The sequence below is a fragment of the Strigops habroptila genome, chromosome 3, assembly GCF_004027225.2.
Source record: "Strigops habroptila isolate Jane chromosome 3, bStrHab1.2.pri, whole genome shotgun sequence".
Classification (NCBI taxonomy): domain Eukaryota; kingdom Metazoa; phylum Chordata; class Aves; order Psittaciformes; family Psittacidae; genus Strigops; species Strigops habroptila.
The window spans coordinates 25694149-25838327 of record NC_044279.2 but is presented as its reverse complement, the minus strand read 5'-3'; the positions used below and the strand labels follow the sequence as shown (position 1 = coordinate 25838327).

Here is a 144179-nt window from a genome sequence, read left to right as displayed (position 1 = left end):
CTAGCTAGCAATAATAAAAAGATATATGAAAAGTTAATATTTTTTAAAACTGTTATGCCTTTTGTTTCAGGGAGAGCACTGATATGTTGTGCTGGGAAGGCAGAATGTTTTTAGGCAGCTGGTGCAATTAAGTAGTCCTAGTGCATTGTTAAGAGGCAAAGTATAACCAAGGTAGACATTTCTCTACGGTCTTTTATCCACAGCAAAAAAAAAAAAAAAGGCTTGATTGCATTTTTTACAAGCTGCAGAATATGCTGGAAGTGAAGGCTTCTCTGCTTCCTCTTCTCAGCATTTTGGCTTTTCCCTTAAGATTCTGTGTTGCTCAGCATCTTTTGCTACCCAGAGACTTCTGGTCAAACACAGACCACAAGAGAAAATCTGAGAGAAATACTTCGCTCCCTGTCATTTGATAAAAAATATTCGGGGGCAACACTATTCTTTTTTTCCTTTATCTGATGTTCAACATGTTACAGCTCCCTCAACATCAGCATGCAAAACCTTTTCATGTATAACTTTATGTTTCATCTGATGAGCTGTATCCAGGCACATGTTTCACGTGTAACAATAATAATAATGTGCCAATGTTTCCAAACACTTTATAATTACCTTTCTTCTGAGGAAGTCAGAATTTAGGTCCAGAACAGTAAGTGCTAGTTCTTGGAAGAGGAACAAAAAGAGATAATTTATACAAAACCCCTGTGAATATTCTGCAAAGCTGATTGAGGTGAAAAGGGGTCTTAAATGTGGATAAGGTCAAGAAATTCTTATCCTCAGGATGCTGTTCATTACCTTGGCTTGGAATATTAAGCTGCAGGTCACTTTTTTCTTAATTTCAAAGTTTCTATAGCTAATGCTTATAAAAAAATAACAATACTGTCAACTCTGTTGTACTGTTGAAAAAGTCTCTGATACATTTGGAAAGTATTCTTTATTTTTTTATTAGTGCAGTAAGTGGGACTGAGATATCTGATTCACAGTACATCAAGAGGTATATTTTTAGGAAAGGAAATCGTTAAAATACTGCAGATTTCAGCTTTCACAAGAACATCTAGTTTCATCCTTTAATGTATGTTGCTCTGGAGACCTGAGGAGTTTGCAGTTCAAAGACTAACAAAATATTTTCTGTGAAATATGTGCGTATATAGATCCTAAACAGAAATTAAGAAGTATTATTTGAGAAAGGAAAAGTAACTACGACTCTTACAACTTTATGCTGTGTCTTCAGTCTCATGCTTACCTGTCACATGCTGCAACCTAATAGCCAGACTTCTAAAAGCTTGATTCATAATCTTGGTTATCTCGCAGTAGTAAATTGAAAGGAGTTCTTCAGAAAGTTAAAGCTAATTATCAAAGAGTTGTTGTAGGTAGTGAATGGGCTATTTGCTGGAGAGGGAATGAGCATGTGTACGCAAATGTAGTAGTATCACTGTATCACCTAAGGACAAGGTTTGGGAATTAGCCATCCCAAACTGATTATCAAACCTCCGGTCCCAAGAGAGAGCTACTAATGAGATGCAGCTCTGATCCCATGTTTGTAGTAAATATAAGGTGCCCTGTATAGAAAGACTTCAGGATGAATTCTTCAAATTGCCAGGGTAAAGAAAGCATTTACCTCTCACTATAGTAAAAATTTGCTAGCAGTTTAGACAAGCCACGATAAACAAGACACGTTTACCACCAAGAGAGGAGATGACTGTAAAAATGGCATTAACATAACCATGCAAGGAAAAGCAGTCTTGAATAAATCTGGGATCAGTAGTCAAAAAGGAGGCACAAATCACAAAAGAATCCCCAGTCCCAGTCCCTTCCTGCTTCCTTCCAGGGAATCTCAAGAAAGGGATCAAACAGAAATACATCCACTCTTCCCCAGTCCATCATTATTATTCCATCTCCCATGAATATAACCTGTTTGCAGATTTGTGTGCAAATTCTGCATCCCTGATCATTTGGAGTAGGTAGTTATTAGTATCTATGGCTTGTCAGCTAAATGAGTTTCAGATGTAAGCTTAGGATTAATTTATATTGGGGGTTTTTATTAACTTTTGTCAGTAAGTTGTTATTAAATATTTACATTGGGCATTTTTTAAATGACTGCTTTTGTTTGCTTTAAATTTAATTTCTCTTGTATTACAGATTTAGAACAGCTGAGTAGAATTAAAATATACTAATCTTATAAGGATGTACTACTCACTAGTATCAGTGTCCTGGGCAATACTCGGAGGAATGAAAATGTTCTGCTCCAGAATATTAAAAAGATATCAAGGCATTCCTCTGCTAAGGTGTTTTGGGACCTGGAAATGGAAAAGTGTATTCTCAAGACCAGCATTATGCATATATCTTTTCTCCGGCACAGATGTTTCCTGGGGAGAGGACTGGAGCCTTATGGGTTTAGAATCATAGAATCATTTAGGTTGGAAAAGACCTTTAAGATCATCAAGTCCAACTGATAACAAAATAATTCCAAGTCCACCACTAAGCCATGTTCCTAAGTGCCACATCTACACATCTTTTAAATACCTCCGGGGATGGTGACTCAACCACTTCCCTGGGCAGCCTGTTCCAGTGCTTGACAACCCTTTCAGTGAAGAAAGTTTTCCTAATGTCCAATCTAAACCTTTCCTTCAACTTGAGGCAGTTTCTTCTCATCCTGTCACTTGTTACTTGGGAGAAGAGACCGACACCCACCTTGCTACAACTTCCTTTCAGGTAGTTCAGAAGAATGCCAAAAAGTAGTGCACTTCAGGGCATTGCTCCCACAAGGGAGACTGGTGAGGTGAGCTGCAAGTCTGTTGCAGGGATACCCAATCTTTGGCAATTAGATGGGGAGTGGCATTAGAAATTTGCAGCACCTAACTCAAGGCTCCTGCTTTGAACTAACCTCTGCCTATTGACTATACAAAAAGGAGGGAGAGAATCTCTTATTTTAGCAGACTTCGTTACCAGCTCAACTGGTACCAATCAAGACTTAGAGAAAAACAAATGTGGTGATTTGAGTGTCATTCCAATAGAAGATTTTAGCATTTAGAACCACTGCAGTATGAAGTCATAAAGACTGCCTCTCTCCTTTTTAAGGGTGGACCTTCTACATGTGCGTGAAGTAGACGGCAAAGGAACAATATCAGGCAGCTTGCGCAGTCAATGCCAGCATTGTGGCCATCAAACAGATAATACAGGATGACATTCTGCAGAGTTGTCAGCTTGGTAACTTTCAAAAGCATTTCAACCCCTGACAAAAATTCCAATAAAACAGCATTCTTTAGGTTAATGCCGGAAATCTTGTGCTGTGGTGAATAGGTAGTACTAAAATCAGAGTCCCTGCTGCCTTCCAATGCAAAAATAACTCAGTACTTCTGAGTATGCTACAGAAGACAAAGCACCCTACCAGTTTTTTAGAGTTAATAAGGCAATTACTGGATGCTAGATAAAGGTGTGTTCCTAACAGTGTATTTAAAGGATAAGCCATGGGACGGATGTGTATCTGTTCTACATTTTCAGTTTCACAACAACACTTTTTAAGAATTACATGGACTTAATTGATATCCATGTAAATTTCTTCTTCTTCTCACAAACTAGATATATCTTAAAACAAACAAACACAAATGCCATTTAAAATCTACGATTAAATAATCATAAATACATTGCATTCAGATTTTATGGTGGGGACTGTATTACCATAGAATCTGAAAGATCTTTCCAAGTTTTCTACCTTCTTACTTGCAAGAGCTTAAGTAACAGTGGACCCTTCCACCCTGGTTATGTTAGGAAAACTCAGGGGAGATGTTACTGACTCAAAGGTGTCAAGAAGCACCTTTGAAGAATACTGTCAGGACACCTGCATGTTGAAGACATTCTTATGTACAGCAATAGTCCTTGCTCAAAATACTTCTTCTCTAGATAAACCAGACACAGGAAAAGAGTAACAGTATTTACACAGATATTTGCTAAGGTCACTGAGGAAGGCTGGTAAAGACCTTGGAACAAGACTTCATTAGTTGTTACACACTTCCTCTCTGATTATAAGTTTCTGCTGATAAATGCCGACTCTAAATTGAATTATGAGTTAATTAGCTTTCAGAAGGCTGACTCAGAAGGCTCAGAAGCTGTAACCCACCAATTTGAAACAGGGTTTTTAGACATAGCATATTAATCATAATAGAGAGAAAGAGAAAGGAAGAAAGAAAAGGAAAGAACACCCAGATTCTTTTAACTCTTTTTTTTTTTAAAGAACAGTCATTTACAAATGAAGACATGTAACTAGTTTCCAAAGCAACAGTAACTAAGAGAAACCAGTCATGGTTTTTATTCACTGTTTGACAACAGGGTTAATAAATGGAAGCATGAAAGACTTTATCCAAACCCACAGCACAATTGTCATGATTGATAATTAACTATTTTAGATTATGAAGCGAATTGCAAGAACATCATTAGCATAAGAAACTGTAAAGAACATAATGCAAAACACTTCTCAATTGAAGCAAGCAAAAAGATAATGTACACTTTACTTTCTACCAGATTTAAATGGTGAATTTGATGATCAATTATATTTTAATATTGACAATAGTATCTTGTTAATGAAGTGTAAATAGCTCCTTATTAACTGAGAGATTAGCCAAAAGGAAGATTAAGAGCTGGAAGCAGATCTCTCAGGCATTGCCTGAGAGGAAGAGCTTTCAGTGGGATTCAAGGGACTGACATCTTGTATAAAGCTTAAATTCTGCTGGAATCTGACCTGTATCTTTAGTACATATGTAAATGTCTAAGAATCCATACTTGTTTTTACAGTTCAGAGCAGAGCACTATATTCAGTCATCAAGCTTTTAAGACCTTGATGAAAATATTCCTACCGAATCAGTCTTTCTGCAGAAAATGAGGGGTTTGGTTAATTTTCCCAGGTCTGCTTTTCATAGCAGCCTTCCAGTATCTGAAGGGGGCCCATAAGAATGCTGGGGAGGGACTCTTCCTTAGGGACTGTAGTGGTAGGACAAGGGGTAATGGGTTCAAACTTAAACAGGGGAAGTTTAGATTAGATATAAGGAAGAAGTTCTTTACAGTGAGGGTGGTGAAGCACTGGAATGGGTTGCCCAGGAAGGCTGTGGATGCTCCATCCCTAGTGGTGTTCAAGGCCAGGTTGGACAGAGCCTTGGGTGACATGGTTTAGTGCGAGGTGTCCCTGCTCATGGCAAGGGGGTTGGAACTAGATGATCTTAAGGTCCTTTCCAACCCTTATTATTCTATGATTCTATGATTCTATGATTCATGCTCCATTTGATTTTTCTACAAAATATGAAAACCCGAATGACAAAACATTTCCTCTGAATCTCAAAATTTTATGTTTGGAAATACAAGCACATGTCCTGTGAGTTTCATTATCTCTCTGTCTCCATCATCTTCTTGGGTTGCTCTCCTGAGCACATCTCCCCTGCTACACTGTTGTCAGGAACTTCAGTGATGCTCCTATTTAGCAACAGGTAGATCATCAGAAACAGCATGAATGGAGAAACCGAACCAAAAAAAAAAAGAATAAACTATTATTTGCAAAATAATAATTATTTGCAAAAAATAAAATAATGACTGAAAAACTTTCACAGAATGTGTGTGTACATGTGTCTGTGTACAGGTACTGGTCTTCAACTTTTTTTGAAAAAATGCAACTACCTATGCTTTACTCAACTAGTTATAAAGATCATCATTAGTTACTACTATCCTATATAGCCACCTAATATACTGGGAACATAGCTATTAAATTATACACGATTAGCAGTGGTGATGGGAACTTTTATACATAATACTTCAAAATCACAGAAACTAAAGAAATACTTTTCCAAAAACCACTTAGAAAATTTAATCTGCTACAGAGTCAAGCCACATAACTATGTCATACCCTGCCCATTACAGATCTGGTTCCTTCGAAAAATCTAACCTATGCAACTATCCATCAAATGAATGACTCAGTCCTGCAGAAGCCTACCAAAACTAATGGGTTCATCTGTGGTTTGTGCTAGGTTATAACAGCTGTCTGGTCTCTAATGCCAGTATTACCCCATGGGCACTGCAACTGCCACATGCAGGATTTCATCAGTGACTTAGGGTCTCTCAGGATTTCACAAGCAGGAGTCTCTTGAGTGATGTTCCACCTTCCCCCTCTTGGACCACAAGCACGATGCTCACCTCTGCATCCTTCATGTGTGCCTCTGATGGCACCACTGTTACCTGCACCCAGATTAGCTCAGGGACCAACACCAAGAAAAAGACAAACAGGACAAGTAACATCTCCACAGCCCACCTCGTCCTACAAGAAAGCATCTGACTTTTCATCTCCAGTTAAACAGCCTATCATTATGTTTTCCCAATCCCTCGGAATGTCAGTTTGATACAAATGGGGCCTCATGCAACCTCCCTGGGAAGTGGTGTCTCTATGTTTGTGCGATGCAGGAGCCAGCTGGCCATGAAGGCTCAGTCCTGGAGCTCCTCTGAGATCCAAGGCATGCAGAGGAGGGACAGTCCTCTCAGCTGGGTCTGCAGCCAATAGGATCTGCTCCCAAAGAGCTATCAGGCACAAAACTCTATGGCTTTTGGGCTTTACACACCAGGCTGGGGATTTAAAGGGTGTTGGTGTAGGGACAGGCCTATCCTGCCATGCAGAAAGAGCTAAAAGCTTTAGGATATTCCACCAGAATGAAGCCTCCAAAACTTGTGTTGAAAATCAGATTTCCTCTCCATGAACATCTTCAATAATCTGTGTATGATCGATCTGATCTGGGAGAATACACCAGGACCTAGCCACTCTCAGAAAGCACATGCTTGAACTTGCTCTGAGGTGCAAGCTGAGCTGAGATTTTCCTCCAAGCCCAAGAATCAGATCCCCCTTTTCCTGGTTCCCAGGACAACCCTAAGGCACAATCATGCAAAGACACGGCAAATATGGACTCTCAATGAGCTGGATTGATTGTTCAGATTGATTTCAACAGCCAACATTCTGGGCCTTTCCTCTTCACTCTGTTGACACGGTCTTATTTTTCCAGGGCTTACTGCTCATTTCTTGCAGAAGGAAACCCCTTTAATATATCAACATGCTGTGTGTCTGATGAAGTGTGTTTAGGGACTTGTAAAGCAAAGAATACTGTCTAAATGTAACAGAAAGTGCTATCATAGCTACATGCACTTGTGGGACAAAATTAAAGGGAAACAGTTCCAGGTTGAGGCCACAGTAACTTGGTAATTGGAATGTTATCCACAGTACCCTTTAAACAATGAGCCAAATGCTAAAGACTTTATTTCAAACACTGCCTATTATTTTCTTTGAAGCCTTATGCAAGTAATGTTTAGAATAAAAAATGAGATGGTAATTTAGTATTTCCCCCACTCTTTGTATACAATTTTCTTTTGAAAATAATAAGGAAAAAAGGAAACAAAGGTTTCACGATGAGAACAAACTGAAATACAAGAACTTCTGTGGGAGACAGAAATAGCAGCAGGATTAAAAGCAGAAAATACATGCATCCCACAGCCTTCTTTCTTGCCTCTGAGGCCTCTCATTCAAGTACCAACCAGGACTACTGTGGCTTTGTTTATGGCATCTGACAAGCTCAAAGCCTCTGGCTGTTGGACTGCATTAGGTATTTTTTAAAGTGTTTTTGAAGCTCTAGGGAACAATAAAACAGTATTAGGAATCAAATTCAGCTCTTCCACATTTGGTCAGCACTCCATCTATATTATTAATGTAGAGGTAAATTTGTGTGCATGTGTAGGTATGGGCGTATGTACATGTATATATACACAAATGTTGAAATATTTTTTTAACTATCACAGAATTTGTCAGATCTGTTGTTTATATTGGGGAACTCCAAACAATTTCAGAAGGACATGTGATGTGATACTTGTATCTTCTTGTTTTATAAAACTGATTAACAATATATATAATTTTTGTTAATTACATTTAACAGTTATTCATAGTATGTTAGCTTACATTAACTAGGTTTTTTTTCATCTTTAAGGAATTTGGGAGAATTTTTAAGTATTTGTGGAAGAGAATGGATTTTTAAGGCTCGTTTCAGCACCATTGCAGTTGACAATTTTTCATCAACCTCAACATTTGCAGGTCCGCAGTCCCAAAAATTCAAATGGCTTGCAGCTGTCATTTTTGCCCTCTAGTGGTATTTCTTTAAAGTCACCACTGAATAAAAAACAGATGGACTAGAGTATTTTAAATTTATGAAAAATTTAAATTGATTTCTGTTGCAGCTAGAGAAGCAAGTATGTATAAAAAAATGCCTAACTATTCTAATTTCACCCAGCACAGCAGGCAAGATGAGGCCTTCACTCTTGATAAGAATATACTAATATTCTGACGTTTTATTGCCTGTACAGGGACCATGATATCAGACTTGTTGGATCACTAAATATCACACAGTTCTGCAAGGACTCTTAGCAAAGGTTAGAAAACCATCATGACTGCAGGAATTGCTACCTGTGATTTTCTGCAGGTGTCTCTCTGACTTGTTTATAGAAGGCAGAGTGACAATGCTAAGATTCAAAAGTTTCAGTAGGGTGAAGAAGTCTGAGGTCTTCTCATGCTCATAGAGGAAAGAAGGCCAGATACTCTCAAAGCACTTCTAGGCAGGCTGTGCAGAAGCTGATTCATAGCAGAGTAAAGGGATGCTGCATGGGTCTCATCTATTTCTTGTGACACTTCTACAGTATGTTACATGCTTCTTGCAAAATATTTTGGTACCTTCTTGCATTTTCTGTGGGTAGAAGCAAGAGGCTGGGTCAAGTCAAGAGAAAGACAAGTTGTTCTTAGGCAGAAAAGACTGACAACTAAGGTAACCTAGGACTTAAATCTCCTTCTTAAGACTCATCACATGTTTCTACCAGATTTTACACTGGACTAGCACGTCCAGGCAGAGGTTTGGGGAGCTGATCTAGCTGAAACCCAACCCAGTACAAGAGGAGGTGATTTCTTTTCAGCTAGATGAGTTTTCCTATCCAGTTCAGCAGGTAAATCCTTAAGGTGGAATCAGGAGATGGAAGACCTTCCCAGGAATCCTGGACTTCGATCAGCTTCATCTGCAAAGGTGCTGACTGAGAAATCTGGCAGAGATTTGGGGCAGAAACTATATGACAGGGAACAGACACTGCTTTCCTGGCAGAAAAAAAGATATCGGATCTGGGGCTACATTTGTCCCAAATCTTTTCACTTCTAAATTGCACAATCAGGACTGCAACATCCATACTTAGGAAAATTCATAAGGACAATTCATGCTATCACTATTATGCCCTGGGAGGAGGTTACATTGGCTCTCATCTTAAGGATCACAGCCACTGGAAAAGCCTGTCTGCAAACATTTCTAAACCAATAAAAAGAAGTACCTTTTTAATAAGGCTTTCCTTTGTATTGTTGCAAAAAAGTTTCACTCTGGAAAGGTTACCAGATATCGATAAACATCTTTCTAAATTTTCCTCTGGGCTTAAACCTGAAGTCCTTACAGGTACTAATCACTCTTGCCTCTCGCAAGCACCCTATTCTTTGAGGGTAGAAGTGCAAAGTTTGGCACCAGTAAGGACATTTATCACTTCACTAGAAATTTTGCTGTGCCATGCTTTCTTTGATCATTCAAAATTAAACAAAAATCTGTTACTAGAGATGATTGTGAGCCACAAAATCTTGATCGCTGCAGTCAGATGGAGCTCAAAGCTCCATGGTGAGTTCTACGGCTCTAAAGGTGAAAGCCCACACAAAGAGGAAGTAAAGGTCTTGCTTAGTCTGAGCTGTAGGGCAGAAAGGGCAGCAGACTTTCTTGCTTCCCACCTAGCCTTTGGCTTTGTTTAAACCTGAGAAGACACCATCAATCAGTCTCTTATGTCCTGGCCTGAAAGAGGAGACAGATTTAACCTTTAGCAAACTGAAGCCTTTAGGGACCTTTGTTGCAGTTTTGTTGGCTGTGTTTCTATAGTGCCAGAAGAAGCCACTATATAGTACAGGAATATAGGACAAGTGATTAGAGTGTGCCAGATCAGTGGAGAACGGGTGGGAAGTGTTCATCTGCATATGTTATAACAGTTCATTGAATGCAGTAAAATGCCTGCAAAATTTGCATAGTGAAAAGAGGGCATTTCATTTTTCCCTCTTTCTTTGAGAGAGAGACAAAGATCACTGAGTATCTCAACAGTTATCACCTTAAGATGATTCTATTCACTACAGGAGAAGTACCTGGTAACGCTTCAGTGGGGCTAGGCTTCTGCCTTGTGCTCATCAGCTGCCCTCAGGCTTTTAATTCCAGAGATCAAAAAAATACATTCCTAGACTAGAAGAAAACTTCCTTCAAGATTTTATGCAGCAAATCCTCACTGCTACGCTGGCTCTACACAAGTTAAACATTTGCAGACAGATAAGTGCAAGAGAAAATATCAGAACAGAGACCTTCAGTGTGGCTATGAATGAAATATTTTAATTCAATTGTCAACATGCAGGATTTCATTGTCAGATAGTATCATACAACAAAGCTTTGCCATGTAGTTTGGGTGATCCTAGGTTATCTGTCATTTAACATTTAAACTATGTCAGGAAACTGACAGACATTTATATTTCCACCAAGTTACCTCTTCCAAGAGAGTCCTTAAGTGATTTCTCTTGCATTTATTTGCAGTATATAATTATTTTAAAGCAGAAAGAACACTATGCCTTTGTACATCTCCTTTTGACAGTAGTCATCTTGGATTTCAGTAGAAATTACTCAGATTGAAAGGGATGTGTTATTGTAACTGACTCCTATTTATATGCCCCAAAATATCATTTGCTGTGGGTGGCGGGGGAACCTCCACCAACATGCTAATTTGTTCTGTTACTACATGTTCTTTGAGATTATCAACAGCCTAAAAAAATGAATCTGCCATATGTCTATACTCAGCCATTCTCCATTTGGTTGAATATACAATTCTTATTTTATACAGCTCTGGATTTTACTCTCTTGAATCACGCTGAATGGAAAGACTTAGTTCCCAGGCAAATCCAATGATCTAAAGCCAAGCAGGACAATTATGATCATCCATCTGAAATTCTGCACTACATATAAGTCTATCTAGTCAACCCAATCAATTTGTAGTTGAAGCAGGCTATCTATTTTAAGAAGATATCCACTGTTTTAGTCAGCTGTAGAGAGCCTGAAAGTATGGGGCAGAGCATCAAACATTTTTCTAAAGAAAATGGAATCAAGCAGCAGACATAGCTATGCAATCTTACAATCTCTCCCATAGAAAATTACACTTTTGGGGATGCCAAGATAAATCAGAGTTTTCGCAGCTGTGCACTGTGTTTGTAGTATATCCTTAGATATAGTGAAACATTGCTGGAGAATGTCAGGTCCTCTGTGTAGCCCCTTCTTTTCTCTCTCCTGCAGTCACACAGAGACATAACATTTTCTATAAGGGAAATGATAAGTACAAGGAAAGTGTGGCATGTCAACTAGTGAGGCATGTCAGCTGAGGGCAGTCAGATCAGCTGCCTGCAGGAGTATTTCTGGTCCACTCACTAATTTGTTGGGGAACAGAATCCCTATAGTCTGGGTAAATACCTTTTCTGGTTTGACATGTTACATCAAAGCACAAATATAAATGTGACTTTGTTATCAACAACTACAGGATACATCGCATTAACTCTATTTCCTACCAGATAAGAAAAGCTATAGCCAAGTAAGATTTGACCAGATCCTAAACACCACTATGGTGGGAAGTCCAGGTTCTGGTACTGTTTCTCAGTTTCTGGTGCTGTTCTTTGATAACATTAGGTGGGAATCTATTTTTCCATTGTTTTTTTCTCTCTTTTCTTGTACCACATCCATCACTCCATGTTATGCAGAATTAGTTTCTTCTGTCAAATCAGGACTTTATCACAGTCTGCCATAGACAACTGTTGTCGCCTTGCAATCCCTGCTGCTCACTATGGTGTTCAGAACTGCCTCACTCCAGACTATATATCACTAGACTATTTTCAATGCAAGTAATATTCTTTGTTACAGCATCAGCATCTCTTGGGTTCCTCAAACCAAACTCACAAACTTCCTTAATCTTCGCCATTATCTGAACAACAATGCCTGCCTTGATCCTATAAAGTGCTTTTGTAACTCACAACGTGCTGCAAAATCTTTCATGAATCTCCACCTACAGTATCAGACACATGGATTACAGGCTGCAGCTTGGTATGGGCCATGGTCTACGAGAACACTGTCTGCTATTTAATGGTGCAAAGCTTACCTTCAATCTTCTCCTTGCTCACCGTACAAGAGTGAGGAAACTAGAACATACAAAGCAGCTCACACCAGCCCCATCAGCAGAGCTTCCTCCTGGCTGCTGAGGGGAGCTGGGACTAGGGGAAGAAAGGGGCGATTCTCCTGGGGGGATGCCAATGTACACACCAAGCACAGAAGAAGGGCTCTGAGGGGGAGCAACAGCATGTGGAGGACAGGGAACTTGTGGGAGGAGGACTGCAGGTGCAAAGAGCTGGTCAGGCAGTGATAGGCATATGCAAATCAAAACCAGGTACAGGATTTTAGAGGGGAAAAGTTAGACCTTCCACATGTAGATTGGCTGAAGTTGAAGCAATTTCTGAGTGGGAGAGGGAAGGGAAGCATTTTGGCAGAGAAGTTGAAGGTAGAGAATGAAGGCTTGGTGCAGGCCAAGGCATATGCCTATCTAAAATATCACAGCAGGATAGGAGGGAGCCAATCTAAAGAAACTTGGGAACTGCTAGTTTAGTGAAATGACCACAGAATATGACTGAGCTCTAATCTTGGCTTAAATGTTGATTCAATGCTTTGTCTTGGGCACAGAAATGGTTAGATGGGATTAATTATGTCTATCTACCTATTTCAAAGGGTTGCTGCAAGGATTAATTAGTCATTGTTTGTAGATTTCTTTGAAGACAAAAATGTAGAACTGTATCATTAAATCATTAGACATAGGTTATGTGACTTTGATGTTTTAAAAAAATGCATAAATTAATACCATAACATCTAATTTCATTTTATTCTTAGGCATATTTGTAATCCTGGATAAGGAATTAGCAGTGCCTGTAAAACATTCCTACACAGTGGTTATATGAATGAAATCCATTTTATAAATAAGGCTATATTAAAATTATAAAGATTAAAGCAATTAAACTTAGGTTTATACAGTCTAGCACTGGAGCTGTGCCTGCTGGGTTGACATGTTAGCCAACATGCACATATTTCACGGTGTTCTCCAGGACAGGTTTCGGCCAGAATACCTGGGAAGGGCGGTGTATCTTACACATCCTGCTTACATGAAATGAAAGATGGTGATATTCTGGCTAGCACACAGCTTCAGAAAGCATTCAGAAAGCAAAGATATACTAAATCAAAAGATGCTACACAGTTTTATGTCATCATCTCAGGCCAAACAGGCTAATACCTATGGCAGAATCATGTCTCCAATGTTCAGTAGTTTTTTGGTTCTGTGCACCTACTCAAGTGAGTGTAACAGGCATTCCTGTGTGCTTTTTCACGATGATATAGCACTTTATACCTATGACAGGAACAGTTTCTGGTGATAATGAAGAATTTGTCATCATAAATGACTCTGAAACAATCCTGGAAAGTTTATAGACTAGACTTGTTATCACAGATTTTTTCCCTCTTTTTTAAATTGAATTCTATTAAATGTTTCTGAAAGGACACAACAGCTCCACCACCACACAGTTTGCTTCTTGGTAAGTGTTGCTTAGCATTCATATAATTATAACACCACAAATGAAGTTTTGTTTTGAATTGGTTGCTTTCCAAAGAGCTTTTGTGCACTGATTTATTGAACTTGGTGGGGAGAGAAGAGTGAGAGGGAGTGTTACATTCCTTCAGGGTCCAATCACCCCATCTAATTTTTCAGAGCTCCTAAGATCCACACCACCCCCTAGTAGGACCCATCTGCTGGTAGGAAATGGTGCCTAGGGCACTATATTTCTCACTTGAAGCTTCTGAATAGAAATAGAAGTTAGCAAAATGGCTGACAGAAATAAAATACGACTATGTTTGTATTTACCTATCTTTCACATTCAAAAAGCTTACCATGTTCTATTGTGTCAAACCAGTGCCTTGACCATAGAGATCAGAATGCGGTCCTTATCAAATTCCATCATATCCTCTGGAAACAAACTCAAAGAAGACCTCAGCCAGGGAATGTGTGCTTCCTCCCTCCATTAGAACCTATTTGGATTAATTTGTACCCCTACAGCCTTTTTTGTTTTGGCCTTCTCACTTCCACCCCAACTCGTGCTCCCCATCAAGAGACTTATCGATTCTGAACTTATTCGGGAGACAATATCAATACTCATTCCCCCAAGATTTTCACTGCTTTCACCTCCTCAAACAGTCAGTATGCCTGGTCAAGCCAGATGCAGGTATATCTCTCCTTCCTGCAAGCAGCACCTGCTAATGAGAACCACTCTCCAGACTTCACTAAATGTTAAAAAAATCATTAGCCCACAATAAGGCAAAATGTTCTCACTTTGGTAAGAGACTGTTCAAATCTTGTAATGAAGCCTTACCATATATTGAAACCTGTATTACATACAAGCATATATATCTGCCCAGATGCTTTGCCACACTTTACACAAATATATACATGCGTTACTGGTTCTTGCTCAAGACTGGACTTGGCAGTAATTGATCATGTGGAAGTGGTGAGGTTTGGTGTGACAGAACCCTCAAGCAATCTTTGAGAGACACTGTGACAGACTTATTTATTTTTTGCAAGACATGTCAGTAGGTAGCACGTATTTCATACAACTCTTTATGCAGCATTTTCCTCAGGAGCATGAGGAAAAAAACCAAGTCAGTAATTCCTCTCCTCATTCAGACTGCTTAATTAGGATTTGCACACTTGTCTGCCCAACTCAATGCATTACAGACACTCTCAGTCCAGAGATTCCTGGGTAAACAACTACAGCAAGTGAACTGGATGCAGAATGGAGATCTATTTTATAGAAAAGATACAGAAAAGCAGTGCTAAGCATTCCAGACACAAAGGAACTGGTTTTCTACTACACTGTACCTGTGCAGAGTGAGAACAAATGGCTGTAAAAGCAGGAAGATCAAAACTTTATATCTACTTCCATCTCGCTCTCTATACCATCACTACAAATGCAGAGCACAGAAACATGTCTCTAAGGAGGCTGAGAAGAACGGAGAGGTAAATTGAAACACTCAGATTTTACGGGATCAGAATGGGGCCTACCCTGCATAGATGTAAACTGACAAGAAAAATGTGAAGAACTGGCTTTAGCTGCCTCCAGTACCTGGGCTTAGACAGTCCCTGCAGTAGCTGGCTGTGGCTCCTCAGTTGCCTAATGCAGAGAGAGAGAGAGAGAAACAGAGACACAGACACAAATCTGATCTCTCAGTCAACCCTAGACCCTACAGAGTCTCTGCCACATGGCTGGGACTTCAACTCCCTCCCACAACCAGCTCCTCCAGTTGTCTCACTCTCAAGGACACATGTGCACACGTGGCTCCCTGGTCACTTCAACTACTTTGCTAGCCCAGGTTGATATTCAGGAGTGATCACACTCCTTACTTGCATACCTTCACCCACTCTAGTTGCTAACATCAGAGGCAGGGAGGGGTTCCTGTGATTGCATGGTCCCACTCCAGTTGCTGCCCTCTCAGACCTCCATGCACACAGAAGAGAACCTTGCACCCAGGAAAACAAAAATGGATTTAAATGAGAAGACAGGACAGACTGTGTTGGTCAGGTGCAGGGCATGGCCAGACAAGCCTACTGACCAGCAGACTGTTAACATGCGACTGTCCCCTTCTAGCCCCTTATCCCTCTGTTTTCCCAAGATTTTTCCTCCCCAAACCACCTCTATTTCTCCCATTCCCTGCTTGTGATGTCTCCCTTAAACACCCTATGGTAAGTTTTGCACAGTCCCAAAATGCTTTTCCCCTGCAATGCATAATGTGTCCTGTACTTTCACGCAATGACTCAGCCTGTGAGGTGCTACAGAGGCACATTCCCATCTTTCAGACTACACAATCTCTCTGTATAACACAGCAGACCTTGATCCTGACAAAGCTCAGCAGGAAATGGAAGCCTCTGACCCTTACAGATTCCTCTGCCAGTATAGCGTCATCCCGACACCCAAGATGCTGTATGCATGTTCTCAGCTGCTCTAAAGCTGTTAGATCTTGCTTGTATCTGACACACACTGATAGCTTACTTTGCATTCCTTGGTAACCATGTGGAGGGAAAAAAGGTGAATACCTGCATGAGAAAAAGATACCCAATATGAAACAATATGCCAGGCTTGTAAACCACCCATCCTCTAAATCCACTGCACTATCATTCAAAATCTGTTTGTAAGCACATTAGCTGGCATAATCCTGTTGCCAGCTTCCTCTGTGCTCTTTTTATTTCTGTGTTCAAATATTTGCCTTTGGAATCCTTGCACTGCATGGGGGCCCCTTGCTGGACAATTGCGAAACCTGGAGCAGCAATAGTACCCTTCTCAACTGAGGCTTTGTTCAGCTGGAACATTACTGATTAATCACCAATTTAGCACAACAATGCTTCAAACTAAAAAATAGACCTGCTTCAGAAAACCCGACATTATACTTGGTATTGTGTGTTCCAATATGTTCACATGCAGTGCCATGACGTACAGTTTCTTAAGCTGAGCTTTCTTCCTGGAAAGACTGTATCCCTGAGATGTGAGGAATGTATGTTTCAGGTGGGTTTCTTACCTTGAGACAACTTTCAGCTAGATATGTATATCCTGGACATAGTGCCTCCTGCAAAAGTAACTTATCTCTGTTCAAGAGTGGTGCAGCAGGAAGAAAAACCAAACCAAACCAAACCAAAAAACCCCAAAACCACAAAAAAACCCCTGCATTCGCTAAGTGTCTAAACAAATTTGCCAGCAGTGACTGGAGATAAGTTACCAGCTCTGTTTCACCTGGAAACTGAAGATAATTGTGAGTCCCTCACCAAACACATTTTCATAGTACAATCATCTCACGCTTGTATTTCAAGGTTTTCAGAAAACCTTGAAATGCGTTTTAAAAATCACTGCCAGGCAAACGCCTTGAAAGGAATTTTCCTAACCAAGAGCAATGTGCTGCTATATCACACCAAATGCATTTTGGATATTAACAATATGATAAAGTTTTATAAAAAGATCTCCATCATTTACAATAGTTGCTATTCAAGAGACATTGCTCATTTCACCTAAGTAATCGCAGCTCTTAGGCTGAAATTTGGAAGCAGTATTACATAACATCTAAAAAAGAAATAGATGAAACTATATATAAAAGCTTTCCAATTTAATATAATACTTGCATTTCTAACACCATGATAATGCTCCCTAGGTACAAACCAGAAATCAGATTCAAATCACCATGGGTTTGTACATGAACATAATGAACACTGGGTATATTCTTTGAAAAATAATCACAACACCCTCTTGCCAAAAATTACCAACACTTTCAAAAATTATTTCCTCTATAACACATCCCCTTTTCCATGTGCTGAACAGATCACCTCCTGTTTAAATACCACAATCGTGACTACAAAATATCAGAGTCAGCCAATACTAAAAACACTTATGTGCTGTATATGTTCATAATAAAGAACAAAAATATGAAAGCACTTGCAAAACCAGATTGTGCACATTAGCTTCGGGGCACCACAATGACAGTCTTATCTTGATACTGTGCTCCTATTTGCAGCGACCTGTTTTGCCTAAGAGACACACGTGCCTCAGCACGTATCTGACATAAAAGAAGGCAGACCACTTTTTGAAAGACATATAAACATGTCATGTCGGTGTCATCAGGAATGGCAATGAATATTATTTTCATCCTAACGATCTTCTTCCAGACGCACTTAATTCTCTATTATTCTTTTTTTTTTTTTCCTTTTAACTGAAGGACAGACAAGCAGGTGAGGCAGATGATAACAGTGCTCTACCTCACGTGTGGTATACTGCAGTCCATACCCCACTCTGGAACTTCTCCGCCTGCGGCTGAAGGAGAATGAAGGTGATTAACAAAGTACTGGAGTCTCTGGAAAGGGGAAGAGAAGGGGCAAGATGGGAAATGCTCATACATGCTCTGTATCAAATTACATGTTGAAGGGGAAGTAGGGGAACCTTCCTCAAGGACCAAAGAGGTGTTGTAAAATAACCTACGAGAAATTGCCTATAATATAGTTCAGAAATACAAATTTGGTTTCTACTGGTGGCACACAACAGCCTTAGGCAGATCACTTTTCTTTGCATTCTGTCTGTAGAATAGAGTAGAATTGAATTGAATAGAATAGCATATGTACAGAATACTTTTAGTTCCTACAATAAGTGAAGCATGCAAGCCTCCAGAACATAGGTAGCAGCAGCATATCTAGCACAAGCTGAGTAAAATATATTAAAAAAAAAAAAATACTTGGAAATCTGGATGCCTTCAGGATGGTTTCAATATTCAGGGACATACACACTTTTGCCAATCACTATAAAGGGAGGGAGTGCTTATGAATGATATTTCACTCATTCCTCTTGCTATTCATTACATGTGGCTAATATGTTAAGTGGTTTTCAGTAAGAACATAAGGGACCAGCAGGAATGGCTTTCAACAGACATTAATCAATAATGCAATAGCACAGTGGTTGATAATGAAAAGGCAGCAATTACTAATGGTTAGCACTGTGCTCTCTGAGACACTGCTCTTCTCTCATGTGAGATATTGAGGACTGTTGGTGATCCTTCTACAACATAGCCAGGTAAGCATGCACTCCAATAGAATGACATTTCTCAAGGCCTTCTGTAATTTTCCTCCCAACTACTACAGCACTATAGAGCTGCAAAACTAACTTGCACTTTCAGTCATAAGATGTACCCATCCAAATAGCCCACAAATTTCAGGGCATTAGGAATTTCAGGAATCTGTGCCATTAAGCACTCCAGAGCGGCAATTAGGCCTCGGACACGCGATCATGTTGATCCGAGGAAAACAAATTCTGTCTGAGATTAAAAGAAAAAAAAAAAAGCTGAGCACAGTGCAACTTCTTGCTCTGAAGCAGATTTGCCCCAAACAAAAAACTTTACCCATGGGGATACCTCTTCAAACAAGAAATACATCTCGTCATGACCCAAAGCCCTAGGGTTTTTTGTTTACAAAGGAGTTCCCCAACTTAGACCAACAGTGAGAACAGTAAGTCAACTTTCTTCTGCTGCCAGTCATTCTTACCTCTATTAATCTTTATAATCATGATCCCTCCTTCCCCTCCAGATACCCATGTGCTGGCTGCAGCCCAAATTCCAGGGTGCAGCATATACAGTTATTTTCTTCACACCAAAGGCCTCACCCAGAGTCCTGCATTGGTGCCAGCTGCCTGCATGAGAAAATCATGAGCTACCACTGCTGGGACAAGCAAGCTCATTAAAGCTTTTTTTAATCCCCATAATTTAACCATCCTTGGTATCTGAACACTAACAGCTAAAAAGACTCATCACTAGAAGGAACCTCAAGCACCAGCATGAACATAATGCTAACCATAAAACTAACATAAAAACTAACCAGAGTATGTGAAACAAGTACCTGAAAGTACCAAGTTAAAGAGCTAGCACATACTCTGGTGGTGAACAAGTTGCAATTACCAAGGAGATTCTGGGGGTTGTAAGAGAAAATATCCAGTTGGAGCAGTAGCTTGCAAAATCCTAGGCTAGAAATAATACAGACAGCCCTCTTCAAGGCTGTGAAGAAAGCATAGCATCTGCCATCCTCAAATGCCACCTCTCTTCATTGCTCTTGGTGCAGTTCTGTTTGCTTGTGCTTCAAGTTTTGCCTCTCACAGTATAGCCCACTGTCAAAAAAAATGACCTCCTCCCTGCCCTTTGGCCTTAAGCTTTTTATTACACAAAACGCAGTTCAGTGCCTGTTAAAGAAAAGGCGGGTTCCCCTATTCATCTTCCTCTCCTGTTGATCATTTTTCATTGACATGTTTCTAACAAGAGGGACTTTGGCACCTCTCTGGGCAGGACAAAATCCACAGTCTGTTCTTTCTCCACTTCTGTAATTGGCTTAAAGGTCCTCATGCCAAAAGACTGCTCTGTGGCACAATGAATAACCTACTTCACAAAATAATGATGCCATATAAGTTAAGAAGCAGCATTTTATTGATTTTTTTAGTGCATTCTACATTATATCTGGCAGCAGGCAGTGTGCAAGTCACCTCTGAAAAGAGCCATTTGACCATGTGCTATTCCTTTTACATGGTGATCACGTGCCACAGAGCAAATGAAACAAGAAGTGGAATCGGGTTAAATGGGCACCCCTGCAGAGTATTGAGATAGAGGACCTTATATTTAAAACTGGAAGATCTAGTCATCTTAACACAGGCTAAAGATTAGGATCAGTGCTTTTACAGGAAGATGAATTATAGTAGGGAATCTATCAGAATGAAAAGTCTGCTTCATGAGAGCAATTTAGCAAAGGCAATTTCAGCTATGACTGTAAAAAATTATGAACCTGACATGCTAGTAAATGTCAGTAATTTGAAGCTTATTTTCATTTTATATACAGCAGAATTGTCTTAATACTCTGCTTAGAGCAGCTGAAAACAAGAATCCATTTGCTTCGTAATTCTGTAGTTGCAAGTACATGACCCATTAGCAATGGCATTTTTCCTACCAATAGTTCATAACATCCCCTAAAATTATTATCTAAAAGGATAATGGTACTGAACTTCTACAGCTGTTTTCAGTTTCTTCTGGATTTTGTTCTAGGTTTGGGTTTTGGTTTTTTTTGTTTTGGCTTTTCTTTTTTTTTTTTTAAAAAAGATGAAAATGGAAAACTGTTTTCCTGCAAACAGAAATGTGCAAAGTTATTTTTTATGCTAACACATTAAGTAGGGATGTAGTCATTATTTTATTGCTACTGGTATTCTGCATATTTTAGCAAAAATTGCTGGAAAAAATATATACTTTCTCATAAAGAAGCTCTTTGAGTAAAATTAGGGTTTCTCTAATGTCTCCCATGATAGCACAGAATGGTTGGGTCTGGAAGGGACCTCTACACATCGTCTAGTCCAGCCCCCCTGCTAAAGCAGGTTCACCTAGAGCAGGTTACACAGGATCATGTCCAGGTGGGTTTTGAGTATGTCCAGAGAAAGAGACTCCACAGCCTCTCTGGGTAGCGGGTTCCAGTGCCTGTCACCCTCACAGAAAAGAACTTCTTCATATTCAAATGGAACTTCCTGTGTTTCAGTTTGTGCCCATTGCCCCTTATCCTGTCATCACTGGGCACCACTGAAAAGAGTTTGGCCTCATCCTCTTGACACCAACCCTTAAGATATTTGTAAGTATTGGCCTCTCAGTTGTCACTTCTCCAGACTAAACAGGCCCAGCTCTCTCAGTTTTTGCTTGTAAGAGAGATAGTCCAGTTCCCTAATTGTCTTTGTAACCCTCTGCTGGACTGTCTTCAGAAGTTCCTTGTCTTTCTTGAACTGAGGAGCCCGGTACTGGACACAGTACTCCAGATGAGGCCCCACCAAGGCAGAGTATAGGGGGAGGATAACCTCCTTCAGCCTGCTGGCCACACTCTTCCTAATGCAGCCCAGGATAGTTGTGGCCTTCCTGGCCACAAGAGCACATTGCTGGCTTATGATTCACTTGTCTACCACGATTTCTAGGTCCTTCTCTGCAAAGCTGCTTTCCAACATGTCAACTCTAACCTGTTGTGGTTATGAGAGACAGTGTTGAAAGCCTTGCTGGAGTCCAGGTAGACAATATCCACTGTTCTCCCCTTATCTACGCAGCCAGTCATTCCACCGTAGAAGGCTATCAGATTGATCAAGCATGATTTCCCCTACCTATGCTGACTATTCCTGATAACCTTTTCCTCTACATGATGTACTTGAAGAAGCCCATCTTGTTGTCCTTGACATTCCTTGCCAGATTTAATTCCAAATGGACCCTAGCCTTCCTTTTCACCACCCCTGTATACTCTGATAATGTCCCTATATTCCTCCCAAGCAGCCTGTCCCTTTTTCCACATTCTGTACCTTCCTTCTTCTGTTTGAGATGTGCCAGACACTCCTTGATCATCCCATGCAGGTCTGCTGCCCCCTTTGCTAGACTTCTTATTCAAAGGGATACACTGGTGTTGAGCTTGGAGGAAGCGATGCTTGAAAATCAACCAGCTCTCCTGGGCTCCCTACCTTCTCACCCAGAGGATTCCTCCAAGTAGGTCCCTGAAGAAGCCAAAGTCAGCTCGCCTGAAGACAACGGCTGTAGTCTTGCTTACTGTCTTGCTTCCTCCACACAGGATCCTGAACTCCACCATCTCATAACAAACAGAATTTAGATTAGGTGTTTGTTAACACCAAGTTTTGAAAGATAAATAAAAAGCATTTTGTGCCTACTCATGCTACAGGTTTGTTTCTAATGCACTGTAACTTACATTCAGAGCCTACAGCAATTTTCAGACTGCTAACCTTTTGTAATATTTTCCCATTGTTTCATCGCAAATCTCTGTCATTTGATATAATAATATACACAAAACACATTCATCTTAGACTGCAGGTAGTCATACACAAGGTGAGCAAGACCCTTCTACTTTTCTCCAGCTACCAGATAAAATCTGAACCCTTGCATTGCTGATAATGGACCCTAGCGTCTCCCCAGACTCAGAAGAACAAAGCAAGGATGTTTCTGTTTTTTCTGAACACATAAAGAGAAGGCAATCATGTTTAGCCAGGTTGGGAGTGTATAAACTAAAGACAAACTGAAAAGCTGGGCTCTTTTTACAGAGTGACATTCTGGGAATGTATGTGAAAATCAGACAGATTTAAATGTTTGAGTCCTAGAAAGTATGAGAAAAACTGTTAGAAGGATTAAGTAAATGAAATATGTAGAATTTGGGGGTGCTTAATTCTCTCTTCTGGAATATGTACTGTCTGATTTTTCTTCTTCTGTACATACCACTACCTCAAGTGCTATTTCTTCTTGAGCAGCAACCGGGGGATGCAATTCTTGTTGATCTGGCTGACAGACATTGTTAATTTTTTTGGGGGGGTGTTGTTACAAGAAATTCCTTAAAGCTCCTGTTCCAGCAGTTGGGTGATTATATTAGTTTCAACTTTCAAGGAAGCCTGAGCAATAGGTCTTGCACCCTTCCCCATCTGATCTGACAAGGACATGGTTTGACATGCACAGTGGTACTGGTCAAGCCTCTCCTCTCGCAGGAACCCCACAAAGCCACTTAACCCTTTAGCATAGCTGGGTTTATAAAACCTGGCTACTTCTTAATAACCAAGGAAAGCAAAACACTAGAAGCTAGTGCGTTTTGGGAGAAATAAAACTGACAAGCAATATACAGTGAGACCAGCAAGAAAATATTTACTCATCCATTCCATCAGCCCTAGGCCAGATAACAAGTTTACACACAGTAACTGCTTGCACATACGCCCTACAACTACCATTGCAGGGCTTCCTTCCTGCCCTGGCAGACCATAAAGAAGCAGGAGAGTGTGCAGAGACACTCCAGGACATGATTAGTTAGTTCTGTAGAAAGTATAAATACAGCAATCATTTGCCATAGCAACCTTACCATATGGAAAACCAATTGCAAAAATAAGCAGATTTTAATTGTAGGAGTAAATGTAATTATCAAGTAAACTATACCTAGACAATGTAAGAGAAAGGGAAAGCCTTTTCACAAAGGTGTTTTGTCTCTTCAACTGAGAGCTTAATAGGCATTATGCTCATATTGAGTTGTTTAGCACATGCTCATATTCAGTTATTGAGGGTGTCCTAAAGCGCAGCTCTGCAGCAACTGAAGGGAACAAACAGGCAAATGGGTGCTAGGTGCAGGTTTCTGATCCTAAGACCAATGTTATATTGGCAACTATGCTTACCAGAAATAAAATTTGTCTGGTCTAATAAAAGCGTGAACCTGTGAGATGTCTGAGTTAGTCTAACTTTGTAAGTATTGGAGAAGTATGGACACCTTTAGTGGGAACACATCTCATCCTGTGGTAGAAAATTCATTATTTTCTCTGTAAAGAAGACCAGGGTGACATGCTCAGACATACGACACTGAATTTCTACATCTAAAGTTATGACTCAAGTGGTCTTGATCAGCTACAGAGAACCAATGCCCAAGGCTGCTCATTCATTTAATCTAAAATGCCACTGAATTTCTGTACTAAAAGAAACCGTGTAATAGCAACCAAAAGCTAAGACTTCCCTCTACTGGACAAGCAGTTTAATCACAGTTCTAGACTCCCGCCCAATGAACCCACGTTTTCTCTGCATGGGGCGCAGCTTCAGCAAAAGGGCAAATTACAGCCCCAGGTTGTAACTTAGCCTGCCAAACCTTGCTACTGAGGGGGAAAGGCAGGCAACTTTTTAAAATTTTTTTCCCCACAAAAAGATGCGGGAATGAAATTAAAAGTTTTCATCTTCCTATGTGGAAAATTATTTTATAAGAGAAGAATAATAATAGTGGTCACTTCAAATAGAAGACTGAACCTCAATTAGGACTGTGAGAAGGTGGCCATAGCTGCTTGCCTTCAGAAGAAGGCAGGGAGCACCTAAGTAGACGAAGCCAGGAAACTTCATTTCAGAGCTCCACTATACTGAGAGTGCTAACTGCTGTTAAACACTTAGCTTGACAAAGATGCCAGTCTGACATCAGGAGCCCAGACCTAAGCCTTACTCTTTGGGCTTTAGTCCTCTTTTATAAAATAAGGGAAAAAGTCCTTCTCTGCTTTTCAGGGACACTATTGAAATAAACAGATGGATCAAAGATTCCCAGGGGATCAGATATTGAGGTAATGTCACAGTGTGAGTATTTTAAGATTTTATCCTACATCCTTGTATCCTAATGATCTCATATTTTTGACCTCTGAAAATGTCTATCCATCTTTATAGGGAGAAGCAAGAGTATGGAAAGGAAAATGTCAAACCACACACACACAAAATCTTCAGCCTCTTACACGGAATGTATAGTAATTTCTTCCAATCCTGGTATAAGGGTTAGTGACAGTTAAGCTTTTTCTAACCAGAGCTTAAGAGGATGGGCATTATGCAATGCCCGATTCCAAAAGTGTTTTACATTCTCCGAGATCTCTTGTCATGCTTTTGTTAAAGGCTGAGCCATTAGACAAATTGTCAAGAGACTACTTTGATGTAGTTACCTTCAGAGGTGCCAGGAAATGTCTATCCACTTTTTCTGGTTAATTTGCCTTAAAAAGCTTCATGCTTTCCCTGCAGTTGTGGTGGCTACAGTGTGAAAGGAAACAATTGGCACACTAGAAGGGGATGAAACAATAGCATTCTGCTGTCCAGAAATAGTATTCCCTGCAGGAATTACACCACAGGCAGGACACCAAGTTCAATTTGCACCTCTTGCCACTTTGTCCCTGGAGTTTTACTGAAATTAAAGGAAATGGGACTAGATCTGACCAGGAAGATCTCAACTCTGAGAAGCATCTATATACTTAAATAAAAGGACCACAAAACATTTTTCCAGTTGAAAGGCAGACATATGGAGGTCAGGAAATTCAGAACTGAGATGTTTTAAGTGACATCAGTTTGGCCTCATTTGTGTCTGCAACTTTTGCTACATGACCTGATACTTCTTTTTATAGGATCCCATCAGTTAAAGAGAACAAAGGCTGGTACTTCATCTGTATTGAGTTATTCAGTTCTTCCACAAAACTGGGAGTAGACAGCTTTGAATTTTCAGTTTGTCTTAAACACCTGATTGTACCTTCCAGCTATTAAAAAATGCATTTTCAGTATTTCAATGTATGAAGATTTATGAAATGTACAGCTGAAAGCCCTGGAAATCAAAACAATTAAAAAACCCTGAAAGTTAATTTCCTCCCACTTTTTCCAAAGTAGTATTTGTGAGAGCCTTCTCCTACGAATGTCCGTACTCTGTGCTTCAGCAAATCTAACCTCCTGACTATACACAGATCAAACCATGTTTTAGACCATTTTATGAAGCCCATCACAATCACTATCTTTACTAACTAAAAAACTTTAGAGAGATTAGATTTTCTCATGTCATCCAAAAACTGACAAAAAGATGAATTTCATATTCTAAGTCCCAAGCTAACTTTCTGTCCACTGAATGTCATGAACTTACAATAAATAATTTTTTTTTTTTTATTTTGGAATTTATGTAGCATTTCATTTAATTATAAGCTGGACTGGAAATGAGCTACTGATTGGCTTTATACTTTAAAATTTCAGAGTATTTCCCACACAGTGTTACATCTGAAAAGGTTGTCATTCAGTGCAGTAAATAGCCAATACTGACAAAAAAGCAGGTGTAAGAAAATTTATTTTAATGTGACTCTGTGAAGGCTCTTTGAGCAGAGGTGCTGAAACAACAGCACTGACCTCATGCTTTGAGCAGCTTGGTAGATTGACTATTGTGAGAAGTCATACTGTGTAAGCCTTTAGGTATCACCAACAGACTGCTATATTACTAAATACCATTAGAGGGATACTATTCATGACTGCAATGCAGTCATGAATTGCAATGCACAAGACGTATGTACGTACAACATACTGCAGTTATGTTTCTGAAAGGTTGTTGCATACTAACAACTACATTATCTCCCAGAAGCAAAGGTGGCTAAAGAACAAGAATTGGCTTTGTAGCGTAACTTGGTTCCATTACTGAATGTCTCAACTTAATTTCCCCTGGATATTTTTTCTTGTGCCATGTACCAGCTTGGCTCCTACATTCTTGAAAACTGTCTGCTGGGGCCACCATTGAATCCAGCAGATTTCATGCACTCCTTTAGCTCACAGGACTCTTTAAGGAGACTGAGGAAACACTATATGCATCATGTGGACTAACCATGAAGTACTGAAGGCAGCAATAATCAAGGACACACCGGAATAATGGGCCACCAAAAGGGAAAGGGAAGAATGCTGGTGACAAGTAAAGTTATAAAAAAAATGAAAAAGCACAAGTCCTTCAAGACACTCTGATCTGTCATTCCCACATTTACAGATTATGGTGAAAGGACACTCCTATAAGCATAACATACAAAATTCTACATAAGAATCACCACCTACTCGGCACTGCACATATTTCCATAGATATGCATAGTTTTGCTTGGATTGCAGAGCTTGACTGCTTCATTTCTCTTCAAAGCAGCGACACAGATCTCCGCTAGCAGACTGGAGCCCGGACCCAACCAGGTGGCTTGGTGCCATGCCCATTATACCACGGGACCCAAGCACCACAAATCCACCTTCGACGAGCCTCATCTTCCCCCCATGCAGCCACGCACCACTTCCCAGAGAGGCCCTCTGCTCGGGACCGCAATGAGCAGCACCGCGCGGCTGTCCCCGGGCGCCCACCCCGCACCCCTGGCTCTGAGCCAGGGCGGAGGAACAGCCGCCAGGCCTCCTCCCCACTCACGTCACACCGGCAGCCCGCAGGAAGCCAAAGCAGGGATATGCGGCTCCCGCGTTAGCATGGGAAACGCTACACCCCGGCAGCACCACGCTGCCCATCAACCCTTAGGCTGAGCAGGGTAACTGCGCTTCCAGCCCCCCGCCGCACCCCTCCACAACAACAGCAGCCGGCCGCGCGGGCTGAGAGCAGATGACAGGTCACAGTGTCCCTGCGCCTCCCACCGAAGAGGCATCCCTACAAACGGTGCCGCGCTCCCCGGAGGGAGCAGGACGCCACCAGCTGCCATGCCCGTACCGCCCTCCGCCACCGCTGCTGGGTCCCGCCCGCTCGCTCCCCGCTCCCTCGCTCCCCGCCCCGCGCATGCGCAGGAGCCGCGCGCGGTTTGAAAACGGCCCCGCCGTGGCGCTGTACGCGTGCGCGGTGGGCGTCACTGGCGCGCGCCGGAGGTGGCGGCGGCGGGAGTCTCGGCGCCGGCGCTGCAGTCTCGCGGGAGGTGGCCGCCGGCGCGAGGCGAAGCGCGGGAGCCGCCGCCATGACTTCTGCCCTGGAGAACTACATCAACCGTATCCTGCCGCAGCGCGGCCCTGGCGCAGCGGGAGCGGGCCTCCCCTCCCCTTCGCCGGCGTGAGGGGAGACCGGGCGCGGGGGGCCCAGCGGCTCGGTGCTGCTGAGGGAGGGCGGCGCGGGGGGCCTGGTGGCTGCAGCACAGCACGGGCGTTTGGTGCTGCGGGCATCGGGTACCTGCGGGGCCGGCGAAGTGTGAGCTGCGAGAGGGGGTCCCTGGGCCCCGGCAGGCAGCTGAAGGGCCCGCGGCCTCGTGCTCCCGCAGGCGGTTCGTTTCCTTGGGCCTTTCCCGGCGGGCTGTGTCAGTTTCTTTTTTGCCTTAGACTGGCTTGGCAGGTAAAATAGGGTCCCTTGTAGCCCCAGTGCTGCAGACCTGAACCTTGCTTGATCTGTGATGAGGAACGAAGTTCATAATGGGCCTGGCTTCGTAAAGGGCTCTTAACGTGTTTGCTTACTAGCTTTACATCACTTGCTCAAAAGTTGTGAGTTAGTGTTCATAGGATCATCGAATGGTTTGGGTTGGAAACCTGAAAGTTCAAGTGTTCTTTGAACCCTTTTTGTACTCCTAATAACCTGTGGACAGTTTCAATTTTATTCAGAAATGTTAAGATGCTAACCCAAAATCATTCAGGATGATGGATATCTGATCATCACAGTGAGATAGTCAGCCCTTAAGAGTGAGGTGATGTAGAATGCCAGACTCTTGATCCCCACTGCTAAGCTGTTGTTAAAGACTTGGATTGAAACGTTTATAAAACTTCATGTTGTTTCAATTTTGAGGTAGTGCAGCTAGCAACGGGAAGAGAGGTGAACTAAAAATCTTCAGCCTGCTTTTAATCATGTTCGTGTTTGTGTATGACTCCATGGTTGGGTAATGTGAAACTTTAAAAAATAGTATGTTGTCAAATGTTTCTATCAACCATGTTGCTTTTTTCTTTTTTTTTTTTTTTTTAAGAAGTGCTGATAGGCATTTCTGGTTCTTAATGGATCTTAAAACTTGATGTTACGTATGAATGCTTCAGAAAATGTTAATGGTTCTACCTCAGATGTCTCAAAACAATTCCTTAATGAATTACCAGGTACTGTTGCAGTAATTACTTCTGATGGAAGAATGATTGTGGTGAGACTTGTATTTTTTAACATTTTGTTTCCCCCATAAAGACTTTCATGGCAACAAAGACACCATGCTAGGATATTATCACTTGCGTGTTCACACCTTTACACACTTTTAATTTAAGGCTTTATGGCCATTATTTTATACTGTATGACTTAAACACTTACTGGTTCTTGCCTGTCGGCATTGTCCATTGATAAATCTGTGCATGCAAATGCTTTGACTTTTGTCGAATGGCCTTTCCTATAGGAATGCACAAGAAAAGCTTTTCTTTTTTTATTCAGTGATTTGGCTTCCATCTAAAATGTCTTCTATGTTCACTAAGTTCTTCACCTTTCATGCTAAAACCATTTCTTCCATGTGGTTACAGAAAAACATCAGCTGATAATTGCTGAAGAATTGTGGGATTCTGTTTAAGCCTGAAAAACTAAGGATTGCCAAACTGTTATATATTAGACTGTATAATTTTTTTTTCTTGCTTCTGTGTTTGGGTTTTGTTGTTGATTTTTTGTTTGAGGTTTTGTTTTGGTTTTTTTCCCTTTTATTTCCCTCCCCCCATCTTTTATTCTTTTGTGTTTAACTTAGTAGTATGATCATTGAATGAGGATTATATGTTTGTGCCTGTACTTAGCTTTGTACAGAGTTTGGAAAGAGAAAACAGTATTTCTAGCAGAGAAATGCTAGCTTCACCAAATCGGCTGTCTGGTTGGAGTCAGTCTGGTAAACTTTGTGTTGTGATACAAGATACTTTCTACCAAAAAGATTGGAATGGAATTGGTGTATACGCCTCACTATTACGTGGCTACATAATATAAATGGATATTACCACTATTTGAATGACAGTGGTTTACATGAGCTTTGAGTTTAAATTTCTTAGTCAATTGCTGATAGTAAATTGCACAAATCAATTATGTTATAGTTTTTCCAAGTGCACATTGAAATGGTGCAGAAATTCTTCTTTTTGTGTGGGTTTTTTGTTTCTTTGGGTTTGTTTTTTTTTGGGGGTGGGGTGTGTGTTTGTAATTTTGTGGAACCAAGCTAATCACTTTCAAGGAGATACCACTTAAAATCGCATGTTAAGAATTGTTTCAATATTGCTGACCACAAGAATCCAATTTTTTTGTTCTTCGATTTGCTGATTTGATTTCTGGAAACTTCCATACAAGGAAGGCTCAAGTTTTACTACAGAAACAGTAAAATTAGTTGTCTAGAGGACTGTCATTAGTAAAGGGGAAGCTTTATTTCTTTTGATGCTAAGTATTAGTGTAGCTTTCAGGACAAACACTTGGTAAATACAGATACTTTTCTTAAATTGACTGTTGCTTTTAAAGTTTCATTCTACAGCTGTTTATGTTTAAGCCTAACAATAAAACCTAAATACAGCATCTGTTCTCTAATACCTTTGTATTGCAGCCTTGTTTAAGATATCCTTGAGAGCAAAGATGATAAATCTAGAAGGTAATTGGAATGTCTTTTTTGTGTGTGGGCTGTTCTTTTTTTCAGGGAACCCTCAAAGGTTTTGATCAGACCATTAACTTGATTTTGGATGAAAGCCATGAACGAGTGTTCAGTTCTTCACAAGGAGTTGAGCAAGTAGTGCTGGGATTATACATTGTAAGAGGTGATAACGTGTAAGTATAGCGTATTCTTGTTTAAACCAGTTTAATAAAAATTTAGCGTGTGTATGTATATATCTATACGTCTTGATAGCCCCAGATGTTGCATCTTTATTTTGGTGAGTAACACCAATAGTACTGTCAATGTTGAAGCAACCAGGGAAGTGGTGAGTCACCATGCCTGGGGGAATTTAGAAGACATGTAGATGCAGCACTTGGGGACATGGCATAGTGGCGAGTTTGGCAGTCCTAGGTTAATGTTTGGGCTCGGTTATCTTAAAGGTCTTTTCCAGCCGAAATGATTCTGTGTTTCTGTGCTAAATAGCAAATATCTATGCTTCTGTTAACATTCTGTTGTAATGTTAAGATACTGTTAGTATAGATTTACTGAGCTATAGATTGACCAGCTCATGTACTGCCAGCCTTCTAGGAAAGGTCAGTATAAAGCTCAGCATTCTCCTTTCTTGAGTCTAGGCATTGTGTAGATGTTCTTTATTCCAGCCTGTGAGAAGCAGGATCCATTGACTGAGAAGGAGATAGAAGAACGAACAAAAGACAAGAACTTGTGTGCAAAAAATCAGCAATCATCTGGTTTACAAAGCTGACTTTTAACAGGATTTCTTTAGATGAGGTGTGTTCCTGGAGAACACTTTTCATAATCTGGGAAATGCATGAAGGTTCTAGCGTGACAGAGTTAACAACTGTTGAAGCTGATGTAGTGACAGGTCAAATGTATGAGTTGATATTTGATGTAAAATGCCCTGACAAAATGCTCATTAAATGCAGAGAAAAGTAGCTCATGTGCCAAACAGGTAGGAGGGATACAGGAGAAGTGGAAAGAAGGCCTGGTAAGTGGGCCTGCTAGGAAGATTACTTTTGCAGCAGCATTCTGAAACTGATGGCAAAAAATGAGCTTATTTTTTATCACAGCCAGAAAAACAGAATGTCATAGTGACCAACCTGTGAGCCTGGATAAGAATTTTAATCTTTTAATGGACATTTCTGTACAGAGAAATGTCAAGACCTAGATTTATATCTAGGTGTGTTTATCTAACATCATTGAGAAGGAGGATCATTTTGGAAACTTTCATCTCTTTTGACTTAAGCTTTTAAGCAAAAAAAAGTAAATTGACATATTGTACAAAGCTAGGGCTAAGCATGCTACTTGCTAGTAACTTTTCAAATAGTACAAATCATAGAATACCAGCTTGGAACGAACCTCAAGGATCATCTGGTCCAACCTTTCTTGACAAGAGCAGGGCCTAGACAAGATGGCTCATCCCCGTGTCCAGCTGAATCTTGAAAGTTCCCGATGCTGGGGAATCCACCAGTTCCCTGGGGACATTATTCCAATGGCTGATTGTTCTCATTGTGAAAAATTTTCCTCTTGTGTCCAACCAGAATGTCCCCAGGATTAACTTGTACCCATTACCCCATCGTTCCTTTAAATACTGGAACATGGTGATAAGGTTTCCCCTGAGCCTTCTTTCCTCAAGGCTGAATGAACCCTGTTCTCTCAGCCTTTCCTCATACAGCTTCCCAGTCCTTTGACCATCTTTGTGGCCCTTTTCTGGACCTTCTCCAGCCTGTCCACGTGTTTTTTTTATATAGCCGGAACCAAGTCTGAACACAGTATTCCAGGTGTGACCTGACAAGCACTGATTAGAGTGGGATAACAACTCCTTTATCTCTGCTGGTGGTGCCCTTGTTAATATAGCCTGTTGGCTTTCTCTGCTGCAGCTGCCCACTGTTCATGCTTATTGAGCTGCTTGTCCACCAGGAGCCCCAGGTCCCTTTCCACAGACCTGCTCCATTCGAAGCAGTAAGGTTCAAACTTCAACTGGGGAAGTTTAGATTAGATATAAGGGAGAAGTTCTTTACAGTGAGGGTGGTGAGGCACTGGAATGGGTTGCCCAAGGACGTTGTGAATGCTCCATCCCTGGTGGTGTTCAAGGCCAGGTTGGACAGAGCCTTGGGCAACATGGTGTAGTGTGAGGTCTCCCTGCCCATGGCAGGAGGGTTGGAACTAGATGATCTTAAGGTCCTTTCCAACCCTAACTATTCTATGATTCTAAGGTGCAACAAGAAACTCATAAACAACATATCTAGTGGAGATTGATGCTTTAGACAACAACAACAACAGCAGTATTTCAGTCTCAGAGGCTACCATATAGTTCAAAACAAACGTTTTGAAGAATGTTGCAGAATTCTCAGAAAATATTCTAATTAGATTAAAAAAAAATTACTTCCTCACAAAAATGTTCACTTACTATTGAATGGCACGGGTAGACACAACTATCTAACAGCATTTCTTCAAGAAGATCTTGATATTTGAGAGCATTGAATGTGTATAAGAAGCCAGATAATTGTTTACTACTTTACTTTTTCACCATACCAGGCTGCCACATTACTCAAAACATTTTTTATAGAAATGATTTTTTTTTCATAACCTTAAACTCAGAATCATATTCATCAGAAGGAATAATTCTGTATCCATGTGATTCCTAACATAATGAAATTTGGCATCCTTGTGGGAAGAAGCAAAAAACAAACAACAACTAAGTAACACTAACTTCAAAATAGGGTACTCGGGGCCGGGGGGGGGGTGGGTAGAGAAGCTATTGAAAAAGAAAAGAAACAGTTATGGGATAAAGTACTTCCAGGCATTCTTGTGTGCCTCACTAGAAGCTTGCAGTGAATAGGCAGTGTCAGTCAGAAAAACTCAGTATGTAAAGGTTTTCAGAAGGAAAAAAGGAGCTTCTATTTTAGAAGTGTGTGATAAATTAGGAAAGCCAGACAAGATACTATTACAGTTTTACACAACTTTCTAGTATTAAAAATTGTGACAAAAAGCTGATTAAAACCCCCAAACCTCTCAAATACACGTGTGTGTGTTTTGTTGCATGAGAAGCAGAAAGCCTATGAAAGAGACAGCAGGAGTGGTGGCAGATACCATTTACATCTAGGGGAGTAAGATCTTTGAAAAAGCTGTATTTCTAGCATGTGAACTAAAGAGAAACTTTTGCTTTGTCTTAGGTGGTTTTTAATCTAAGGAAATGTTTTAAATTTAATTGTCACTTTGGAAAAAGCTAATAAATAGTAACAAGTATTCAAGATCAAGTTCTCATGCAAGAATTCCAAAGGGACTCAAATTTTAAATGAGGTTTCATGCTGGTCAGTACTTGGAATATTCAGTTGGCATAAGCAGTTAGCATTTTGTTGTCTGAGCTCACAACACGGTAAAGCTGTAGGCAGTGATGGAACTAAGGAAGCTACTTGGCTGGCCAGATTTCTGTTTCAAGGCAAGTTAAATTCCTCTTTAGTTTCCAGTGACTGTCATGGGAACCTAGACACCTGTACTGGGATGTCTTTAATCTTAAGTTCAGTCTCACTCTGGTCTGTGGCTGTATTTTTGTAAATGCTGAAAAAGAAAGAATATTAGGGATTACTAGGAAGAAGACTAAAACAGTAGATGATGTTGTGTCATTGCATTAACAGCTAATGTGTCACTATCCTTAGAGGGGTGCAGTATGAAAATGCAGGAAGACTGCAAGTGAGAATAAGTAAAGGTATAAGATGTTTTCTGTCAAGGGAAGGCTGAATAGACAATGGCTTTTCAGTTTGAAAAAAGCACAGCTGTAGTGGTTACTGGTTGCTGTGAAATTGGGAGTAGTAGAAGGAAGATGGGAAGAGAATTACTTCGTTTAAATTCCTGTAGGTTTTATCATTATTGAAAATCAAAGATAATCAACAACAAATTATGTATAAAGGTGTTCGTGGCACACGTTAAACTTCATTGGGAAACTCACTGTTGCAAGATGTAGCAGAGACCAAAAATATAACTTTATTCAGAAAGCTATTGGAGGGATTAATATAGCATAGTTTCTGGTGGCTGTTAAATCATTTTGTGGATGCAGCCACTAGCTTGTAAGTCTTTGAAGCAGTAAATGGAAGGGCACGCCAGAAGGGTTAGACTCTTCGTTCTTATGTTCCCTTTAGGTTAGTTCCCATCCTGAGCTAGTATGATATCTGTTACCTTAGCTGCCTTTTCTCTTTAAAGCAACTTTACTGAGTCCACTAGTGTTTTAGTCCAAGTAAGTCTTAACACAGCATAGGTGAAATACTATATATTCTCCATTGGATAAATTGATAACACTTTACCAGGGGGTGTTGATGTAAATTGCCATGTTTATCTGATGTCATAGCACTTACAAATTGTTAGTTAGACATTGCTCTTGAAGATCTCTTCTCTCTCTAAAAGGTTTCCAGCTCTTGTTTCAGAGGCTAACCTGCTGCCTAGAACAGACCAGCAGTACTTGGCTCTTATAACCTAGATCTTAATAATAATAATAATTTAAATAATAACAATAAAAAAACCCCTAAAACCTCCTTTAGAATGTACTTAGAGCCATAAAAATTTGAAGTTCAAATGACAGAGCTTTGCAATTTTAAAAAAGTCTTCACCAGGGGATTTCAACCAACTATAACCTTTTTGGTTTGGTTTTGTTTTTATTGCAGTGCTGTTATTGGTGAAATTGACGAAGAAACAGATTCAGCTCTTGACTTGGGGAATATTCGAGCAGAACCTTTAAATTCAGTTGTGCATTGAAAAGATGAAAATGCACAGGGACTTTGTAAATCTTTGGTTGTACAGACCTATTTAACAACGTGGATGATTTTTACAAATTGTGTGTAATTTGTTTGGTCATCAGTTTTATATTATGAATATGTTGTAGTTTTGCATGTAAATTAAAGTTTCTATGTTTTACTAAAGATGCTCTCATTGAATTTCCTTTGGGGTTTTATGCTGCATAATTTCAGTGTGAAATACATACTGGGAAATGCAAGGAGTATCAGTGATCGGCCTGATATTGTGTATATATACCTCATTCTTAAAATAAGATCTTATTCCTAAATGTAAACCAAGGCTTTTTGTGTTCTCAGGATTATTTGGATGTAGATTGTCTAACAGTCAATTTAAATATCTCTAAATGTAGTTCTGCTTATAAGTAGATTACTTTTTTTGTGATTTATGTTTTTTGTTTTGCTTTTTTTTTTTGGTGTGTAGTGTAGAAAGCAAGAATGTTAAAAGCTTTCACAGTCAAATTAGTGACTTATGCATGTAATAGGGGTTTTTGTTGTTTATCAAATACTGTTCTCTGGTCCCCAAAACTACTGGAGATGCAGGAATTCTTGGTACCTTAATGCTTACAGACAAATTAAATTGGGGAAAGGCAAACTTCTGATCAGGAACAGAAATACAAACTCAAATACACACATTTATTTGAAGCCCATTAAATTCCAGACCCACTCATTCTCTATATTCTCCTCTCAGCAGCTGTCATGTTGCTCAAAATTGGGCAAGATCCATACAAGGAGAATTGCGTGTTTGCTAATGTGTAGCCATTGTCTTGGCTAGAGCGTAGTTTAGAAGACACAAGTGTAGTTAGAGAAATTACTTCTTTTGAATGAAATTTGCGTTAACAGTTAATATAAGGATCACATGTAATCATAATAGACCTCTTCTTATACACCATCAACAGCCAGGTTCAGTGGGACAAGCTCTGTGCAGTCTGGTGTGTTTTAGGCCACATGCTATTCACTACCCAGCAGAAATACTGGTGTGGCAGTACAGGGAGTTGGTGCTATTGCAGAAAGCTGTTTTCCTTCTCTTCTAGTGCGCCAACAGGTCCAATATTACACTACTCCCCACTCCCCCCCCACCTGCCCCAGGTATAAATGTGCTGTTAAAAAAAAAAAAAAGAAAAAAAAAAGCTATTGTGCGTATTAAGTGGGATTTTGTACTTTACATTGCAAGTTCACTGGAAACCAAATACATTGAACTGAAGATACTTGTTCTCCATGAAATCTGGCTCTCAGTTCTTACATAGGTTGAATACTTGTAGAAGCACTGGAATGACTGAGGAAATATGTTGCTTTATAGCTGAGGAATTATGTTTGAAGCTGAGTTACAGAATGTTAATGCATATGGAGACCATCTGCCTCGAACACATCCTCTGCAATTCAACTCCTTGGTCCTGTGTTTCATTGAGGACTTAAAATATGATGAGCTTCTGATCGTAGTTGAAATTGTTTTCTCTATCCTTGAAGCAATGATGTCAGATGCAAAGCTGTGAAACCAAGGTTGGTTTGTGGCTGGATGACCACACACAGAGTTGCAGTCAATGGCTCAATGTCCAGCTGGAGACCGGTAACAAGTGGTGTCCCTCAGGGGTCGGTGTTGGGACCGATCCTGTTCAACATCTTCGTTGGTGACATGCACACTGGGATTGAGTGCGCCCTCAGCAAGTTTGCCGACGACACCAAGCTGTGTGGTTCAGTTGATATGCTGGAGGGAAGGGATGCCATCCAGAGGGACCTTGACACGCTTGTGAGGTGGGCCGAGGCCAACCTTATGAAGTTTAACCAAGCCAAGTGCAAGGTCCTACACCTGGGTCGGGGCAATCCCAGGCACTGCTACAGGTTGGGTGTAGAAGTGATTCACAGCAGCCCTGCAGAGAAGGATTTAGGGGTGTTGGTTGACGAGAAGCTTAACATGAGCCGGCAGTGTGCGCTTGCAGCCCAGAAAGCCAACCGTATCCTGGGCTGCATCAAAAGAAGCGTGACCAGCAGGTCAAAGGAGGTGATCCTGCCTCTCTACTCTGCTCTTGTGAGACCTCACTTGGAGTATTGTGTACAGTTCTGGTGTCCTCAACATAAAAAGGACATGGAGCTGTTGGAGCAAGTCAGAAGGGGGGCCATGACGATGATAAGGGGGCTGGAGCACCTCCTGTATGAAGACAGGCTGAGAGAGTTGGGGCTGTTCAGCCTGGAGAAGAGAAGGCTGCGTGGAGACCTCATAGCAGCCTTCCAGTATCTGAAAGAGGCCTACAAGGATCCTGGGGAGGGACTATTCATCAGGGATTGTAGTGATAGAACAAGGGGGAATGGGTTTAAAAGTAAACAGGGGAAGTTTAGATTAGATATAAGGAAGAAGCTCTTTACTGTGAGGGTGGCAAGGCACTGGCACAGGTTGCCCAAAGAAGTGGTAAATGCCCCAATCCTAGCAGTGTTCAAGACCAGGCTGGACAGAGCCTTGGGCGACATGGTCTAGTGTGAGGCGTCCCTGCTCACAGCAGGGAGGTTGGAACTGGATTATGTTAAGGTCCTTTCCAATCCTAACTATTCTATGATTCTGTGAAGCTGATCAGTAAAATCCAAAAACTGGCTGAGTACAGGAACTGCTGAAGCAGGAAAAAAAAATCTGGGAAATAATTTCACACAGATGTTTAAAATGTGCTCCCTTCAGGTGAGTGACTTCGGCTCTTGCATGCACTCTTTCTGTACCGATGAAATAGTGTGTGCAGGGGGTGGGTATATCTTAAAGAAATTAAGATGTGTTTCCACTTGTAGGCTGACCTAAACTTACTTAGGGCATTCTCAAAGGGAGAAAGGTAAGTTTAAACTCCTTTTTAGAAAAGGATCCTAACAAAAACTGGGTGCTCAAGGCACAAATACGTTGACATGCATTGTGTTGTCAGACTGATTCTTCTGCAATGGGATAGGCAAAATATTGGGATGGTGGGCAGTTACGCAGCCTGGCCATGACAGAGCCTGCTCAGAAGAGCCTGTCTAAAACCCTAAAACTGATAGCTGTGGAGTTTGCTTACCATCATGCTTAGACAGCAGCAATGTAAAGCTTTTCAGAGTTGTGAGGTTTGGCTTACACTCAAATTTTGCTTTAATTTCTGCACCAGAATTTACTTCAGTTTGCTGCCGTTGGCTTTGGTTTGGATTTGACCAAAGCCTCTTCTGGATGTACTGATAAGGAGTCAAAGCCAGGAGACCCCTTCAGGAGGGGTTTCCTGAAGTTGAATCTAGGGCCTGATATGCTTACAGGACCTCTATAGTGTGTGTTGGGCAGGGGTGTCAGTCAGTGTGTGCCAGCTGGCTGGGGTGGAGGTCCTCCTTGCCATTTCCCACTCCTTGTAGAGATGTAGCACAGCAAACGTCTCCTAGGAGATGAGGAGTAGTAATATCTGCAAAAAGCCTTTGCTTTATTCTTGCTGGAGGGAAAAGTACTCTGGGAAAAAAAACCTCTTTTTCAGACTTAAAGGCGCCTCCAGTGAGCACTGACCACTGTGGCTCTCAGATGGTTTGTCAGGGGTATGCGAGGGGCTCTGCTGGGCTAGGAAAAAGGGCTCATAGTCCACAGTGTTCTTGAAAACTGTCTTTTCCTGCAAGAAGCCTACATTAAAGATCCAGTAAGTAACAGGGAATGCTAAGTAAAATCCAATGAGTCCTTACAGAGTAATAAACCAGTTTTACAAAAATGAGCAGGGCAGAGAAAGGTGATGCTAAAGACAAAAGGAAGTAATGCTGAATTGGAGGTAATTATCATATTCCGTTAATTTTCCTGCATTGCCCTAGGTTGGTCACTTCCTCTTTTTGTTTGTTTAATGGAGATCTTTACCACTACTGGAAAAGGATGCTTCCAGTGGAATGACTGAGCTGGCTTATAAAGAGATCAATTAAATTCATTTGGTGTGCCTGAAGCAACAGCAGAAGGCATCTTCTGTGGTCCAAGGGCAATTTCCTTCATTGCAATGTCTCCATGTCCACTTCATGTATTTGCAATCAGAGTTCTTCATGCCTACAGGCAGGTTACTGGATTGCAAGAACATAGATTCTGTTTTGAGGACTTAATTCCAACAGTGAAGAATTTCTGTGTGACTCAACCTTTACTATCAACTATAGCCTGTTATCCTTAGTCCCTGGAGTTAGTGCTTATTCTTCAATCCATTTTATCAGTAAAGCAGCTGAGAGACATATATAACACACTGTGCTAAAGCTGAAGTACAGGTGGTTTGTATGATAAGATTTCTCTAGTGACATAGCAAAGGTACTGGATGTGTATGTTTCAGTAGGTGCTTTGCACCCATGGTAACATACATAATTTCACCTCTTGGCTTCTGCTGCATGGAGCTGCAGAGTGCTAAGAATTTTATTCTGCAGATTCATGCATAAATGATCCTAAATACCAGGGTTGTGTTCTCTGTGCATTGGTAAGAAAGGATTTCATTTATTCCACAGTTAATATAATTAATAAATACCAAGCCAAGAGCTGTTATTCCTTTAGGAATTAAATGATAATGACCACGAAGGTATTTCTCAGAGTAGAAGCCTCATATGAAGATACTTGGAAACTGCAAATGTTAGTCTTGCCAGTGAAACAGGAAGGTGGTTTGTGCTTGCCAGTTATATTTGTTTTATGGTACATTTTGGCACCTGCATATGCAGCTCTACTAATTTTTAGTAATTTTGTTCTTATTTCTGCTTTCCAGTTGAGGAAACTGCAGTTTATTGATTAGAATTATGAAAATAAGTCTGTGGATTTTTAAGTGGAAGGGTGTTCTTCAGGTGCAGTAAAGATCCAGAGAATGTGCATCGCGTCAGCCTTAGCTTCCCTGTTGCTTAAATAATAAGGCATACTTCATGCATCAAGTATTCACATACAAAAAACCCCATGAAACACAGATGTGCTAGAGGGTGGTATCTGTACAGACCAAGCCTTCAGATGAGGGAGGGAAAACCTGTACCAGGTTAAAAACGTGTGAAGAAGATAGTAAAGAGCCAGGCATTTGTGCTAGAAACTGTGTTCTCAATAGCCTCTTCCAGTGTGCTGTATTCTGTCTCAGGGTCCTTTTCAGGGGCCTTTTTTTTTTACAGGACTTTTTACAGTAACAACAGAAATGCTGACGTTTCTTCCAGTGGCAGCATTTTCCCTGAAGAAATCAAAAGCTCCACTGATGAAGGTGGAAATTAAAGCCGAAAACACAATAGCCTTCAGACTTCTGCCAAGAACTACCTGCTAGCGCTAAAAGCCTGACCTTATCTAGGCGATAATATCTTCCTTCCTGGAGCCTTGCAGCACATTCCTGGAACTCTGAAACTTGTGTTGAACAACGTGCTGCTGTCGTTCAGCCTTGTATCAGTAACAGTGCCACTGAATGCCAAGAAATTTCACTCAAAGCTGAACTTTTTGCCTGCTACTTGCACTTTTAGATAAAAGGCGTTTGTTACTTGAGGGAGCACAAGAGCATGAGCATGTACTGGTTTTGTCCACTAGACCATCTTTAACAGTTGTTCTGATATCATCTTTTTGGTTATACTCTAGATTTATCTTATCTTTAATTTAGTGTTGATTTTTCCAGCAGTGATGATTACAGTGCTCTGCATATCATTCATATTATGAGAAATACTGAGAAATTGTGAGAAAGTATTCTCTACTTGGAAATATTTTAAAGCACTAGAATTTCATATGGACACTTCCTATCCTAAAATGTGTGTGTGCGGGTGTTATTATCATTATGTTTCTTGCTTTGGATTTTTGTGCTTAAATCTTTGGTAATTCTCACATGTATAATTTCAGACTTCAACTCTGCTTATGATGCAGATGAATGCTGTGGTGTTTCTGCAAACTGGCCAGAATTGCTGGTGGTGTATGGCAAGGTCCTGTAGTAGTTGCAGACAGAACATGTGATGGAACATGCAGGTGACATAATGTCCTCCAGATACAGGAGATAGATAGATTCTCAAAATTGTATTAAAAGCAACATGCATGCAAAAAAACAGCAAAAAAACATGCAGCAATAAACTCCCTAGCTGTTTATAACCTTTTCAAATTCAGTTTATAGCATTTCCAATGAATAAGCACAGTTCTTTGCAACTGCCACCTAAATAGCACTTCATCTATGTAATTTCATGTATGCAGACTGGACTTAGAATCGCAGAATGGTTTGGGTTGGAAGGAACTTTAAAGATCATCTATTTCCAACCCCTCAGCCATGGAGACGGACACGTTCCACTGGACCAGGTTGCTCAAAGCCCCATCCAACTTGGCCTTGAACACTGCCAGGGATGTGGCGTCTACAGCTTCTTTGGGCAACCTGTGCCAGCGCCTCACCACCCTCACAGGGAAGAATTTGTTTCTAATGTCTAATCTAAGTTTTAAGCTTGTCTTGTCACTACATGCCCTTGTAAAAAGCCCTTCTGTAGCTTTCCTGTAGCCCCACTTTAGGTACTGGAAGCTCTAACGTCTCCCTAAAGCCGCCTCTTCTCCAGGCCGAACAAACCCTTCTCCAGGCTGAACAAGCCCAACTCTCTGAGCCTGTTTTCCTAACAAACAGAGGTGCTCCTCTCTTATGAACTCTCTCCAGGAATTCTGTTTTGCAGCGAGTTGCAGTGCTGAACAGAAGCCAAGGCAGGAAGTGATTATGGCTAAGGAGCTGATGCTGATTGAAAATGTGTGATGCTGCGGAGGAAATATCGCACAATAGAACCTCAGTTAGGTTAGAAATAGATTTCAAAACCAGGGCAGATGAAGATGTGAGCAGTCAATAGGGCCAAGGCCCACCTTCTAACAATCAGATCATTAGCAGCAGGAGTTTGCAGATTATTTCCATGATTAAACTGCGACTGCAAAATGCATGGAAGTGTGTACTCATCAACACTGAACGGAAACAGCCTTCTTGCTTTTTGCTGTGTTTCTTCTACTGCTTATCCTAACTCATCCTGGTTACAAGAGTCAGGTGTAAGTGCAGCTTAAATCTGACATGTACAAATGCTCAAGGTCTTTGATAAGGCAGGCTTAAGGTTCTTTTGTGTAACTATAATGTGGTAGGCTTGCTGTCTGGAATGGTAATTATGATTTTTCAAGACTGCTTTCCTGGAAAGTTGTCAGCTCACATTCAATTAAAATTGTCAGGATCCGAGTGGAAACAGTCTATGATGAGAAACGGAACAGAATTCTAATATCTGTTGAGTGAGCTATTGTTATAATTAAAGATGATTGATAAAACAGCTCCCTGTTTTATCTAGAGAGTAGTTTAACATCCTGCATAGTTTGTAACATCTATCAAGTAATTTTTAGTTTTATGCTCTAACCTCTGATGTCACCATTTTTCAGAAATCCAGCCAGTGCAGAAACCAGTAAGAAAAAACAACTTCAATCTGGGACTCATATAATTTTATCTATGGATAAGACATGTATCATGCTCTACAACCACACTGTGCCTGTTAGTAGTTTTGGGTTTGGTTCTAATTATGCTGCTTCTGAGTTTCAACAGCAAAGTGCAGATAACAGCAGAATTGCCCTTGGCTGAAAAGGAGTTGCCAGCCTACCCTACTGCTAATGCCACATTTCAACACACACAAGTACCCAGAGCAATGCCCTTCAGCATCTTGGGCCCTGAGCATTATTTATGCGAGCACTGAAGTTTCCATTCACTCTGCCAGGGGCCACCTGACCTTCGTAACTTAATGAAGGGAGAAACTTCTAAGATGACAAACATTCTACTACAGCATCAAGAAAGGCTTAATCAGTGTAGATAATCTAGACATAAGGAAGTATAGTTACGTTGCAAATGCCAGTGATCCATCATTTTTCCCTGCACTTCTGGTACATCTCTTTCTCTGTTTTTGTTCCTGTCTGCATGCCCAAAACATCTACACATCTTGTCTTCCATGTCCAAAATGAAAGCTTATTTTTCTCACACTGACTTAGGCCCCTCATGTGACAGATGGCAAAATGCAGTTGCAGGATTTTGTTTCAGGAATAAAGTTGTAAAGTAATACAGCCAGTCATTTATAGAGAGGAGATTAAATTCAGCCCATGTTCAAAGTAACTTCTTCTTTGCCCCAAAATACACAGCCCTGCAACTCTTGAAACTTAGAGGACAGCATAAAACAATTTGAAATTAACAACAGTAAATACAAAGACACATTGCTGGTTAGGTTGGTATGAAGAATTGTGTGGAAAAAGGAGCTGGAATGGACCTGTATGATTCAGGGTTCCTCAGTAAATACCTTCTGCTGTGGCTGCCTAGCTGCTGTGAAAAGACTTTTAGTTTTGAACTGGGATATTTTTGCCTTGGTGCTCTAGAAGTATGTAAGCATGATCCTGTTTTATGAAAAGCCATTAAAGAGAAGCATTTGAGTTGTATAGTAACTGTCTATTCATTCTTGCAACAGGGAATGTAGTTGTGTGCATGGGATTTTGATAATACAACTGGAGATAAAAATGACATTTCTCTAAGGCCATGGCAATTGGCAGTTCATCAGCAAGAAGGTGACTAACAGTAGTGTTCCTGTAGATGCCATGAGTGTTTATAAATGTGAAGGAGGCATTTTGTTTGTTTACAAAGATGCCCAGAGCTCCATTCTATATAGAGGCACTACTATAAACATCTGGGGATAGTCCTACAAGGTGGGAGCACAATTCATACTCCATTTCTACAGTTAAAACAGAAATGGCGGAGAAGATAAAAAGTGAAAATTGTCTTTGTCATTTGCAATACACAGCTGTGCTCCTAAGGTCTAACTACTTTGTGGTCCAAATTATCCTGAATAAAACATGAACTGTGCTGCTTGCCTGCGTAACAGCCACTGTCCTTGTAATGCTTATAGCAGTGATTAAATTGATAGTAATAATTTATGATTAATTCATCATAGTTGAAAGGTAGTAGAATGGTTAACTATCACAAAACTCTCAGCTGAAGTAGGGCTTAAGCTTAGGAAAAGGTGGTGCTATCAATAGAAAGCAATTTGCATGTTAAAGGCTGACAGTGTCAAGAAATACAGTTATCAATTTGATCGGCCGGTGCAAACAGTGAACACCATCTGCTACTGGTAGTATGTAACCAATAGGTGAGAGGAGGCAGGAGTCAAACTGATGGTACAGAAAAGCTGAATAACTGGTTGTCAACTCTGTGTCCTAGGAGCCTTTTCTACGTACCCTGGTACAGCTTCAGGCTGTCATTTAGCAGTCTATTGTAATGATTGACTCTAGGTCCACAACTGCACATTCAAAGGAATTGGCATCTATGCCAAGGAGACGGATCTGCAGACCTGTGTTTTAGCTTTGTGTGCACAACAGTTTCTGTACACAAGACTCTTGCAGCAGACAGAGGTTGCCTCATGGAGGGTGGACAGCCTTCTGCAAGAAAGTACGCCAAAGATCCCCATGTGTGGCTTGTTTTTCCATGAACATCTTACCTTGGCTTCCTACTGATAGTGTATCACCACTGAAAACTGGTGAGCAGTTCAGCATGCCCATTAAAATCACATCTCTCCACTGTTCTCATGAGTCCACTTAGTTGATTTCTCCCATGACAGACCTGAAGACACCAAAGCTGTTGTGATTGTACCAGCAGCTGGCTGGCTGCAAGACACACAGATATCATTCTGCCCCTGTATAAACTGAAGAGCATAGCATGAAAAATAGCTTGCAATAAAAAAAAATAGATTAAACTATATTATCTGTTACTGAAACAAGATCCCTAGTTTTAATAGCATTGGAGGGCCCCAAAGGCTACACATAGACACATTTTTGGGAATTCAGGGCTTTAAAAAATGCCCTTCTCATGTGGCCTTTTGATTTTTTGTAGCAGTGATGCTCCAGAGAAGCTGGAGTGATATTAAGTACAGCACTAGGATTCACTCCTGTTAGGAAACCTCACACAACAATTCCAGCACATAAGCCATAACTGTCCAGCACTGAGGCTTTCTGTGGTGATGGCAGGCTCAGAAAGGAAAGGTTTTTTCCCTGTGTATCTGGAATGGCGTCAGACTCCCAATTTCTCCAACAATTTAATTTGACCTTTCACAACTGAATCACAACCACTAATCTCTTTCGTCTTACTAATACCATGTAAGACATGAGGCATGTGAAAGAAATTGCTTTGGAAGGATGGGAACACAGGAACTACACTATGAATAAAATTGTGTAATATGCTGAAAAGCAGACAATGGCTGGAGCCGAAAGGGTTGGAGAGAAGCAACTGGTAACTGAGTATTGCATTACAAAGGAGAATGCTGAAAGGAAAAGACACTGCTAGTGCACAGGTAGACTGGCATACCATAGACAAGAAGCTGGATGTTTTTTCCCAAAACATGGAAAATGGATCTGCACCTCATCTGGAAGAAGACTGCCTGACACTGTTCTCTGGGACTGAAGGTGTGGTGGATAGGGTAGAAATTGAAGAGAAAGAGCTCCCCTAAATCTGGCAGAATAGATGGGGTTTGGTGGTGGGAAACATCTTTTCACATGCTGCAATGTCTCATACAGTTCAGCCTTGCTTAAGGCAGGCATTCTTCAGCTGATACAGACAAAGTTCTGGAGTGCAAAGAACAGTGTCAATGGGGTACAGGAACAAGCCGAAATTCCCTTGTTCACATGCAATTTGCCTGTATCGCATTGTATGAACAAATTCCAAAAAAAAAATCCCTCAACATGCACCCACTATGTGCAAATAGTGTATGATCAAGCACTAAGACTAGGTAAGCAGTCCAGACACCTAGTCAGAAATTATGAAAAACACAGACTCCTACACAGGAGATTGATTCCCTGTTTTATAGAACAGGATACAGCTCTGTTTCAGAATGGTTACTTCTTATATTGCATTGTGATGTGGTAGCAGCACACTTTTAGGGTAGCTAGGGCTGTTTCCAGCAAGTACCTACTTTTGAGAACAGGTTTTTCAGTAGTGAACAAGAAAACAAACACATCCATCTTTAAAGTTAATGGATCCACTAGAGTTGCCTTTATTATTATGTGAGATGTTAACACTGGCTTTCAGTTCGGTTTATCCAGCAAGCAATAACCTTCACTTCTGAGAGCCAGCAAGCAGTAAGGAAGCATTTACCACTGGCTTTTCTAGGGAAACAGAACTTGTAGCTTGTTTGGTTTTAGTAACAGGAAGTTTATCTCTATATCCAGATATGAGTGGCGAGAGGTGTCTCTAAGGTAAATGGAAGATGGAAACAGGTCAAAGTTGGTCAGTATGCTTACAGAACACCAGATTTATATTCCCTCTGCAAAGTATCAGTGAGAGCGGCAGAGGTCAGCAGATGCCTGGATATTTCAGAAGTCTCAAGCCTCACTGGGTGGACATACTAGTGCTATGGTAGCACTACTCAAACAGCCTTTAATCGATCTTTCAAGCCACTACTCTGCCAAAGAACAACAATGAAAAAACTTGTCATGTTTTGTGGCTACAAGTCAATGCATCATTTGGAAGAGAGCAAAACCTGGACACCTTCTTACACAGTTTGCTCTTGAGGAAAAAGCAACTGGCATTCTGAGATTTTCTGAAACAGAATTGTATATTCTGTACAATTTTAAGAATCTAGCAATCCTCTTGCAGCTATTGATGTGAAAGGGTTTCTAACATATCTTAGCAAACAAATTAAGAAACACACTTGCTTTCTCTTTGGAAAGAGATCAGGAAGTTTAGAAAGACAAAGCCCTGCTAAAATCAAGGAAGCAATATGCACTGCTCTCTCTCTGTCCACTGAATTATATCATCATAGAAGGCTACCAGACTGGCATGGCTACCAGGAGCTCACCCGCTACCTTCTGCCCAGACTACAAGGAAGATTGGTCTGAAATACAGGAAGAGTCTGGAAGTGATTATTAGCAAACCCTCAACTTTAGTCCACAATCTCAACATAACTGTGCTTCAAGGCTCCCCAAAGGAAAACAGACGTGTGTGGGGATTTGCCTGGCCTCCAGAACAAGCTGAAGATACAGCTGTGAACAGAGCTGAAGTGAGCACAGGAGAGCTCTGGAGAGTTCTATGGGTAGGGGAGGGTGTGGAAAGCAAAGTCAAGAAGGGGAACAACAAACAAGGACATGTACTAGATTACAAAGTTTAATTATCAAGTTGAAACGGAGTATCTGGAATTAAATACAGGATATCAGCTTCACAAAAATGTATTTTTTTAAAAGGAACAGTGTCACAGTAGCATTCATTGCCTTCCTCACTGCCTGTTAACTCTGAATTACTGGATAAAACCCCAAAATTTTTCCAGTCATAATTCATCTAAGTACAACCATTCTTACTTTTCCAGAACTGGGACCTTGTACTATAATCACCAAATCAGTAGTGACTTTTGCAGACAGGAAATGACAACTGTAAATCTTCAGCAACAACAGAAATCTCCCTGAAATAAGTAAACCTGCTTGTTTTATTGACAGAAACGTCATAAAATCATAGAATGGTTTGAGTTGCAATGGACCTTAAAGACCACCTAGTTCCATGCCATGGGCAGGGACATCTTCTACTAGACCAGGTTGCTTAAAGCCCTGTCCAACCTGGCCTTGAACACTTTCAGGATGGGGCAGACACAACTTCTTTAGGCAACCTGTGCCAATGACTCATCACCCTCATAGTACAGAATTTTTTCCTAGTATCTGGTCTAAATCTACCCTCTTTTAGTTTAAAGCCATTCACCCTTGTCCTGTCATTACTTGCCCTTGAAAAAAATCCCTCTCCAGATTTCTTGTAGGCCCTCTTTAGGTGTTGGAAGACTGCTGTAATGTCTTCCCTGAGCCTTCTCTTCTTCAGGCTGAACAAGCCCCACTCTCTCAGCCTACCTCCATACAGGAGGTGCTCGAGCCCTCTGAGCATCTTTGTGCTCCTCCTCTGGTCCTCTGAGACCAACAGCTCCATGTTCTTTTTATGTTGAGGACACCAGAACTGCACACAGTACTCCAGGTGGGGTCTCACGAGAGCAGAGCAGAGGGGCAGGATCACCTCCTTTGACCTGCTGGTCACGCTTCTTTTGATGCAGCCCAGGATATGGTTGGCTTTTTGGGCTGTGAGCGCACACTGCCGGCTCATGTTCAGTTTCTCATCTACCAACACCCCCAAGTCCTTCTCCGCAGGGCTGCTCTGAATCTCTTCTCTACCCAACCTGTAGCCGTGCCTGGGATTGCCTCAACCCACGTGCAGGACCTTGCAGTTTGCATTGTTGAACTTCATGAGGTTTGCACTAGCTTACCTCTCAAGCCTGTCAAGGTCTCTCTGGATGGCATCCCTTCCCATCCAGCAGTCTCACAACACTGGCTAATATTTGGGCTACAGCCACCATATCATCAGCTGCTAGCAGTGACAAAAAGATTGGCCATTGCAACACACAAGTTCTGGAAAGTACTAAGGAGACTGAAAGTCAATTCCCTTTTTACCCCACATGAACTGCTTCAGGTGCACCACAGGTGTTGATGTATGACCTGTGAATGTTTAAAGCTGCAGCAATTTTTCATACAAAAATCAACATCAATAACACAAGAGGCAATGTGCACAGAATGAAACACCAAGGTTCTGTCTGAAAATCAGGGAACACTTCTTTACTGTGGTGGAGGATGAACACTGGCACAGGTTGCCCACGGGGGCTGTAGAGTCTCCTACCTTGGACATATTCAAAAGCCAAAATAGTCCTAGACAACCAGTACTAGGTGGTCCCCATTGGGCAGGGGGGCTGGACCAGATGACCTTCAGAGGTCCCTTCCAACCTCAGCCATTCTGTGGTTCTGCGATACAAAACAAACAGACCAAACAGATCACATCATAACTTCCTTGGCACTACTATACACTCACAGTAATTTTAAACCTAAGGCGCATCAAGTGACAGTAAAGTGCCCTATTCTCCAGCTTTAACACTGGTAAAACTTTATCAGCAGAAATATTCCTTGCATTAGGACTGAAGTGGTGTGCTCAAAGCACATCAAATAATATCCTAAGCATTAAAATAACACTGGAAACATTAAAAACACATAGAGTAAAAGGATTAAACAGGACAAAGGGAATTCTTTTGTTAAAACACAGAACACAAGTGGAGTAAAATAATACATCTACGTAAATAAGAAACATTTTGACAGTTCTGTCAAACTTGAGAATCAAGATTAGTCAATCTGTTAGAAAAAATAGATATGGTTGTTACTGTGGGTGCAAAACAAAACAACTATGCAGCAATAAACCAACAGGTAAGTGCAATGTGCTTGACATCCATTTAATAGAAGAATATTCACACTGCAATAAACATGTTTTCACATCTGTACCATGGGATGGGAAACCATAGATGCACTATGTAAACAAAATTATTTCCACAGCTTTTCCCTAGCATTTTGTTCAAATTAGGTAATTTTTGGTTAAAACATCACGGTACTCCTGTATTGCCCTGCAAAGGGGATCCTGGTCAACAACATGGACATTTTTTGAAGATCCATCAGTAGATATCATGGGAGAAGCTCCAACAGATCCAGTTTCAAGTTCAGCAGTGGCTAAGGAGAAAAGAGAAAAGGTTCCTGGTGTTACTTTAACAGTAGACAGGGCCAAAGATGTTACTGTAAACACATTACTGGTAACTGGAGAGACTGCAATCCAGAAAGAGATTTAAAAACTTCCAAGGGAATATAACAATGAAAGGGCTAGGCACAAAGGGAGAAACATTTTTTTCTATCTTTGCTTATCAGTCAATGGTATTTCTAAAGCTAGCAAAAGAAATTCCAGAGGCTATGCACTGAACATCTCAGGGGATCCACAACCGAGTCCTGCTCATGGCCCAGTGCTAAGTTTAGCCCCCTGCAGACCTCTTCGACCTCAAGTATCTGTTTTCCTTAAACATTCAACCCAGTGATTTACTGGAACACTACTCCTAAAAAACAGCTTCTGCATTCACTGTGACAAACTTCGAAAGCATCTGCCTGTGAAAATGCAAACATCTTTGCTCTGCAGTCAGGCCAGGACAAGTCTCCCAGCCTGGCACCTTCTCTGAGGGGCGTCTTTATAACTTGCCCTGGCAAAACCCTCTTTCCTCCATGAAAACACATACCCAATGAAAGCAAACTCGCCTTTGCCGTCTTTCTCCAGTCACCTTTTTCAGACAAGGTCCCCAAACCAAACATACTCCGTGACTCCTAGCAGATGCGCAATTATGTTCAAAATAACACACATGGATGCAATGGAATGGCTTTGTGTCCATTCAGACACATGGAAAAAGCTAGGAAGGTACAGCTGAACACTCTAAATGACTAAAAACATAGAGGAACAGAAGGAAATGCCCTTAGAGTCTACCTGCTTTGAAATGGCACCAGTCACTGCAAAGCCATGAGTCTGGAGGAACAACTATCATGAAATGGGTCGAATTCCTCTTTGGACATCCGGCTTCATATTATGGAGCATGTCTTATGCTATGTATTACAAGCATTCAACTCATCTTATGTTTGCCTAAACATTACTAATTGATCTTTACTAAAGAAATGGTATCTTTTGCCATCGATTATATTATTCTTGCTTATTCAAAACAGATGGCAACATACAAGCTACAAATACAAGCAACAGTCAAGAACTAACAGCAGAAAGTGTGTCTGGTATGGTTTAGTGCTGAGTGCACTCAATGTACATGGAAGGAGAAGCAATGGCTGAAATCTACAGAATCTTATCTCAGGGCTTCTTTTATGTTTGATGTGCTTGAGCATTAACTCTGTGTGTGGTAAACAGGTTAATTTTCTTTGTGCTTGTTATTTTTCAGGCAACTGTATAACATTCTACGCAATATTTTGGTAAGCAGGAGGTTTTCACATTGACATGTAAACTGGAAAGTTAGCAGAAAAAAACCTGTGCTTAGCATGGGAAGCTAAGCTTTCAAGCCATTATTTGCAAGAGTTAGGAACAATCATCTTTTTCCTTAAAAACACTCCTAGCATGACACATTACCCTGTTCAAGTTCTTTAGTGATTTTTTCATCCAGTTCCTGCCGTACCTAGAATCATACAGAAAATACACACTTAATATATTAAGTTACATTTTTGTAATATTAAACTTCTAAAACGTTGTTAAAACACACACATAACATGATAAGAACTAAAAAAAATCATCCCAAATAGAGACATCTTGGTTTGGGGTTAGAGGTTTGATTTTCAATGAAGAGAACCTCCTGGTCAGCCAGGCTGTAGCATTCTCATTGCTGAGCAACATTAACCATAGCACAACAATCTGTAACTCACCAGCTGGATCTTAACTGGGCATTAAAAAAATATACAGGAAGAATACACAGTGGAGTTATTACAATGAAGGTGTGGCTAAAGTCTAGCATCAAATACATGAGCAGAACATCAGCTAATTGCTGAGATATGTACAAATGCCACCCACAGGGACAAATTCAGTTGACTTCTGTAACTTCGTAAGAGTAGAGATGCAGCAGCAGCTGCCAAAGAACTGACATATACTGTTGTATAGAAAAAAACATGCAATATTCTTTTCTTCACCTTGAGACGGAGAATTGAAAGAGCTCCTACAGATCATGCAAAGATTTTTCTTCATTGTTATTGCAAATACCATGACACACATATAAAAATATAAACACACAATTTTTTCTTGTGAACTTTCTAATAAGCAAAGATAACAACAGCTACAGCTTCTACACAGCAAGTGCTGTGGGGTTTATTATGTAATCAAAATCTGCTTTGGTCACTAGAAAGGAGCACTTCTTTCTCCCCTAGAAGGTGGTTATTGCTACCAATTAAGTTATTCTCATTTACGATTCTGACTTCAAAGTCTCCATAAGATGAAATCAGGTATTGAGAGTCACAGTCCAAGCACTATAAGCTGTTGTTTAGATTTGATGATACTTGTGACTCCTGCATTTTTTCCATCAAGTTCGTGACACGCAGAAGTGAATTTCAAAACAGATATCATACAGCTTCCCGGCCTGTGATGGCCATGAAGATGCTGAAGGGCTTGGACCACGTGAGCTATGTGGAGAGGCTGAGAGCTGTGACTGTTTCTTTACCGGAGTAGAAAAAGCTCAGGTGTACCTTACTTATGTGTATAAATACCTGGCGGGTGGAAGTAAACAAGATGGAACCATAATCTCAGTGGCGCCAAGTAAAAGAACAAGAGGAATGGGCAGATATCAAAATAGAGGAAATGCCACTTTAACATAATGATTTTTTTTTTTTTTTTCCCCTTTTCTCTTTTAAATTGTAGGCATGGTCAAACACTGCATCAAGTTGCCCAGAAAAGGCTGTGGAGTGTCCATCCTTGGAAATGTACAAAACCTGGCCGAACATAACCCCAAGCAAGCTTCTGTGGCTGACTTTTCTTTGAGCAGCGGTGAGGTTGGAGTAGATGACCTTTGTAGGCCCCTTCCACCGTCATCCATTCTGCGATTCTCTGATTTTAGAACTGAATCCCTGGGGGGATTAAGTATTTATTTTATGAAATGAGCAGGCTCATCTAGCAACATACTGACAACAGAAAAAGAACCAAAACACTGTACAATGTACTCAACAGGCCATAGAGAGCAAGAGCTTCAGGAAAGGAAGCACTCTGCATACTCTCACGAGAGGAGCAGTAACAGACAGTTAACTCCAAGGGCCAAAGAAGTGCACCCATAAGCCAGCAAAGTGGAGAGAAGGGCTGTCTCTCCAGGACTGCAGGGATAGCTGTGACCAAATTCACTACTCCTCCAGACTGGAATAGCGTGTGTCTTCACAGCTAGAAGATAGGAACACGGAGCTGAAAGAACAACAGAAAAAGGATCACCCAAATCTCTAATTTTTTTCAAACAGGTACAAGCAGCAGCAAAATCCTGGGGAGAAGGGATCCCCTCACACACAAAATGAAACAGAGGTAACAGAAAAAAAGCAGGAAAACTAATGCCTAGATCAAAAGATGACCCAGGACCAATCCTAAGCAAAGCAGTAGGAGTTGAGGCGTTAGAAGAAAGTACCTTCCCTGGTTTCTGGAACCTTCACAATGACCAGAAGGTCCGCAGGACCCTCCACAACATCTGTGGATGAATCAAGAGAAGAAAAAGATCTTGTTTTCCTCTTACTTATTAAACTAACATCTTTGTGATTTTCATCCACAACTGAGGAAAGAGAAATAGGTGGAAGCCAACACACACTGATTTCTGATAAGAGAATAAGAGCCAGGCAAAATACACCTCTGAGGACTACAACTTGCATCCAGTGTTCCCCTCCCCCCCAGCTCACTGGAAAAAGTATCACAGCTGACTATCCCAAAGCTCCTGAGCAGGTTCTTCTCATCTCACCGCACATCTCTTCAGGCTGCAACATACCGGTTTCCCTTGCAGCAGCCACCTTCTCAAGAACTCTTTTTCAGAAAGCGGTGTTGACTTACTAGTTACCCACAGGGGTTGCTTGAGCACAGAATAAGTTGGATCCTCTAAGACTCCGTGAGATGATATTCAGAGACTAGGAACTCAACTTCAGAACAGTACTGGTACTTCAGACACAACCACTGTTACTACCAAGAACTTTTTGAGTATCAGAACTGGCAAGGAGGGTAAACCAGCCTACTCCTATAGGTTAAGAAGTTCCATCGTAGCAGATGAAATCCATACACTGTCATCTTACAGATGGTTAACTACCACAGAAGCCATAATATTACAAACACATAAAGCATGAAAGTACTCTACAGCAGTCCTTCTTTCACTTGGACAAACTAACATGTTAAAAATATTACAAAAATGTGAATGCATCAGTAAGTTTTAATTGAAACCTAACAGCTTTAATAGACAAAACATTTCTAGTATAAAATACCACCCAACATTATACAATACTGGCTACAAACCTTGTCACATATCTGGCTGCAGAGAAGAAAGAACAGATTTTTGATTAAGGAGCCGAAAGAGAAAAAAAATGACCTTAAGTTCAAAGCTCTTCAGTGAGAAGTAACAACATGGCCTACATGTTAATGAAGCAAGTAAAAAAGCTAACAGTACAAAGACTGCTACAATACAAAAGTGCAGATGGAAAACAAAATCAGAAAAGGAACAGAAATTGAGAGAGAGAGTAGGAAGCAGACATTCCCTTTCTCATGTTATTTAGGAAAACTGGTTTCATAAATCCACTAATTCACACTGATTGCAGCTAGCAGAGTTCACTGTTATTTTGTGTTTCAAGACACCCACATTCATTTTCACCAGCCTTTGGCACAGCTGTTAGGATTTAAGTTTGGAATTTATTAAACCTAACAACAGGACTCCGGTCCCAAAATCTCCTTGCAGCACTTGCAGCAGATATTCCTCGCCTTGGTCTATGGACCAGCAGTTCCAAAATTATGGTATACAGGACACTAGCAGTACCTTGTATTTGTGTTTCATCTGATTGACTCAGTTTAGTTCTGGATGGTGACATACCAATTCATGAGCAATTTGGGAGTCAGTAGACCAGATCATTAGAAGACAAAAAGACCCTGTCTAAGATCTCTTTACTCCTGTAAAGGACAGACAATACACACATGCATCGTTCTTATGACACAAATCTTACTAAGAAACAAATTTCAGACAACCTTCTTCCAGAACATAATGAACTGCTAGTCGCTACAGTCACTGCTTGTAATTACATGCATAGAATTTTTAAAGTACTTGTCACCTATTCCTCACTACTAAAATAATTAAAAATATAATAAAATCTAATAAAAATTATAACAACCATAAAAACCAGACATTTGCATGTGATTGGGTTTTACTGGTTAATGAGCTTGTGCAACATGAACTTTTTTGTACTTTTCAAGATACTTCTGCTCTTCCATTTCAAGGTTATTAATTTCTGTAGCATATATATCTGATAAGGGGGAAGGGCTATACTGTAATGGAACACATTTCTTTATTCTAAAAAAAAAAAATAAAAATCATTGAATGCTCATTTTTTACTGAGCTTGCAACACAACCATCTTCAAAATATAAGCCTATATGCATAATCACTGCCATTGCCCATCATGTTAAGTAGCAGTTTAGGAAAACTGATAAATCTTTCAAGCCTTTAAACTCCACATTCCTTAGTTATGTCTAAAAGAAGCAGCTGTTTCCACTTGCTAGAGGAGCACTTCTTCCTCTTGTTTGCAACCAGCATCATTTACCAATGTTTTTTCCAACAGCTGTATGGACAAAGAATTAATAACCAGCATTCTGAATAATAGCAGGGTAAAATGTTTTCACCTCCTTGCCCCAGAAGCTATTTCAAAGCTTTTGCACAAACCAAATTTACATAAACATCCTCCTCTTTAGAATGGCATGCCCTCTACCTCAGATAGTCTTGCTCACCTTGAGGAAACTACTATGAGAAATACCAAATCTGCGCAGAGAGCTTTGACTAAAAAAAGAAGTGGAAGACGACTACCTGAGGCACACTGCAATTTAAGCTCCTTAACTCCCTGTGATTATGAGCTTTGGTGGCATAAGCATTCGTAACCTCCAGCCAAGAAGGCACTGCTCAGCTTGAATTTGAAGGCAAGACAAATCCTGTAAAGGGAACCAGGTTACTGGAAAAAAATTGGAGGCATCATTGAAGTGAACAGTGAAGTACAGAAAAGCCTTAGAGCCAGAGAAACTCTTCCATCTTTAAATAATCTGACAAACAGGCAGAGAAGCAAAGTGCTTCAAAATAGACTAAAACTGTCATCTCTGAATTCTTTCCTCCTGTTCCCTGGTCTACAGAATAGCACAAGATTCCTGCAGAAATAACAGCATCTGGTAATTTTGCATTTGGAAACTCACTGAGATTCACCACCTATTACTGTATGGCAGAGGGATAAATGCAGTTTTCCCCTTTTGTTACTTCCTGACTTAAAGCCTTATTTCCAATTAAATCCTCTTTTTTTAGACACATGTTAAGAATCCTTACTTTCAGTTCCTCAAAGATACAGTACGGCTTTAAACACTGTTAATGACACACTGCACCCAGTTGAGGAAAATTAAGCCAGCAGTTCTAAGCGAAATACCCACTTAGATGCATGTCCTTCAGCAACTACTGCACCTCCGAGGACCCTGTTACTTTTTCCTGAAGGACTCTGAAAAAGAAGATCAGGTTTTAAGACTTGTCTGAATACATTGAACTGTACTCTTGGCCTGAAGTCACCAAACTGTGACTTGGGGCTACAGAGAGTGTGCGATTACAGTCAGTCTCAGTTGTTCCCTAACTGCCAATTACAGGAAAAAGTATCACAAAAGGATGTGCAGCTGGATTTAGTATCAGGGAGGATAAATTCATACCAGTAATTTTAAGTCCCAGAAACCAGCCAAAACCTGCAGCTTTGACTGAGGGAAAACAGGCATGCTGAGATTTCCAGCTTTCTCTTAAGAGAACCTGGTAGAAATGGTAAGAAATTGTTGAGTTCTCTGAGGATTTAGCAAGTTTTACTCATAGAATCATAGAATTAACCAGGTTGGAAAAGACTTTTAAGATCATCAAGTCCAACCGTTCATCTTCATTCAAGGAAGAAAACTTCAGAATTTAATACTATATTAGAATTAAAAGCTAATCCTTTTAAGACAAACTGTGTATAGTAAGAGTAAATTATTCTCAGCTCAGTTGACAACAAACTAAAAGTCTCTGTACACTGTAAACAAGATCAAAGACAACTTCTAGGGACTAAGTCCTACTAACAAAACTGCACTAGGAAGGAGACATTCAGGTATGTAAGAAAGCTCCCAAACTAATAAACAAACCCTCAGCTGACATCAGTAATTGGAGACTGGGGAAATACCATACACAACTGCTCTTCAACTTCCTTGAAAGTCTGCTCAAGGCTGATGGGTATTTTTGGTTCTGTTTTTTTAAACCTCCAAAGTGAAGCCTCAAAATACAGAACCAAATCCTGCAGGCATTACCCAGCATAGTGATCTATCACAAAATACAAGACATGCTCTGAAAAGAAGCTTTATGGGCGCCACTGAAGTCAGGACACACTGAGTAAGAACAGTATCACCATTCTCGGACCTAATGCATGCTTTTCTTGGAATCAGCTCAAATGTTTTTCACAAGTAGATTTGGGAATCATTCTTCACAAGGCAGTTGAAGCAGCCTATATATCAATTTGAAATATGCATTTGCATATATTAGCAACTGGATAAAAACAATAAGCTATGAAATAGCCTTTTAAAATATTTCTGCAATATACTTAAGGAAAGCTAGTAAACCAGTAAAGGCATCTATCTTGATACTGGCAAAACTTCGAGATGCCCAGTGTTCCAATTTCTTCTGGAAAATTAAAATGGATAGGACCACCTGAAGAATGTTACTATAATTCAGTTAAGAAGCACTTAGTACTCCCACTTTCTTTCCCTTCACTGTCTTTTTTTCGTGTTTACTATTATTCTTCAAAAAAGGCATAGCTGTTAACACTTTCAAACTAGGGCAGCTTTTTTTCCCCTAAAAGTAGGATGGTTTCCTGCTTTGCCTTTTTCTTCTTTTAAAAACTTGCTCCCATCTTTCCGTCCCTTCTTTTCCTCACTTGTTCCCTGCTCCCTACCCCTCTTGTCCCTTTGTCCTGGCCTTCTCCTTATTTCACTTTTGAGGTGGTCCCCTCAAAATCTTGCCTCCTTTCTACTGCTTGCATGGAGAATAGCCACTGCAGATACTACAGTACTAATTGCTTCCCAAGTTCTTTCTGTAATGTACGTCCACCTCTCTGACTCAAAAAACACATTCACAGCGATACAAGAAAGTTCATCTCTGTAACCATCACTGCTATGCATTATGTATACTGCTTTGTCTGGTTTTGTTACGTTTGCTGTTGGTTGGCTGGGGTTTTTTTCCTCCTTAAACCAGGTGCAGTTTGGAGACACTTTGTTTAAATGGGTTCTCTCCAACGTGGGTGGCACCACTGAACTAAGATTGACTTAAAAGTGAACAAATACTTCTCACATTCATTCAACAACAGAATACAGAAGGGATAGAACACTGAATAGAGAAACTCCTTCATGCCTCAATCTTAATGCAAAGTGGGAAACTGATTACACCTTTTGACATCTGCTTTCCAAATCTCAATGTTCACCGTTCTGTGAGGGATGTGCTATCACACTGGCTGCTAATTACAGGGCAATCTTTGGCAAGAGGTATTGCAGAAGTTGCAGCATTGCTGCAAAATTAGAAACCTGTGAAAACCTCCTGAGGAGCAGCTAATTTTACCCTTTCTTGTAATAACACATAGCAGGAACTACAAAACCAAATGCCTTCTATGCACAGTATATGTCCAGCACTGTAGTGTAAAGTTATGCAATCCCATTCATATTGTCCTATTTATGAAGCATCCCTTTGTTGGTATTAATGTACTAAAACAAGCCCCAGAGAAGAAACTGCTAGAATAAAGATCAGTAAAGAAGGAAAAGATGACTCAAACAAAGATGTCTAACGGGATTTCACACTCATCATAAAATTAGCTGGTTTAAATAGGTCATACATACTATACGTTAAAATTTAATGAAGAACTTAGCTGGGAACTTTCTATGCCACAGTATTCTTGATCAAAGTTTCTTTTTTAAAACAGTCTAGTTACACAATTCATTATTCAGATTTCAGTATTTGTTGGTCTTTGAGCACTCCTGGAAATATGTACAACCCTGATGACCAGAAGTCTTCATCCCTACCACCTATAGCTGTGTACTGTTTTGATCATTAGCAGTTGTTTCGGTATATTAGACCATACGGTTTGGATCTATAAATGGATTCTAACTTTAGGCTAAAAAGCATAACCTTGCTTATGGATACTCTTTAGCAGTAGTTGAGAACACTATTTCAAAATGCTTACCTTAGCCACATAGGCTTCAACCCTGTTTCTTGATGACAATGCGTTCCAGGTTGGACTTAGGAAGCTTCCTCCTAGACTTAGACTTCTGTTCAGTGTCAAATTGTTGCCAAGATGTCCCAGTTCAGTTGAATACTGAACTGGACTTTCAGCGAGACCTCCACTGACAATGCTGCTTGTGAATAAAGATTTGTTTCTACGGCGCTCCTGAAGGAGCTTAGTGTTGGCTTCTGCTAGTCTCTCATTAGCTCTGAAACATTCAGAAACATACAAAGAGTCATCTTTGGTAGTAACACTTCTGCAAAGTTACCCTCCAGGTCTATGACTATTATTCAACTTTTGAAAGTGAAAGGGATTAAGAGCATCCAAAACAAGAGCATCGTTTGATCTGAGTTTTTTCAGAGCTTATTTCTAAGAAGTCACGCTACCTGCAAGGAGCAGCAAGAGTTAACACCACTTAGGACTGAAATGTACATCACCTGTGTAAAAACTATGGGCTACCCCCTCCCTTTCCCAAGGAAAGCTCAAACCTCAGACATGCTGCTAAAATGGAGTTAAAAAGATTCTTTTTTTTTTTTTTTCCCTTCACAGAATCAAATTCTGTTCTCTGAAAGGCCTATCCTTATTCAAGCAGTAAGTGACCTGAAATTTATCTTTTCTGCGATATGCAGAGTAAGTGGAGGAGATGACTAGAGAGTGACAAAAAGACTGCCTGTTAAAACACAATGAACTTAAAAGATACCCTATTAATGCCACGGTTGGTGGTACTGTTGAAACACTAAAGAGATGGCTCTAATGAAGGGGAAGGGTCTTAAGGTACTTTCCTAACAAATATGCCATCTTACATACATAATGCTGACCAAATGTAGAAGAGGGATTTTAGGAGGAAAATGCATGAGGAAAAAGTAGTATCTTATTACCACTCCAAAAAAAGCATGCACTTACCTTTCCAGTTTATTTCCTAGGCGTCTCCTAATTTTTACTTCCTCCAGATACAGCTCTTTGTACCTTTCCACTTCCGCATGCGTGGATTCTTGTTGAAAAATACTGTCTTGTTGGGTATTTTTTATCCTGTCCAATTCACATTCAAGATCTCTTATTCTATGCTTTAGCTGGTTTCTCAGAGAAGCATGATGACTGGCTCTGATTTGTTCTAATCTGTCCTGGGAAGCTGCCTGTGCCTGAAACAGATAATGCACTTTCAACCACCACAAAGAAAAAGAGAACTCTTCCTGCTAGTCAATTGCACCTATTCAATTTCAGGGGGCCAGCTTTACTCAGTGAGGCAAGCGTTCCTCCTCACTACCATCAGCCATCAAGGCAGAACTCTGGAAATACCCCATGAGATAATTTAGCACTGTTTTTCATCAAAGCTACTCATGAAAGGGCACTGTCTCTATAAGACAGGGCATACAGAAGAGGATCCCTGAAAGTTACAATACCCATTCAAGGATGAGCAGCGAGAACAAGACCAGTGTACAGTGATACTCCCCAAAACCTGAAAAATAGAAAACTACCTTGGGCAAGCTGTTGATTCAGAGAACTGCTGGCACACTGAACACACATAAAGGCACTCTGGCCCAACCATATTCCCTTCTCCCACCACACTCCAGGAAAGACAGCACTGCCACACGGAATCAGGTGCCAAAAATAAAATACTAGAAAATGATGACCATAATAGAAATTTATGATAGCAACTACAGACATGTGAGAAATTCACTTACCTGCAAAAACAGATTGACTTCTTGTAGTTTTTGTCTTATTTCATGTGCAGCTCGTTCCTCTATCTCTCTTTTGTACTGCTCTAGCTGGCTGCGATCCACCATGTTATTCTCCAAATTATGTTTGAGGTTAGCTACCTCTTCTTTCAGCTGGCATTTGCTCTTCTCCAGTTTTTCATAGTTCTCGTGCATGGTGGACAACTCTTCTCGCAAATCGTGATTTTGTGCTTCTAGCTGCATGCATTTTTTAGACTCTTTCTCCAGCTGCTGGGAAAGGTCACCAACCTGTAGACAGTGGGGGAGCAGAAACTGATGAACGGCTTGGCCATCAAGACTGTAATTATCATCTGCTAACTCAGTATTGAAACTAAAGTGAAGCCAGGAACTTCTTTTAAAACAAGAACAGCTTTCACGTAATTTCTGATAGCATTCCTCAGGTTCCACATCGTGTCCTGGGAAACAGCGACACCATTTAGAAAAGCAAAACCTGAACTGCCTCCTGCTCAACTTGTGCCTAAGAGAGGGGCCAGGAGCTGGTCTTGGGCAAAGCCAACTTCATACAGTTGTTTGATTTGGGGCACTGCTGCTCTCCTCTCTGCCAGAGAAGGGATTCATCCGTGAGACCTTGAAGATGCTGCCGCAGCCTCAAGCTGCAGCCAGGCCTGTGCTGGGCCTTGCTGCTCTCAGCCCTGACCCTCACCCATGGACGTGACATCCTGGTGGGACGGCAGACCTGCCCATCTCTATGGACTGGACTGGCAATCTGCGCTCATGGTGAGCCTGCCTGCTGTCAGTGGCCTATTCTGCCTTGTTTGGTGAGGGTTGATGGGACTGCTACCCGGCCCGTGAGGTCACACACCCTGCCAGCCTTGGTGCCACTCTTGGCTTGCCCTTGATGTTCCCTTGCAGATACTGCTCTGCACATAACATTTTCTTCTTTATTCATCATATCATCATTTATTCATCACTATCAGTATTTTAGTCATTTATTACTGGAATAGTAGAAAGAGCATCAAGAAAAGTCAATCGATTCCAAAATACAGCCAAGAAGGAAAAAAACAAATTAAAATAAAATAAAAAGCAACACTGAGAATAGTAGTATAGGAAAGGAATAAACACAGGTTTCAAGCGGAAAAATACCACCACCACAAAAACCCAAACAAACCAGAACTCACCTTTGTTCTTAATCTACCAAGTTCATTGACCATTTCAGAATACCTGTTCTTCACTCCTCCCTGCAAATTAAGCTGGGACTCCATCTCTCTCTCCTCATATACCCTTACTTTCTTCATAGCTCTGCTCAGAAGCTTCTTCAACCTGAACAGCAAATTGGTCAAAAAAAACAATGAAGCACAGGAAGAACCATCCTCTTTCACATAGTCTTATGTAAACAGCACAGGCATGGCTTGCTTCATCTTTAATGGACTTAGCACACTGGGCACTACTGAGAAAAACCAGCATCCCTGTGCCACAAATCACCTGGAGGGTCCAAATTTCATGTGAAAAGAAGATTGAAAGACTTCCCTTCTCCCAGAGTAAGTACAGGGCAACCTGCCTTTGCAGTTCTTCTGGCAGCTATGGAAAACTATAGGCTCATGCACAGAAATGCCTGGCAAGAAGTAAGGCGAGGCTTGAATTGGCTCACAAACTGTTATGTACACCTATTTGTACATTAAAGTTCAATAACACTTCACCATGCTAAGAAACCATACCTCTTACAGTCTTTCTGCAGTTCAAGGTTTCTTTTCATTTCTTGCTCCAGACGTAATTCAACTGGGCGTTTCAACTCTACCAGCTTCTTCACTTTCTTTCTTTCATTCTCACACTTTCAAAATAGAAAAGCTACATGACACACAGAGCATAGGAACAGTGCAGTATGTGCATCTAGCCTTCTCCAGAAAGAAGCTGCAGTATGTCTCTGTTAGCCTAGTTCCACAGAATGTCAAGGGACAGAATTCCTGAGGACAGTTAATTCCTTCAGGTTTTACAACAAACAGGCCAATAGCTAACAATAGAAACAGCTGCCCCCACTGACACTAAGGCCACTCTCTTCTAACGCTTCAAGGCAAAAAGCTGGAAAAGGTGCTGGAAAACACTTCTGGCAGTTCCTCTGCTCACAGCAGGGATTATGTAGGTATGCACATCACAGGAGAACAGAGATCAATCTATAGCTTTCATGGGACCTTCAATGACCAAAAGGCAGGGACTTATGGAGGAATTTGATCTTTTAGAGTTCTTCAGTGCTTTATTCCCCTCTACCATTACTTCCATCTCTTCTTTCTGGGTATTTACTTACTGACATCTTCCTCTTGGCGTTTTCTGAGCCAAAGCAGAGGAGAGTTGCTAACTGTTTTGACTTTGTACTTCCATTTTCTTCTACAGAAAAGGAAAAAAGGGAAAGACTGCGCCATGGAAACTGGCAGCCATTTCTTGCTTCCCAAGCACTAGTTCATTTGCCCAGTATTCCTTCAGTACGGATTTCTGCAAGGCTTTTAAGCTCCTGCTACCCTGAAAACATGCACCAGCTCCTTGAAGCACTGCACTGGAAACATGAAGCATTTTAACACTGCCCAGAAACCAAGGAGTTAGTTAGAAAATGATCAGAAGGAATCCAAGAAAGAACTGGGGAACTGTGGCCTTATTTAATATGCTCAACTGACAGCAAACCCCACTGGGAACTCTTCCCAATAGAATTGCTGCAGAATTTACAGAAAGATACCCAACTAGGTTTTCCTGGATGATCCCCAAATGACAAGATACTCAGAGCTTGAATGACAGGGATAATGGAAAAAAGCAGAGTATGCAAAAGCTCAACAAAAACGTGGACACAGTTCTCTGGGTATTGACTGGAGAATTTTCTGGGCTCACCTGCTCCAGGAGTTCAGCCTTTTCCCTGTCAAGCTGAGCAACACGCTCTTCAAGGTGGGATCTTGACTTCAATTGCTCTTCCCACATGCTGTGTAAGTCATTTGATGTCAGACCCAGCACATTCTGCTTTTGCATCTATGAAAGCAACAGCAGCAAAAGAAAATCTAAGGTGACCAGAAAGACAACACTGCAACAGAGAGCAGCAACGTAAATGAAAACAGGCCTAAGCGCTCCTTTCCCTATCCAAGATCTATGGTTAAGGTTAATGCAGAGTTATAACATAACTAAGAACAGCAGTTGAACCTGGTGGACGATTGAACGCTCTAGAAGCGGCAAGATAAGGTTGCAGCTTTGAGGGATAAGACCACACACACACACACACACAAAATCACCCTACAACTTTCTTCCAAAGGTCATCTGGGGTTCCTAACAATACATACTTTGTAACGTAAGAATTCTGCTGGTGCCCACCACAGAATATACTCTACCCTCACAGCTTCTGTAACAGCTGTACATGTCCCAGGACTAAGAAAATATTTTCAAATCAGCAATGCTATTTATGCTTCTACCCAAAGGGACAAAGTTTTGCCCAACAAACGCATCTGAGTGGAAGAGAATTTGCTGATTCAGTTCAAGTATAAAGAATACAAGCTGACTAGATGCTTTTAGTGGCATCCTGTAATAGGAGAAAGAAAAAAAAAAAAAAAGAAAAGAAAAGATGTCTAATGATCTACAGAAAGTCATGAAAACCTTAGCACAAAGGCTCAAAAAAAAAAGTCCCTAGGATGTACGACTTTCTCAAGAAAGTGTCCTTACAGAGTAGTGAAATGCTGCCTCTTATAAGAGGAACTAACATGGTCTCAAGGGAAAGCTTGAGACCATAGCTGCAAAGATAACATGGATATCCCCACTCCAGTCTCCTCTTGCAGCTTTCAACCACAGATCTATCTCCCTCTGCCCACATCATTCATCCTATTCATCATCTGCCACAGTTTAACTCCAGTAGGCAGCTAAGCATGACACAGCCACTTGCTCACTCCCCCAGTGGGATGGGAGATGATAGAATTCACCAGACGAATCATGCTAATGAACACAAGTTCTTGCACACTACAACACAGACAGAAAACATAGCAGCAGGGGAATGAGGAAATGTACAGCCTTTTCCCTTGAGGGTACTTTGCCCTAAAACTATAAGGGTATTTTTCAGCTTAACTGTGCCTACACAGCCCACCTAGTCTTTTCATTAATTACCTGCACACAAAATATTCCAAGACTAAATCAGTCATTCACAGAAGACAGTCATGTACCTGCTGGCGGTGGTCCTCTGCAGCTGCCTGTGTTGTCCGTAAGCTAGTTAACAAGTCTTCCAGAAGGTTATGAACCTACAGTAGCATTAAAAGAAGCAAGAAGATGCACTATGACTTTCCAGACTGAAATTTACACCTCATTACCAGAAACAAATATTACATACCCCTCTTCACCTCTTAATTTCTATACTATTTACATGCAGCACCAATGACCAAAACAGCCATAGTTTGATGCCACTATAAAATTGTTAGCAGTCATCAGCTCTGGTTTTTTGCCTCAGGGAGAGAGAACACCATGCAGGATACAAAGTCTGTTCAGTGAAAACAGGCAGAAGTAGCTTTTCCCATCCACAGTACATTTGAAAACCATGCCCGATTAACCAAAGGGAAGGATCAGCATCATGACTGCCTTCCCTCTTCTCTTGTCAGTATCAGTACATCACGAAGTCCAACTTTCACATGCAGTTATTTTCAAAATCTATTCAGTCCTAATAAGAAACTACACTCGTAACAAGAACTCTAGTTCACTGGTTACAATACAAAAATAATTTGCTTTATACAGGCCACAGATGTAAACTCCTTATCTGAGCTAAACCTAACCTTTTATTAAAATTAGAGGCAGTGGGAAATTCCAAGACTCGCACCAAGTCCTGCAAATGATACCACAGGCATTTCTCTTCTCTTCCTGAAAACAAACACACACCACAGTGGCCAAAGGAAAAGCAATTCTGCACAGCAAAAGCTTTGAGGAGAACAAATTTTGTTCCAGTCTGATGATGCCAGTCAGGCCTCCAGCACAAAGTGCTTGGCATCAATATCCCCTGTAGAATTTCCATGAATTAACTTGATGAATACCTTTAATGATCCTCAGGGCAGTGAGAAGGGCACGCAGCAAGCTCACTGTCCTGCACTTTAAGACAGCAGACTTTGGCCTCTCCAGGAATCTGCTCAGTGAGGTTCCATGGGATAAAGCCCTAGAAGGCAGGGGGGCTCAAGAATCCTGGTTGTTATTCAAGGATCACTTGCTCCAAGATCAGGAGTGTTGTGTCCTGACTAGAAGGAAATGCAGCAGGAGGGCCAGGAGGCCTCCATGGATGGATAGGGTGCTGCTGAGAAAACTTAGACGGAAGAAAGAAACTTATAAAAAGTGGAAGTGAGGAGAGGCAGCCTGGGCAGAATACAGGGATATTGTCCAGGTAGCTAGGCATGATAATGGTCAGGAAAGTTAAGGCCCAGTTAGAACTGAGTCTGGCCAGAGATGTCAAGGATAACAGGAAAGGCTTCTGTAGGTACGTTTCTAACAAAAAACAGACCAGGGATAACGTGGGCCCTCTCCGGAAGGAAACGGGAGAACTGGCTACTGTGGATTTGGAGAAGGCTGAGGTTCTTAATGACTTCTTTGCCTCAGTCTTCACCAGCAAATGCTCTGGCCACGCCGCTCAAGTCTTGGAAGACAGATGCAGGGACTGTGAGAATGAAGACCTTAGGCCCACTGGAGGAGAGGATCAGGTTTGAGGTCATCTTAAGAACCTGAATGTGCACAAGTCCACAGGACCTGATGAAATCCATCCACGGGTCCTGAAGCAGCCAGTGAATGAAGTTGCTAAACCACTGTCCATCATACTTGAAAAATCATGGCAGTCAGGTAAAGTTCACGACGACTGGAAAAAGGGAAATATAACCTCCATTTTCAAGAAGGGGAAAAGGGAAGACCCAGGAAACTACAGACCAGTCAGTCTCACCTCTGTGCCAGGCAGGATCATGGAGCAGATTCTCCTGGAAAGCATGCTAAGGTACAAGAAAAGCCAACAAGGTGGTTGGTGACAGCCAGCATGGCTTCACTAAGAGCAAATCATGCCTGACCAATGCGGTGGCCTTCTATGATGCGGCTACAGAACTGATGGATAGGGGCAAAGCAGTTGACATAGTTTTCCTGGACTTGTGCAAAGCGTTCAACACTGTCCTGCACAACATCCTTGTCTCTAAACTGAAGGGACATAAATTTGATGGATAGACCTCAGTGGATAAAGAATTGGCTGGATGGCCACATGCAAAGAGTTGTGGTCAACGGCTCAATGTCCAATTGAAGACTGGTAACGACTGGTGTCCCTTGGGGGTCAGTGTTGGGACCAATCCTGTTCAACATCTTTGTCGGCGACATGGAGAGCGGGACTGATGCGCCCTCAGCAAGTTTGCCGATGACACGAAACTGTGTGGTTCGGTTGATACTCTGGAGGGAAGGGGTGCCATCCAGAGGGACCTTGACATGCTTGTGAGGTGGGCCAGTGCCAACCTTATGAAGTTCAACCAAGCCAAGTGCAAGGTCCTAACACCTGGGTCGGGGCAATCCCAGGCACTGCTACAGGTTGGGCAGAGAAGAGATTCAGAGCAGCCCTGCAGAAAAGGACTTGGGGGTGTTGATCTGTAAGAAACTGAACATGAGCCGGCAGTGTGCGCTCGCAGTGCAGAAAGCCAACCATATACTGGGCTGCATCAAAAGGAGCGTGACAAGCAGGTTGAAAGAGGTGATCCTGCCCCTCTATTCTGCTCTCATGAGCCCTCACTTGGAGTACTGTGTGCAGTTCTGGTGTCCTCAACATAAAAAGGACATGGAGCTGTTGGAGCAAGTTCAGAGGAGGGCCACGAGGATGATAAGGGGGCTGGAGCACCTCCTGTGTGAAGACAGGCTGAGAAAGTTGGGGCTGTTCAACCTGGAGAAGAGAAGGCTGCGTGGAGACCTCATAGCAGCCTTACAGTTTCTGAAGGGGGGCTACAAGGATGCCAGAGAGGGACTCTTCATCAGGGACTGTAGTGATAGGACAAGGGGTAATGGGTTCAAACTTAGGGGAAGTTCAGGTTAGATATAAGGAAGAATTCTTTCCTGTGAGGGTGGTGACACACTGGCACGGGTTGCCCAAAGAAATGGTGAATGCCCCATCCCTGGTAGTATTCAAGGCCAGCGGGACAGAGCCTTGGGCGACATGGTCTAGTGTGAGGATTCCCTGCCCATGGCAGGATGATCTTAAGGTCCTTTGTAACACTAACCATTCTATGAATCTATGATACATATTGCAACAAGTGTCTGAAGCAGCATCTGATATCACAAAGGGTCTAAAGCAGACAATAGTTACAGCAGCTTACTAGTGTCAAATCTTTACCTTTTAGAGCATTAAGTAGGACCATGGGAAACTCTCAAAATCAGAAAGCTGGGGAATGGAGCAGGCTGCTTTCCGAGCAGCCTATATTCAGGAACGGAGTTTTCCCTAGGCTCTCCAGGAAAACCTCATCTTAAAATTTCCCCACAGAAACAGGTAACTAGGCTCAGGAGCTCACAAAAAGGGAAGTTTATCACCAGCTTACTGAGGCAGAGGCTTGCAGGTCCCTCTGAAGGGCTTCAGTCCTACTGCTTTGTTGCTGGACCGTGGCTTCCAGTCTGGCGTTTTCAATTTCAAGGCTTAGAAAGAAATACAGGTCTTATTATGGGACTCCACCAGAGCACCAATTCAGAAAGAACAGCATGAAATAACACAATCGAATCCAAAAGCGTCCTTCAAAATAGTGTATCAACTTGCTGTGATACAAGAAGACTATCCTGCGGTTTCTGCACAGTTCCAGAACGCGACAGACAGCTTGCTTCCCTGTGTTATTCTCTTACCGTTGCACGTGTTCTTCCAGTTGTTTGATAGTAGCGTTAGTCCCAGAAGATGCCAATAGGAAGTCCTGCAGCTTCTGGGATGAAGCTACTACTTCTCTTTCCTTATTATCCAAGACAGCCCTCAAGTCATGGACACAACGCTCAGACTGAAGTTGCTGTTCTTCTAACTCCCGGATCTGTCAAATCGTAGTAAGAATCCACAGTAGTCAGGTGAGCTTTTATACAGAGAAGTCAGCTGCTGCTGAAGAGTTCAAGTACTGCATGTATCTGCGCATACCCTCTATGCAAAGAGTACATTCACACCTTCACATCTACTAGCAGATGAACACAAACTGTGTTGCTTCACCATCTTTTGTCCTGGGCTCTCCCATCCCTCTGTTGATTTCCTATAGCAGAGTTCAAAGCACCAACACTGCCTCTCCTGCCCTCTCGGTGACTTGTGACACTCTCTATCCACTTGTCTGCTCCATTGAAAACATGAATTAAAAAGTTCATCCTTCTTCTAAAGTGACTTCATGACTCCCTCTTAAGGGGATTTAAGTTGATTTAATTTTCAGAAATAACACTGCAAAAGATGGTCCCTGCCTCAGAAAGTAATTTACAATTCACTTGCAAGAAGGCCGCTTAAGAATGTGAAATCCTTAAGCAGGGCTAAAGAAGGCTATGGGAGGGGAATAAATAAATAAATGCAGAGTAAGTTACAAAAGTTTTCAGAATTGGCATGTTACCTGGTGGTGGGAGTAGGTGATAAGCACAGAAATCATAAAAAAGCCCAAATGCAGCAGGCCAGTATTTCTACTCTTATTCAGAAATCAGAAAACATGCTTGGCCAAACCCAATACAACACATCAGTTTATTCTGCAAAGCACCTTAGCAAATACAAACACCTTTGTCTAAGTAAGGACATAGCGTCTTCATGTCAAAAGACACGGACACCAAGTTTACAGAACAGTGCAATTCATTCAGACATCATTAAATCCATCCTGTTGACGTTTTTTCCTAGGGTTTTAGGACAACATTCACTCCTACTTTCATCAGGCACCCTTAGATTTTTTCATATAGTTACAGACATTATGTACCTTGGTGTTAACCTTTTCCAATTCCTTCTGCAAGCGCAGCTTGTCCTCCTCCAGATCACAGCGGTAGCGTGTAGTAACTTCAAGTGAAGCTTCTGACATAGATTGCTTTTTAAGAGCATCAGCAAGCTCCTGCTGCAGCTGTCTGACCACTCCCTAATGAAACAGTTTAATGAGCATGCAGAAAGTTTTAAGAACATTAAATAAACCTTTAACTTATTATATAATTAAACCTGGTTTAGGATTGAATTCAAAGGTATGAAATTTTGCCTGCAACCAGCAAGCATCTGTACAGATGACAACCTCTCTTTGTCTCTCAGCTGAGCACCTCCAAGATATTAGCAGCTGTTCATGAGGGCTTCTGTTTCCCAAAACATAAAAAAGCCTCAGGTATTATTCTTCTCTGAACAACATACAGGCACACACTGCAATCACGTATTTTTTTCTAACAACATCCAAAGAAATCTACTGTAAGAGCCATAATTTGACTGCAGATATTAATCAGATGACCAAAGGCAGGGCTGTGTATTAGATCCCTTTTTTCTATTCCTCCATTATAGAAATATAATTAAACAAATACATATATCTGAAAGCTCTTTCTAGATATGTTTTAAGTATGTGCTGAATCACATTCTTTTGCAGTCTTCTTACCACCTTAATTTTAGAGTAACAACTATGTTTATACTGCCATTAGATTCATGAAAATCTGGGTAGTTCATACGTGTATATCAAGTATCTTCAAAAGGAACCTGTTATTTTGGTGTAGGAATACAAAGCAATTCACAGATTAAAATGACTGACAGTACTTCTGGAGTTCTTCCCTCCCCCTATGGTAATTGACAAATAAACAACAAGATGGTTATCTGAGATTATCTGAGATTCTGGATTTATTATGAAGAAGGAAATGTAATTTTAAATCACTATTTAAACCATTATGGGAGACAAAACCTACACCAGAGAATCTAAATATTGAATGTGATTAGTTCTTCCAGAAAGAAGATTAAACAAAATGGGTAAGGCAATTTTTAAATCACTGCTCTACCTGGAATTGGTAGAATATTTTAACAATATAGAAGAGACTACCTACTCATAGGAACATATATAACAATGCATTCTCCCATTACCTACAGCTTTTTCAGCTGTCTACCTGTATCTCACTCCTACCTCCACCTTTATTCTCTTCCACTCTTTTTCCCTGATAAAAGCCATCTACATGCAGTAATAGGAGGAACACTTGATTCATGTGTGTTTGAGCAACATAAAATGATGTTAGCGCTCTGCACAGGAGCATGTTTCGTACTCATGTACTGTGTGAATTTGCAGAATGACAGTTTACTGATGTCCTAATGAGTCTTCTGTCTAGCTAATTAGTCTTTCACAGAGCCATGAAGGAGGAACGCATTTAAATATGGTTACACATCATAAAATAGAGAAAACAAAGCTTAGGTCACTGTCTGAAATAACCTTCTCAAGGAACAGGCAGGCCCCTTAGAACCCCAACACACATACATAAATTAACACCTGGACAGTACTAATACTCTTCAATTTTGGTAGCAACTTATGGAGAAGTAATTTCTTTCCTCTGTAGGAGCTTAAAATAAATCCACCCCCATCACTTCACTTGTCTGTATCTTCATTTCTCAACCCTTGCATACCGGGTGGTTCTTCCTCTTATTTGTGTCATCAGTGCAAGACATAAAAATCAAACACAAAATCATTCTATAGGGCATAAAACAGACTAAGGAAAGAGTTCAAAATTTTCTAGAAAAGAATCACTTTTCTTGATAAAAGCTTAGACTTTTTTCCATTCTCTGCTCAGATGTGAGCAGTAATATCCTGTTTGCCAAAACCTTCCACAGTTCTAAGGGAAACATGACAAACCAGAACAGATCACCATTATTTGGTCCCATGCATATAACTTATACCTGGTACATTTTAGAAACATAAAATAGATTCAAGAACTAACAAACTTTAAATTGTTCTTTCTAAGTGTATACTTTACCTCTCTTTCTGCTTTCTCAGTCTCGTATTTAAAGACTTGTTCTCTTAAATCAGTACACTTGGCAGTTAATTCCTTGTTTCTCTCTTCCACTAGGTAAACTTGCTTTTCAGTATCAGCTCTGAGTTTACTGAAAATATCACTGAACCGGTCCTGCACATCATTCACTATTTTTTCTTTGATGATCCCCTTGTTCTGCATATCTTCCAGTTGCTGACGGAGTAAAAGATTTTCACTCTGAAGCTGGACCAATCGCTCCTGCATGGATTCCTGCTTTATTATAAATTTGCTTACTTGATCTTTTTCAAGTTGTCGAGCATGGTCGCATTCCTTTGCCTGACACTGGGCTTGACTTAATTCTTTTTGTGTCATTTCCAAAAGCAGTGTTTTTTCTCTGAGTGTTTGTTTCAACTGGTGAAGCTCATTTTCTAGACTATTAGCGTTGCTTTCAGCTTTACTCAGCTGCTGAGACAAGCTCTTATTGGTTTCTCGCACATCAGAGAGGTCATGATGGAGCTTGTCTTGCAAGCGAAGCCATTCATCACGTTCTCTCTGAAATGTTCGTTCAACATCACATTTTGATGACTGATGACGCTCAAGTTCTTGAGCAGCAGTGTTCAGGCGGGAACGGAATGATTCAACTTCTGTCTCTAGTCTGTCTTTGCTTTCTTTTGTCTGCTCAAGTTTGGAAGTTAGCACTGCAGATTCTGTCTTTAATAAGTTCAGCTGTCCATTGTACTGAAAAACTGTTTGTGTTAAAGCTTCTTCATTTAGTTTAAGTTCCTTTTTGAGATCTTCATTTTTTTCTTTCAAGGCTTCATTTTCCTCTAAATACTTTCCTTCTTCCTCCTGGTGCCTAAGTCTTACTTGATCAAGTTCTAGTCTTAGCATACCAATCTCATCTTGTAGCAACTGATTTTTGTACAACAGATCCTTTTCTCTCTCAGTGTCGGATTCCTAAATGCCAGGAAACATGAATAAATAGCCAATTAGGAAACAAATCTACAAAACCACTTCAGCATTAAACTGTGTTTTAACATTTCTAATACTGAAGCATGACTTCAAAGATGAGAGTGAAATCTCAGGTAATACATAAACTATTCTATGAACCCATGCATGTGTACAATGTATGCGCACAATAGAAGTGTAGCATACCCTTAAACCCTAAATGAACATCCTAAATATACGATGCCTTTTTTTTAATTTCTTAAACCAGCAACCAAACGATAAAATTGATTAGACTATCTCAAGTATAAAGCTTTTAAAATGACAATACTTTCTTATATGTGGATGCCTTTAAAATATTTGCTTTAAGGTTAATTTAGCTGTGTTACAAATCTACTAAAAACAAGGGTAAAAAGGGTGTTTTCCTTCTCAATTGTCTTCTTAACACTTATCCTTTTGTATTACTGAAAGTTAGCTATACGAATCCATCAGCCCTGGAACATACTAGTCTTATATATTTCCTCTTTATTATATATATTTAACTGTCTTCCACATATTCACCCTACATCTATTGGCTAGCATAGCCAAGAACAAGTAATTCTTCCAAGCACTGCACATTCTTAGTTAAGTTCAGTAAACTTTTTTCCAAATTTTTTTTTTTTAAATGTAGTATTTATGATTGCTTTTTCTCCTCTAATTATTCTAACTCCTACAGAGAGTTTAATTCATTGCTGATATTCACAGAATCGCAGAATCATTAGGGTTGGAAAGGACCTCTGGAGATCATCCAGTCCACCCTCCCCCACCACAGCAGAGCCACCTAGAGCAGGTTACACAGGAATGCATCCAGCCGGGTTTTGAACGTCTCCAGAGAGGGACATTCAACCTCCCTGGGCAGCCTGTTCAGTGCTCTACCCACATAAAGAAGTTCTTCCTCATGCTGAGGTGAAATTTCTTGTGTTTCAGTTTACGGCCATTGCTCTCTGTCCTGTCACTGGGCACCACTGAAAAGTCTTCATATTCCTTCATAGAATTTTAGTATGTGGAGATCAGAAAGAAAGACACACTTGAAGTAAGTTAGTTCGATAAGGGAGTAAGTAAAAAAAAACAAGCAGTGAGAACACAAGTAGTGTCAAACAACTTTCTTCCTGTTCAATCTTAGTGCAAGTAGCTAGGTGTTTTAAGTGTTAGAATCCTTAAAAACTAATGATAAAATGCCTATGAAATGAAAAATAACAAATAGCTTAGGAAACAGCATAAATAGCGTCTTCTATCTGTTTCCTACTTGAACATGCAATTCAGGCACACACAGGACTGATGCTGTTTTCCAGAACTTTTAAAGACATAAGGGAAAACAAGAAAGGTATTTACACAGTTGAGTTACACTGGAAAACTGTAAATAATCCCTTAAGCAGCAGAAAACGTTAAATAAGATTTTTCATGACTTTAGAACAAACATGGTGAAATTTAATTAATCAGAAAAGAAAAAAAAATTTGCTTACCTCTGAATTTTTTTCTATAGTTCTTCTTGTTTCTTCTTCTAGTTCCTTTTGCCTCCAAAGGTGGTTGTTCAAAATTCCTTCTTGCAGGGCTCTGGCACTCTTTTCCTGAGAGAGTTGTCTCTGTGTTTCATCACGCTCTTCTTCAACCTACAGTAATACAATTAAACTGCTTGCATCTTGAGAAAAATCAGAGCTACCAATATCTTCCCATTGTCCATTGTATTCTTGCAACCATTTTTGTTTCCTCAGTTATGATAATCCATTTATAAATAATAACTTTAATTTTCTTCTGAAAAATTAAGAAGAAATACAGAATGTTTTTTTAGTAATTTAGAAAAATAACTCAGTCAGACTTTGCCTGAAATACAAATGAAACCTAAATTTTGAAAAGGGAGAAAAGGAACCATTAAAAGGAATTATGAACTTGCAAAGAAAAAAAACACAAGAACAAACAAGAAAAAAATTAACATACGACTTGTGAACCAATGTGATCTCTACTGTCCTCAAAATTTGGCAAGTTATCTAATGTCTCTTCCACGAACAACAAAGCACCTCCTTCTTCAAGCGTACTCAAATACAGTGCCAATTAAAAAGAAGCAGAAAATAAATGTTTAACTCATTGTTTAATATACCTGTCTCAAGAGCTTTCTCAGTGTTATTAACTCCATTTCTAAATTCTTCGAGTGCAACTCAAGTTGTTGTTTTTCCTCCATCTCTTTACAATATTGATCTTCTTTCCTTCTGAGTTCTTCTCTTGTTTTCTCATATAACATCTCTATTCTGAGCATCTTTTCCTCTTCTTGTTTCAAAGTACATCTGGGATTAACAGAATATTTGAGAAACTAAAGCACTGATGTAAAAAGTAGATATTCCACATTATGAACTTGCAGAGACAACTCAAACCATAAAAATATTAAATCTTTTCAGATTTCCTACAATCTTTTCCGATTTCCTATTTTCACTGGAATTTTTAACTTTTTAAGGAATTCTAACTTCATTCCATTATCCATGACATCAATGTACAAGACATGTAAACAAACCACTGATAGGCACGTCAGCAATAAAAGGAAGATTAGGGAAAAATGTGGGCCCTCTCTGGAAGGCAATGGGAGACCTCACTACCTGGGATCTGAAGAAAGCCGAGGTACTCAAGGATGTTTTTTGCCTTGGTCCTCCCCTGCAAGTGCTCCAGCCATACCACACAAATCGCAGAAGGCAAAGGCAGGGACTGGGAGAATGAAGAACTGCCTGCTGTAGGAGAAAATCAGGTTCGAGACCGTCTAAGGAACCTGAAAGGTGCACAAGTTCATGGGACCTAATGAGATTCATCTGCGGGTCCCAAGGGAACCGGCAGATAAAGTGGCTGAGACATTATCCATCATATTTGAGTTGCAGTGGTAGTCCGGTGAAGTTCCCACTGACTGGAAAGCAGGAAACATCACCCCCACTTTTAAGAAGGAAAAAAAGAAGACCCAAGGAACTACAGACCAGTCAGTCTCACCTCAGTAAGATCATGGAGCAGATCCTCCTGGAAACTATGCTAAGGCACATGGACAATAAGGAGTTAACTGGTGACAGCCAACAAGGCTTCACTATGGGGAAATTAGATCTGACAAATTTGGTGGCCTTCTAAGATGGGGTTATGGCATTGGTGGATAAGGGAAAAGTGACTGACTTCATCTACTTGGACATTTGACACTGTCCCACATGACATTCTAGGCTCTAAACTGGAGAGATGGATTTGACAGATGACCATTCAGAAGATAAGGAATTGGCTAAATGCTTGCACTCAAATTGTTGCAGTCAGTGGAGACCAGTGACGAGTGGTGCTCCTCAGGGGTGGGTACTGGAACCGGTGCTGTTTAACATCTTTGTTGGCAGCGTGGACAGTGGAATCAAGTGCATTCTCAACAAGTCTGCTGATGACACCAAGCTGTGTGGTGCAGTTGACACACTGGAGGGAAGGGATGCCATCTAAATGGATCCTGACAGGCTCAAGAGGTGGGCCTGTGCAAACCTCATGAAGTTCAACAAGGCTATGTGCCAGGTCCTGCACCTGGGTTGGGAGAATCCCAAGCACAAATGCAGTCTGGGCAGAGACTTGATTGAGACAGCCAGAGCCTGCTCAGCAAGCTCCCCAGACAGGCCATCCTATGGTACATTATCAACAGGCGACATTTCTTCCCAAGTGCAGGGCTTTGCATTTGTCCTTGCTGAATTTCATATGGTGCCTGCTGGCCACTCCTGTCTTAAGTGATGTGAACAATGATTAAAAACTTCACCACCCAAAGCTCAGTAATATGGGGAAAGGGGCAATCCCAAATTTGACCTTCCTAATAAACAAACAAGCAAGCACACAAATGGTCTAAACTGTGTTCAGAGTTGCACTCTGTGGAGTTACCAGAATTCTTAGTATTATACACCAGCAGTAGCTACAAAGACAAAAATAAGAAAAAACACATCTCAAATCTGTCTCAGAATTTTCATTTTCCCATACTCTCTTGATCTTTTCTCTTGCTATTAAAAAAAGAAGTTAAAACAACATCCAGAAGATTTTACATGGAGTTAATATCCAGGCATTTCCTTCCCCCAACATTATGTCCTTTATAGCATAACTTGCCCATGGGATTCAAAAAACCCAAACCCAAAAGCCTAGAAGCTTCTCATCCTATTGCCTGCACCATCAGCATCTTCTGGGACATGCACACTGACAAAATAACACATTATCAGAATGCAAGGTTACATACTTAAGGCTTTGGATGTCACTTTTCCATTCCACTTCTTGGTGAGCTAATATGGATTTCAAATCTTGAGTCTCCTCCGCTATTAATTTTGACTCCTCCTTTTCACTTTCCAATTTCCTTACTTCTCTCCATACAGCTCTATACCGATTTTTTTCCTGTTTTATTATCTGCTCGTACTGAAGCAGTATGTTTTGAATTTTCAATAAAATAGAAGAACCTGTTTTGAGACAGAAGAGACACGAAACTGAACAAATGCACAAGTACTTGCCAATGTATAAATTATTTAATGATTTGCTCTACTGAGTGTAGGGAAGAAGGTTTTGGTAGTGGGAAGACAGCAGGCAGTGGAGAGGTCTCTGTTGAGAAGAGGCCAGGGGCTACCCCATGCCAGACACAACTGGTTCCAACAGACCCACCACAAAGCACAGCTGAGCCTCTCAGCCATGCTGGTGGCATCTAAGGGAAAACGTATTTAGGAAAGGACAAAACCACCACACAGGCAGAGAAGAAGGGGAAAAGAAAGTGAAAAGCAGCCCTGTGAACAACCAGTTCAGTGAAGGAGGGGGAGGATGTGCTCCAGATACCAGAGCAGAGATTCCCCTGTAGCCCGTGGAGACACTATGGTAGAGCAGGTAGCTCTCTTCAGCCCTTGGAGAGGACGATGCTGGAACAGATACTGACAATGCAGCACTGTGGAAGACCCCATGCCAGAGCAGGTAGATACTTCCTCAAGGACCTATGGCCCACGGAGAGCACAGGCTGGAGCAGATTTTCCCTGCTGGAAGGAGACACACTAGAGCAGGTGTCCTGGGTTCAGCTGTAACAGTTACTTTTCTCCTTCTTAGTAGCTGGTGCAGTGCTCTGTTTTCAACTTTAGTCTGAGAACAGGGCTGATAACACATTGATGGTTTTAGTTATTGCTAAGTAATCCTTACTCTCATCAAGGACTTTTCTCAGCCTCATGCTCTGCCAGGGAGGAAGCGGAGAGAGGACACCTGACCCAAACTGGCCAAAGGGGTATTCCATACCACAGCACGTCATGCCCAGTATATAAACTGCAGGGGGTTACCCAGAAGGCCCAGATTGTTGCTCGGGTCAGGGTGGGTATCGGTTGGCAGGTGATGAGCAACTTTATTGTGCATCAGCTGTGTTTATTGTTTTCTTTTCCTTTTCCCGTTTTAGTTTTGTATGTCTTCCCTTGTTATTTCTCTTATCATTATTATTATTGGTGGTAGCAGTAGTAATAGTTTTGTATGCTACCTTAGTTACTGGGCTGCTCTTATCTCAACCCGTGGGAATTACACTCTTTTGATTCTCCCCACCATCCCTCTGGGAGCGGAGGGGAATGAAGCAGGGAGTGAGCAAGTGGCTGCGTGGTTCTGAGTTACTAGCTGGGTTTATTCCATGATAGCCCCACTCCAACCCCAGTGACAGACACTGCACCCACTCCAATCACTGTGAAAAGACACTGCAGCTGCTCCAACCCTAGTGACAGACACTGCAGCTACTCCAACCACAGCGGTAGACACTGCAGCTAAACCAAAGGACCAATCTGTGCCAATATCAACTGCCCCTATAAGCAAGGGGAAAAGCAAACAAGAGGCACAAAGAGCAATTCGTGCTGTGAAGAAAGATGAAGACCCAAAGCGCGTACTAGAAGCAATGACATCTGAACAAGAGTTATTAACAGAGGAATCGGAGGAAGAGGAAGAAGACGTAACTTCTTGACCCTGGACTTCGATCAAGCTGTGGAATATGCGAAAAGATTTCAGCCATCGTCTAGGCGAGCACTTCGTCAGCTGGTTGCTCCGATGCTAGGACAATGGGGCCAACGGTCACAAACTAGAAGGTAGGGAAGCCAAGCAGCTGGGATCACTTGCCAGGAAGGGGGAATTGACAAAACAATTGCAAAATAGAAATGAGCCGTCAGCCTTTGGAGGCAGCTCTTGGCAGCTGTGAAGGAAAGGTTTCCCTACAAGGACGATATTATGTGTCGCTCAGCCAAGTGGACCACGATAGAGAAAGGCATCCCTGAGGGAATCAGCCATTCTAGAGATGATCTGTCATAGGCCGGATGCCGGGAATGCACCCATAGATCCAGATGAAGTCAAACGTAGACAACTCGTGGCAGAAACTTACACGGAGTGCGCCATCATCATATGCCCACTCATTGGCATCAGTGACCTGGTATGCATTTGGGTCAGGGTGCTGCGCTATTTGACATTAGTTATTGAGGAGTGTGCTGGTTTTGGCTGGGATAGAGTTAATTTTCTTCATAGTAGCTAGTATTGGGGCTAAGTTTTGGATTTGTGTTGAAAACACTACTGATAATATAGGGATGTTTTTGTTATTGCTGAGCAGTGCTTACACAGAGTCAAAGCCTTTTCTGGTCCTTACACCACCCCACCAGCAAGCAGGCTGGGGTTGCACAAGGTGTTGGGGGGGGAGCCCAGCCAGGACAACTGACCCCAACAGACCCAAGAGATATTCCACACCATATGATGTCATGCTCAGCATGTAAAGCTGGGGGAAGGAGGAAGGAAGGGGAGATGTTTGGAGTGATGGTGTTTGTCTTCCCAAGTAACTGTTACATGTGACGGAGCCCTGCTGCCCTGGATGTGGTTGAACACCTACCTGCAATAGGAAGTGGTGAATTAATTCCTTGTTTTGCTTTGCTTGTTTGCTTATTAAACTGTCTTTATCTCCAACTAATGAGTTTTCTCACTTTCTCCCTTCTGATTCTCCTCCTCATCCCACCTGGGGAAAGTGAGCAAGTGGCTGGGTGGTGCTTAATTGCCAGCTGGCATTAAACCACAAGAGGATATAAAGAGGAAAAAGATGATCTTGGTAACTTTTGATGACTGCCTTAGAAAGAGCTGAACTGTACTTTGCAAGAACATGCTTCTCAAGCTCTAACTAGACTGAGAATCAGTGATAAAGCAAAGCATGTTTGTTGACATTATAGACAGACATCTAAGGCTAGGTGACATAATTTCATGGTTTTTGAGGGAGAACTCTAATCGTAAAGAAACATTAGATTGAAATATAAAACTAAAATACCTAGGAGTGCAAAGAAATCATGTTTTAAAAGAGGAACAGCTGAAGACAAAGTGACTTGAAAACACACCTGTAGGATCCACACTGAGCTGTTCTAACAGCAACATGGCCTCTTTGTAGGCTGAAGTTGGCAATTCAACATCCTCTGAAGTTGTGTCGGATGAGTGAGTTAAATCAAGGTCATCAGTTACATCCATTTGTATGCTGACCTACAAACAATACAGTATTTTCTGTATACACAGATATTTTCTTGTATCACAGATCATTACAAATGCATGAATGATTCATTCTCATTCACAGCCCACAGATCTGGCTCAAATATGACAAAACTTCATACTGGCAGCAATTATGCATCTGGTTGATCACTACATAAACACTCTTCCTATTTAAGTGATTAAAAGCTGATGCAAACTATTTATCAAGAAACTAATTTTACAGTACCTTGTTCTTTTCAATCCTTGTTTTGGCTGCAGGTCTGGAAAATAGAAATATACTTCAGTACTGGAAGGCTCATATAGCATCATGAACAATACTTAAAGTTGCTCCGAAAACTTTTATGTAAGAATTTTATTAGATTTAGTTGAAGACTGAAAAAATTTGTGTACTATTATGTCTATTGGAAGGCTATTTTCTTGGCAAGATACTAAGCAAACAGTTGAAATAACTGTTCTCTGCACTTCACTCAAATTGATAGGAATCTTACAGCTAGACATGTGGGTATACAATTATAAATATTCCCCATTTAATACTGGAGGTTTAGCTCTCTTCAGTATCGAAAACTCTTCTCTCATAGGTCGAAGAACCATAATCTTGGATTCTCTAGCGTACTGGGTCTGGCTGAGATGGAGTCAGTTTTCTTCACAGCAGCCCACACAGTGCTGTGTGTTAGATTTCTGATCAAAACAGTGTTAATAACACATCAATTTTTTAGCTGTTGCTGAGCAGTGCTTGTACAGTGTCAACACCTTCTGTTTCTCACTTTAACACCCACACAAATAAGTTTGGGGTGAGCAAGAAGTCAGAAGGGGACACAGCAGGTGCTTAAAAAAAAAAAAAAAAAAAAAGCCAGAAAACAGAAAAAAACCCTGAAAAACTGAGATGCCTGCAGTGAAGGAGTAATTCTGCTCATTTATAAGTCTCTCCTCTTCCTTTAACAAAAAAAAAAAAAAAAAAAAAAAAAAGTATTTACACAGTGCACACACTCAGGTAATTATTCAGAATTTGCACAGATCTGATCTTATTAACTTGGCTAGTATGTTCAAAGCACTCTAAGCGGGGAAAAAAAAAGTGGTTTTGAACACAAAGGGCATCAGGTAGTATTGTCACATGAAGAACAAGAATCAATATAGGCATCAGGTTTACAAAAAACTTAACTTTAGCTTTTAGGTCAATTTTTATCACTAAGAAAGATTTATTTATAACATTCCTTATATTCAGTACCTTCCTTCATCTTGAGATGTCTCACTGGAAGTGCTATCATCCAGTATTTGAAAATGACTCCCACTGGAAGAGCTCAACTGCCGATTAGCCGCCGCCTTCAAGTTTTTTCTTTTGTTTTTCTTTGCAACTACTGCATTCAGAGCAAATTTACTACAGTAAATGGAAATGGAAAAACAAACAATCACTAATTGAGTAACATACTTAAAATGATGTCCAAAAGCAACTGACTTAACTCCAGAGGTGACAGAAGATACAAATATTAAAAAATCTTCCCTAGGAATGAGCAGGAAATGTGGAATCTGAGCTAGATTCAGGTAAGCTGGAACATATCTAATATCCTCTAGAGAGCAGAGTCCTTTGATGGACAGACAGGAAAAACACTCCTGCTTTGGTTTACATAAAAACATCTGCCTTCTTCAAACTTTTGAGATTGGTTTGATAATTATCTTTTCCCTTCTCCTGACAAAGAGCATCTAAACTTAACAAAAACACCAACTGCATGAAGATAACTAAAATCACCTAGAAAAGGGAGAAAGCAAAGTAAACTACCAGTTCCTACTTTTCTTTTCTGGATAGACATTTCCTATAAAAATCACTGTCTTTTTTTCCAGTCTTCAACTCTGGTTTTGAAGACACATTTTGCCTCAGCACTGACAAAGAAAACCACAGGAATTTTTTTTTTTTTTTTTTTTTTTAAAGTAGGCAGTAAATCTGAACCTCTGTTACGAGCCTGGTTTTTTCTAATTTTTTTTTCTTCTAGATGTTTGAGAAGCAGTGGACTACTCAGTATGGTTTTCAGCCGTGACAAAACTACTTCAACTACTACAATATCAGAAAATCTAAAAGATCCTTAAGTAGTACTACAAATAAGTTTACCCTTTCATTGGCATTTTAATCAGTTTTGACCTCTCCTCAGATGAAAAATTCTTTTTGTCTTTTTCTTCTATAGTGCTTTCATTCTCCATTTTCAAACACTCATTCTTCTTTAGAGTAAGCTTCTGTTCCCTCTGCTGATCAGTAATGTTGCTTGGTGGTGTATTTAATTTATCAAGGTCATCTTGTTTTGCCATCGCCTGCATTTTTAAACATCTTTCTTTGCTTTTTTCCTTCTCAACCTACAAAAAGAAAGTTATATATTTCTTAGTATTTCTAGAAAAGAGAAACACAATATCCAAGATAGATTCAGGGTTTACCTCTAAAATAATGTAAAATGAAAAATTAAATTTTTAATTCATACAGAGAAGCATTAATTAATAAGAGAAGCATTGTCACAAAATTACACTACAGAGTGTATTAAGTTATTGAAAATACTTCGAATTCACTCATGATTAAAGATATAACAAAAACACAGCCCGTAAAAAGAAAACAATAGTGTATATCAAGACACAAACAAACTACAAAATGAAAACATTACTGATGGACAAAGAGTTTGAATGACTGCACAATGTTAGTTGTAAAAGCACAGAGGAAAATCAAGTGTGAGTGTGCTGGTCTACTGCTTCTTTAATGGGGGCGGGGGGAGGAACCCAAAGCCACAAGCAGAAGTGGTTTCACCGCAAACAGGAATTTTAGTGAAGGGCAATGATGATACATCATGCAGAAATCACAGCAAATGAATAGATTAGTCAAGACCCTGTTCAGAAGCTATTTTCATTCTCTGATTCAGAATCAGAACTGATGTAACTGTGTGCATTTCTTTTCACAGTAATGAACTACTAACTACTCACACTGGAACTGAGTGCCACCTATTGTTAAACTGGAGCAATAATGTACTCTGTGTTTTCCAAAAATGGGGAGGACAACTCTCCACTGCTCTATTAATTGATAAGTAATGTATTTCCATTAAAACAAAAACCAATTAGCACAAAGCATCTTCCCTTAATGATGAATAGCTAAAGTGAACAGGACCATTGATATGGAGAAAGACTGAAGAATAAGGGGTAGCAGGTGAACTTCTACCTCTTTTTGCAGCTCTGCCTTCTCTTTCTCCAAAGCCAGGAATACTACTTGCAGCATTCCCACCTTACTCTTAAATCTTTCCATATCTTGTTTTAGTTGTTCATCAAGATTCCTTTCCAGCATGCCACATGATTGCTGAGCATTTGCAAAAGGACTTTCAATTTCTGTTTCTCCTATTTTATTACTGTCAATAAGGCAGTCACTGGAAACATCTTCATTAGAGACTTTTCCAAGTTTCCTTTCCGTTGCAAAAAGTGCATTTCCAACACTTGTAGAAACAGGTCTTATTTTAGGAAAAGCATTAGAAACGTCATCCAAAATATTTGGTTTTAAGCTATGTCTCAGGGAGTATTCAGGATTTCCCTCTACATTCCTATTAGTTCCATTTTCCTTCTCTTCCATTTTCATTGTAGGCATTTTCTTTTCCTCTCCTGTTGCTAGAGGCACCTTTGTATTCTCTGTATCGGTTTTGCCATCTTCTTCATCTGTACTCCAGGTATCTTCCACATTTGCATTTAGGTTATTTTGATCATGAAGGATATCAAGACTTGGAATTACAATTTCCATTTTGGGTGCTTTTCCACCTAGCATAAGTTTAATATCTCCAAAATCACCTTTACTTTCTAGCTTACTACTTGATTCTGTCGCACGAGATGAAACAACAGGAGAACTCTTCAATTCTTCACTAAAGCCATCTTCTGACACTTCTTCCACAAGGGAAGTAGTTTTCCCAGTTTCATTAATTTCACCAAAGAGCTGCTTCAGCTCTGCTGTAATGTTTTTAAAATTTGTTTTCAATTCCCTTTTCTCATTTTCAACCCACATTTTTTCATATCTTTCTTCCCAAGGTTTTTGACTTAATTGCTTGTCAGCACTATGTGACTTCTCATCATGGTGTGAAATTTCTGCTCTGTCAGTCTGATTTTCATGTGGTGCTTTTTCTATCAAGTTGGTAGTTTCTAAAATATATTTATCCTTAAGTAAACAGGTAGAGACAGAAAAATTACCAAGAAAAAGGAAATTACGTTAATCTAGGTAATTTCTATTGCAAACTCATCCTTACTATATAACAGAAATAAGATATTTTGAAAGCAATTTTCATAATTAAAACAAAACAACAAAAAAAATCAAGGTATGCTAAAGATTCACAGAATCATCATTTTCTTAAAAACAGAAGAACTTCAGAGACAAACATTTTTTCTTGGATTAGATTTGTCTGGACATTAGGGTTGCTTTTACCTTTTAGCCCGCCTGCTTTCTGTAGCTGGTGTCACCATTTTTTTATTTTTTTTTTTATTTGATCTTTCTCTTACAAAGAGGGAGACCAGGCATGTTTAATCAAATAGGTCAGTGTATTACAGACAAACCTCCCTCTTCACTTGAGTGTGCATTTTATATAGGGAAAAAAATGCATCTGACGACACTGTTTCTCAGTATCACACGAAAGGAAAAACACTGGTCAAAATTTAAGAAAACTGGCTCTAAACAAATCAATACAAAAGCAAGTATCCAACATAATTACAAGGATTTTACCTTACTGTAACCAGACTGTATCCAACTTTACTTCAATACAGCCTTCAACTATAGAACTCTCCTTTCAGCATTTTGCACTGACTGGTATGTTTTCTTTACCTTAGTGTATAATACAATTTACCAGTTCAGACTCTAATTCAAAATATTTGGATTTACATACCTGTATCCCATAGTTTACAGTGGTATCCTTGATGTCTTCTTTTTCAGCTGATGATGACATGTGAGAGGTAGATCCTGAGTACTCATCTACAGTGAAAAAAACATTTTTTTAACCAGCATGACTTAATACTACCTATTTACACCCAGAGTGCATCTTGAATCATCACATTTGTAAGAAAAACTCTTAACAAAAAATAACATATCCCCTCAAATTCGTGAGCTCCTATACAAATAACCTCCATAATTTGAAGATCAACATCTTCCTTTCCTTCAGTAGTTACACATAGTTTTTGCAGAGGGGTCCCTTGTCCCTCCTACTAAAATTGTAATGTGGCTGGATAATTTGAACCAGCAAGTCTCCCCTCCACTGAGCATACAGTTCTGGGAGTGCCAACTGGAAGGCATGATGAGAAGTACTGGAGCCTGATGAAATCTAAGAGAAATATCTGCACAGATATCACATTGATTTTTAACATCCTTTCAGAAAACGAAAGGAAAAGAACTCAAGAGAGCAGAACTAGGCACAGACAGGCACCCAGTATTTGGTAATGTGCACATCGTAATAATTCCTGCTAAGTACAGCTACAGCATGATCCCAAGAATTACCCTTTGTCTTGCCTGCAACTCCTGGGCATCCCTAGCCTGGAATCAGCCACAGCACATGCTCAAAGAACCTACCAAGAAGGTGTGTGGGTGGTTTGGTTTGTTGGTTTTTGAGGAGTTTTTTTGGTTGCTTTGGTTTGGTTTTGGGTTTTTCTGTTGTTGGTTTGTCGTGGGGTTTTTTTTGTTGGGGGAGAGGGCGGGGGGGGGCAGGGAGGGATGTGAAATTGGAAAGAAAGCAAACTTCAGGACTTCCTGAAAAGGCGAGATGACAGCAGGCATGGTGGAGGAAGCCTACATCATGGAAGAATATTAGGGTTGAATGGGAGACTAGAGGTGGGAGCAAACACATGCATAGATGCATATTTCAGTAGACCTGCTGCTCCCAGAACAGCTTGCAAGAAGCGTTAATTTAATATTGGGAAAAAATATGCAAGTACAATGTGTCCATAAAAGAACACTACAAAGAGACTGTTATGAATACCTTCTATATTCTCTGCATCTCCTAAACCAAATTCCTCCAACAGATCTGCAAAACAAATCAGATGCTTTATTAAATGCTCCTGTCCAGAAAGATTATGAAGCAAAACCCAACACCACATAAAGCGAATGTTACCTGATTTCTGCTGCCTATTTTTACGAGGGGGTTTATTTATTTCTGAAACAGCTTCAGGAGTCTTCAGCTATAAAAGACACAATCCAATGATAAAAAAACGAATCCAAAGTAACTACATGCTATTTAATGAGCCGAACAAGTAGTTGGTCTGATGTGAACAAATACTTACCTGGGAATTGCTGGGTTTCGCTGAAAAGCCTGGAGGTAAAAAAGTGTTTTGGCAAGTGTTATTTAATTGCAGGTGTATTTTACACCATTCAACATCAGACGTTTCTAAAATTAAGTATTAGTTGCAAGCACTATTTCATCAGGAGTATGACACCTAACATTCAATTTAGCTCACCATACAGCATTTCTATTATTATATAAGAAACTGACAATACATACTTCCCTTTGTGCACCTTGAATTAAAAAAATAATCATCACAGGACTAGGACAATTCACATGAAGCAATAAGGTCATGCTTGTTAACAGAACAAGATGAAAATATTTAGTCCTTCTAAGGAGCTGAATCCTGCTTTCATAAAGGATTATTTCAAAAGCCAAAACTAGTCTGCTGTAATGAATAAATGTTCATGAATGAACAGTCCAACAGCACTACCACTATGATTATCCTACGAGTGTTTAATGTTGAGGAGTATTTTCCTTTCCATTGATACAACAGAGGATATATGGGAGCAGACACAGAAACCTTCTACAAATGTCTTTCAGTGAGGTAAAATCAAGCTAGTTCTCATCAGATTATTCTGGTTTATCTTGAAAGAAAACAAAAGAGACAAATACTGTTTGGTTGTAATCTGCATTTTTTTTTTGTTTTAATTTTTGTTCAATATTAAGTAATTTCTAAATACTGGCCCACCTATATTTCTCAAAACCTCTGCTTCAGTCATCTTACAGTTTGAGTCCTCCCATGAAAGAAGCATATGAAATGTTACTAAAAATGGCTCTACAGAAAAAATTTTATACATATAAAAAAAAAAAAAAAAAACCACAAAACATTAAAAACAAAAAGTATTCGATTTCAGTAGACTTGGTGGTCTAGCAGTACGGAAATACGTTAGAAAGATTACCATAATCACTTTAACCCCCTTTTTACACTGCTGTTTTGTGTTTGGTTTTTTTTTTTTTTTTTTACACTGGTTTTAGACTTATCTACTAGAAGCATACAAAACAGACTTTCATGACAACTACTCAACAAATAGATTTTAAAATTCCTGGGAGCTTGCAACATTTTGCTTCTAGCTTACCGTACTAAAACTGGATTAGCTTCTTCAGCTATTCTGTTGTACCTCTACTACAAACGGGACTGACAAACTGCTTGTTAAAGAAGAAATCCTTCAAAAAAGAGTTCTACCCCAACAACAAAACTTCTGTGCCATCCTATGCTCAAGATGCTCAAGAGACAGTGTCACAAACTACAGGCAAAAACCTTCAGCCACAAAACCTGAACTTTTAGTCACATTTTAGCTCCTAGGCAAAGCACAACAGAAAGCTATGAAAAAAATAAGCTAAGGGGAAAAAAAAATGCTTATCCAGGTCATAGCTTTCTTCTCTTGCATTATCATCCAAGAAAGTTTAAATTTTCAGAAAGGTCAGTCCTAAACCACACACACTTTCATCACTATGCAACAAGAACCTGAATCCAGAAAAATCCAAATGCATCCAAAGTACACACATAATGCAAACAAGACAACTTGCTTTACAAACTGGCAAGGAAAAGCTGTGATAACTGGTGTTAATTAACAAATACTAAGCACTTCATCGCTACAGCATACATCATAACAGCATTTATAAGACAGACACTTGCAAAAGTTCACTTTAGCCTATAAATGCTTACAGACAAGCATTTAGTCCACCAGGAAGTTACCATTGTCGTGTTTCCCTGAAGCAATCTGAGAGCATGCTCCATGTCTGCCTGCAGCTGGGAACACCACACCAGATGATGCTTTTCTCAGACTTCCAGAATTTGTCTCTATAATCTAAAAACAAATGCATGAGAATTGGTACAAATACATTTTCAATTCATTTCTATGCAAAAAGCTCCTGCTAAGCCAACTTGTACAGCATGGTATCAAGTACCTTAAGAGATATGAAAACCTCCGATAAGAACGTGGAAGGGACACATCAAGACATAGTGTATTGGAAAATCACAGCAGTTGTGTTTTCAGATCTTAGGCAAAAACCTCAAAACTCATATAAACTGCTCTGTCATGTTGACAAGCCTTGACAAACTGGACAGCCACAAAAGAGAATTAACATGGTAACTCAAGATGCGGGTAGTGAACCAGTAACTGCAGGTCTGTGGTGATCCGATTTTTGTACTGAGCTTGTACCTGACATTCAAGTTCATGCTTATGTTCCCTACGGACATATCCTGCAGTGGTGAGTGAACACATCACTACTCCCAATTGCAAGGGTGATTTGAGCTGAACAAAGTCTAGCAAGGCAAAGCTTACAGAAACTATGGCTACCTAAGAAAAAAACCAAACCCCAACAAAACTAACAAAAATAATATTTTAGCCTTGTATTTTTAAGAAGGGGATAGGGAAGACTTAATTTTTCCTCGTAACAAAAGCCAGAGGTGGTTAACTGCCTGTTTTCTTTCATCCCATTACCACAGACAGAAAGAACTAAAAGGGCAAACACAGCCAGCATGTCTGGTACTTCTGTTGAATATGACTTTCAAAAAGGGACAAAGTACACCTACAAAAGGTAGAGAGAACCTATTCAGAAGCAGCTAACCATCTAGGTTGTAGACTGTAAGGGCCATCAGGTCAGCAGAATAGAGCTGTATGGTGAAACGACAAAAATCCTGTCAAACCCTGTGAAAAGCTCAGACTATTTTAAGTACCAAGAAACTTCACTGCTTCAATACTATACTAGAAACCAAACTCAAAGGCCAGTTTCCATGAGGCCCATGCCATCAGGTTGACCTAGCTTTATCCCAATCCTAACTGAACAGCTGGCCTACAGCAGAAGTATTTCAAGGGCCCCCAGTTACCAAGATATGGCAGAAGTGGAAAAAGAGGAAAGCCTCATCAGTGGTAGGGCCCAAGTCAAAAGCAAGCTCTCAAGTGCTTCTGGGTCTTATTCCTACCCTCCCACTCTCCACCCCAGTGGGAACCCCCATGCCTTTCTCAGAAAGTACCTCAGAATCCCAGGGAGAGTCAGCATCTTCCTCTGCTTCCACTGCTGTCAGAGCACCTAAAAATGAGGTGAAAAAGGAGACATTGAATTTTTTTTTTATTTGGCTCTGCTTTTCCCTGTCATTCAAATCCTGCATCCCAAAGATGTACAGAAGTAAGTGTTATTCCAGGGTTTCTTCTCACCCAGCCACATCATGGCATTTCCTTTACATCACCACTTCCTCTTGCTTCCTTTCCAGCAGAAGATGGCTATGCACAAGAGCTGACAGCCACAAGCAACACCCAACACATGTTTGGGTAACATTCACAAAGACACCCCAGCATGCTGCTGTCCTGGGGTATAGAGAGTTCAACTCACCTGCTCTCCAGCCTACAGCTCCAAAATTTGGCATTCACTACCACTTCCCACTGCACAGGAAGTACTGTTGAAACACTATCCAAAACATCCTCATGCTAGCAACACTAAAATCACCAAGAAACAATGCTCCTTTTGTACTGCTACCAGGAAACATCCTCCTTGACAGAGTTGATACCCTGCACCTTCACAGAAGCTAGACACCTGAGCACTGCCATTTAAAAAATAGAGTAGAGGCTCTCAGCTCAAACATTCACCCTAAACACACAAAAGTAATTTCTGTCTCAGGGGGTTAACAACAAACCTCTCCTCTACCAGGCAAATGAACATAAGGCTGGTTCCTCTGGGTTCCTGGCCAGGTTAGACTACCTTAATTTCTCTGTTTTGAGCTACTCCATTAGGTAAAATGGATTCAGGATTCACTTGTGTGGAGACATGCACACAAGGAAGGGGAAGGAGCTGGAGACCAGCAAGAGCACTCACCCCAGAAGGGGGCAACTACTGATTCCAACTTGGACGCTGACTACTTAGACTATGCCAAATGCATGTTCACGGTAAAATGCATAAAGACAGAAGAGCAAGTATAGGCACTTCAATCCAGCAGGTTCTGCCAGGTCCCCTGTGTAGCATCTGATCAACAGCTACACATGCTCTGGTAACATCTACCACACCAAGCTACTCTCTGGAGACAGACAATGGAAACAGTGCCTTCTCCTGCTCTGAGACCCAAGGCGAGTACCAAGTGCTCAGCTCTGACAGAGCTGATAATGCTTTCAAGCCCACACAAGTGTGGCACTGAAGAGATGCTGTGTGTTTTAAAACTGGATAAGGTGAGGCACTGGAACAGAACAGCTTTCTCTCAGCTTGACTAAAATCTTTCCCAGGCTTCAGCCAAGAGCAGTCACAGCTTTTCAATCTGACTGTATGGGCCAGAAAGAGGAATGTTACCGTCACACTCAAGGTACTCGAGTCCTCTTTTTCATCTGCGTATTTTGTTCAGATCACTTCAGGGAGAACACAAAGGCAAAAATGGCACTTGCTTCATATAGTATCATTTGGAATCCAATGCTACAATTTCACTTCAAGAATAAATGAAAAGGAACAAACCCGCTTTCCTTCTCTGCCAGTGACCACAAGGACTCACAGGCAAGAAAAAAAAATTTGCTCTGTGTCAATCACCATTTTAGTTCATTTGCTGTGCATTAATATTTATAGAGGAATTGGGACCAATTTATGAATTCATTTCATCAGCGTTGTCTTTTGAAGCATTGTGGACTCGATGGCTATAAACTACAAGCAGAATTTTTCATACCCTCAACAACTGCAGTTTGTAGCTCTTCACCAATGTCTTGTTTCTCCTGCTCCTCCTCCTCGTCATCCCACTCAGACGATTCCTCCTAAAAAGATCAACCAAAACGCTGGAAAGTGCCAAAACAAGCATTTTCTTCACCACCTATCGATAACTTGAAAAATACTTTTCTTGTTTAAGACAAAAGGGAAACTTTGAGCTTTGTTCTACAAGGCCTTCTATTTTTCCATGGGAATCTACATGAGTAGGCAGCAATGCCTAAAGTCAAAGTCTCATCCTCGGTTCTGCAAAGCCCCTGAGAAGAATTCCTCATGTCAGTCTAACTCTAGCTTTAAGTTACATCCTTCTGGAACATATTCTTTTTTTACCCCTACTTTCCTCCCATGACAATCACTAGCTTTCTGCTCTCAATCCTATTTAAATTTCTTTTTGTTTCCTCAATTTCAGGCATCACACAATGAATTTTACTAAATGGCAGTAAATCTTCACAGATAAAATCTATACATACAACTGAGAAAATTTCAACTGAATCCAGACAAAGACTACTGCCCATTCTTTTTCCCACAAAACCACTGTCACTAATGGGGGGAGGGAGAGGAGGGGGAATAAAAAATATTGCCTGATAGTATTCTTATACCTGAGAAACTGCTTTGGCTGGGAGTAAGACATTCCCCCTAATATCAAAAAAGGATGATCAAAAGACTGATATATGTGAAGAATAAGTATTAATAGAAATCCAGTTTAACATTTGTTTCTTACCTATATTACCCTTAGAAAATAACCTTGTGATTGAATCATCCCTATATACTCACTTTGGTGCTCGAATGAAATGCTGCTTTTAAATTTTCTTCACACTTTTTTAAGCACAAGTTTTCACTTTCCTGTTTCACTGCTTCACAGACTTTATCATCTACTTCTTCACGTTGCTCTTCTTCAGTATCTTCATCATCCACACATTCAAGAACAACAGAGTTCAGTCTTTGACTTTCAAGCCTTGAGTTTTTTGCTGCTAACCAAGAATTATCACTATTTTCAAAGCCGTCACCAAAGCTCGACTTTTTCTCCTTAAGACCACAGCTACCTGAGGGAGGCTGAGGTATCTCTTTTTTACAGTTTGTCATTTCAGAGTCTACAAAACAGGACTCAGCATTTCTGTGAAACTTCCTCTGGATCATGCTTGTCTTGTTCCAGCTTTCTTGTGCATTTTGCAAATTATTTAGATTTTGAAAGACAGCTTGTTTTGGTACTGACTTGCAAGATACTCCATTATTCATTATCTTTGGAGACATGGCAGTTGTATTTTCTTGCAGCCTTTCATAACATCCATCTATAAAAGACACAGGAGTATCAACAGATTCCTCCACCTTTTCATCAAGTTTTTTACTTACAGCATTATCGCAGACATCTCCAGCTTCACATCGAGCTTTCCCTTCATACTTGGCATTACTAACGTACTCCAGTTTCTGATTCATTTCCCCTTTAGGTTCTGTTTTCTCACCCTGCTCCTCCTCCACTATGCCATTGGACTGAGTTTCTTCATCTTCAAGATCTTCCTCCTCCTTTTCATCTTGAGTAAGATCTTCATCCTCTTCTTCTTCTTCCTCCTCATAATCTTCATCATCATCTCCATTATCTTTTTCATCATCTTCCTCTTCCTCCTCCAGTTCCTCCTCCTCCTCCAGGTTTTTTGCATCTGACACATCTTGAATCAATAATTGTCCACATTTTCCTTTGCTTGGATTTGCATCTGATAGGGTTCTTTCTTTGAGGCATTTCTTTGGTGACTTAAGACTTTCAATTCTAGAACTACCACCATCTTAAAGCACAAGAAAAGGAAAAATGCATGTGAACAAAAGGAGTTATGTAAACAGCAGCAGGCATGTTACCAGATTAATGCACAGGAGTCATCTGGGAATGTCTGGAAAAGGAGCCAGATAACGGATGGGCAGGATGGAGAACAGACTTGACTAGGGACAAAGGCTTAGGAGGGGATTAATATCTTCATTTTAAGGATATGACTTTTTCCTGAAATGACTAAGGGTTGTGTTTTCAAAATGCTACTTTTACAGCTACTATAGGAACAAAAAAACCCCCAAAACAACAACAACAAAAAAAACACCAACAAAAAACACCACCCCCCCAAAAAAAAAAAAACAAAAAAACCCCAAAAATCCCACCACAAAAAACCCCCAACAACTAAAAACCACCTCCTTAGCAAGTCTACTTTTATATATCAGTGTATCACGCAGTCTTTTCCGAATAGCTTACTGTTTTTCCTGTACTGCTGGGAAGCATTCATTAACAGTGTCAAGTTTGGCTTCTGCAGCTTCTGTAAATAAAAATATATTTAAGAAAAAAAAAAAGTTTGGTTTTTTGGTGTTGGGTTTTTTTGTTTGGTTTTGGTTTTTTTAACACAGTAACAACAACAAATCCTTTTTTATATCAAATATTGAACGGTAAATAAAATCAGGCTGGCATTTTGATACAGCTCTGGTGCTCTCATCCTATACTTCCAACTACACAAACACTCCTCACATATCCAATTTCGTGTGTGTTTCACCAAAAACACTATGCAAGCACTCTTTTGCAAGTTGTTTCCAAAATTATATTTACATGCATAACAGTTCTAAATACCTGGTTTCAGTATTTGTAATCATTAAGTAAAATTCAGCTATATTTAAGATCACACTTTCAGGATGCTTCCTTACAAATGTGCAAAACACAAGTAACTGTTAAGATCCCTAGACTTGATGCATAAATTTGTACCTGCAAGTACACTTCCCAAAATATCCCTACATTTCAAAACCATGCCAGAAAAATGCATCATTTCTATTTAAATCAGGGCAAGAAAATGAAATAATGTTAAAACTAAACATGCTTGCATCTCCAACATTACTGAGAGGGTTGAACTTCCACACTCAAGTTCCTCATCACTGCAGAATCCCAGTGCAACAGAATAGATGCTCCAGACATCACTGCAGAAGTTGATAATTTTTCAGAACATTAGTCAAAACAGTAGGCATGAGAGCTTGTAGCTGGCAAAACCAACACTATCTGAGCATTCAAAATAACAGAGGGAAAACATGCAGTGCAAGATCACACGCAAGCATGGAATGCCATCTCATAGAAGAAAAAGAGACAACCCATTTGAGTAACTTATCCATTGAGCGTCCTCGAGGAACCCGACGAGGAGGAAAGGAGAACTAGGTGATGAAAGATTTCAGTAGATCTTGATAAATAAATGCCCTTTTTCTTTAACAGTTAGGATTTTATCACCAAATTCACAGGAAACAATAACAATGTTCAGAGAAGAACAGAATAAGTTATAATAGTAACGTATAGACTTTTATACGTTATAAAATCTGACTCAAATGAACAGGTTAACAGTGTGGTCGTTTATCTCATCACCTATTGCTCTTTTGCCCCAAACCACAAATCTGCTGCATGCTCTGCCACAGTCTTATAGGAAACGCTCACAAAGCTCACAACAGAAGAAAGGCTGGCAGGCCAGAGACTGCTTCTAAGGAGAAAACAACATTGGCTAGAACTGCAGTTTCTGTCAATCCCAGAGAAAAACTTGCCTTCAACTCACTTATTTTTACAGGACATTTTTCTCGTAAACACACCATACCTTGGGGGTAAAATCGAGTTCTTCTTCCTCAGAAGTATGCCAACTGTCATCACTCCTCTCCTCAGAGCTTCTTAAAAAGACAAAATGAGTACCATATCTTGCAAATCATTCCTCAGGTAAGTGTTAAAGTGGCATTTTTAAAGTCTCACCTTATTGAGTCTCCTTGGGAAAAGCCATCCATTGCTGTTCAAACATTAAGCAACATGTTGAAATTAGATCTCGCATGCTAACAATTAACCAGAAGATATAAACATTTAACATGGACAACTCTGCAGGTCATGACAGTATGAAGCTTGGGGTAGTCAATTCAACACAAGACAGCCTGAACAAATGCATTTCCAAAACAAATACCATAAATTAATTAAAGTAATAATACACTGATGATAAATTAATTAAAAAAAAACAAACCCACAACCAAAAAAACACCCCAAAAAGGCCAGAGTTGTATCTCCTTTGGACTCTAATATTATAGCTAGAAGTTTGAGAATCATTTCTAAGCTAAAAAAAAAAAAAAACAAAACCAAAAAAACAAACAAAAAAAACCCAAAACAAAACAAAAAAACCCCCAAAACACACCAAACAAACAAACAAAAAGCCCCAGACAACCCACACAACAAAACCCCAGACAAACCCAACCCACCCAAAACCCCCCACAGCATGAATATGCTACGTTAGTAAAAAATTAACAAAATGGTGGTGGCTTAGCAAGACAGTTAGTAAATGAACCTCTGAAGTACTGATATTACACACATGAGTACACATCACATTCAGAGATTTTACTATCTTATGTAACATTACGCTATATAATACCAAGATCTGCTGCTCTACCCAGTTACAGATTATTCAGAAGAGGTAAATAAAATCAAAAAGCATAATCAAGATCTAAAGCTTATTCTCAGGTGGAAAAATCACCACCAGTTCTCTACATTGCACCAAAAAGGGTATTCAACAGATAAAAGGCGCATAATCAGGACATTCTATATTACACTCCAAGCTTTCATCAGTGTTATGAAGCAGCTTGCATGTAGGATCACAGAATAAATCAGGTTAGAAGGGACCTCAGGAAGCGTTTAAGCCAACTGCCTTCTCAAAGCAGGCTCAGCCATGAGGTCAGATAAGGCTGCTTAAAGCTTTAAACCAGTCTGGTCTTGAACACCTCTAAGGAGGGAAACTGTACTCTCCTTATCATGGCGAAGCATCTCCTATCCAATTAGAAACTCTCATTTCCAGTTATGCCTCTTATTTCTGCCTCCTACCATGCACCACTGGGAAGCACCTGGCTTTGCCTTTTCCTTGTATGTACTGGAAGTCACTGCTGGGTCCCCTTCAAAGTCACCTCTTCTCTAGGCTGAACAAGCCCCGTTTCCCGAGTCGCTCCTCAAAAGGCAAGTAGTCCTGCTCCTGGTGAGTTTGAAAGCCCTCCACTGAACTTGCTCACTGTTCAGAGTGAACAAGAGTCCAGCTCCTCCTGCATGTAGGGCTCAAAACTATACCTAGGGAGCTGAACACAACCCAGTGAGTGCCGAGTAGAGGTGAACAATCACCTTCCCCAGACTCTTGGCTACGATGCTCTTAATACAGCCCAGGACACTGCTGACGCTAGGACATGCTGCTGACTCATTCTCAGCTCACTCTCTGCCAAGACCCTCCAGGCCTTTTCAGCAAAGTAGCTCTCCAGCTAGGCAGTCCCAGTATGTTTTGTGACAAGTAGCTATTGTTCCTTTCCATGTGCAGGACTTGGCATTCTCCCTTGCTGAATTTCATGAGACAAGCCTGACAGTCCGCCTATCCAGTTTGCCAAGGTCCCTGAGAACGGCAGTGCTAACCTGAAGTGTATCTACTGATTCCCCCAGCTTGGAACCATTTGCAAATTCAATGAGAGTGCACTCTAGCATATCACAGACGTACGACAGAAATCTTGAACTATAGGAATCCAGCCTGAAGAGTGCTAAAACCTCTCAACTACCAACAACTAAGATGAAATAAAAGGGATCTTCAATTCCCAAGACAGAAGAAAAAACAAAACTAAAATCAAACCCACAAAAATCCTCCACATAGTAGCTATCTCAGCACTCCCCAAGCTCTCAGTAACTAGTTCTTGTTAACTACCATAACAAAATGAAGTTGCTTATAAATAGGAGATTGCTGACCTTCCATAAAGTCGCATGATGACAACCAAACCGAGGTCTTGGACAAAATCGTTAAAGGAAAAAGAAAACAATGGCATATCATGCCTGAAGACATCTCCTCTACTAGCAGTAAACCACAAATGAACATGGAAATTTTGTCTGACCTAAAGACAGGGTTTATGTGAGAATTTTGATGAGTACATTTCCTGACCTGAACAGGGCTTTCAGACAATGAAATACAGTGTATGTGGTTCAGTGTGGACAAGTCATGTAGACATGTCTTGTGAAACTTCCAGTGCAAGAACAAGCTAAACCAGATAAAATACTAACACAGACTCTGATTTTTAATGTTGCCTATTGCAAACAAATAATATTTGAAAATTTTAATTACTTTGACATACCACAGTTTTGTGTTAACTCACTCATTGCTAGCAGTCTCACATACATGTACCTCTCAGGCTGAATAAAAATCTGTCTCTACATAGATAGTGTGGAGCAGTCTGTTACAAACTCTTCACAGGTGGCTTCAATTATATTTTCAATTAGTACAGTTACAATGAATCAAACCAGCTGAGTAAGTTATCTGAACTTTTGATTTCAATGTATAGCAACTTTAAGCAATGATCAAAACCAGGTCACATTGTCCTTTAGAAGGCAAGAGAGAAAGTTCACGAGCTAGCTTTCACACAGACCTTAATGCCCTACCATAGAAACAGAATCTAGAAAAGCAGTCTCCGGGGGCTGCTTGTTTCCAACTTTAATTAAAGTCCATTGCCATTTTGGAGTAACAGAAGAGCATATTTAAAAAAAAAAAAAAAAAAAATTTTACTACCATTAATGACACAAAGCAGACACTCAATAATAAAGGAGCCATGCAAAACATGCAAACAAATAAAAAGCATGCAAAGCTTGCTCTCAAATCTAATCTATAAAACCAAAACCATGAAAACAGGGACCTCCAGCATAATAAACATCATACGTGAGTTAATATTTGTGTATGTTAAAACATATTTCATATTTGAAGTGTTACTGCATAGAATACCTTTCCTTGATTTTCCCATTCTTGATGTCTGGTTAGGAGATTGTTGCATTCCTATATCCATTTAGGAAAAGGCATGGAAAGGACAGACGAAACAATGACAACAGAATAAATATGAATTCCCAGAAGTTTGGAAAACACAAGCAGTACATCAACAAAGCCATAGCAGTGGGAGAATGTACTGTGACTATCAGCCTACTCTACAGTTGTAAGCGCTAGAAACAAAACCAGTCACAATCTACAGAAGTCTGCTCTCAATGGACAGTATCAAACAGCGTAACTTAATTTACTTGCTTCATGTAAAATACTCATATTCCAGTATTTTGAAATACTGAAACAGACTACCACAAATTTACTGTCAACTTTGTATCTCCCTCAACTTGACTAGCCCCTCCCTAGCACAGACTGCAAATGTAATTCCTTCATATTTGTAGAGTGCTTTACACATACAGCACACTTAAAATCCCTCCCTCTAAGCATCCCCAAAATCCTTAGCTACTAACAACTAAACTTTGGAGATGCACTGCCCAGAAATTTTGAAGGAAATATTGGCTTTGGTATTCATGCTGCCACACAACTTTGAGCCATTAAGTTATTTACACTCACTCATCACAAGTTACAGTTTTAGCATGTTTATTACCCCTTACTAAAAAAGCAACCCAGAACTTGTTGCCTTTAACCAGCTCACTTTGGAAGCTGTGTCAGTTGGTGTCTGACGCAAACACAGACCCCTCCTACCTCAGTTTAAAGATAAAAGTCTACTTGCATTGACTTGACCGTGCTGAACTGTTCACATACAGGAAGCTATGCCACCAGCCAGAATGCAGATATGACAAGTGGTCAGAACGAATACCCTCTTCCCCCAGGGCTATAGGGCAAGCCAGAACTGAACCAAACTGAGTGCACTGACTGTGTGAGTATCATGCATGCATGTTTGCGTGCATATGCATGTCTGTCTGTTGTGGAACACAAGTTTCAGAACATAAATCACCTATCCACCTGCTCTACCCATCCTACTTAGTAAAAAATTTTATATTTCAAGTCAACAAACTGTGTGATTCTGGGTTCTGCTATTGCAGCTACCTTACACCAAATTTCTTTGTGACAAGGCCATAACATTTGTCTTGGAGCAGAAGAGAGAGTCTTGCTTAAATTGATTTTACTACAGATACATGGAATGGATGTGGCAAAAGGACTCCTACCAAAAACACACTTAAAGAGGTAAAAAGGGGCCTCAAGATAGTTTCTCATCCCTCGTCCATTTCCCAGTTTTCTTAAAAGGTGACACAGGACAACTTTTCCTGACCTCAGGAGATGTGAAACATACCGAAGCACTCATTTCTTCTCCAGGATCTCTACGATGAAGACCCAACAGTTTCTGTAGGGACTCAGGGAAACACTGAAGGAACAAATCACTAATATGCAGTGCAGTAGCTAAAAAAAAAAAAAAAAAAAATACTGCCACTGCAGACTGTCCTGGGTTCAGCAGTACTAGTCATGCTAGAGATCTGAATCTTTCCTGTCTTTAGAAAAATTGCATAATTATTATTTTCTGCCAAAGAAATTCTAACTTCAAATCTAAAAAGTCTGTAATTCAATATGCTAGGGCTGGAAGCCGTTCATTTGGAAGTTTTTGCAAACCTGTTTGTCATTAATAAAAAGGTTCATGTTCTGACAAAAAGTAAGCCTATAAATAAGCATGAGCCAACTTCTTAAATATGACGACTTGCTTGTTAGAGGAGAGCATTTTGAAGAGTGCAAAAGCAGCAGAAGGAATAAGAACAACACTGAAGATCCCAGAAAAATAGTACAGAAGAGCAAAAGAAAATAATTCCAAAGCGGCCGTTTCTCTGGTTTCTCAAGATAATCCCAGCTTCTCCTCTTAACAGAGGCTTCAATGCCTGTTTCTGCAACACATCAAAAGGACTCTCATGATGCAGGACCTGTGCTTTGTGGCTGCAAGTCAGAAACTACAGAAGTAACGCTAATAAATGTTCCCTATATGCTACTAATCTCTCTCACCCAACAAGCCAGGGTCATCTTTCAAGAGACTGAGTACAAGGAGAAAAGGATTCATACTACTCATGAGAAAAACAAGCCCTACTAGAAAAAGACTGAGAGCATACTTTCTCCTCCCAAGTCCTTAACTCACATAACATTCTCTTCATGCTTACTATGCCTCTTCAAATTACGAAGTGGCATTAGTAAAGATTTCTCATAATATTATGGACTTATATTAATAGTAGTACAATTTTCAAGGAATGGGGCAAATTATTTGGATCAAGAACCCATATTTCCCTGAGAGTATGTGACAATATTATTCTCCAAGCCACATATTTTAAAATAACCCAGGCCTGCCAGACATTACCATGTGGTACTACAGTAGTTATCTACATGCACAGGAGGCAGTAACAGAGAGCGCTGTTTGGGTGAAAACAACATTTTGCTGATTAAACTACCTGTCCCAAGCCCTTTCCAAAAATCTTCCTCTGACCTATCAAGAAACTTTCTTAATTAGATCAAATCAACTGTTTCCAAATCAAAACAACAAAGTTTGGCTCTAAATTAAATTCACGTATCTGGGAAAAGTCAATGAGGAAAAATATCACATAAACATCCCACGTTTTACTCTATTTCTTGACATATTTAAAAAAAAGGAGTAATGAACTGTGAACAGTCTGCTGCCCATTTGTCACATAGTTCTGACATAACACCTTTAAAAACTCAGAAAGAATAAAATCTCCCACTGTAGGGTCTGAGATGTAAAGTACAAGACAAAATTTCATTTACATTAAAATATTGATTTTCTAATATTCTGCTATGGATATGTGAGCTCATAAGCATACAGTGGATTTTAAAAACTCACTGAAGAAGTTAATTTTTTGATCACAAGGCAATTTGTTTTTCTAGATCACAAGTTAATAAGGATTTTGTAAAGTTTATTTAATAAAATTACTGAAAGTGGAAGAAAAACATTCTTATTATTGCAAATCAAATAATGTCCAAGAAGATACAACACAGATGCTACACTGTTGTTGCTAACAAAGTTACCATTCCAAGATAATTTTTCTTAAGAGTATGTCTCTAAGCAACTACACGGAAAAAAAACGTTAACTGATGCTGAGAAAGAGGATGACTCACTAAGAAGATTTTAGCGCAGATGAGTATTAATATTGAAACAAAGACATATAAACTCACTGTAAATCAACAGGACACCTATCTTCCTGCTAACTCATCTGTTGCTTCCCAACTATAGAAACATGAACAACTACTCAAGATGAACCTATTGCTTTTGCAATTGGGTTTTCACAAGCTGAATGGCCATCTGTAGGTAAAATTACACACCTGAAAAACAAAACCACTCTTGCCTAGTTCCTTCCCTGTCCCCATTCTCTCTAGAGGAAAACCTATATAGATGGGCAACCTGACAAGCAGAAGGCAACAATCCTATAAACGAACATGTAGCACACAAATCATCCTGACAAGAAGCACCTCCAACTAGCAACCAATAAGCACATTCACACAACCTTCTGTGCTATCCATCTGATGCCTCCACTAAATTCAATGGTGAGCACAATAAGTGTTAACAATACAAACCACCTACAGAAAATGCCATAGTGATTTTCCTCAAGAGCTCCTCCATAGTTAAGGATCCTACCTCCTCTGTCCATAGCAGGTGCACCCAATGTAAAGTCACAAGCTCCTGCCCGGTGCCGAGCGCTACGTGCATCACTTGCAGAAGCTTCTCCAGTATTTTCCCAGTCTGCATATTCTGACAGTTGTTTACTAAGACTATATAGAGAAAGGAAGGAAATATATTTGGTAAAAATAATTACATATCTACATAGACCATTTAACAGAACAGTTAACAGCCACTTATTGCTCATCCTACACATATTCATAGCCATATGAATTCATATACTCAGATGTATTCACTCAGGGTAATACACACAAAACTTATTGCATGACTATTACAAACTTCAACATTCACTATGGTCATGTTTGTTCTATAGACGCATATTCATTCCTACAAAGTCATTAACTCCTGCTTGTTACATTTTCTTCAGCCTTGCTTTTAAGCACACATAACCACCTTAGAGAAGGAACACCCAGAGGTACAAAGCTATGCAAAGAGGAGTAAACTGCCAAAGATTTTAGCAAAAGGGATATCAGCTAGATCTCCTGCAAAAAAAAAAAAAGAAAAAAAAAAAAAAGAGCTTGTAGTTTCTGGTCATTGTAGTGGAAATTAGTAAGGACAAAGGTGCTGATCTGGAGAGAGAGTTTACACCCATTTCAGTTTGCCAAGTTCCACCTCTGGATAACTGTAGGATACAGTCACTTTTTAGAGTTTATTTTGGGCACACGTGAGCTTCACAACAAAATCTAAAAGCTATCAGAGAATTCTGGGTGGAAATTTTCCTCAATTCCAAGTTAACATTAAACACAGGAACAATACATATTGGAAGGCATTACTGAGCACAGCTACAAGACAGGTCTCAACACACCATTAAACCTTGGTGCTGTTTCCCCAAAAATGTTCAAAAGCCACACTGATAACAGATAAGTTATTCTAATGATAAAGTTGAAAATTTACCTAGAATATCCATGGATAACAGCATAATCCTCAGCTGTCCATCCATTAGTGTCTTTATGGGAAACATCAGCACCATACCGAAGAAGAACTTTTATCAAATTAAGCTCCCCACCAGAAGCAGCAGTCATAAGTGGGGTTCTGAAACGTCCAAAATATCATATGAAACAGATAGTACTACACAAGCACTAGAATTATTTTTATTCATATTTGCTCTCAAAAAAAGTATTTCCCTGTTACTTTAAAAGGAACAAAAGAAAGGGCAGTGTTCATTAAGTATTAAGAGCAACAATAAAATGGGAGAGTGAGTCAAAACAATTAAATGTTCCAGCTTCAGACAAAGCTTCCACATAGACAACACTTACATGCAAACTATGGGGCTATGCAGGGGATGGTTTTTCAAATTGAGGCAATGCTGCTGAGCTAATGGCACGTTTCCTGCCAGAAGGGCCACCACAGACAACGCCTTCTTGCAATCCTCAGCGCAAAAAGCATCCGCTGAGGTATGACAGCAGCCAGGCGCAGACTTGCTTTCACAAGGCACACAGAAATAGTGCCTTCTGTGTGGCTCCCTGGGTTTTTTTCAGAGCTCATTCCCATGCCTCTCATCAATCCAACCTAAAGCATACTAAAGAGACCCATGCAGAGTTTTGACATACCCCTCACCTTTCACACTGATCTCGAGCGTGCACGTCAGCTCCTTTTTTAAGAAGAAATTCTACTATCTCTTCCTGATGTTCGGAGACAGCAAGAATAAGCGGGGTATATCCCTCCTGAAAGGACATACAAATATATCAAGTTAAAAATCAAAGTGAAAAAGCCCCTTCAAGATAAGTATTGACATGACTTTCTGAAAGAGCTTCTGTAACAAATATAAAAATTTACCTTATTTTGGGCATCAATATTGGCATGATGCTCAAGTAACAGTCCTGCTACAGATGTATTAGGAGATATGACAGCAAGATGAAGGGCAGTATTGCCATCCGCATCTGCCAGATTCGGGTCCGCACCATGCCCTAGCAGAATAGCCACACACTTTTCTTGCTGGCACTGTACTGCCTGGGAACAAAACACAAGAAGGGAAAAAAACTTCCAGCATTTACATTTCACTTTGTTACAATACCCTCAGCTTCCCAATAGCGGAACAAAAGAGCATCCTCAAAGATTAGCTAACACATGCCTATTCCACACCAATTACAATATACATGTTTCTACACAAGCCTATATAAAGAACCCGGCAAGGTACATCATTTAGTGCATAATCGATAAGCCCCACTTACAAGAACATAACATATTTCACATACCTTCATCAGTGGCGATCTGTTATCGCTGTCAAAAAGATTTAGCTTACACTTGTTTTCTACTAGGTATGTGACAACCTCCACATGGCCATTTGCACAAGCAAGATGCAGAGGTGTCCTAAAAATTAAAATATATTAAATTAGCACAGACAGACAACTAAGGAAATAATTTCAGGCTGCGGTAAATGGGTATGATCACAAGTTTCACTTTGCAAAAAGCAAGCTTAAGAAAAGACTTCTCATTCCACTACCAGTAACAGTAGTTGCACACCAAATGCCTGAGGCTGGCTGGCAAAAAGGCTCCACAGCGTCCACTTAGTAAGGTGCTATTTCCTTCACAGATTCCTGTGCCCAGGCATTGGTCACTGCCTCCAGCAGTACTACACACATGGCACAGCAACAGAGACCAAAGATCGGGAATCTGAGGACTACAGCAAGTAAATCTCTATGATCATTCATGTGCTAGAAGTGTATCAGAGACGTAGGAGATGGGGTTTATAGCAAGAACATCAGTGTTTCCCCGCACTTTGAGAATTTCTGGTTTTTCTCTAGCTTGCTTACTAGGGCTGCAAACACTTGTACCCAAGTGCCTCTGATAAGGTGCGGCAAACCAGACAGCAGAACACTGTAATCTTGACTACAGGAAACACAGCTACAGGTTGGATGGAGAAGAAATTCAGAGCAGCCCTGTGGAGGACTTGGGGGTGTTGGTTGATGAGAAACTTAACACGAGCCGGCAGTGTGCGCTCCCAGCCCAGAAAGCCAACCGTATCCTGGGCTGCATCAAAAGCAGCGTGACCAGCAGGTCGAAGCAGCTGATCCTGCCCCTCTACTCTGCTCTCATGAGACCTCACTTGGACTATTGTGTGCAGTTTTGGTGTCCTCAACATAAAAAGGACATGGAGCTGTTGGAGCAAGTCCAGAGGAGCGCCAAGAGGATGATAAGGGGGCTGGAGCACCTCCTGTATGAAGACAGGCTGAGAAAGTTGTGGCTGTACAGCCTGGAGAAGAGAAGACTGCATGGAGACCTTGCAGCAGCCTTCCAGTATCTGAAGGGGTCCTATACGGATGCTGGGGAGGGACTTTTCATTAGGGACTGTAGTGGTAGGACAAGGGGTAACTAGTTCAAACGTAAACAGGGCAAGTTTAGATTAGATACAAGGAAGAAGTTCTTTATCGTGAGGATGGTGAGGCACTGGAATGGGTTGCCCAAGGAAGTTGTGAATGCTCCACCCCTGGTGGTGTTCAAGGCCAAGCTGGACAGAGCCTTGGGCGACATGGTTTAGTGAGAGATGTCCCTGCCCATGGCAGGGGGGTTGGAACTAGATGATCTTAAGGTCCTTTCCAACCCTAACTATTCTGTGATTCTACGAAAGTAATATCTGACCTTCCTGATGTATATAACTATTATAGCAATAAAAAGCCTACTATAGAGGAAGCCCTCTCCAAGGAGGGAATACCGTGTTTCCACAAAAGATGACCAGCATAAGCAAGTGAAACACAAAATGAGAAGCAAAAGAAAAATGAAATTCTTCCTCAAGTTAACGCCTTGCCAAAAAGAGAAGGGCTCCTTCAAACCACAGAACATCTTAAGTCTGATGTCAACTAACCAGCCTACTTGTATGCAAAGACACAATCACCCAGACCTCCTTGCATGGGTTTCCCCCTAAATCACAGGCACTAAGCAGCACAAGCTTCACTCTGTGCAGAAGGCAATGTGCCTGCTGCTTTGCAGGACACATGTCCCAACAGAGCAGGAGACAAGCTAGAAAACAGCCAGGACCCTCCCCCCTTCAAGGTGAAGCAATAGAAAAACCCCACAGAAACACAGCAATTTGTAATAACAAGATACTTCTTGTTACAGGGCAGCTGATGAATCTCCTCCAGGGCAACAAGGTTACGGGCAAGAAAAACATACAAAACTTCAAAAGAACTTCAACGTCTTACTACAGACAGGGAACAGACTCGAGCATCACAAGAATGACTACCACCACTTTTGAGAAATTCCCACGAGTATGCAGAATCCTTCATCTCTGAAGAAATGACTGACCGATACTATCTGAAAGCTAACCAGGACTGGTTTAGATGATCGTGGACTCCTTCATAAAGCTGCTACTACCACTAAGCACTACGAAACATGACAAACGTGAAGAAGTTACTATCGGCTCCACAAACAGGAAAGCCTTCAGAAAACCTGCAGACTCTTGCTGCCCTCCTCAACCAAGCCTCTCAGTCCGCCAACAGGGAAGGAGATGGCTCTGCTTGAAGCAAGGCCTGCTACGCTCCACAGAAGATCCACTTCAGGGAAGAGGCTGGCACAGAATATCAGAGTGTTCACAGTTGCCTGTCCCCACAAGAATACCAAAGCTGCTCAGCCACCCAGCCCTGGGGACCCTTGGCAGACTCTGTTCCTCCTGTGGCTGCAATCGCACACTGATCACCCATGGGGTAGAAGAGAACTGCCCAAGCAGTTCTCCCTGCAAAACCACCCCACTGGGAGACCACAGGGAAACTGCAGGTTGGTGGCACACACTTCTAACAGCACTTGAGCCAATAACCCAGCAGCTACAAGCTGCTCTAGAGTTCACTCTGACAGGCAGCTGACAAGGTATATCTCTCTTAGCAATTAGCTTGGATCCACGATTCATGACTAGCCAGCATCACACCTACAGTACTTCCAACTCTAGGCTGAGGTTTGTGTGTCTCTTTCAGCAAGGCTGAAGACTTTGTTAGACCACCTCTGAAAAACTCCCTGCTCCTAACTGATGCTGTTCAAGGTGCATTTTCTGGGAGGTCTTATGGGCTACAGGACCCACTTTATGGAAGAAGCCTGCAGGTGTGATACTTGCCACGTCCCTGCTACAGGATTTTGCTTTTGGAAGTCCTGAGGATCAGAACTGAGATATTCATAGGAACAAAGCACACACTTCAGCCATTACTTCCCACACTTCCTATTCTTCCCTTCTATTTTTCAGTGATATCTACTCTTCCAGTCCTTGGAGGACCCGATGAAACTCTGAAACACCATTGCATCTGGTGGTCACTCACAACTCACAGCACACCCACAAGCACGGGTGGGCCTGCAACCCTCATGGCCGATATAGTGTACAGGGGAATCAGAGAAATATTCAGCAGCTATTTCCATAAATGCCATTGGGCACCTTGACTCAGGCACCTGGAATATGCACAGAACACACTCAATCCACCTTAAACCACATCCCCCATCTCCAGATGCATAAACAAATACTGACTGGCAACACTCAGGCACACCACCCATATTACTGAAGTTCCTGCTTACCATGCTCTTCCTTGCTTCTCCTTCAAATCTAGGTGTTTTTGAGGCAGTAAACTAGCTGGCTGTCAGAAGTCCAATCTTCAGGACAGACAGCCTAAGAGCTGAGCTACTCTGGTAAAACACGGATCTCTTCAGAACATCAAGAAGGTTTTGACTCTGACTCTTTTCAGAAAAGGCATTAAAAGGTTGACACATACAAGACCCAGAAACTTAAGCTGATTCCCTTCTGCTTACGATGGATCACTAGGAGCGCTGCTGCAGTCCAGGGCTTCTCCTTAAGATACAATTGCCAAGCACTTGCTATGCTTGACTCAAAAACCTACACAGGAACACCTGCCAGAAGCAGCAGCTACTCCTGCAAGTTGCTGCCTCGACCTTCCAATCCAAGATACTGATTAGCTGTACCAAAGTAAGTGCCGCCTAAAATCAGGGTGTTGCTTTGGCTGCCACACCACAGTCAGAAAAGGTACATCAGGCAACTGCGCATGCACCATCAACAAAGCACACGTTTATTCTGCTCTGTGATTCTTTCCTACCTGCACTGCTGAACTCTCCTTAAGTTACCCTCAGTTAAGGGAGTGCAGCTTTCTCGGCTCAACTGCAACTCACCTTTGGCAGGCTGCTGCCAGCACCCTTCCATCCCTGCGCCCCCAGGCAAGGAAGTACGACGCCGGCGAACAGGGCACTGAGGCGGCCGGGGAAAAAGGCGACGGCTGGATGCTAGGCCGAATTCAAGGGCTTCTGGCAGCGCAAGCCTGATTCCCACACCCAGCCGAGGGCTAAGCTCGGCTGCGAGCGGCCCTCCCGCTCCCCGCACTGCCGCGGCCGTTCGCCCCCAGCGCCGCTGAGCTGCTGCCGGGGGCGGCAGCTGCTCCCGGGGCACCCGGCGCTGCAGGACCCCCGACCGGACCTCAGCGCCCTCCCTGCGCCGCTCACCGCTCCGCCTTGTCCCGCCCGTCGACGCTGTGCTTCTTCAGCCCCTGCCGCACCTGGGCCAGGTCGCCGCTGGCGGCCGCGCGGTGCAGCTTGCCCAGGTCCTTCTGCCGGAGCTCGTAGGCACCGGCGGGGCGGGGTGGGGAGTCGCTGCCGTGCGGCGGCTGCCCCTTCCTCTTCCTCCCGAACCCGAAGATCCTCTTCATCCCGCCGCAGGATCGCGGGCACGGTCCCGCCTCAGCGCAGCGACTGCAGGAAGCACCCTGCGGGCTGTGCCGAGCCCCGAGCAACGACCCGGGAGCGGCCTCGGGTACGGTACCGCTGCTGCGGGGCAGAGCTCCCTCCCCCTCCAACCCCTACAGGCTCAGGGGCACAACCGCACACCACGGCCGGCCTCGCGCAGGCGCCGTGGGGCGGTGACGGGGAGGGGAGGGGTAACGACCGCCGCCGCCAGACAGCCGCGCGGGGCTCCGCAGGCGCGGCCTTGGCCTGGTCGGATGGGGCTGTGGGGGGCCGTTGGCATACGCGGTGTTCAAGTCTACCGCGGGGCTGCCGCCCTTAAGGGTGCTAGACGAGGCGTGACGGCGCTTCCTCCCCCTCAGGCGCCGCGCTGCGACCGCGGTCCGGGTAACTGGGCACGGACGCGGCGCTGCCCAGGGCAGTGCGGACCAGGCCGGGCGGGCAGCGGCGGCTCCTCGGGGGTGGCTGCTGTGAGGCTCGTAGGGTGTCAGTGTACCCCGCCTGTGAACGGTTTGCTTTAAAAGCAACATCGCGCAAACTGAGGAAGGGCTTTTAGTGCAGAACTAGAACTCATAAAGTTAACTCATAAAGGAGTTAACGGACAAAACAGTTCTGCGGTGAAATGGATGCCAAAGGAACAGGAGGCAAAGGTTAATACAGTAGGAAATGGGACAAAGGGGGCCTTCAGACATCATCTAGTTAACATGCCTGGCAGAAAGTTACTTCCAGTAAATGTGGCTGAGTTGGCACTACCACAAAAGAATACAAACATGCACGCACACTGAATATATGAAAACATGGTACAGAAGTCAAAAGACAAGGTCACACCTTTGGTATAGATGAATAGGGAATCATTCTCAATCTCGTACTGCCTCTGTGATGCCCCAGGTGGTTCACGGTGGTGAAACCTCACTATAAGATACTGTAGGATGTTGGGGTAATGACATAGTACAGCATGCCCTAGGTTATTTGGCTAATCAAACACCTTTCCAGAACACTATCTTTAGGAACTTCTTCTTGGATATGAATTTGTGAAAAACGGAGAGATGGCAAACAAAACCTGATTCGGAGGGATACATTTCACTATGATTAGCAGTGAGGAGGAGAACTGAAAGAGTGTAAATCCCATAGGTTGAGATAAGAACAGTGCAGTAACTAAGGTATAATACAAAACCACTACTGCTACCACCAATAAGAATAGTGATAAGGGAAATAACAAGGGGAGAGGATACAGTTGCTCACCACCCACCAACCAATACCCAGCCCGACCCAAGCAGTGATCTGGGCCTTCCGGGTAACTCCTCCCAGTTTATATACTGGGCATGACGTGCTGTGGTAGGGAATATCCCTTTGGCTGGTTTGGGTCAGGTGTCCTGTCTCTGCTTCTTCCCAGCTTCCCGTGCCCCTCCTCACTGGCAGAGTATGAGACTGAAAAGTCCTTGATTGGAGCAAGCATTACTTAGCAACGACTAAAACACTGGTGTGTTATCAGCATTGTTCTCAGACTAAAGTCGAAAACAGCACTGCACCAGCTACTAAGAAGGAGAAAAATAACTGTTACAGCTGAACCCAGGCAAACAAGCCTGATTCAGAGGGACACATTTCACTATGATTAGCAGTGAAAATATTTATTACAACAGGACAAGAAAACAGCACCAAGCTGCACAAGTACAAGATGCAGCCCTTTTAAATATTTTCTTCTCCTTCATCACGAATAATGGTACAGCTATCAAAACATTCGTTTTCCTTTTCAGGATGAGCCTTCACAGATTTCTTAAGCCTGTTGGCTTCTGGCAGTGTTCTCTCGCACCAAACTGCCTGATGTACAGTCACTAGTTGACTCTAAGAGTATTAGCAGTGTTCTGTTGTTTCAGACCTGATCTCTGGAAGGAAAAGCTAAAATAATAATAATGATGATGATCATAGTTTTTAAAAGACGGAAAAGAAAAACCCCAAAACAACTTCCTGAAACCACAGCAAAGTAAATTTAGATTGCAAAACCTTGTTCTATGTTCTCATAGTTCTATGAGTATTGGAAAATGGCTATGAGTAGCAATTTTGAGAGTATTTGTGTAATCAGTCCAACTAGTTAATGGAGAAATGGAGAGCAAAGTGCATTTTTTAAATTGGGTGTATTTGTTTTTTTCCAGACATCTTTGAAAAAAGGTAGGATTTTAGCTGCAAGATGGCATTATAAACACTACACTCTTTCCAGGAGAAAGTATTTCTTCTCAAGTCCTTTTTCAAGCGGGCAGGTTGCTCCCCAACCAAGACCAGGACGTCACAATCCCTGTCAAATGTCATAAGTTTCAAAATTGTATCAGTGAAAACCCCTGGGATTACAGAGTCAGCTTTAATTGGTAGGGACTTTGGTAGCTCGTTGGACTGAAATTTAGTTTCACGCTTTGAAGGTAGGGCGGTGCTGATGGGGCCTGTGGATATAGTCATATGAGCACAACAGGCGCTATTCATTCATTATTAGCAAAAAAAGGAGATGCAAGATGAAGTAGAATCTATCACTAAACCAATTATCAGCTGTTTACATTAATTTTTGGAAGCTTTTTTAAGTAAGTTTTTACTATTTCTTTCATCTCTTTGGCTCATAGGTGATGTTGAAGATACCCAAATTTTTTTTTTTAGTTTTAATCCATACCTGAGGTTTAAAAGTATCTTTAAAACTTTTTACTTTTAAACCTCTAAAAGAGGTTTAAAAGTAAAAAAACAGTATCAGAGAAAAAGAAACCAATGCCAAATCAAGATCCCTGCATCAGTGCTGCACATTCATTTACTAGGCCCCAGGAGCCTCCACTGACTGCAGTGGCCTCTTTGAGATCATAAAAAGCGTCCCCACAATAACACTGAAGATGGACTTTCAAGTGAGGGAACTGACCGGACTTCTCTTTATCCCCTCACCTCCCACCCCATTGTAGCTGCTATCACCTCCTATTATGCTAGGTGCCAGCACTGATTTTGCATGCTGCTGCTCCACCAGCCAAGAACTTTCCACTCTCACTGACAACCAGCTGCACAGAGCAGGTTAGGAACAAGCTTGCAGACAGGTCATGTCCAAGTTTCTCAAAGAGACAATACAAAGTGAAGGCCAAGATGTTCTCCACCTGCTGTCTGCATGGAGAGACAATACAAAGTACCAAAACCTGAACTTCCCTTTGACTGCTCTGGTACAGGTGAGAGATGTTTCCTAACACTTTTTCCCGTTGAGGGCTGCAAATTGGTCAGCTCTCCATGGGATCAAAACCTGTGGGATTTGCCAGTGTTTCATGGCTACCAGAAGCTCACCCGCTACCTTCTGGCCAGACCACAAGGAGGATTGCTCTGAAATACAGGAAGAGTCTGGAACTAATTATTAGCAATCCCTCAACTTGAGGCCACAATCTTAACGTAACTGTACTTCAAGCCTCCTCAGAGGAAAAAGACACGTGTGCCGGGCATTTGCTTGGCCTCCAGGACAAGCTGAAGATACAGCTGTGAATAGAGCTGAAGTGAGCAGAGGAGAGCTCATCCTCAGACCTAAGGTCTTGCTTTCTCTTATCCTCAAAGAAGTCTATACGACTGACTGCAAGAGCAGACAGAGAAGTCTTAATAGCCTACCTAGGAAGAAAGCCTAAAGGCTTCTTCAAAAATACAACTCTCGTTTCCATACCAGCAAGGTGCAAAGAACTCAAACTCTGTGACAAAATGTGGCAGTTCTAAAATGTCACAACAGTTCTAGCAGCCGTCGCCATTTTGCAGCAATCAGACAGGTCCTAGTCTGTACCAGAGGAAAGCAGAGGGAAAAACGGGACAGCTGCATGAACAAGGGATGGCAGAAGCAGAGCCGGAAGGGGGAACCAAAGCAAACAAAGACACATGCTAGACTGCACAGTTTCTTAAATAGCAGGTTGGAACAAAATACTTGGAATTAAATGCAGGGTCTTAGCAACACAAAACTGTCATCTTCCTCCCGTTGTGGTGGCCATGGCTGCTCTTCTTCAGTGCCTGCAAACTGCAGACCCTGAATTAGTCGGTAGAAGGCAAACATTCCATCTCAGTATAACCACTCCTTCTTTTCTGGAATTGGGACTTCTCTGCTCCAGCACCTTCTGATGATCAAAGCCTCAACGAGAGACGCTTCCATATCGCACCCAAAAGCTGCCAGGGGGGGTTGGTCACACCATACTGATGTTCTTGCTAGATCAGTAGGTTGTGTGTCGTTGGCCTTGGGGGAGGTCTGCTGAGGATCTGCAAAGCTTGGCACAGAATGTCGTCCTGCGTCAGAAGCAAACTGATCATTAGCAGTTGTTTCGGTATATTGGACCATACGGTTTGGATCTATAAATGGATTCTAACTTTAGGCTAAAAAGCATAACCTTGCTTATGGATACTCTTTAGCAGTAGTTGAGACGACTATTTCAAAATGCTTACCGTATTTTCCACACAGGCTTCAGCCACATTTATTGATGACCCTGAGGTGCTGGTTGTGCTTTGGACAGTTCTTCCTAGACATAGACTTGGGTCCATTGTCAAATTGTTGCCAAGATGTCCCAGTTCAGTTGAATTACTGAACTGGACTTTCAGACAGATCTCCACTGTCATCAATGCTTGTGAATGAAAATCTCCTTCTACAGCGCTCCTGAAGGAGCTTAGTGTTGGCTTCTGCTAGTCTCTTATTAGCTCTGAAACATTCAGAAACAAATGAAGAGTCATCTTTGGTAGTAACACTTCTGCAAAGTTACCCTCCAGGTCTATGACTATTACATGACTTTTGAAAGTGAAAGGGATTCGGAGCATCCAAAACAAGAGCATCATTTGATCTGAGATTTTTTGGAGTTTATTTCTAAGAAGTCACACTACCTGCAAGGAGCAGCAAGAGTTACAACACTTAGGGCTTCTCAGCATTAGGGCTTCAGAGCAATCTGTGAATGCCATGTATTTACATAGCTTCTTCTGAAAGGTACATCACCTGCATAAGAACTCTGGGCTACCTTCCCTTTCCCAAGGAAAGCTCAAACCTCAGACATGCTGCTAAAATGGAGTCAAAAAAGATTCTTTTTTTTTTTTTTCCCTTCACAGAATCAAATTCTGTTCTCTGAAAGGCCTATCCTTATTCAAGCAGTAAGTGACCTGAAATTTATCTTTTCTGCGATATGCAGAGTAAGTGGAGGAGATGACTAGAGATTGACAAAAAGACTGCCTGTTAAAACACAATGAACTTAAAACATACCCTATTAATGTCACGATCAGCGGTACTGTTGAAACACTAAAGAGACGGCTCTAATGAAGGGGAAGGGTCTTGAGGTACTTTCCTAACAAATATGCTATCTTACGCTTACATACATAATGCTGACCAGATGTAGAAGGGGGATTTTAGGAGGAAAATGCATGAGGAAAAAGTAGTATCATATGTGGGGTCGTATTTGGAGGACAGTGGACATGTGATGAGCCAGCCATATGAGGGCCTCTTCTAAGCATGCAGCCGCATACCAAGAAGAAGATAAGAGGATGTGAACCAGCCATCAGAGACCTTCTTCTAAACACGTAGCCGCATACCAAGAAGAAAATAAGAGGAAGAAAACATCTGCAGTCGGATACATGGGAAGAACACCAGGAATTAGGTGATCCAATAAGGACACTTACTGAGCCGCGTGATTGCCTCGTGCAAGAGGGCTTTTACCAATCAAAAGGCGCGTGACCGCATCTAGGGATAGAAAACTCTGTATATAAAGGGATCGTGGGAACAATAAAGTGGCTTCTGCTTGATTCACATTGAATTGTGTAGGGTCCATTGTCATCTCTCCTCAATCTTATTACCACTCCAAAACAGCATGCACTTACCTTTCCAGTTTATTTTCTAGGCTTTTTCTAAAGTTTACTCCCTTCAGATACATCTCTTTGTACCTTTCCAGTTCCACATGCAGGGATTCTTGTTGAGAAATACCTTCATGATGGATATTTTGCATGTTGTCCATTTCACATCGAAGATCTCTTAATATGTCTATCGTAATATCATAAAGACTGCCTCTGATTTGTTCTAATCTGTCCTGGGCAGCTGTCTGTGTCTGAAACAGATAATGCACTTTCAACCACCACAAAGAAAAAGAGAACTCTCCCCGCTAGTCAATTGCACATACTCAATTTCAGGGGGCCAGCTTTACTCAGTGAGGCAAGCGTTCCTCCTCACTACCTTCAGCCATCAAGGCGGAACCCTGGAAATACCACATGAGATAATTTTTTTGTTCAGAAAGCACCCCCTCTTAGCACTATTTTTCATCAAAGCTACTCATGAAAGAGCACTGTCTCTGGCACAGACAAAAGGATTCCTGAAAGTTACAATACCCATTCAAGGATGAGCAGCGAGAACAAGACCAGTGTACAGTGATATTCCCCAAAACCTGCAAACTGGAAATCTACCTTGGGCAAGCTGTTGATTCAGGGAACTGCCAGCACATTGCTTATACCTAAAAGCACTCTGGCCCAACCATATTCCCTTCTCCCACCACACTCCAGGAAAGACAGCACTGCCATGCGGAATCAGGTGCCAAAAATAAAATACTAGAAAATGATGACCATACCAGAAATCTATAATAGCAACTACAGACACATGTGAGAAATTCACTTACCTGCAAAAACAGACTGACTTCTTGTAGTTTTTGTCTTATTCTTTGTGCGGCTCGTTCCTCTATCTCTCTTTTGCACTGCTCTAGCTGGCTGTGATCCACCATGTTAGTCTCCAAATAATGTTTCAATTTAGACACCACTTCTTCCAGCTGGTTAGTACGCTTCTCCAGTTTTTCATAGTTCTCACACATGGTGGACAACTCTGCCCGCAAATTGCGATTTTGTGCTTCTAGCTGCATGCATTTTTTAGACTCTTTCTCCAGCTGCTGCGAAAGTCTACTAACCTGCAGATAGTGGGGCAGGAGAAGGAGGCAGAGGGCAAAAATTAATGAAGGGATTGACCATCAAGACTGTAATTATCATCTGCTAACTCAGTATTGAAACTAAAGTGAAGCCAGGAACTTCTTTTCAAAAAAGAACAGCATTCACATAATTTCTGATAGCATTCCTCAGGTTCCACATCGTGTCCTGGGAAACAGTGACACCATTTAGAAAAGCAAAACCTGAACTGCCTCCCGCTCAACTTGTGCTTAAGAGAGGGCTCAGGGGCTGATCTCTCCCCGCCAGTCAATAGCACATACTCAGTTTCAAGGGCCCAGCTTTGCTCAGTGAGAACCCTGGCCCAGACATATTCCCTTCTCCCACCACACTCCAGGAAAGACAGCACTGCCACACGGAATCAGGCACCAAAAATAAAATGCTAGAAAATGATGACCATAACAGAAATCTGTAATAGCAACTACAGACATGTGAGAAATTCACCTACCTGAAAAGTCAGACGGATTTCTTTCATTTCTTGTTTTCTTCCTTGCGCGGCTTGTTCTTCTATCTCTCTTTCGTACCGCAATATCTGGCTGTGATCCACCATGTTAGTCTCCATATGATGTTTGAGGTTAGCCACCTCTTCTTCCAGCTGGCGTTTGCTCTTCTTCAGTTTTTCATAGTTCTCACACATGGCAGACAACTTTTCCCACAAATCACAATTTTGTGCTTCTAGGTGCACGCATTTTTTAGACTCTTTCTCCAGCTGCTGGGAAAGGTCACCAACCTGTAGACGGTGGGGGAGGGGGGGCAGGGAGGGGGCAGAGGGCAAAAATTAATGAAGGGATTGGCCATCAAGTCTGTAATTATCATCTGCTAACTCAGTATTGAAACTAAAGTGAAGCCAGGAACTTCTTTTAAAACAAGAACAGCTTTCACATAATTTCTGATAGCAGAAGTCTCCAAATGATGTTTGAGGTTAGCCACCTCTTCTTCTAGCTGGCATTTGCTCTTCTCCAGTTTTTCATGGTTCTTGCGCATGGTGGACAACTCTTCTCGCAAATCATGATTTCGTGCTTTTAGCTGCATGCATTTTTTAGAGCTTTTCTCCAGCTGCTGGGAAAGGTCACCAAGCTGTAGACGGGGGGAAAAAAAAGTGAGATGCTCCTGGGAAATCAAACACACCCAGACCTAGGCCCTTCTGGTTTCCTCAGAAACCATGTATCATACTTTAGAGGAAGTTTCATATGCTGTCACCACAGTCAAAGCTTCATTACAGAACTGACAGGACAAGATACAGATATTCTTCGTTTTCCATTGCACTTAAAAGATTAATTAAGTAGTGATCAGAACGCAGCTTTTACAGCAGTCGTGGAGGAAGATGTATTCTCTTTAGGTCAAAGCTGCAGACTATTTTCAAAAATTTGCAGGAAATATCAGACTTGCAATAGGTCTCAGTGGTCAGCTACAGCTGTGTCTTCCTGTTCCTCCCCCTCTGGAAACATACCTTTTCTATACCTAGTGAACATAAATCATCATGTCCTGTCTTTTATTTAAGAAACAAGAACAACAACAACAAAAAGTGGAGGAAACTAGCATAAGTAGGCACTTGAAAGAGTGTCTTAACAGACAGTAGAAACTTGAGAATTAAAGCCACCTAAACATAATGCCCTTCCGTGTCATTCAAAATAACGTCTCTTCCAAGAGACACACAAACCCCTTACTTTTGGACTAAAAATGAGCCACTGCAAAGGCTGTTGACTCATTCTACAATAATACCTTCTGAAAACAAACATAGCTCTGAAATGTGGCTGCTTTAGCAACAGAGCTGAGCAGTGAGCAGCGTAGATAAAACGTTACATGTTACTGAACAGCCAGGACAAAAGCACTTTGGGGAACTCTACTGGTGGGTCCCCATGACTAAGTAAGGATGGGCTCAGACAGCTATTAGTGAGCAATGTTAAAGAATTTTTTCTGCATTTCCTCATTGCATTTTGTCCTGGGAAACAACGACACCATTTAGAAAAGCAAAACCTGAACTGCCTCCTGCCCAACTTGTGCCTAAGAGAGGGGTCAGGAGCTGATCTTGGGCAAAGCCAACTTCATACGGTTGTTTGATTTGGGGCACTGTTGCTCTCCTCTCTGCCAGAGAAGGGATTCATCCGTGAGACCTTGAAGATGCTGCCGCAGCCTCAAGCTGCAGCCAGGCCTGTGCTGGGCCTTGCTGCTCTCAGCCCTGACCCTCACCCATGGACATGACATCCTGGTGGGACGGCAGACTACTACAAGAACAGAAGGAACATCAAGAAGAGAACACATAATTGGCCATACACAAAACGTACAGGAAAAGGGTCGCAAAAGAAAAAAAAACCAAACAAGCCGACAACAAAACCAGAAAATTAGCATGAAAGCCTCTGTCCTGGGTTCAGCTGTAGCAGGTTTTTTTCTCCTTCTTGGAAGTTCGTGCAGTGCTGTGTTTTCAGCTTTAGACTGAAAACAACGGTGATAACACACCAATGTTTCAGTTGTTGCTAAGTAATGCTTACCCTGATCAAGGACTTGTCAGTCTCTCATGACCTGCCAGGGAGGAGGGGCACAAGAAGCCAGGAGGAAGCAGAGACAGGACACCTGACCCAAACTGGCCAAAGGGGTATTCCATACCACAGCACGTCATGCCCACTATATGAACTGGGGGGAGTCACCCCGAAGGCCCAGATCGCTGCTTGGGTCGGGCTGGGTATCGGTCAGAGGGTGATGAGCAATTGTATTGTGCATCACTTGTGTTTGTTGTTTTTTACCTTTTCTCCTTTCACTTTTATATTCTCCCCCCTTGTTATTTCCCTTACCATTATTATTATTAGTGGTAATAGTAGTAGTTTTGTATGGTACCTTAGTTATTGGCCTGTTCTTATCTCAACCCGTGGGGTTTACATTGTTTTGGTTCTCCTCCCTGTTGCTCCGGGAGTGGGGGGAATGAAAGAGGGAGTGGGCGAGTGGCTGCGTGATTCTGAGCTACAGGCTGTTCTTAAACCATGATAGCCCCAAACAAACCAGAGCTCACCTTTCTTCTTAACCCACCACCTTCAATGGCCATTTCAGAGGAGTTGCTCTTCATGTCTTCCTCTGAACTGATCTTGGACTCCCTCTCTCTCTCCTCATATACCCTTCCATTCCTCATAGCTCTGTGCAGTTGCGTCTTCATCCTACACAGCAAATTGGTCAAAAAAACAATGAAGCACAGGAAGAAGCATCCTCTTTCACATATTCTTACATAAACAGCGCAGGCATGACTTGCTTCACCTTTAATGGACTTGGCACACTGGGAATTACTGAGAAAATACAGCATTCCTGTGCCACAAATCACCTGGAGGGTCCAAATTTCATGTGAAAAGAATGGAAAACTTCCCCCAGGATAAGTACAAAGCAAGCTGCCTTCGCAGTTCTTCTGGCAGCTATGGAAAACTATAGGCTCATGCACAGAAGCACCTGGCAAGAAGTAAGATGAGGCTTGAATCGGCTCACAAAGTGTTATATGCGCCTATTTGTACATTAATGTTAAGTAAAACTTGACTTATACTCAGGGATACCTCTTCACCATACTAAAAAGCCGTACCTCTCACAGTCTTTCTCCAGTTTGAAGTTTATTTCTAGTTCTTTGTACACACGTGCTGTGTCTCTGCATATCCCCTCTACCAGCTTCAGCGCTTGCTGTGCTTCGCTGTTATGCTTTCAAAATAGAAAAGAGAAGCTGCAGTAAGTCTCTATCTGTTGCTTCCTGCATGACCACCAAATGACAAGATACTCAGCGCCTGAATGGCAGGGATAACAGAAAAAGCCATGTGTGTAAGAACTCGACAAAAAGGTGGACACAGTGCTCCAGGATATTGGCTAGGCATCTGGAAAATTTTCACCTGTTCCAAAAGTTCAGCCTTTTCCCTGTCAGTCTGATCAACATGCTCTTTCGATTGGGCTCTCGGCTGCAGTGCCTCGTCCAACATGCTATGCAAGCCCTTTGCTGTCAGACCCAGCACATTCTGCTTTTGCATCTGCTAAAGCAGCAGTGGCACAAGAGAAAACACTAAGGTGACCAGAAAGACAACACTGCAATAGAGAGCAGCAATGTAAATGGAAACAGGCCTAAGCCCTCCTCTCCCCATCCAAGATCTATGACTTAGGTTAATGTGAAGTCTTAACCAAGAACACCAGTTCAAGCTGGTGGACGATTGAACACTCTAGAAGTGACAAGATGGTTGCAGCTTTGGGGGATAAGAAGATGCATGCACACACAAAATCGCCCTACAACTTTCTTCCAAAGGTCCACGTGAGGTGGAGTGATCCCCTGTGCGTCCAGTGCTGCAATAAAGGATGCCTGCTTTTTAAAACTCTCCATTGAGTCTCAGAGAGTTCTTTGACCAACTTTCATGGCAACAGAGTGAGAAAAGTTGTGGGTTGAGAGAAAGAAAGTTTCACAGGTAAAGCTAAAGCTGCGTGCACCAGCAAACCAAAACAAGGCATTCTATCACCACTTCCCATTGGTGGGCAGTTTTGCAGCCATTTCCAGGAAAGCAGGGCTTTGTCACACATCGTGGTTACTTAGAAAGACAAATTCCCTATCTCCAAACGTCCTCCGTTCCTCCTTCTGCCCTGCAGCTTTTATTGCTTAGAAAGACATCAGATGGGATGTTCATCTGGAGTCAGCTGTCCTGGCTATATGCACTCCCACTCAGCTTCCTGTGCACACCCAGCCCACCAGCTGGCAGGGCAGTGTGAGAAACAGAAGAGGCGTTGACCCTGGGCAAGCATTGTTCAGCATCAACTAGATCATCCCTGTGCTGTTAACACTGTTTTCATCACAAATTCAGAACACAGCACCAGACAAGCAGCTACGAAGGAAATGAACTAGTGTCAGGTCCTCACCCTTTAGAGCGTCGAGTAGGACTTGCTATAGTGCCATGGGAAACTCTCAAAATCAGAAAGCTGGGGAATGGAGCAGGCTGCTTTCCGAGCAGCCTATTTTCAGGAACTGAGTTTTCCCTAGGCTCTCCAGGAAAACCTCATCTTAAAATTTCCCCACAGAAACAGGTACCTAGGCTCAGGAGCTCACAAAAAGGGAAGTTTATCACCAGCTTACTGAGGCAGAGGCTTGCAGGTCCCTCTGAAGGGCTTCAGTCCTACTGCTTTGTTGCTGGACCGTGGCTTCCAGTCTGGCGTTTTCAATTTCAAGGCTTAGAAAGAAATACAGGTCTTATTACGGGACTTCACCAGAGCACCAATTCAGAAAGAACAGCATGAAATAACACAATCGAATCCAAAAGCGTCCTTCAAAATAGTGTATCAACTTGCTGTGATACAAGAAGACTATCCTGCGGTTTTTGCACAGTTCCAGAACGCGACAGACAGCTTGCTTCCCTGTGTTATTCTCTTACCGTTGCACGTGTTCTTCCAGTTGTTTGATAGTAGCGTTAGTCCCAGAAGATGCCAATAGGAAGTCCTGCAGCTTCTGGGAAGAAGCTACTACTTCTCTTTCCTTATTATCCAAGACAGTCTCCAAGTCATGGACACAACGCTCAGACTGAAGTTGCTGTTCTTCCAACTCCCGGATCTGTCAAATCACAGAATCCACAGTAGTCAGGTGAGCTTTTATACAGAGACGTCAGCTGCTGCTGAAGAGTTCAAGTACTGCATGTATCTGCGCATACCGTCTACGCGAAGAGTACATTCCCACCTTCACATCTACTAGCGGATGAACACAAACTGTGTTGCTTCATCATCTTTTGTCCTGGGCTCTCCCGTGCCTCTATTGATTTCCTATAGCACGGTTTGAAGTACCAACGCTGCCTCTCCTGCCCTCTTGGTGACTTCTGACACAAACAGCTTCACAACTTCCTCATAAGGAGATTTATGGTGGTTTCCATTTTAGAACTCCAAGGCCTCTTCAATTCAGTTTTTGTAAGAACACTGCAAAAGGTGGTCCCTGCCTCAGAAAGCAGCTTACAATCACTTGCAAGAACACCACTTAAAGATGGAAAAACTTTAAGCAGAGCTAAAGAAGCGGGGGAAAAAAAGATGCTGAGACTCTGCTTTGCGTAAACAGTGCAAACACTCCACCTACAAACAAGCCCTGCTTCTTGCTTAGGTCAAGCCACATGGTTCTGACACCTGTACTGTTGAAAAAACCTGAACCCAAACAAGTCTTTCAAAGTTCTTTCAGCTGTGAAGAATGTTCACATTGTTTTACACCCTCTTCACCCGAAACAAAGACCACAACCTTCATACATATTTAGCAAGCTACAAAAAACGAACATCTTGCATATAAACAAGAATATAAAGAATTGTGCAGTATGCTGAATGGGGAAATAACGCCTCAGAACAGAGGTGAATTTTGAGAAACTGCTCTTTTCGTACCTAGACACCAGACTGCTGCTCCTAAGGCAGTGCTTTGCCTCTCCAGCCTGTGAGGAGCTCCCCAAAGGACCAGCCGTGTTTATCACCAGGGGAGGGGAGGAAGAAAAGTGGAGAAAGGACATTGCTGTAGTACCACCCCAGAGCCTGAACAAGAGCTTCTGCTGTGGGCTTGAGGAGCAAGGTTGTCTCTTACTTGCAACGGAAACCAGAGGCTTTTTGATGATTCAAGTAACACTATCTTGCACTCTGGAAGAGGAGGCCGCCTGGCTGAAGGTTTCACTGGCTTCATGAATTATGACGGGGGGCATCATTGCTAACTTCCTTAGTCTCTGTCCTACTGGCCCCCAGAATACCACTTTGTCCTTTTTCACGATGTACGGGAAGAAACAGGCACCCACAGGTTTATTCCTATAGTGACAGGCTTTCCATACCTCAGCTTTAACGGTGTCCAATTCCTTTTGCAAGCACAGCTTGTCTTCCCCCAGGACACTGTTGTAGTGCGTAGTAACTTCCAGTAAAGCCTCTGACATAGCTTGCTTTTTAAGAGCATCAGCAAGCTCCTGCTGCAGCCATGTGCAGGCCTAAAGAACATTTGTTACATGAGCACAAAGGATGCTCTAAGAACATGAGCATACAAGCTGCACAGTTACATAATTAGGTCAGTCTTCAGAGTGAATTCGAAGATAAGAAATGTTACCTGCCACCAGCAGGCACCTGCAAAACTGATGACCTCTCTCTGTGTGGCGGGAGCAGCAGAAGAGGTCAATGAGCCCTGAGGTAAATAAACCCAAAAGCAAGGGGGACCCCATTGCATCTCTCACAGGAAGTACCTTGAAATCCTCAGGAAATTCAGCATCATGCTCTACGTCCACTCCTCCTGCTGGCTGGGCACCTACAAATGAAGTAAGAAGCAACACACTGAGTGCTTCTCTCACTCCGATTTTTCCCATCATCCAACAGATGAAGAACGGTTCTGCTACAGGCCACACTGATTTTCCTCATCGACTCTCTCACAGTTAAGGATCCTACCTCCTGTGTCCTGAGCAAGTACAGCCTTGTCAGCAGTCCTCACAGCGCAGGAGCTGCTGAGAACCGCCTTGTCTTCTGCACCACCTGCAGAAGGTTCTTTCGTGTTTTCACCATCCACATTTTCCAGCAGTAGCTCACTAAGGATAAATACAGAAAGAGAGGAAATAGAGTTGATAGAAACAACCACACGGTTGCATACATGCTTGACTAGGACAGCAACAGCCATTCCTTACCCAGCCTCTCCAATTTTGCTGCCCACTGAGAAACAGTAACAACTCCCTCATCACACACGCCCTACTCCTGCACTACTGTTACATGATGAAATATTCGCTGCAGGTGTGTTCATTCTCTAGATGCATATTGTTACCTGTGAAGCACTTCAGCCCTGCTGGCCACAATCTAAACTGATAAACAACCTCTCCATAAGGAACTCTACAAAAAATTAACAAGCTCTTTGGCAGATTCACATCCAACTGCATCTGCAGGATGCTACATTAGTGGTGCAGCTATGCACATCAAGCCAACCTATGGTCTCCTGAAATGCAGTTGTGACTTGGAAGGACTTCAGAATTCTATATGGTTAGTATCTGGACTTCAGAGTTTAGACAGCTCCTGAATGTGATCAAAGGCCCCAAAAGACTGGGGCGGGAATTCATATGTTAACTGCATTGAATAAGCATCTCCTTGGGAGAGTGCAAATTTGGGCTCCTGAGAGAAACCACTTTCAGGTTTGCTTTTTAATGGAAGCTTAACCCCCCACAGTAACAACAAAAAAGCACTCGCTCTGACCAAGGCTTCTTTGAAAAACAATGCATTGGCGCAACATTTATGCTGCGCAGAACACTGGCATAAGGAGTGAAGACCTTTCTTCCCTAGAGTAATGCCCATCAAACATGCTTTATTCCTAAAGCTGTTTAGATGCCATAGTTTACCCAGGTGCCTTTCTAACTTCCCATCGATAGAGGCTAACAGAATGTGGCAAGGGGAGAAGAAATGAAGTTGGCACTCAGTGCCAAGTATTTTCAGGCAGCTGTTTATGGGCAAGACAAGGCGTGCTCCTAGGGACAATGTAGTGCTGTCAGCTGGCTACTACCATGAGGAAATTTTGCTTAGCCTAGGTTTTAAGCATAGATGGCTTTGCCTATGGGTGTAAAGCTATGCACAAGCAGAGGAAAACTGCTTAAAGGTTTAACTAAAGGGCTATCGGTCAGATTCCCACTGAAACAAAAGGCAGGAAGTTCCTGGTCAGAGGGTTTGAGCAGAGCTTGGCAACACAAGCGAGAATTCTAAGACACCTGGTGGGTGGAAGTTCTCAATTTCCACATCCATTCTTCACAGGGGAAGGAGATGTATCAGAAGACATCACTGAGCCCGGCTTCAACAAAGGTCTCAACATAACGTCAAACCTTGGTGCCGTTACGAAAATGGTTCATAAATCAGCACAGACACTCTGATAACTCTGCCCCTCTTAATGACAATGTAAACCATTAGTTTACCCAACGTGTTGAGACATGTGAGCATGATCCATACCCATGAAGCCAGCGTTATAAGAATATCACCACCATGCCAAAGAAGAATTTGGATTGTGTTCATATCCCCAGCAAAAATGGCAACTGTTAGAGCAGTCCTAAAGCGTCTAAAAGTTGCTATGAAATATATCTGCTTCTGCAGGCACTGCATTGGCATCATTTTAATCTCTGCTTGCTCTCAAAGCAATTCTTTCCCCCTTTCCTACAAGCACAGAGAAAGCAAAGCCAAATACACGGACGCCTTGGAGAATTCAGGTGGGAAGGGACCTCAGGAGGTCTCTAGGCCAACCACCTCCACAAAGCAGATTCACCAGAGGTCAGACATGCTGTTTCAGGGCTCCTTCTGCGCTGCTCTGCAAAGCCACCATGGATGGAGGCTGCGCTCTTTGGCTGCCTGACCATCTTCCTCATGCCGAGAGGTTTTCTCCTCATGTTTCAGTTTATGGACCTTGCCCCTTGGATAGCATTGCCTCTCTTTCTCCCAACACTTCCATTGACAACACTTACGCACCAGCTATGCCCCTACTTAAAAAAGCCCCCTTCTGCAAAGCAGTGGTGCTGCTGAGCTAATGGCAAGTTTCCTGCAGAGTCTGTGTCTGGGCCTGTGTCTGTGGGGAGATGCTTTCTTGCAGTCTCCTATGTGGAAAGTATGAGAACAGTTGAGGTATGAGAGCAGTCAAATGCAGACCTGCTTTTACCACTCACTTCAGGGAACTGCTTCCACATGGCTCCTTCTTTTTCAAAACTCATGCCCATGCCTCTCAGCAGTCACACTCGCAGATGACTAAGGAGACCTATGTGCCGTTTTGACAAACCCCTCACCTTTCATGCTGATCTTGAGCATGCCTGTCAGCTCCTTTTGTCAGAAGAAACTCTACCATCTCCTCCTCATGTCTGGAGATAGCAAGATTAAGAGGGGTATATCCATCCTGAAAGGATAAATAATTCCATTTAGAAAAACACAGACAAGTTTGGCACCTTTTCGAAAGAGCAGCTTTACCAGATGCCAAGGTTACCTGGTTCTGAGTATCAATACTGGCATTATGCTCAAGTAACAGCCCTGCTACAGTTGTATTACGAGACAGGACAGCCAGGTGAAGGGCCGTGTTGCCATCAGCATCGGCCAGATTCGGGTCGGCACCATGCTCCAACAGTATAGCCACGCATTCTTCTTGCTGGCACTGTACTGCCTGGGAACAACACACAAGAAGGGAAAGACTTCCAACACTTATATATCACTGCCACAACTCGCCCAGCTTCCAAACTCTGGGCAAGGAGGGCATCTTCAAAGATTAGCTAACACATGCCTATTCCGCGCTGAGTACAACATGCGTGTTTCTACACAGGGCTGTGTCAGAATCCTGCCAGACACCTCTCATTTAATGCACCGTCAATAAGCCCAGCTTACAAGAGCGTAACATATTCGTCATACCTTCATCAGTGGCGATCTCTTGAAACTGTCAGCAAAGTTCAGCTGGCAGTTCTTTTGTACTAGGTATCTGACGACATCCGCATGGCCGTTCACGCAAGCGAGATGCAGGGGTGTCCTAAAAAGTAAACATATGAGCTTAACACAGACAGACAACGAAAGAGCCACCCAGCCCTGGGGACCCTGCCTACACTCTGTTCCTCCCACTTGCTGCTGCTGCAGTCCTGCACTGATCACCCACAGGGCAGAAGAGAACTGGTGACGCCTGAGCAACTCCAAAACAAAGCCTGCAGGGAGACCACGACAAAGCAGCAGGTTGGCAGCATGCACTTCCAACAGCACTCGAGCCACCCTGGCAGCTACAAGCAATGAAAAGCTCTCAAGTTCACTCTCCCAGCTGACAGGGCGCATCTCGCTTTTCAAGTGATTTAGCTTGAATGTGACCCCACACAAAGAGATGCTTCCGCATGGCACCCAAAAGCTGCCAGGGGAGTTGGTCATGCCATGCTCATATTCTTGCTGGCTCAGCAGGTCCACAACACGCTTCTTGGGCTTGAGGGCTGCTGAGGACCAGGAGAGCTTGCCTCAGAGCCTCCCATCATAACACCTGTCAGAAGCAGCCAAGGTGTCCCATCGGCAGCCCACAGCCCCTCACCGCTTCTCCTTGTCTCGCTTGTCAATGCCAACTCTCTTCAGCCACCAGCGCCACCGCCTCAGCCAGGCCAGGTCGCCGTGGGCAGCTGCACGATGCAGCCTGCCCAGGTCCTTCTCTTGGAGCTCGTAGGCACTGGAGGCAGTGGTGGCAACCGAGGGCTGCCCAGAGGCACCGCCAGAGCGTAACCGCTGCCACGTCTTGCTGAAGAGTGCCATGCCCCTCTGCATGCTGCGCTGCATGCTGCGCTGCATACTGCGGCACGGGCACGGCGCTGCTGGGAGCGACCAGTGGCAGGAGGCACCCGGCAGACTCTGCGGGGCCCCGGGCAAGCACAAGGACGAGGATGAGGGCAACGGGGAGGACGTGGGTAAGCCAAGGGCAAGGAGGACAAGGAGAGGCACAGGGGAGCCGGGCTCCCACCGAGCAGTGGTCACGGCCTAGAGCCCCCGAGGTGGGGTCAGAAAGGCACTGATGACCTTGGCTCGAGAAGCGCTGCCACTCGGACAGCGGCAGCGACCGCACTGGGTCCCCGCTCCAGCGCCCTGCCTTATAGACAGTGGCGGCCAGCGGGCTCGGGGCCGTCACCAGGGGGCGTCACAGCGCGGGGGGGGGGTCCGTCACCAAGAGTCGTCACAGAGGGGGTAGCGCGGCCGTGCGGGGCGGGGGCCCGCCTGCAGGGGCCTGGCTGCGCGCGGGAGAAGGAGGCTCCGCGGGGCGGGCAGGGGAGCGATGGCAGGCTGGTGAGGGCTCCCGGGGGCTCCGGGGACAGGGGGCTCGGCAGCGGCAGACGTTGGAGCAGCTCTAGCTCACACTCTCCTGGTTTTTGTCTGAGCGTGTGGCCAGGGTGTCAGCACACACATCTCTGAAATGAGGCTCGAGTCGGGGTCAGAGCCCAGCTTCGGCCCAGCCTGGGGGGGTCAGCGGCCCCGTCTCGCAGTGCTGGTGGCTGCTGCTCGCTGCTTGCACAGAATCACGGAATGGCTAAGGTGCTCTGGTCGAAGCCCTTTTCTTGAGCAGCGTCACCTAAAGCCAGTTGTCCAGGACTGCATCCAGCTGGCTGCTGCGTATTTCCAAGCACAGAGACTCCACAACCTTCGTGGGCAACCTGTGCCAGTGCTCGGTCACACTCACAGTAAAAATGTGTTTTCTGATGTTCAGAGCCAAAGTCCTATGTTTCAGTTTATGCCCATCGCCTCTCGTCCTGTCACTGCGCACCACTGAAAAGAGCTTTGGACCCTCCCTTCATGGTTTTAAATACACTGATGAGATTGCCCCTGAGCTTTCTTTTCTCCAGGCTAAGCAGTCCCAGATCTCTCAGCCTTTCCTCATTTGAGACACTCCAGTCCTTTAATCAACTTAGTGGTTCTTTGTTGTACTTTCTGCAGTATGTCCATGTCTGTCTTGCACTGAGGAGCCCAGAACCTGACACGGAACTCCCCTCACCAGTGCTGAGTAGAGTGGAAGGACCACCTCCCTTGACTTCCTGGTAATAATTCTTCTAAGGCAACCCAGGATACCATACCCCTCCTTTGCCACAAGGACACATTGCTGACTCATGGTCAACTTGGTGGTGTTAGAAACATAAAAACTGTTCTTCTAAAGGCTCAGGTTAGACACAAATGTGTCTATCATTTTTCCACTTCTCCTTCCTATCTCTCCGGGAGTGGGGGGGACAAAGAGCAGGGAGTGATAGAGTGGCTGCGTGGTTCTGAGTTACCAGCTGGGTTTAAACCACGACACAGTGAAGCAGGAATCTATCAAGCCCTTCCGGAAAATGGGCGTCCTCACGCGTAGATACACGGTGGTTTCAACCCTTCTCCTTTATATACCCTCTCTCTCCGACCGCGAAGTCCCTCCCTTGTTTCCCTATTGGCTAGGTACTCCAAGGTTTACAGCCTATGGGAAGCACCTCGGTTACCGCGGGAAGGCCGCCCCTGGTTACATCCCCCACTGCTCCGAGAGCCCACTCCCCCCGCCTGCCAACCTCCTTTTGTGGTATGGATTGTGTACATTGTAACCACTAACCCAGGTCTTGCCGGAGTTTTCCTGCCTAAACCGCCGTCTTGTGGTCCTGTTCTCACAGCTACATTCGTTTAATGGCCGACTGCAAAAACAATACCTTAATACTTTTTACATGGTCAACTTCGTGTCCACTGGGACCCCTGGGTCCTTTTCTGCAAAGCTGCTTTCCAGGTTGGTGGCACACAGCAGGTACGTGCTGGTGCCTGAGATTATTAATTCTCAGATTCTTTTAATCCATTGTTAAACTGCACGTGGCTCCTGTCAGCCTATTTTTCCAGCCTGCTGCGGTCCCTCAACCTTCTCGTGTATCAGCCACTCCTCCCAGTTTTGTGCCATCAGGAGTCTTGCTGAGGGTATGCTGTGCCGCACCATCCAGACCACTAATGAAGATTCTGAACTGGACTTGACCCAGTATTGACCCCGGGGGTACACTGCTAGTCACTGGCCTCCCGTGTTCAGAGGAGATGGTTCTGTGCAGATGGCGGAGATAGGTCGGAGAATTTGTTCCCTAGTAAGTTTGGGAAAGGAATCTTATAACACCATCTCTGTTGGTGTGTGTGCCCCCCCCCCCCCCCCGACCTATCTGTTTCCCCAAGAATTTCTGTTAGCCTTTGCATAAATGCATGGAGTTGGATGGCTGGGCACCTCCTGACCATTCATTCTAATTGCCTAACAAAGGCAGGAATCGCCTAGCAGGAAGGCCTGGATACTCCCTTGTCATATCAGGAGTTCTTTTGAATGGTAAGTCATTCCCTGACAAAGATATGATACCAGGATGAAAATTTACACTGAGTAAAGCCAATCATCTTACCACCCTATAAATAGTGCCAAGAGAAAATCTCTTTGAGCTCTCCTGGACCACAGCACACTGTGACCCAGTTATCTCCAAGAGGGACACCTCTCAGAGTCTGTAAACCCTTCAAGTTTATGAAATTGTAAAAGTCATTTACCTGGGCCATTATCGTTGCTCATTGACACTCAACCCTTTGCCTGCTGAGGAGTGCCGAGAAAGCTGATGTGAGTATATTACCAGAAATACTGCTTTTTCACTGCACCTGAGGGAAATTTTTAACGTACGTATGTGTATATATGCATATATATCTATATATCCATATGTCTCCATCTTAGTGTGTTGTGTTAGTTTAGATACTTAATTGTAAGTGCATGTATATTCGCTTCACTAATCAAATGTTTTAGAAATGTTGTGATTCATTTTAACAATTAAATTACAAAATTTAAATTACATTTGTCATCCTTTAGACATAAACTGTTGACCAAGTCTGAGACTAAGTCTGGATCCAGCCAAAGCAAGAGGGTCTAGTCTGAACCTTGTGACTTAATGGGAGGATTTCCTTATTTCCTATATTCCTTTCATTAAACATAAACTGTTGACAAGGCCAAAGACTAAGACTGGATTCAGCCGCACCTAGACTCCTCTTTGAGAAGTTTGGAGAGCAAGGGAGTCCAGTCTAACATAAACTGTTGTCCCAGTCTGAGGCTAGGACTAGCTGCAACTGCACCTAGGCTCCACCAGGAGTTTAGGAAGCAAGGCGGTCTAGTCTGACCCTCGTGACTCAATGGGAGGGTTTCCCTTATTCCTTTGTACCTTTGGTTTCTGTACACATTTCAATTCAACTCTGTATAAATCACTTTAATCCAATCATGTATAAATCATTACCAATTCAGACACGATCTTTTTTTGTGTGTAATAGAGTGAACCTTGCCATTGAATTCTGTTAAGTCACACATTTATAAATTTTTATTAAAATTACTTTATTAATGTTTCTGACAGTGATTTTTTTAGCGATCCTAAACACTCAGTTTCATGACACCATCACTGTGGTAATTAGTATTTGTTGCCAGTGTTTCCCTGGTGCAGTCTGTCCCCAGGCCTGGGGTGGGGTGGGTGAGGTGATTTTGTGTCAGTTAAGCCTCTGTCTGCATCGCATGCTGTGTCCCATAATCAGTCCACAAAACAACGAGGAGTCTTGCAGAGTAAATCCTTCTGCATGGCTAAGGATTTCCCCCTGCTCCCTTCTTTTGCACTCTCTCAAGAGTTTCACACCCTCTTGCAGCCAGACTTGTGCTCTACTGAGCTCTGTCCTCAAAGCTTCTCCGTGTGGGGGCTCCAGCCGCAGCCGCAGCCTCTCTTTTCTGTTCTCTGTAGCCAGCGTTACAACACAACTCGATGCGGAGAGAGGTGGATAATTAGGCAGCGTTGGGACGCAGTGCAGCTTTTCCAAAGGCACAGTGCATGCCTGGACAGGGCTTTTGTGCTGCCTTGTCGCCTTTCTGCCTGTTTATGCCCGACGAAGGAATGAACTCCCGCCCTGAGTGTAGAGACTAGTAGTCGTTTTGAGACGTATTGCTACTTTCCACGTGCGCTTTTTGCCATCTAGTGGCAGCAACGTATCGGTGTATTGTTTGCCTCTGGTAATTGCACATTCTGGGCATGGTACAAAATTGTCTGTACTGTAGGACTCCTCTGTAAAGCAGCAAGGTGCAACTATCCATCCATGCTACTGACTGTACTGCTGTGACGAAGGCCCAGAAGACTAGCTTTTCCTGGAATGGTAAAACTGGGGGAAGTATCCACTGTCAAGTAAAACCACAGGAATGCTCAAAATCACTGTGTTTCTGAAGCTTAGTGTAGTTTTGAGTTATTTAAGCTAATACTCATTATGCGACCGTATGGATGCCTTGTTTCTGATTTGAGGGTGTATCTTGAAAGGTAACGTTGTGGGGCCTCTAAAATGAGAAGTTGCATTTTGATGGGAATGTTTGTTCCATCAGCAACCCCCAGCACAATTAGGTATGCTGTATTTCTGAAAGGCAGTAGTTGTATTGGGGATGCAGGTAGTTAAACCAGCTCCAGGACAGCGATGCCAAATTGCTTTAGAGGAATTTCCCTCACTGAACTATGCAGTCCTACAGCAGGTCTGTAGGGAGTCTGTGGCCACCTTCATGAGCTTCCACCCACTTTTGAAGTAGGCTATGACTTGGAAATGAGTTTTTCCTTGTTGGTGGCTTGTTCTAGCTCTTGATGTGAAGTTATGGAAAGTATCTTCACACCCAGAAATTAAAGGCCTGCTGTTGGTCACCCCACATCTGAAAGATGCTATGATCCCACCAGTATGATAGGTAGATCTACATTCCAGGTAGGATGGCTTTCTTGGCATAACTGGATTATGTTGCCATAGCTAGATGTGCTCCCATAAGCAAGTGCGCTTGTTTAGCAGCATCTTCACCTGTTCATCAGGATGCCATGCGACAGACCCTTAGGCCCACCTCATTTGATGTGTGTCTACCGAGCTGTTTCCTCACTGAACTCTAGTGGCTCACCTCTCCCATGTGTGAAACCTGCTAATCTGCTTTCCCCTATGGAAATTTCACAGATGGCTACTGCCCAATTACTATATGGTTTCCAGATGTTTAGATGATAGATGCTTGTTTAGCTGATAGATGCTTGTTTAGCTAGCATCTGTGTTGATTTAGGGTGATCTTGCCTCCAGCTGTTTGCTCTTGCCTTCCCCTCAGAAGGAAAGAAGTTGCCTTTCACCTCTGTGGTAAATGTAAGCATTCCCTGATGGGCTTTCCCTCTTGAAGTGATTGACCGGATTCTGGCTGAAGCAGTTGAGGAAGTATTTAGCAGAACACTCCACAGGCTGGAGGTGATACCTTTAGATGAGGATATTTGCTGCTGTTTGCAAAATTACTCTGTTTACACCCAGCTGTGAGACACTGATTCTGAGAAAGGATTAGCAACCAAGAGCTGAAAGTGGCAAAGTCTTGCACCAGTCCAGTTGAATCCAGGAGGGGGTGGCTAGTCATAGCCCGAATGATGCACAATATAAAGAATTCTTGTCTTTTCCATGCTCCTTCTTGGGACAAGCATTTTATTTCTAGAAGTCTATTACTGCAAGACAAGAACTTAAGCTGAATTTTAAGAAGAATAACAAAGAAAGAGAGTACCAATAGCAAAGGTATCTTGAATGTGTAGTTTATTATTGGGACACTATTTTTCATAGTAAGTCAAAGACTTAACGTGCTAATAATGAGCCCAACAAACATAAATGTTACATATTTACCCACAGAAATAGTCCAAGTAAGTAAGCCAGATTGCCTGCTTTGGACAATTCAGGTTATACAGTGTGCCAAAGTGGAGGCAGAGCCCTTTCCTTGCCTTTAAGTGGTGTGGTGTGATCAAGGAATAAATGTTCTTCCACCTCCACCTCAGGTTTGGAAGTTTTCCTGTCCCACTGAAGTGTTATTCTATCGTGCCAAACCCTCTCTGCATATAATGTTTAGATTTGGGGGCGGGAGGGAGGTTGCAATTTGATTTCAGTTTCTTCTGTCCACAGAAATTTGTTTACAATATTCTTAAAAATAATCTTCCCTTCTAAGTAATTTTTAGTTTAAAATTATAGCTCATAGAATGAAAGTAAAAGGCTCATTTAACCATTAAAAGTTGTATTGTTTTAAGGCTCAGACTTCATTCATTGCCACTGATTATGATAACCGTCTGTTAAATTTCTGAGAGAAGCTGAGAAACTGTCACATACCTGTAGGAGTGATGCAAAGAAGTGGCAAATTCCTCTCTCAAAGTGAGGCTTTTTTATAACAAATTAAAATGAGTAGCTAGAAATGGTAAAATAACCTTTCTTCTGTGGCTGGTGCTCAGCTGGCTGTATCTGGTATTCTCAGAGCTAGGCAGTTACTCTGGTTTATGGGTGTTTGGTTTTTTGGTATTCAGTAGTGGGCTGAAAGCGGTTAGCTTTTTGTTACCACCTTTCCCCACCTTTTCAGTTATTATAAGCACTTGTTTCTCATCCCATATTTATATAGCAAACTGGCTTGCTATGTCTATACAGAGCTCACTGTGTTCCACTGCTATTTTATAATTATAATAATTCAGGGTTTTTCCCTATACAAGTCTAACGCATAACTAGAGGAAGAAAGCACATTTATAATTTTATTGGCCTACCAGTAATTATTGGAAGGACAACTATCTTTTCAGTACATTGAGTAAGAGATAAACACACACTTAATATTAAGGTGTCTAATGAAAGATAGATAGTGCAACATTTCCTCAAATAGCAGGATTGCAACTGGCCATTACATTTTATCAAGGGAATTATAGGGCAGATAAGAAAAGAATCATCCATGCTGTTGCAGATTATCTTAAGTTTTACTGAATCTTTCTGTATTTTGTATTTGTTTGTGAAACAGTTACCTATAGGAACATCTTGATCTAAGAAGTTAGCCTTTATGTTAGCATAGGTTGCTTTGCTGCTTGAAATCCAACACTGCGTTGCTTGAAGTCCCTGTTCTCTGTAAGTCAAAGGTGGCACAACCTGTAAAAATAGAGTTGAAAGAATAGGCAAAACCAGTGAGAATCAAACAATATCCAGTCAAGCCAGAGGTTAGACAAGGAATCAAAAAAATTGATTGATAAATTCTTAAAGTTTGGTATTCTAGAAGAGTGTGGTTCAGAATATAATACTCCAATTTTACCTGTTAGAAAACCTTCAGGTAAATATAGATTAGTTCAGGATTTAAAGGCTATAAATCAAATAGTTAAAGACATACACTCTGTAGTTGCAGACCCATATACACTCTTAACAGCACTGAGAGAGGATCATCAGTGGTTTACAGTGCTTGATTTAAAGGGTGCTTTCTTTTATATACCCCTGGAGGAGGAAAGCTGAAAATTATTTGCTTTTGAGTGGGAAAATCTGCAAACAGGATGAAAACCACAATTAACATGGACAAGACTGCCACAAGGATTCAAAAATAGTCCGATGATCTTCAGCAACTGGTTGGTGAAAGAGCTGGAATGGTGGAAGCAAAGTGATACAGAACCTAAACCTGGACATCTGCTTCTACAATATGTGGATGACATCTTGATTGCTACAGAAGAGACTGACCTGTATCAAGGTAACAATAGATCTTTTAAACTTTCTTGGACTAAATGGGTACAAAGTGTCTACCCTAACCAAAGATTTCCAGTTATTTGTTCATGAAAGACGACATCTTGTGCTTGGGGTGCTGACTCAGAAAATAGAAAGTTGGAAAAGACCAGTTGGGTATTTCTCCAAACAATTAGACACTGTAAGTAAAAGATGGCTTACTTGTCTCTGAGAAGTTTCTGCTACAGTGATGCTAATACAAGAAGCTTGAGAATTAACTTTGGGAAGGAAATAACAGCATATGTACCACACATGGTAATTACTGTTTCAGAACTAAATGGGGGTCAGTGGTTATCCCCTAGCAGAATGATGAAATACCAAGTAATTTCGACAGAACAAAATGATGTCATTTTGAAAACAACCAACTTGATTAACCCTGCAGACTTTTTGAACTCTGTGCAGGAAGAAGGACAATTAGAACATGACTGTTTGGTGACCATTGAGCATGTCTATTCCAGTCGAGAAAACTTAAAGGATAGACCGCTGGATGATCCTGATTGGGAATTATACACAGATGGTAGCAGTTTTGTGGAGGACGGAATTCGATATTCAGGATATGTGTCGACTACTGAGAATTCCTCATAGAAGCAAATTCTGCTCAAAAGGCAGAACTGATAGCCTTGATGAGAGCATTAGAACTAAATGAAGGAAAGAGAGTAAATATTTGGACAGATTCAAAATACGCCATTGGTATGGTACATGTTCATGGAGTCCTGGGGAAGGAAAGGGGATTATTATCCTCCCAGGGAACAAGTATTAAATACAAAGAAGAAATCTTAATATGAGCAGTCCAGAAACCGACTAAGGTGGCAACCATGCACTGTAAAGCACATCAGTCAGAAAATACAAAAGAAATTGTAGGAAACAAATTGGCAGACAGAACAGCTAGGAGGATTGCAAAAAGAGATGCCTTCCAAATGGCATTAATCCCTACTAAAACTGTTGCTCTACCAAGAGATAAACCTAAATACTGAGAGGAAGACTAGAAATTAGGAAAGTTGCTAAATGCAAGAAAAAAATCTGGCAGGATGGGCACAAGGCCAAGTAGTAATCCCACCACTTATAATGAGGGAAATAATACAGGCAAAACATAAAGAATGTTATTGGAGAGCGGAAGCATTAGCGGCATTTTTAAAGAGACACACAGTATAAGTAAAAATGCTAGAAATAGCTAAAATGACAACTGCAAAACGTGAAATATGTTGAAAAACAATCCAGTTGTAAAGAAAAAAGTTCAAATGGGAATACTGAAATCAGGAATGGAACCAGGAGATTATTGGCAAATAGATTTTTCAGAACTACCTCAGCAAAATGGGTATGGGTACATTTTGGTAGGGGTTGATACTTTTACAGGATGGCTAGAAGGCTTTCCGTGTTGGAGCAATCAAGCAAAAGAAGTCATTAAGTGACTATTGCAGGAACTTATCCCAAGATTTGGGGTGCCTATTGGAATATCTTTGGATCGAGGTCCACATTTTATTGCAGAAGTGGTACAGAACGTTAGTAAAATGTTGGGAATTACTTGGGACTTACCTACTCCTTGGAGGCCACAATCCAGTGGAAAAGTAGAAAGAATGAATCAAACACTGAAAAGACAGATTAGTAAAATATGTCAGGAAACTAATTTGAAATGGCCTCAGGCCATTGGCCCTTTAGGGTTCAACCTAAAAGTGGAACTTTAATTAGTCCTTATGAGTTGCTATATGGAAAGCCGTATGAATCTCCAGAACCAAGTTTGAATGTACATATAAAAGGAAAACAAGATATATGTAACTATCTACTTTCCCTAGGAAAAACTTTATCTGCACTTCGGAGTGTGGTTGTTTGAAACAGGCCTCTGTCTTCGGAGAACCCAGTACATGATTTCCAACCAGGAGATTATGTCTACGTGAAAACATGGACTTCTGAACCTCTTCAGGAATGCTGGAAAGAACCTTTCCTAGTGCTGTTGACTACCTTTGCCACCATCAAGATAACTGAATCAGAAGCATGGATACACTACACTAGGGTGAAGAAAGCCCCACCATCGTGGAAAATTGTCCATAGGGATGATAAGACCCCAAAATTGACTCTGAAATATGTCTGATTTTGTGTATCCTTTTCAAATCTGGGGAGAATGGATATTGATTTGGATGTTAGTGGGAGCCAATTTTGTGGTAAAAACTGAACCAAATGGAGAATTAGTAAGACATGGAAATCTATTGAAATCGGGATGTAATTCTACTCAAATTCCAGACCTTAATCCTGATGAGATGGCAGGTGAACTGGGAAAAAGATGGGGAGGAAAGAGATAAGATATAAAACGCAAATAGAAACAGACCAATTGGTATATCTCCCAAGAAGAACCCAGGATAAAAATTTGATGTTAGGATTAATCAAAGAGTTTGCTAATTTGCAAAACATGTCACAAATTACTGCTTGTTTACCAATTCGAAGAGCAGTAGGTGAATCAATCTCATGGGGAATTTTAACTATGAACATGACAATTTTAGGCGGGGGGGGGGGGAAGAAAGCACACATTGTGAACGTTCAAGCTGTGGTTGAATGGTAACAATAAACGGAAACCATTCGAAAACAATGGAAAACCCCAGGTAATCGAGCTGACTGAGAGAAACTGTTAAATTATGTTTTTACCAAAAGAGGAAGATATAAGACTGTAGGACGGTGTTCCTGTGATGAACAATGAAAGAAATATGTGAGTCGAGTGATCAAGGAATGGAAATGCAATAAGACAAGTCAGATACAAAAGAGCAAAGCAAATTGGGGCTCTCTTTGGATTATGGTAATTTTATCTCAATTTCAATATATGGCTAAGGCACCTTGATGTTTTATTTGGGATGGAATGACTTTTGCAACCTCACCAAATGTAAATGATAGGAATAGTTTATCACGAGAAAAGGAAAACTTAGTGTCTTGGCGGAAGTGTGAAAAGGTATATAATTGTAGTACCATGATGTGGCGATCCAAGCCATTCCTCCTTTAGCTGCTGCTTTGAAATATGGATGTTTGTGTAGGGGCCTTAGGAATGACCTCAAACTGACTGAGACATACATACCCAAAAGAAGAACAATATTTAGTTTCAAAGGATCTGCAGTCTGGAGTCCAGGACACTTAGTATGGACAATGAGTGATGGGACCTGGACAGCTCATTTACCTCTAGATGGTAAAGTAAGACAAATAACATTAGGCATGCCAACTCTATGTCCAGTCTGGAAAAGAACTCCTTTTAGAGGAGCATTAGAAAATTTAATATTGGAAGGGATGAAGAGGTCAGAAATAGATGAAGAACGGAATGAGCCTTCAACTGCAGTGAAAGTTGGTTGGCTGACTCCTTTAGCAATATATGAGAACAGGGAATGGATATATCAACTAACGGGATGAGTAGAAAGGCTAGCAAATGCAACCAGAAAATGATTTAAGGACTTGAATTTACAATTACAGACAACTTCAAGGATGACTTTAATAAATAGAATGTCTTTGGATATGCTCTTTTTTAAAGAGCATGGGGTTTGTGGATACTTGAAATATAGACTTGATCATTGTTGTATACACATTCCGAATATGATTCAAAATGTGGAGTATGACTTAGACTTATTACAAAAGGTAGGAGAGAATACTCAAAAGCTTCAACAAGATGTACAAGAAAGTTGGATAGATAAAATCTTCAAGAGATTAGGATGGAATTTGAGTTCATGGATAAAATTGCCGATTAGCACTGCATTAGTCATGTTGATAATATTTTTAACAATTATTTTGATCTACTATTGTTTAAAAAGGCAAATAAACAGCAAGACTATTTAACTGAATGATCATCCAACCAGTGGCTAGACAACAAGATGAACAAGAATCAATACCGAAGACTTCCACTAACATATAATGACTCCCAGCAACAAGTAATAAAAATAAATGGTAGAATGAAAGTATTGAAATGATTTTCAAAACTTACAAAGGGGGAGGGGAGGATGTTGCAGATTATCTTAAGTTTTACTGAATCCTTTTATATTTTGTGTTTGTTTGTGAAACAGTTACCTATAGGAACATCTTGATTTAAGAAGTTAGCATATGTTGCTGTGCTACTTGAAATCTGACACTGCATTGCTTGAAGTCCCTGTTCTCTCTAACATGTTAGCCTTAGTCCTTACTCTCTAGGCCATAAAGAGAGCATCTAGGGTCTATTGTATATAGGATGAGTTATTTGACAACCTTGCAAGGTAGATATCTAGCCAGCCAACTTGGCAACAAAATAAGATTAGGGTATCCTTTAGATGAACTATCCTCATTAAACTCTCATTACAATACTAGAAAACACACCCACAGATCAAAAGGACCTTTGCCCAGGTGAAGATCCTTCCTCCACGCACGCGTAGTAACAGAAGAGAATGACACAGCAGGTATTATAATTATGTGCAAATCACTAACCAATCGTTGTAACTGGGAGTGTACTACCTTGTAATTTTTGTGTATAATTGTAACGATGAAATTGGCATGGGGTGTGCTCGATTTGTGGAAATTCCACCTAGCACCCAGTGCTGCAATGAAGAAGTGCCTGCTTCTTAATGCTACATTGGTATTAAGGTGTTTTATTTTCCAGACTTTGGGTGACAATGCAGTATACAAACCTTCAGCATTAGGTTTTTAAAAACATTGATTTCTATATTTGCAGATAACTCTAAATAATGTTATGTCAATGAAAGAAAATAGAGCATGAATTTTACATGAGTTAATGAAAGGATTACTTTTGATAATGAAAATATTAATTGTCTAGGAAAAGTAGTTTATAAATAATGTGAAATAACTGTGCATTTTTTTGTTCTGTCTCTGGGTAGCACTGTTATACCATGTATATACTTCTTTGTGTGGTTAGTTTCTACTAAGAAGATTTTTACGTCAGTAATCACAAACCAATAATTTTTTTCTTTGTTACAAAGACTGGAGCTTTTTTTGCCTGTAGCTATACATTTCAGATTACAGTGGTTTATTGTATGCACCGTACACTATTTGTGGTTTTCCTTACATGCATAACACATATGCACATACGTAGTTAAGTATGTATATAAAATACAATTGATAGGCTATTTAAAATGTGTAACTAGCTTTGGAATTCTAACCTTGTTTATTTTCAAAGGAGTTGTGGTTGTAGACAGAAGGCCAAATTCAGTGTAGTAATAATTAATTCTAATTCATCAAGAATCAAATCCAGAAAAAATATTTTTTTTCCTTGTTCTCAATGTGGGGAAAGAGAGAAAGAAGTGGTTTTTTTCTTGTATAAATGCCAAAGAGGGATAGTCGAAGTGCCTTATTCATCACACATAGCCATCTTAGTGTAATATCACATGTCAGAAGGCTCTTCTCCACACCTAGTGAATCCTGGTTCTGTTCGCAGGGATCTTATGGCTATTGTTGTCTTCTTTAACAGGCTGCTTGTGTTTGTTCCAAAGGAAAGATGTTATGGATATGTTGGGGTTTTTTGTGGTTTTTTTTTTTTTTTTTGCTTGTTTGTTTTGTTTGTTTGTTTTTTTAAAGAAAAAATACTCCTTTCAGAGAAATGTGACACATTTTTACTTTCCTACCCTCAGGCTTGATCTACTTGGTCTCAGTATTATGTCTCTAGGCTTGAACACAGTAAAAAGAAGAATGTCACTGTTACTGTCACTCTCCTCTAAGAAGAGTTTGTCTGCCTTGTTCAGCACTTTGCCTGCAATAGGAATTCTAGCTTGGTAGCTGAATTCCTCCAGTTCCTACTGGAATTAAAATGTGCAGGCCAGTCAATAGCAAGTTAAAAACAATTGTCATCCACAGAGCCAGCAGGGGTAGCCAGTGGGGTTACTCTGGCCTCAGCAGTCCCTGGTAGGCAGGCCACCAGTCCTGTTTTCATTGCAGTAGTTTGGGAAACTGTCACTTGCTGTGGTCACCCCTTCTGCTTCCAGAAAGCAGTGCCACCCATGAACCCCAGTGAGGCTCCACTTCCCCCTTCACTTCAGGAGACAACCCCGCCCTCCAAATACCCCTCAGTGCTATCATTGCGTGTAAGATGTGTGACATCTCTGGGCAAAACCCTGCTGGCGTCACAGCAGTCTGTCACCTCTGATCTGCCTTTTCTCTGGCTAAAAACTGGGGGTGAAGAGTTACAAGAACTACGTCAGCATTGGAAGAATGGAGCTATTGTTCTTGTTGATTTTATAATTATAAGGAAAAGTAAACAGCAGATCAGCCTAGGGTATAGCACAGAACTGTCAGTGAAAGAGCATCGACTTTCATACAATACACTCAGTTATTGTAAAACTGAGTCATTGGTCAAAATCCACAGAGGTTTTGTTTAGAACAAAGATACCCATGTCTTTTTTCGCATACAGAGAGAATTGTGTTATCTTGAGAGGATTATTTGTAACTCAAGTTTGGAACCATTTCTACACCCACTTTAAAAAATAATTTTAAAAGGTGCTTGGGGGCAGACAGCTGTTCTGGGAGCTGCATCACACATCACCTGTAAGTATCGATAAAGCTCTGCAGCTGGGTGACTAGAAGGGCAAACCTGCATTTGTTAAAACTGTTTCATTGGAGCATTACAACAGAATTTCCAAATGCAAAATACTGTAATGGCTAAGGGTTAAATCCTTATGGAGTAAGTAGACTGTTCCAGTGGAAGACTGGGCTCTGTCACTGAGCCAGTCTTTTTTCCCCAGACATGTGATAAGGGCTGAGATCTTTAGCCAAGCTTTTTGAGTATCTCAGCTAGCTAATTATAAACTATTTCTGCATCAGTAGATCTCATAATTTCACATGCAGTGACCAGTAGTAAACTGTAGAAAAGCTGTTTCACAAACCTATTATTTCTAGCCAGAAAAAAAGGGAGGATGGTCACAGCTGATTGGTCGGAAGGGCAGAGAGGTTAATTATTTTTGCCTGTTTGCTCAGGACCAGTCTTTTCAGGCCACTGAAAGGAGATGCTGTAGAGAAGTTAGTGACACAGAAGGTAATTTCCCTGGCGAATTCGTTTGTTTGCAGTCCATGCATATGCCCCATTTAATAAAAAGGAGAGGGAAGTGGGGCTCAGGTGCACTACTTTGTCTCTGCTGGAGGACCATGAGGACCTGCCATGCACAAGAGCTCTTTTCTTGGGCTGGAGAGCAGCTCTGGCTGGCCGGGGAGCCCAGGCAAAGTGCTGCAACTTTTGCTAACACGGTGCTCTCACCCAGCAGAGAAATCCCTGGCAGAAGGTGCAAGCCAAGACAGGCTGGGGCCCAATTCCTGTCTAGAGTGGCACAGCTGTGTCTGCTCCTGCTGCCCACAGCGCTGTGTTTTACAGATACAGCTGTTTGCTTCCTGGAGTGAAGCTGTTCATGTCTTCAATAATGAAGTCTCTCTCCATCTGTGTAGACATCCCCCGGTTATCTTCCTGTTCAGCTTCCATGGGCACAACTTCAACCACCAATTTCCCTTTTTTGGCTGTTAATCAGTTTAGGCTTATGAGAGAGCTGCTAGAAGAGCAGGTAAGTTCCATGGTGCACTTTCTCTACAGTTACACAGTGATCACAGGAGCTCCACATTTATATTTAATTATCAGCTTTTGTCTTACTATTTTATATGTATAGTCTCTATTTTTCCTTTTTGTTATCATGCCAGATTAGAAATCATATCTGGGGAAGAAGTGTAAAGCAAAATTTTACTAACTTCCACTTTACTAAGTTGCATTTTTACATAAAAGTGAGTTTTCTTATAGATTCCTTTCATACACTATTCCCTCTGGAAGATGGTTAGGGTTGGAAAGGAACTTAAGATCACCTGGTTCCACCCCCTGCCATGGGCAGGGATGCCTCACACTAGACCATGATGCCCAAGACTCTGTCCAGCCTGGTCCTGAATGCTGCCAGGGATGGGGCATTCACCATTTCTTTGGGCAACATGTGCCAGTGCCTCACCACCCTCATAGTAAAGAACTTCTTCCTTATGTCTAACCTGAATTCCCCTGTTTAAGTTTGAACCCATTACCCCTTGTCCAATCACTACAGTCCATAATGAAGACTCCCTTTCCGGCGTCTTTGTAGGCCACCTTCAGATACTGGAAGGCTGCTATGAGGTCTCCACGCAGCCTTCTCTTCTCCAGGCTGAACAGCCCCAAATCTCTCAGCCTGTCTTCATACAGGCGGTGCTTGAGCCCCCTTATCATCCTCGTGGCCCTCCTCTGGACTCGCTCCAACAGCTCCATGTCCTTTTTATGTTGAGGACACCAGAACTGTACACAATACTCCAAGTGAGGTCTCACAAGAGCAGAGCAGAGGGGCAGGATCACCTCCTTCAACCTGCTGGTCATGCTCCTTTTAGAATCATAGAATCATAGAATCCTAAGGGTTGGAAAGGACCTTAAGATCATCTAGTTCCAACCCCCCTGCCATGGGCAGGGACACCTTGCCCTAAACCACGTGGTCCAAGGCTCTGTCCAACCTGGCCTTGGACACCGCCAGGGATGGAGCATCCACAACCTCCCTGGGCAACCCATTCCAGTGCTTCACCACCCTCACTGTAAAGAACTTCTTCCTTATATCTAATCTAAACTTCCCCTGTTTAAGTTTGAACCCATTACCCCTTGTCCTACCACTACAGTCCCTAAGGAAGAGTCCCTCCCCAGCATCCTTGTAGACCCCCTTCAGATACTGAAAGGCTGCTATAAGGTCTCCACACAGCCTTCTCTTCTCCAGGCTGAACAGCCCCAACTCTCTCAGCCTGTCTTCATACGGGAGGTGCTCCAGCCCTCTTATCATCCTCGTGGCCCTCCTCTGGACTCGCTCCAACAGCTCCATGTCCTTTTTATGTTGAGGACACAGAACTGTACACAGCACTCCAAGTGAGGTCTCAGGAGAGCAGAGTAGAGGGGCAGGATCACCTCCTTTGACCTGCTGGTCACGCTTCTTTTGATGCAGCCCAGGATACGATTGGCTTTCTGGGCTGCAAGCACACACTGCCGGCTCATGTTAAGCTTTTCGTCAACCAACACCCCCAAGTCCTTTTCTGCAGGGCTGCTCTGAATCTCTTCTCTGCCCAGCCTGTAGCAGTGCCTGGGATTGCCCCGACCCATGTGTGGGACCTTACACTTGGCTTGGTTAAACTTCATAAGGTTGGCATCGACCCACCTCACAAGCGTGTCAAGGTCCCTCTGGATGGCATCCCTTCCCTCCAGCGTATCAATCAAACCACACAGCTTGGTGTCGTCGGCAAACTTGCTGAGGGCGCACTCAATCCCACTGTCCATGTTGCCGACAAAGATGTTGAACAGGACCGGTCCCAACACCAATCCCTGAGGGACACCACTCGTTACAGGTTTCCAACTGGACATCGAGCCATTTACCACAACTCTTTGCATGCAGCCATCGAGCCAGTTTTATATCCACCGAGTGGTCCATCTATCAAATTGATGTCTCTCCAATTTAGAGACAAGGATGTCGTGCGGGACAGTGTCGAACGCTTTGCACAAGTCCAGGTAGATGACGTCAACTGCTCTGCCCCTGTCCATCAGTTCCGTGGCTCCATCATAGAAGGCCACCAAATTGGTCAGGCAGGATTTCCCCTTAGTGAAGCCATGTTGGCTGTCACCAACCACCTCATTGTTTTTCATGTGCAGTTTTCCAGGAGAAACTGTTCCAAGATTTTGCCAGGCACAGAGGTGAGACTGACGGGTCTGTAGTTCCCCAGGTCTTCCACCTTCCCCTTCTTGAAAATGGGGGTTATATTACCCTTCTTCCAGTCATCGGGAACTTCACCTGACTGCCAGGATTTTTCGAATATGATGGACAGTGGTTTAGCAACTTCATTCGCCAGCTCCTTCAGGACCCGTGGATGGATTTCATCAGGTCCCATGGACTTGTGCATGTTCAGGTTCTTAAGATGGTCTCGAACCTGATCCTCTCCTACAGTGGGCCCAAGGTCTTCATTCTCACAGTCCCTACATTTGCTTTCCAAGACTTTCGTGGTGTGGTCAGAGC

At 41.7% G+C, this 144179-nt stretch overlaps 3 protein-coding genes and 1 long non-coding RNA gene across 10 annotated transcripts; 1 reads left to right on the top strand and 3 right to left on the bottom strand.

The window, feature by feature from the left end:
- Positions 1-27874: 27874 nt before the first annotated feature.
- LSM8 (LSM8 homolog, U6 small nuclear RNA associated) lies at positions 27875-35514 on the top strand. Its single transcript, XM_030481159.1, has 4 exons — positions 27875-28010; positions 29091-29131; positions 30629-30756; positions 35260-35514. The coding sequence occupies exons 1-4, from the start codon at positions 27980-27982 to the stop codon at positions 35348-35350; spliced, it is 291 nt and encodes a 96-aa protein (XP_030337019.1). The 5' UTR covers positions 27875-27979; the 3' UTR covers positions 35351-35514.
- Positions 35515-47435: 11921 nt separating this feature from the next.
- LOC115605968 (ankyrin repeat domain-containing protein 26-like) lies at positions 47436-108458 on the bottom strand. 7 transcript variants are annotated; one of them, XM_030481155.1, is made up of 39 exons: positions 108052-108458; positions 103824-103938; positions 103405-103578; positions 103186-103292; positions 102523-102660; positions 101587-101720; positions 97932-97982; positions 94910-94943; positions 94761-94830; positions 93398-93458; positions 91942-92945; positions 91133-91217; positions 89468-89523; positions 88187-88298; positions 86489-86517; positions 86320-86386; positions 86188-86232; positions 85105-85190; positions 83412-84386; positions 82329-82567; positions 81453-81602; positions 80454-80487; positions 80083-80221; positions 76959-77172; positions 74844-75027; positions 74212-74358; positions 71768-72721; positions 69769-69921; positions 68690-68865; positions 68395-68488; positions 65035-65109; positions 63728-63862; positions 62572-62684; positions 62035-62176; positions 60863-61144; positions 60084-60319; positions 59142-59388; positions 51300-51345; positions 47436-49864 (listed from the first exon to the last, which is right to left on the bottom strand). In XM_030481155.1, the coding sequence occupies exons 1-39, from the start codon at positions 108252-108254 to the stop codon at positions 49713-49715; spliced, it is 7458 nt and encodes a 2485-aa protein (XP_030337015.1). In that variant the 5' UTR covers positions 108255-108458; the 3' UTR covers positions 47436-49712. The 7 variants fall into 7 exon arrangements, 6 of the variants coding, with proteins under 6 accessions (XP_030337015.1, XP_030337014.1, XP_030337012.1 ...); XR_003990771.1 differs by having other exon boundaries at positions 62572-62701; positions 86188-86386; XM_030481154.1 differs by having other exon boundaries at positions 86188-86386.
- Positions 108459-120259: 11801 nt separating this feature from the next.
- On the bottom strand, positions 120260-122038 carry LOC115605970. The gene is made up of 3 exons (XR_003990772.1): positions 122001-122038; positions 120591-120766; positions 120260-120389 (listed from the first exon to the last, which is right to left on the bottom strand). It is a non-coding gene; the product is annotated as an uncharacterized LOC115605970 (long non-coding RNA).
- A 507-nt stretch (positions 122039-122545) lies between these two features.
- ANKRD7 (ankyrin repeat domain 7) lies at positions 122546-126426 on the bottom strand. The gene is made up of 5 exons (XM_030478268.1): positions 126212-126426; positions 125560-125674; positions 125144-125317; positions 124950-125056; positions 122546-122735 (listed from the first exon to the last, which is right to left on the bottom strand). The coding sequence occupies exons 1-5, from the start codon at positions 126424-126426 to the stop codon at positions 122546-122548; spliced, it is 801 nt and encodes a 266-aa protein (XP_030334128.1).
- Positions 126427-144179: the final 17753 nt, after the last annotated feature.

What these genes read in the sequence shown, in the direction of transcription:
- LSM8 (XM_030481159.1), top strand. Translation starts at nt 27,980, where the DNA reads ATGACTTCTGCCCTGGAGAACTACATCAACC. An exon ending in CCTGGAGAACTACATCAACC is followed by an intron (nt 28,011 to 29,090) that starts GTATCCTGCCGC and finishes ATGAATTACCAG; the next exon opens with GTACTGTTGCAGTAATTACT. An exon ending in CTGATGGAAGAATGATTGTG is followed by an intron (nt 29,132 to 30,628) that starts GTGAGACTTGTA and finishes TCTTTTTTTCAG; the next exon opens with GGAACCCTCAAAGGTTTTGA.
- LOC115605968 (XM_030481152.1), bottom strand. Translation starts at nt 108,254, where the DNA reads ATGAAGAGGATCTTCGGGTTCGGGAGGAAGAGGAAGGGGCAGCCGCCG. An exon ending in ACAGATCGCCACTGATGAAG is followed by an intron (nt 103,579 to 103,823) that starts GTATGTGAAATA and finishes TTTTGTTCCCAG; the next exon opens with GCAGTACAGTGCCAGCAAGA. An exon ending in CTATAGAAAAAAATTCAGAG is followed by an intron (nt 72,722 to 74,211) that starts GTAAGCAAATTT and finishes CCTGGCATTTAG; the next exon opens with GAATCCGACACTGAGAGAGA.
- ANKRD7 (XM_030478268.1), bottom strand. Translation starts at nt 126,426, where the DNA reads ATGGCACTCTTCAGCAAGACGTGGCAGCGGTTACGCTCTGGCGGTGCC. An exon ending in GTATTGATACTCAGAACCAG is followed by an intron (nt 125,057 to 125,143) that starts GTAACCTTGGCA and finishes TTATCCTTTCAG; the next exon opens with GATGGATATACCCCTCTTAA. An exon ending in GCTCAAGATCAGCATGAAAG is followed by an intron (nt 122,736 to 124,949) that starts GTGAGGGGTTTG and finishes ATTTATCCTTAG; the next exon opens with TGAGCTACTGCTGGAAAATG.